The 144,179-nt window shown below is 43.7% G+C and overlaps 4 protein-coding genes across 5 annotated transcripts; 3 read left to right on the top strand and 1 right to left on the bottom strand.

The window, feature by feature from the left end:
* Positions 1–25,939: 25,939 nt before the first annotated feature.
* ESX1 (ESX homeobox 1) lies at positions 25,940–35,514 on the top strand. Its single transcript, XM_075260925.1, has 5 exons — positions 25,940–26,162; positions 27,239–27,545; positions 31,941–31,986; positions 33,138–33,424; positions 35,234–35,514. Exons 1-5 carry the CDS (start codon positions 25,940–25,942, stop codon positions 35,460–35,462), a joined length of 1,092 nt encoding a protein of 363 aa, XP_075117026.1. The 3' UTR covers positions 35,463–35,514.
* A 22,616-nt stretch (positions 35,515–58,130) lies between these two features.
* On the bottom strand, positions 58,131–71,682 carry FAM199X (family with sequence similarity 199, X-linked). Of its 2 annotated transcripts, XR_012711857.1 has the most exons (7): positions 71,357–71,682; positions 66,819–67,038; positions 64,917–65,066; positions 63,826–63,987; positions 63,262–63,522; positions 58,929–62,758; positions 58,871–58,886 (listed from the first exon to the last, which is right to left on the bottom strand). XR_012711857.1 is itself a non-coding variant. In XM_075260403.1 (6 exons), the coding sequence occupies exons 1-6, from the start codon at positions 71,521–71,523 to the stop codon at positions 62,588–62,590; spliced, it is 1,131 nt and encodes a 376-aa protein (XP_075116504.1). In that variant the 5' UTR covers positions 71,524–71,682; the 3' UTR covers positions 58,131–62,587. The 2 variants fall into 2 exon arrangements, 1 of the variants encoding a protein (XP_075116504.1); XM_075260403.1 differs by having other exon boundaries at positions 58,131–62,758.
* Positions 71,683–76,415: 4,733 nt separating this feature from the next.
* On the top strand, positions 76,416–84,712 carry COMMD5 (COMM domain containing 5). Its single transcript, XM_075260437.1, has 7 exons — positions 76,416–76,601; positions 78,543–78,703; positions 78,790–78,818; positions 79,990–80,040; positions 80,793–80,888; positions 82,393–82,468; positions 84,277–84,712. The coding sequence occupies exons 1-7, from the start codon at positions 76,445–76,447 to the stop codon at positions 84,376–84,378; spliced, it is 672 nt and encodes a 223-aa protein (XP_075116538.1). The 5' UTR covers positions 76,416–76,444; the 3' UTR covers positions 84,379–84,712.
* Positions 84,713–102,005: 17,293 nt separating this feature from the next.
* Positions 102,006–126,229, top strand: LONRF3 (LON peptidase N-terminal domain and ring finger 3). Its single transcript, XM_075259288.1, has 12 exons — positions 102,006–102,702; positions 110,909–111,027; positions 111,804–111,926; positions 112,785–112,934; positions 113,641–113,881; positions 114,966–115,056; positions 116,676–116,790; positions 117,453–117,574; positions 118,216–118,374; positions 123,934–124,096; positions 124,510–124,659; positions 125,653–126,229. The coding sequence occupies exons 1-12, from the start codon at positions 102,081–102,083 to the stop codon at positions 125,809–125,811; spliced, it is 2,214 nt and encodes a 737-aa protein (XP_075115389.1). The 5' UTR covers positions 102,006–102,080; the 3' UTR covers positions 125,812–126,229.
* The last annotated feature ends 17,950 nt before the right edge of the window (positions 126,230–144,179 follow it).

The raw sequence follows: 144,179 nt of genomic DNA, 5'->3' as shown, positions 1-144,179 counted from the left end.
GCCTCTAAAACGGTGGTTCCAGAACCATCACTCTCATTGTGTGGGATTGATGCAGTGGATTGGACTGAGGACCCAGACCTTGATTGTGATTGTGAAATTGATAACATTTTGGCATCAAGTCCTGGGGGTAACTTTTATTTAGAAGACCGCAAAGGTGGAGAATTGGCTGCAACTACTACTACCGGTAATGGTCCTCTAATATCAGACTCTACATTACCTCTACAGGGTACTGATCAGGTGTTAATAGTCCAAACAACATGCTCCAGTACTTTAGCTGTAGATCAGAAACTACTTTCCCTTCCGACACCAGATTTAACCAAGCTTCACCATCATCATCCTGCTGAGATGGAGTCACTAAAGGAAACCTTGCCTTCAAAGGCATGTCCTGGAGCTGCGACTGAGCCAAATCTAAACAGAGTCCTTTGGAACAGAACAAAATTCACCAGCAGTGTTTTTGGCCATTAGGGCCTGATGTTACGGGACACATGCTGGTGCAAGGCTCAACTCACCCTAAGTTCTGCGCTTTGCACAAAGTTCCACTTGACCACCGATGCATAGACAAGTGCATGCGGCCAGGGACGCTACATCTCAATCATGGCACACTGGTTGAATGTAGTTGAGGCTGAGACCGGGTCGCAAACTGTGGCGGCCTGCCTTGTCTCCCCGCCCAATATTCCTGGTAGGAGTGCCGAAACACCACCCTCCTCCTCCGCCGTTAAATTGACCCCAGCTACGAGCTGGAAGCGCTGCAACACTGGTGTGGGGAGACGTCAGCAGGCCGCGCTGAAGCTCATCAGCTTGGGGGACAGACAGCACACTGCCTCCGAGGTCAGGGATGCCATCCTGGATGAGATGGCAATGTTTTTTGCCCCACTGCACCTGGGCCTAGGCAGGTTGGTGTATGTGGTAATGGCCGGAACTTGGTAGCAGATCTGGAGCTTGCCAGACTCAAACACGGTCCACACATGGCCCACGTTTTCAAATTATTAGTGCAACAGTTTCTAACAACTTACCCCAATTTACACAAGCTACTGGTTAAAGTGCGGCACTTGTGCTCCCACTTTGGCAAGTCTACAGTACCTGGTGCTAGCCTCAATACACTCCAGCAACGCCTACATCTGCCTGAAGCACCGGCTGTTGTGCGAGGTCGCCACACGCTGAAACCCTAGATACGATATGCTGAGTAGGGTGTGTGAGCAGCAGAGACCTTTGATGGAGTTCCATCTACAAAATCCAGGGGTTCATCAAAGTCAGCTCCCTCAGTTTCTGCACCATGAGTTTCCATGGGTGGCAGACTTATGTGAATTCCTATCCCATCCTTTCCACTAGACAAGAAACATTAGCATGTGCTCATCACAATTCCTGATATGACAGCTGCGTTAAGCAGGGTGCAGGGCACAACGCAGATGAAGCTCAAGCACCAGGAACAGGTGTTACAATGGCTAGCGGTTAATACTTCCAGCTGCTTTTCCACCAGCCAGTCAGCCACTACCTGCAGTTGTTTTCATACCCAGGAGTCTTCCCCTCTTTCCTCCCAACATGCCCAATCTTCCCAACAGAGTCATCCCACCCTTGCCCCCTCCCAGGATCTCTTTTCGGGTCCTTTTAGTGTCTCTCCCTCTGTTGAACCACTTCCCAAATCCCAGGAGCTACCAGACGACTTTGTGTGTACTGATGCCCAAACACTGGGAGCATCAGCCATCACCTGGTGATTTTGTGGTTGTGGACCCACAACCAGCATTTTCCATCCTCAGTGATGATGATGAGACACAGTTGCCATCAGGACATGCTGTTGTCATGTGCGGTTTGCAGTAAGAGGAGAGTGAGCAATTGGAAGAGGAGTTGGTGGACGACGAGGCCACCGCCCCTAAATGGACAGGGGTGATGTATAGCGGGGAAAGCAGTGTAGATGTGGAGGCAAGCTAAGCAGGAAAAAAGGTGGCTACAGGCAGAGGCATGTCCAGAGGCAGCAAGGCCAAAGATTTTCTGTGTACTACCCACTCATGCAAAACTCGCCCATGTTGCCAGACTAATTCCTCCAACAGGCTAACAACTGCCATCCGATCCACACCCACACATCCACACTCTTCAAGGTTTGGGACACGTTAATGGCACCCCCTGGCCAAACTACCGCCACTGAGGGGCCTAGTGTCACCAGGAGGGACAAGTATAAGCGCATGTTGCGGGAGTACCTGGCCGACCCCAGCCCTGTCCTCTCTGATCCCTCTGTGCCCTACATTTAGTGGGTCTCCAAGTTGGACTTGTGGCTGGAACTTGCGCTCTACGCATTGGAGGTGCTTTCCTGCCTTGACGCCAGCGTGCTATCGTAAAATTTCTTCAGCGCAGCCGGTGGCATCATCACAAATAAGCACAGTCAGCTGTAGGCTGACAGTGCTGACCGGCTGACGCTGATCAAAAGGAACTGCCACTGGATAGACCCATCATTTTCATGTCCAGCAGTGTCAAGCACCCTGACATGAAGTTTGATGTGTGTGCTCACCCTCTACAATTCTTCCTCCTCCTCATACTCCTCCACCATCAGCGTTGCACAATTCTGCTCCTACTAGGTTCAATTCACACTAATGCCCCAAAACTCTTCTGGTTATATGCTCAATCCATCCTGATTCCCCCAACTGTACTGGTTAGAAGCTCATTATAAGTCATGCCAAGTAACACAATGGCACACATGGCTGACTTCATGTTAGGTTGCTTTTCAGGAGACAAAAGGCATAGTTCACATCATGGAGAACAAACAATAATGGATTTTTGCAATCCTCGACCCCCAGTATAAGTTAAAAATCTCATCCTTTATTCTAGTACAGGAGAGGAGTCACAAATGAGGCTAATTCATCACAAAAGTGTGGAAAGAAAATAGAACTCAATAACCCAAAAACATCCCACACACACAGAAAGTAAAATATAATAAAGTTTATTAATACTTATTAAAAACCAAATAACATATGACAAACAGTACAAGGGGGAATGTAAATACATAAAAGTACTAGTGTACCATTACAGCGGGTAATATCCAAAAAATGGGCAGATAGTGAATAATATCATATAAATAACCCACAACCATGTACAAAGTGTTAAATAGATATTAGAAAGTGTAAAGGTATATACCATATCCTACAAATATCTGCTATCACTCCAAGAAGTAATACATGGTATACATAGTCATACTATGAAGTATGACTATACCAAGAAGTCATGCTATGTATACCATGTATGACTTCTTGGAGTGATAGCAGATATTTGTAGGATATGGTATATACCTTTACACTTTCTAATATCTATTTAACACTTTGTACATGGTTGTGGGTTATTTATATGATATTATTCACTATCTGCCCATTTTTTGGATATTACCCGCTGTAATGGTACACTAGTACTTTTATGTATTTACATTCCCCCTTGTACTGTTTGTCATATGTTATTTGGTTTTTAATAAGTATTAATAAACTTTATTATATTTTACTTTCTGTGTGTGGGATGTTTTTGGGTTATTGGTACAGGAGAGGGGGAAAAAAAATCGTACAAATGAAATGTAAATATGGAGCAAGGCTAAGTGGCAAAAAAGGTGGCTACAGGCAGAGGCATGGACAGGGGTGATGTATAGCAGGGAAAGCAGTTTAGATGTGGAGGCAATCTAAGCAGGAAAAAAGGTGGCCAGAGGCATGTCCAGAGACAGCAAGGCCAAAGATTTTCCATGTACTAGCCACTCATGCAAAACTCGCCCATGTTGCCAGACTTAGGGGAAATTCGCACGTAGTAAAGTGGAGTGCAATCTGGCACGTATACGTGTGTCAGCAGTTTGCGTGCACAAAAGGATCCCATTGATTTCAATGGGAGTTACGAATGTATAAGCCGCATAATTTTGCAGCTGTAATTTTGAGGCCACAAAATTACAGGCGCAAAATTACGCGGCTTATACACTTGTAACTCCCATTGAAATCAATGGAATCTTTTTGAGCGTGCATACTGCTGACACACGTATACATGCCAGATTGCGCTCCACTTTACTACGTGTGAATTCCTCCTAATGCGAGATCTCTCCGTGTCTTTGAGGAGTCCATCAAGAGGGTCAGCTGTGACGACGCATTAGTGATTTTAACAATCCCTCTCCTGTGTGTGATGCAAGAATCCCTCATCACCATCATGGATAACGCATTGTACGCTGAGGAGTCGGGCATAGGAGCAGAACCATTCCCGCAGGATAGTCAGTGCACACTCCTGTCTGCTTCACAGCGTATATTGATGGAGGAAGAGGAGGATGACGAAGTGGCAGATGATTTCATTGTCACACAGGAGGCTAGCGGCACCCCCTGGCCAAACTACCGCCACTGAGGTGCCTAGTGTAACCAGTTACATGACAAATTTAGTGCGGTTTGCACACTTTGCAAGTCTAAACTGAGTAGGGGCTCTGAAAAGAGCAACCTTACCACCTATTGCGTGCGCTGTCATTTGGAAGGTAAGCCCTGGGCTCAGTGGGAGAGAGAAAACGCAGGACAATCGTCGCCCGGCATTGCCGACACTACCTCTTCCACTGTTCACAGTGCTGGTGCTGCAGTCCAGACCACCAGCCTGGACACCTCCATATCTGTCTGACACTTTGGGGAAAGCCTCTCTGAAAGCCTACTCCTGCGCTGCAACCTCCACCTCAGCTATGAGCTGGAAACGCTGTACCACTGGCATGGGGAGATGTCAGCAGGCCGTGCTGAAGCTCATCAGCTTGGGGGACAGACAGCACACTGCCTCCGAGGTGAGGGATGCCATCCTGGATGATATGGCAATATGGATTTCACCACTGCACCTGGGCCCAGGCATGTTTGCGTATGTGATAATGGCTGGAACCTGCTAGCAGATCTGGATTGTCCAAAAATTTGATTGAGCTTATATAGAGTGACTGAATTGCTGTGTCTCCCACTTAGCTTCGATGGGTACAGCATTAAAAACAGGTTTGACTATACATGGACTGATACTGGTTTTTCCCGGTATGCTAATGAGTGTACGGCAGCAATGAGGGCGGGCCCCAGCGCTCACGCCAATGGAGGCGTCCCCACTGTTGCCGGAACTGGGCAATCCAGCAACGCCTTCTTCCTGATCTGCCTCCTCCCCTTCTGTGTCCTCTTCTTTTGTAGTCATGGGTGACACATGCGCAGTTGGCTCTGGCAGCGACACCCTGTTAGAGCCGACTGCGCATTCCGGCCGGCGGCCATATTTGCGAGGCCGCAATTGCGCGCATGCGCGGTACGCTCCGCGAAGTATTTGCCGAACAGTGTACTGCGCATGCTCAGTAAGGTCCATACAGCCCTCCGACGCCTGGATGAGTTCACTCACGTGTAGGAGGGCTGTACGGACCTTACTGAGCATGCGCAGTACACTCTGTTCGGCAAATACTTTGCGGAGCTTACTGCGTATGCGTGCAATTGCAGCCTCGCAAATATGGCCGCCGGCCGGCATTCGCAGTCGGCTCTAACAGGGTCTCGCTGCCAGAGCCGACTGCGCATGTGTCACCCATGACTACGAAAGAAGAGGACACAGAAGGGGAGGAGGCAGATCAGGAAGAAGGTGTCGCTGGATTGCCCAGTTCCGGCAACAGTGCGGACGCCTCCATCGGCGTGAGTGCTGGGGCCCACCCTCATTGCTGCCGGACACTCATTAGCATGCCGGGAAAAAACAGTATTTTGGATGACCGGCACGGCGGAGACCACATCAAAAGGTAGGAGACGAATAGCCTTTCTTAAGACTATTCCGACGTGGTAATTAGAAAAAAAACATGTTTTAATGGTAGAATCCCTTTAAGTTCTCTGAACCTCTTTCTGTAGGTTCCTTAGAATAGTCTCTTTAACCAAGTCATAGTTATTTGCATCATTCATGTGGCTATATGCCAGTTGGGCTTGTCCAGTAAGATATGGCGCCAGTCTTACCACCCACTGTTCCTTAGGCCACTGACAGGTATGTGCAATTCTTTCAAATGTGGTAAAATAGGCCTCAATATCATCTTCTGGAGAAAGTTTTGTCATGCGAGGGTCTTTCCAAGGAGAAATAGCAACAGGCGGTCTCAGGGTTTTAAACAGCTCCCTCCAGCATTCATCCTGACCTCACAATTTCTCCTGGCCTCCTTTTTTCTGCATTGATCTGCTGCACAGTTAACCATTTCATAAGGTCAGCAATGCTCTCTGGTAAAGTCTTCTCAGAAGGCTCAGCAACACGTGGAGTTAATGGAGCAGCTGCGGCTCCTTGCACTTCTGCATCCTCCTCTATCAGTGCTCTCTGTCTGACACCTTGACTTTTCCACATGTGGGATGTGTTTTGAAGCTTTTGCGTGTACGGGTCTAAATGAGCGGCGCGCTTATGCTTTGTGAAGGGGCCCTAACTGTATTTCAGAGCTGTCAATTTGGTATTTATCATTCACATACAGCTACATATAGATTTCTTATATAATAGCCAAGCCATATCCAGCTTGACACTATACATACTGTACTAATAAATCTAGAAGTATGTCCGAGCTCTATACTGCAGATTTTTTTTAAAGTGACAGTGACATCTAGTGGACAATATGTAATATTGCACTTCATGTTCATAGCTTTGAAAAGGGTAATATTTCCTTCAGGCATTGTTAGTATGGGCCACTGAGAGTACATCCTGTAAGCATCAATGCCTCCTCTTGTACTGTTACAGTGTATAGATCTGTGTGCTGTTCATATATCATAGTCACCTTCAGAAATCCTTCCACTTGGCTTCTCAGCTTCTCAAACTTGCCAGTTACGCTTCTGGCTGATCACAGGCCCAAAAAATCCACTCTGAGCAGATATAATAATGCATATAAGAGTCTCTCTATATTGACGCTCTCCATTTTTTAAGAACTAGGATAGGCCATGAATATTAAATCCTTAGGGGTCAGACACCTGTCAATGGCAACCCAGCCAAACAGTGGTCTGGAGGGTCCGTAGTGCTCAGAGGAGCCCTTTTAGTAGCAGCTGAGCCTGATATTACAGCTTACATCTCCATTTGGGCAATGTAAATAAAGGGCAAAAAATATGGAGCCAGTAAAAAATAGAGAGGAAGCAAAGCATATAAGGGCAGTGTGAACCGAGTGTAAATTAAGGTTTGTGCTACCCCTAGGTGACCTGCATCTGTCAGCATGCCTGGAACTCATAACCAACCTGATAGGCAGGGCCAGCGTTAGGCGTTGGCAAACTGGGAAATTGCCCAGGGCCCCCACACCCATAGGGGCCCCGTACTTTGCCCACTATTAGGACTAATACTCCAGAGTAAGTAAAAGCATTGGCAGATGCAAGGTGTGCCGATCACTACTTCTACAGTTTGACAGCATTTAGCAGCAACCCTGACACCCCCCCTCCTCCTAACAAGCAGTGACTCATCCAGCACATCGTAGGGAGAAGGAGGAAGTCTGCCCAATGTAAGAGCTTCACTACTGCCAGACAGAGCTGCACATGAGCTTCCTCCCTGTCCACTGCACCCAGTAATTCAGCCTAATATGAGTGATTATTTGGGGGGTAAAATATGTATGTGTAATATGTATAGATGTGTATATTTGTTTACAGTGTCTTATATACTGTGCGAGTCCATTATGTTTGTAGACAGGTGTGTGTGTGTGTGTGTGTGTGTGTGTGTGTGTTGTATATGAATGTTTGTATGTGAATATACAGTGCCTACAAGTAGTATTCAACCCCCTGCCGATTTAGCAGGTTTGATAAGATGCAAATAAGTTAGAGCCTTCAAACTTCAAACAAGAGCAGGATTTAGTAACAGATGCATAAATCTTACAAACCAAAAAGTTATGTTGCTCAGTTAAATTTTAATACATTTTAAACATAAAAGTGTGGGTCAATTATTATTCAACCCCTAGGTTTAATATTTTGTGGAATAACCCTTGTTTGCAATTACAGCTAATAATCGTCTTTTATAAGACCTGATCAGGCCGGCACAGGTCTCTGGAGTTATCTTGGCCCACTCCTCCATGCAGATCTTCTCCAAGTTATCTAGGTTCTTTGGGTGTCTCATGTGGACTTTAATCTTGAGCTCCTTCCACAAGTTTTCAATTGGGTTAAGGTCAGGAGACTGACTAGGCCACTGCAACACCTCGATTTTTTCCCTCTTGAACCAGGCCTTAGTTTTCTTGGCTGTGTGCTTTGGGTCGTTGTCTTGTTGGAAGATGAAATGACGACCCATCTTAAGATCCTTGATGGAGGAGCGGAGGTTCTTGGCCAAAATCTCCAGGTAGGCCGTGCTATCCATCTTCCCATGGATGCGGACCAGATGGCCAGGCCCCTTGGCTGAGAAGCAGCCCCACAGCATGATGCTGCCACCACCATGCTTGACTGTAGGGATGGTATTCTTGGGGTCGTATGCAGTGCCATCCAGTCTCCAAACGTCACGTGTGTGGTTGGCACCAAAGATCTCGATCTTGGTCTCATCAGTCCAGAGAACCTTGAACCAGTCTGTCTCAGAGTCCTCCAAGTGATCATGAGCAAACTGTAGACGAGCCTTGACATGACGCTTTGAAAGTAAAGGTACCTTACGGGCTCGTCTGGAACGGAGACCATTGCGGTGGAGTACGTTACTTATGGTATTGACTGAAACCAATGTCCCCACTGCCATGAGATCTTCCCGGAGCTCCTTCCTTGTTGTCCTTGGATTAGCCTTGACTCTTCGGACAAGCCTGGCCTCGGCACGGGAGGAAACTTTCAAAGGCTGTCCAGGCCGTGGAAGGCTAACAGTAGTTCCATAAGCCTTCCACTTCCGGATGATGCTCCCAACAGTGGAGACAGGTAGGCCCAACTCCTTGGAAAGGGTTTTGTACCCCTTGCCAGCCTTGTGACCCTCCACGATCTTGTCTCTGATGGCCTTGGAATGCTCCTTTGTCTTTCCCATGTTGACCATGTATGAGTGCTGTTCACAAGTTTGGGGAGGGTCTTAAATAGTCAGAAAAGGCTGGAAAAAGAGATAATTAATCCAAACATGTGAAGCTCATTGTTCTTTGTGCCTGAACTACTTCTTAATACTTTAGGGGAACCAAACAGAATTCTGGTGGTTTGAGGGGTTGAATAATAAATGACCCTCTGAATAAACTTTTCACAATTAAAAAAAAAAATTAAACAAAGAAATAACATTCTTTTTTGCTGCAGTGCATTTCACACTTCCAGGCTGATCTACAGTCCAAATGTCACAATGTCAAGTTACTTCCGAATGTGTAAACCTGCTAAATCTGCAGGGGGTTGAATACTACTTGTAGGCACTGTATGATATATGTGTAAGTATAAGCATCTATCTATCTATCTATCTATCTATCTATCTATCTATCTATCTATCTATCTCCTATCTATCTATCTTCTATCTATCTATCTCTATCTATCTATCTATCTATCTATCTATCTATCTATCTATCTATCTATCTATCTATCTATCTATCTATCTTTCTATGTATTTGCTTCTGTACATGTGTACCATTATACATACTAGAATTGTATTTTATAGTGTGATGTTCAGTATATTGAGATGTTAAAGGGGTTATCCACAATTTACATCTTTCTCCAAGGAGGCTGGGGAAGGCAAAAAATAAGAAAAAAAAAAAAACATACTCACCTGTCCCTGTTATTCCGGTGTCTCCCACAGCTGTCCAGTGCAGTGCACTTGGGGGCTTGTACTGACGGATGTCGCCACCACATGTGACTGCTGAGGCCAATCAGCGGCCTAAGGAAAGGACACGGGACATCACAGGTGACATATGTGAGTGACATCCCAGTTCCTTTCCTTAGGCTGCTGATTGGCCTCAGCGGTTACGTTTGGTAAGGACTGTTACTAGAATAAGCCCCGGGGCCCTGCTGGACCAACCAGGGGTGAGAATGCCAGGGACCAGAGGCGTAACTACCGGGGTAGCAGTGGTAGCGGTTGTCACAGGGCCCGGGACATTAGGGGGCCCAGTGGCAGCCGCTACCAATGCAAATTTTTATTTATTTTTTTAAATAGGCCGTTACCTGATGTAATGTAGGGTAATGGGCCCTATTTACTTACCGATCCTGCCCTTGCGCAAGGCCGCCAGCGCTTCCCCTCCTGCAGAGGCTGTGATCAGAAGTGGGGATCAGTAAGTAAGGTCACGGGCCCGCAACCCCCACAAACACTATCATTATACTTGTGGGGTCTTTTCAGATGTTGGTCATAGACAGTCTGCTCCCTCTGTACATGGACAACGATGTGGCGGTTCATACACCACCTGCTCCATCTGTAAATGGAAGAAATACACAAATGCTAACAGGCTACAAACGTATACATATGGTGTATTCACTATGAACAAGAAAGCAGGTTGTAAAAAGACAGAACCACCAATTATAAAATGGTATAAACTTATTAATGATATCAATAAAATGACATGACAGAAATAGTAAAAGGAACCAACAAAGAATGGGGGAGGCCAATGTTGCCTTAATGCATCACATATGGAGAAATAGAAACATTAATATGATACAAGGACACAGGTGGGGATATAAATGTATCTATATGCTAACAAGTATAGCTAAAAGAACCCCAGTGACATCATGTGTACCAAAAAGAGAATAAACTCATAATAATACAATCAAGTGGATACATAAAACCATACAAAGTTGCAATATCATAATAAAACACCACCATTCTGTCCTTAGAAATATAACCTCACCATATGAAAGCGCACCCCGACGTGTATTTCACCATACTGGCTTCGTCAGGGGGTCAACAAAGCTGGAATATCCATAAATATATTTCATATTAGTGCCAAAATATCCCCCCAGACAGTCCAACAGCAGCGCCGACTACTTATGTGCAAATTCTAACCAATGACTGTCAGAGTCTCACCCTACTGCCATATTGGAGGTTCGCCACTCATAAATTATTATTATTCTCTAGGTCTCTTCAGACCCCTATAGTATAATAAGTTGGGGTCTAGGAATTGTGTGGATAGGGCTGGTATTAGGGGGTGGCAAACTGGGTAATTGCCCCGGGCCCCCACATCCGTAGGAGCCCCATACTTTGCCTACTATTAGGACTAATACTCCGGAGTGATAGGCACTGCAGCGCATCAAATTAACAGTGTGTGACTATGTAGTAGGTACAATATTTCAATATTAGGGGCCCCACTTTGTCTAAAACCATCCCTGCATATAAGGCTGATATAAAGTTCCCTGGATTTATTTTTTATTTCTCCAAATCAAATCTGATCGTAACAACAGACACAAGATCACCGCTCCCTGGAACTAGTTCTAGGAATGGCAATCCATTCCAATGACAGCTAGGAGCCTATTAAAGGGGCTCTATCATTGGGAAGAGTCATTTTTAAATAATCACAGGCTATTCCACATCTACCTTTTTTTCTTTTTTTTTTTTTTTTATGTAGATTGTGAGCCCCACATAGAGCTCACAATGTACTTTTTTTCCCCTATCAGTATGTCTTTTCGTAATATGGGATGGAAATCCATGCAAACACGGGGAGAACATGCAAACTCCTTGCAGATGGTTTTCTGCCCTTGGCGGGATTTGAACACCAGGACTCCAGCGCTGCAAGGCTGCAGTGCTAACCACTGAGCCACCGTGTGGCCCCTCATATCTACCTTTTGTATGTAAATTGCCTCAGTAGTTTTTGAGCAAGTCCGTTTTTATTCATATGCTAATTAGCCTTCTCTGTGCACCCCAAAAGTGTCTGTGTCTGCTATTCTCTGTCTATGCTAGCAGGGGGATAAGTCTGCAGTGCATACACATAGAGAATAGCACAGAGAAGTGCATGGTGAGACTTCCGGAGTACACGGACAGGCTAATTAGCATATGAGTAAAAACGGACTTATTCAAAAACTACTGAGGCAATTTACATACAAAAGGTAGCTGTGGAATAGCCTTTCTAAAACCTATGCAAGTATGTGCTTAGCTAAAAATGACTTTTCCCAATGATAGAGCCCCTTTAAGGGCTCCCAAGATTGTCTGGCATAGACTATGTATCCTGTAATAGAAGTGCCTTCATTTTACAATGCATTACATTAGTGATCAGACACCTTGGGGTTTAAGACCATAAAAAAATGCAGCAAAATCTGCAACATGAAAGGCTGCATTTTGAGAATGTGGGGCCTCAGCCAAATAAAGTGGAACACATTAGGTATCCCCGTGCTTATAGGTTCTGGTGTACAAATATTTTTCTCATACACCGTAGTAGGGGGGAAAAAAAAATCAGAGAAACCAAACCACCATTTTTTTCACTGTTTTACCATAAAAATTTGGGTAACAAGTGATAGACAAATTGGTATAAATAAAAAGTACATCTGGCGCCACTAAGAAAGATGCCTTACGCATGTCATGTTGGCTACACAATGCCTGTAAGAAAGTTGCACAAACGCAGTTTTTAACCAATTCCACCCCATTCTGAATTTTCCAGTACATCATACAAAATATTATATTGTACCACTACAAGGTACAAAAAAACAAAACCTATAGCTATTAGTAGGTGATAAAAGTGGAAAAAACCCTTATAAGCAATGGGGAAAGGGTTCACACCGGTATCTGCATCCCTATATTACAATGGGTTTCTTGTTTGTGACCTGCGGCAGCTTATTGTTCCATGGAGGGAAACGATATAGGGCCATAAATAAAGATTACATGGAACCAGAAATAAAGCAAAACTAATGAAGACTATTGACAAAAGCTGCAAGTAATGACATCGGAGCCTCGTCATTAAGATGGCCTGGAGGTGAACCCGCCCCATAAGAATCACTAATCTGAAATATTTCTCGTAATCTCTAATTATCTCAAGCTGTGCGACCGCGGAGGAAAAGGGGAAAGCGATAGATTGGGAATAGTATGGAAATGTGCGCTGCTGCAGATGGGTAGAAGACGTCTGCATTATTTAATAATATAGTGGAGAAATATTATCTGTACGCTGTGAAGTACATGATAGCGGCGCGGACCCCTCACTGGATACAAGCCCAGTTATACAAAGCATAAATTATTTATGCCACAAGGACTACTTGGTTGCCCAGGATACAGAGACAAGACAGTGGCGCGACTTCAGATGCGTGGTGTCAAGTAAATTTACCTGCTGCTTGATAAAATGATTAATATGTGACTTATCCCCCACCCCTTTTCTGTTTACTCGCTTTACTGCAGCGTTGCCAAATTTATTTTTAGGATATTGAGTCTACATAATATGACACTGTTATATGGGAGGACTAGAAGTGTTTGGAATATGTCCTTTCTGACCCTAACCAAGGAGAAGAACCATAGACTAGTGCGAGTATTTAGGGGTTCGTGCAGGGGCATATCCAACGGAGAGTTATCAAGTTATAACCTACCCCTAGTGCAGCTCATCTCTGTAGCTCTCCTTCTCTGATGGTTGGAAGATAGACCAGACGTCTAAAGTGAAGCCCCAGGGCCCAATGCAAAATCTGCCCCTACCTACCTTGTGGTACCTAGAATAGTGAAGTAGAGGGACTCCTTAGCTTCCAGGGCTCGATGGTGACCGCTATCACGGCACCCCTATGTCCTTGAGTTAGACTATTTGCATTGTCAGGCATCTATTGGTGAACGGTAAATCTGACACAAGAGAGTTCCCTTTTACCATTATAATTTATAAGAAGATCTCAACCTTGCCAAAAGGAAAGTGCAAGGCGCAAGTGTCCTGGGGATACTGAGGTGGCATCCCAGCATATATTATAAGTAAAAAGAGGACACACCCGACTCCACATTCACTGATAAAGTAAATAAGTTCTCCAGTTATCTGTGAAAGAGACTTTTCTAAAGCAAATGTCATAGTGATAGTGTTTAGTATATATAATATTCCATCATTAACCACTTCCGGACTGCCCATAGACTATAAACGTCCGGGAGGTAGTTGCCTAGTTCTGACAGGACGTACCGGTACGTTCAATCAGAACACAGCAGCTGTATGGAGATTGCGCAGCTGCTGAAGTTGGGAGCCGGCTGTAACTTCAGCCGGAGCTCCCAGAGAGATGGCAGGGAAGGTTTATTCCCTTCCCTGCCTACTCAATCGCTGTGTATACAGCTCTCAATGAGCGCTGTATACACGGCTATGGGCGCCACCATGATGCGGCCGCCCTCTGACCCGGCGATCACGTGATCCGCCGGGCTCAGTGCCTTACAAGAGCTGCTGGGCCCTACAGGACCTAGATCAGCTCTGTAAGTGTAAAGGACAGTGTGCAGGAGGCTGTATTCCTCCTGCAACTGAGGCTAAATGTACCATCCCCAGTTATAGGAGAAATCAGCCTCCAATACAATAAAAAAAAAAAAAAGTGATGAGATGTCCCCAAAGGTCTCTTATGACCTTCTGGGGACACAATCTGGAAAAAAAAAATCTAATTTAAAAAAATTAAAATAAAATAATTTTAAAAAATAAATAAAATAATATGCCAATAAAATGCCGTTATTAAAGGTTATAGCCCCACCCGCGACAACACCATACAAAATAAAAATTACCGTAACGGAGAGGAAAAAGTATTTTTTATAAAGTTTTTCAGTAGTAATTTGTGTTATTAAATTAAAATAATAAATAATAAAGTGAAAACCAGACACAATTTCCCTCCTATTTTCTTTATATTTTCCCGGATATTAAAAAAAATTAAAATACATTTGAAAATTAAAACATAAAAATAAAGCCCTATGTGTCCCTGAAAAAAGACGCAAAAATTAGTTGAATGAGACGTATGAGAAAAATGTTACAGCCCTCAAAACCGGACATACAAAATAAACCTAAAATGTGTCTGGTCCTGGACCACAAATTGGCCCGGTACTGAAGTGGTTAATATATTTAATGAAATAATATTTACATAATACATAACTATTAATTAGTCTCCATAATTGATTCTAGGTTTAATACATTCAAACACTGAGATAATAGGAAACCATGAGACTCAGCATCTATCCTATCCCTCTGTGCATGCGCCTTTACCATCAGATGAAAGGGCATTGCATACAGACAGCAGGATGAGTCACTAAAAGAGGGAGGGAGAATCTTCTTCAAGCTGGAGGCTCTGCACATCGCCAATGGCTGGGAAGGCATGTCCTGTTTTACCTAGTGCCCTAACTCATGAGATTTCCTATGTGGCTCCTCACTAAGATTCGTGTTGCTGAAAAGTGAAGTAGTTCTATTTTTCTGTCCATATGACTCGTGCGGAGACTCTGCGTAAAACACACAGACCCCATTATAGTCTAAGGGGCCCAAAATTTTTGGAAAGTTCAGGCCAACCTGGTTGTTCTGAATTGGTTCCCTTATCTCTAATACATACACCTGCAATATTCTGTAAGGCAGTCTATGACAGTCATTGTGTTTAGTAGTTTCTTCTGCACTTCTGTACATGGTCCCTTGGGTGTTAGTTGGTATCGGTGCCACCAATACTCCATGATAGTGAATATATTAGGGCCCCTTCACACGGTGTAAGTGCGCCGTTCATTTAGACACGTATACACGTCGTGTCTGAGCGCAGTGCTTCAAAACAGAGCCCATTGATTTCAATGGGAAGTGCGCGTATATGCTGATATATGCACACTTCCCATTGAAATCAATGGGCTCTGTTTTGAAGCGCTGCGCTCGGATACGTGTATACATGTCTAAATGAAGCGGCGCGCTTACGCCGTGTGAAAGGGCCCTTACACCATTCTTTATATTATATATGGGTTCGGTACAGTGAACCTAGTTGTGTGATTTGCTCAGCATGTAATGGCTAGTGTACGTTACATATTATACCAATGCCGAGTTAGAAAATATAGATTTTAAATCAGTAGAAATGACTTTGGAGAAAATATGATGTTCTGTTGCTGAGTTTTAACATGGCAAATTGCAGTGTTAAAAATAAGTTGATTTTAGTCTGAAGCTATAATTATTGGCCAAGCAATTGGCAGTTTGACAAAGCTTAATGTTACTGACATGCTATATAATTTGGATTGGCGCTCATTTGCATGTGAAATTCTACGTGTTCTTTGCCATCTGGATCCAAATTTCTATACTTCACAAACCAGAAACTTAACACAACAATTTTAACTCCTTTGTTGACAGACGTTGGAATGATTTACAGTGCTACATTGATAGACTGAGGGTTGTTTCACATCTGCGTATGTATTCCTTTCGGTTAGAGTCCGCATGGAAACCCCTCCCGAATGGAATACAAACAATATTGCAAGCGCTGTACTGTAAAAGTTCACAGACACCATAGACTATAATGGGGTCCGTGTGCTTGCTGCGCACTGCCCGCAATAATGATTTGTGTGGTGAGACCTCCCTAGTGGCCCTTGCACACAGTATTATGCCCCATAGAGGCCCCTGCACACAGTATTATACCCCATAGTGGCCCCTGCACACAGTATTATCCCCCATAGTGGCCCCTGCATACAGTATTATACCCCATAGTGGCCCCTGCACACAGTATTATGCCCCATAGTGGCCCCTGCACACAGTATTATGCCCCATTGTGGCCCCTGCACACAGTGTTATGCCCCATAGAGGCCCCTGCACACAGTATTATGCCCCATAGTGGCCCCTGCACACAGTATTATGCCCCATAGTGGCCCCTGCACACAGTATTATACCTCATAGTGGCCCCTGCACACAGTATTATGCCCCATTGTGGCCCCGGCACACAGTGTTATGCCCCATAGTGGCCCCTACACACAGTATTATGCCCCACTGTGGAGACCCATGAACAATTATTATACTCTGGGGTCTTTTCAGACCCCAGAGTATAGTCAGAGGCCAAGGGGGGATACAAACATAAAAAAAACACTGTCACTTACCTATCCCCGGCTCCACTGCAGTCCTCGGCGATGTCGGCCATCTTCAATGACGCTGGGACGTCACATGACCCGGAACACAGGTCCCAGTTATGTGACGTCAGATACGTCACACAACTAGGCCAAAGCCTGTCTGGATCGCAGAGAGGTAATTAAAACTATTTTTTATGTTCCCTTACCTCTCCCGGACCTCCGATCATTATACTCAGGGGTCTGAAAAGACCCCCAAGTATAATAATATTGTTTGTGAGGCCCGTGCCGTCGCTTGCCGATCACGACCCCTGCCAGGATCGGTAAGTAAATAGGGCCCGTTATCAGCTGGAGTAACTCCAGCCAATAACGGCCTATTAAAAAAAAAAAAAAAAAAAAAAAAAAAAAAAGCAGCAGTAGTGGCGGTCGCCGGGTCCCTAATGTCCCAGGCCCTGTGGCAGCTGCTACCCCCTGCATATTAACTATCTGATTTGAGAGAACTATAGTAAAGTGCGTGTATGTGAGTGAAGGTTGGGACCCTGTTCAAAATTATTGGATCGCATGACCATAGGCCGCACACAGGTGTGAGTGGAGTGATGAGACTTCAACCATTCTAAACCAGGAATGAAAAGAAATGATCTCAATACTGAAATGGGAAAATGGAAGGGGATATTTAAGAACTGCCATGACCTAGCCGAATTGAGAAATGTTAGTAATTTTGGGAGGAATTCCTGAGCTCTACCAGTGAGCATCTGTGTTAGGATTTTGTAACTAATATTTAGGAGAAATATTGGCCAAAAGGCACCAACATCTGACAAATCTTTATATGGTTTTGGTAGAAGTATAGTACGAGATTTGTGAAACCCCTCTATGTAGGATCCCTACTGGTAGACTGAGTATATTGAGGAGGTGGGTGGGTGACCTGCGGCTGAATCAATGGCATTACAAGTAAGCTGAGTGCCATGTTTGTCATGGGCTAGTGTGAAAGTGTCCATCAAACATTTCTCTTCAAGGTAGCGGAGCTTTGATGCATCAGCTGGGTGGCGCCGATGGGCTGGTGAGAAGTCATAAGATCTGTGTGTACAGGCCTATACTTTGTTTTGGTTCAGTTCTCCATTGCGTGACATAAGGAATAATATGGCCACTTTACCTAGACACTCATAGTGTGGTTTTCCCATGAGTATAACCATATTTAAGTTTGCAGGCAATCGAAAGTTAGCAAACTTTTAAACTATTTATATTTGCAAAAATGTTGTAGTTTCAAAGATTTTTTCTAACCATGTTATCACTGCTGTCTGTAGTCTTGAGCACTTGTCAATAGATATGACCATGACTAAAGAAATTTTCCATGGTCTGGGCTGAAACCTTCTTTTAGACCTGTTATTGGGCAGGGGCACTACATGTACGAGCAGGAACAGATTGGAAAATGAGTTTTATAAGTAGGGTTAGAGTTCGTGGAAGGGGTAAGTGCAAGTAGGTTGGGTCAGGCATTGCTCTTGGTCATGTAAATGTTAATTTTTGTCTAGCTATTTATGAGTTAATTGCCGTTCGTCATTTTTAATTCCAAAACTTTGAGAAATTTGGGTCAAATCTTGTTCAGCCCAACATAATTTCTCTCCTTCATTGCAAAGCAGACACAGTCCTATGCGACGTATAATACTTTACAGAGGACTGACTGCTATATATGGAGGAAGAGTAAGAAGTCCTATGTAAGATAAAGTATCAGCCTGACACTGTAACTTTACTTACATAGACCTGTTGACTCTTCCTCTGTTACACAGGACTGCTTTACATACAGAGAGAGGCAGCAGTCCTATGTAATTCACAGGGCCAGCCTGACACTGTGACTTACATAGGGCTGCTGCCTCTCTCTCCTTGTTTACGTGGAGACAGTGTAATGTCCCGGTACTGCTAGTCCAATTCCCTTTTATAGTCCTTGCAGACCGAGATGATATGGACATTTGCATATAAGGTAAATATTTTCCTCCCCCTTCATTCCTTCTATATATTTCTATTCTTCCAGAGCCAGCACACAGGGGGTCTATTAATGCGCCATCTTGTGGATGTTTTTGTGAACTACACCTGCCTATACTTTGCCATTGTAATTTGAGTTGTTACTGTAAAGGGAGTGTCCATTATGGTTAGCTGACCTCCAGGACCAATCAGGCTCCCTTGACTGGCCTGGAGGGAGAGTTGAGTGACCACCCTCTCTAGAGGGGGTTGGGGACGTTTTTGGCTGACTTCTTTTGTGTGGGGCTACAAGTCTAAGACATGAGACAGCTAGCAGACAGAGCACATGGAGCACGGATAATGGCTTCCCACTATCAGGGTACACCAAGCAGAGATGCCTTCTCTTCTGTCCTCAAGGCCCTTCTCAGAGAGTGTTTTCCTCTGAAGCTCTAATCTTACAAGCGCTGAAGTTGATGGACTTGTTTTATTTGTACATCTGGGATCTCACACGTATACCTCTATCCAAGTAAGTCTTTGGGACAAATCTATATTTAAGAAGCCCATAGCTAGTCTGGCAGAAATTGAGGGTCTCCCGCTGCCGAATTGTATCTCCTCTTCTATATACGTGTACCCAGTTTTGTTGAGGACTAACCCCCTGGATACAGGCCATCTTTACAAGTATATACAAGTTAACTGCCAAGCAACTACTATCCAAAGCATTCTGCCCCATCCTCTGCTAATTGGACACTACCTACAAAGATCGCTGTATTAAAAAGAAAAGCAACGATTACCCCCGAAGCCTGGTTGTCTGTTGTCATTGTCAGATATCACGTGGGGGCGGGTAATCGGGGACATCAAAAAGGAGATTTTGTGCACTTTCGGGACCCAGGGACCTCCCTTGAAAGCCGGCCACCTCGGATATTACTTGTGATACCAGCCCTGGCCCTCCTGAGTGTTGCAACAGCAGTCCTAAGTAAGTTCAGTATCAGATTGCCACAGTGACTTATGTAGGGCTGCTACCTCTCCCACCATGTAAAAGCAGACAGTTCTACTGTCCACAGCATTGTTTGCTTTACATGGAGATAAAGGCAGCAGTCCTATGTAAGTTACAGGCAGACAAGTGGGGTCAGGGTGGTAAAATGATGGTGCAGCAGCAGTCTATAAAATTCACATTAGAGACATTGTCTCTGGGGTCTTCTTACTCCCTCATTCTGGCTGCCGCAGGTACAGAAAGAAGACAGAGGTGAAATAAACATTCGGCTAAGAATGTCCAGACATATTCATTCGACGTGGGGTGCAGGGTGTGTATAAGCAAGAGGGGAAATGGGGGTGCAAGCTGTGTGCGAGCAAGAGGGTGATCTGGAGGGGGGAACCCCTCATTCCACCACACTCTTGCTCACCCACGGCCTGCACCCCCATTCCCCCTTCTTTCTCACACACAGCCTGCGCTCCCAGGTCACCCTCTTTGCTCACACACAGCCTTCACGCCCATGCACCCCTTTTGCTCACACACAGCCTGCATGCCCATGTACCCTTCTTGCTCACATAGGGCAGAATGGGGGGTGCAGAATGTGAGTAGGAGGGGTACATAGGTGTGCAGGCTGTATGTGAGAAAGGAAGGAATGGGGGTGCAGACTTTCTCACACACAGCCCGCACACCCATGTACGCCTCTTCCTCACAGCCTATAACCCATTCCCCCCATTGTAAACACTGACCTGTACAATCCGGGTAGCTCCACCCACAAAAGACACTGAGTCTATGTTAGTAGACGTTGATGACGTCATGATGACGTCATGTCTCAGGTCCTTCAATCTACTAGTATAGATCCTGGCACAGGGCCTAGGGACAGTGGGCAGGAGATAGAAGTTTCTCCTGCCCACTGTCACTATGCAAGTGCTGGGAGGCAGAAGGGCCCGGACAGCAGGCGGCCCCTGCTTGGGTGCAGTAGTAATGGCAGCAATTGCTAGCTTTACTACTGTTAAAAGATGGACTGTGGAGGAGGCAGCTCCTCTCCATCTTCAGGCAGCCCCTGGCACTGCAGTAAATAGGGCCCGTTATGTACTGGAGTTACTCCAGCAGGTAACAGCCTATTTAAAAAAAATAAAAAATCCGCAGCGGTAGCAGCTGTCACCGGACCCCCTAATATCCCGGGCCCTGTGGCAGCTGCCTCCGCTGCTACCACGGTAGTTACGCCCCTGGTTTCAGTGAATACCAGCCAGTTTACATAAAGCAATCACATATGGAGTGGCTAGGGGCGTAACTACCGGAGTAGCAGCTACCACGGGGCCCGGGACATTAGGGGCCCCGGTGACAGCAGCTACCGCTGCGTTTTTTTTTGTTTGTTTGTTTTTTTTTTTTAATAGGCCATTACCAGCTGGAGTTACTGTATGTCATCTAAGGGAAATAACACTATATAACAATATATACTTTAAAATAAAAAAAAAATCCGGTCTGCCAACAACTTGTATGAATGAAAATGTCCTTTTATTGTAAAAAGCAGTGTAATATATATGAAGAGCTCAACGGAAAAATGGCCTAAGTCCAAAAATCAATATTGTGAGAAAAACGAAATTTAAAGTTTTAGCCTAAAGCAAACGGGCATTATTGTGGAATATATCTATCCAATGTAATCAGCTAATGAACACCGTTAATCCTAATCATAAATTGTATTATTTATTTAAAAAATTGCAGCTTCATGTATAAATATTATTTATTTAATATTATTAATTAATTACTACTATTATTAAACGATGAAGAATAATAATTACCTGCCTCCCTTTTCGGCGCTAAATATGTGCAAAAGTCGATTTAGAGCCTTTTAAACAATAAGACAAAGTTTTTACACTAATATTAACAACAGACCGGAAGTCACGATTTCAATGAAAAAATGACCAACGAGAGTGAAGTAAGTAAGTTTGTATTGGACTTAGGCCATTATTCCATTGACTGTAAATTCTTCTGCATTGAAATATATGGACTTAGGTCATTAATCCTAGGTACCTTGTAAACCCAATGCATAGAACGAGGTACAAAGAAGCTTTCTAGGTAATAATTTGAAATATGACAAAATGTGGACTTAGGCCATTTTTCCGTTGAGCTCTTCATATATTATCGCCATTGTTTTAAAATATATCTATTCTTATCCTTTACCACCTTTGCTGACCACAACAAAATAAATATACTGTGTGTTAAAAAAACAATAAATAGCTACCCTTACAGACAGTAATGATACACCCATCTAATAGGTAACTGTTACAATGTGACATACTGTATAACTTGTGCTGTAGAAAAGATGAGGATTTGCAAAAGCCTTTTAGATATATAGTGTAATAGAGTTAGCGTTCCACAAGAGGGAGACAATCACATAAGAAAATGGGAAAAGTGCAAAAAATTTATATTTTGAAAGGAGCCAACTAATATTCAGCTGTGATTATTATTATTATTATTATTATTATTATTATTATCATTATACTTTTCATAAATACCAAATATACTTTACTATATATTGACATCCCATTGACGTCCATATGACACTTTTTGCACATAACGCTGATTATTTTTAAATTTTTCATTGGTGTTTCTTTCTGATTCAACATATAGAAATATTACAGTGGTTGTCCAGGCAAATTTTGTTTTGTTTTTTTGTCTTTTTTTATTAGATCTGGATAGGTGGGGGGAAAAAAACATACACACCTGTCCTTGGTGCATGGTCTGATCCTGCAGTTCTGTTATTTTGTTCCGGCAGAAGTCCCCACAACACTTGACCTCTGAGACAAATTGGCGGCCTCAGTAAAGGACATGGGACATCACAGCCAGCGAGGACTTCCACAAAAGACCACCATGGCCCCCACACAGTATAATATGCTCCACAGTGGCCCCCACATAGTTTAATATGCTAGACAGTTGTCCCACACTGTAAAACAAGCTACACAGTATAATATGTAATATTGTATGTATATATTAATATAATAATCTTCAGTCCTCTTCTGCCAAAGAAGGTTACACACCCCAGAAGCCACTGCTGGGGCCTGTGACTGGACCTCAATGGTTACGTGGGGTGTGCTGAAGTCATTATGCTGGTGTGACTTTAATCACAGGCCGGAAGAGCCCCAAAGAGAATGGTGGGGATAGTCAGAAGCCCAGGAGAGGTAAGTATAAGTATTTACTATTTATACTCACCTCCCCTGATAAGCTATTATTGGAAAGGGGCCCAGCAGCATGTACAGACATCATATAATGCTGGGCCCCTTTTCAGTAAGGAGATGTATAGTGGTCAGGGAGCCAGGCTTACCCCAACCTCTATCACAGCGCTGCTGGGCGAGGCCATCTCCAATTGGCCATGGAACCTGTACTACTCTGAGCCTTGTCCCTATCTAACGCCCCTGCAACCGTGAACATTACACCCCTAGCTGCAGCTTTTGCTTGCAATAGTAGAAAGTCCTAATCTACTGGATTGGTAATGAAAGCAGCTCTACATGACAATCCATGTAGTCCTAACCTAGGAGGTTTCGTGTTCATCATCAATTGCAGCTGCTCTGACACCATTTTGACATATTTCAGTGGCATCTTTAAAGAGGGGAGGACCTTTCACCACCTCCATTAATAGACTCTGCTCCACTGATTCCGGCACAGTTGGAATTTTTCTTCCAGATTTCATTGTTCTAGAGCAATCAGCGCTGGGGTGTGATGATCACAGTCGCAGGAGGTATGACCAGGTCCAGAGGAGCAGGTGGCCAGGGACACGCAGCATCATGGCAGTCTGAATCCCCGAACGCCCATGTAAAGCTAATACTCCTTTACCAGCAGATATCGGCACTCATCTCTGATCCCATTGGACATCAATGTACTGAAGTCTACAGGCAGCAAAGATGGGTGCCAATCTGATCCCTTTCCTGCTCCTGCCTGACATATCCCACCTGACAGTAGAGAACCTAACACATCAGGCACCAAAGACTTTTCTCTCCACATTTTTCTTCCCTTTTCAGGCAGAAACCTGGTGGACCCCATTATAGTCTATGGGGTCTGCGGGTTTCCGAAGCAGATTAGGTTTCCATTTGGGGTTCCTCAAGAGAACCCCCGAACAGAAACCCAAATGTAGGTGTGAACCTAGCGTCAACCAAACTTCTAACGATTTTACCATCACTGGTGTAACTATAGGGGTCACAGTTGCTAAAGGGCCAAGAGGGCCCACAGGTCACCGTCAGCACACTAGGACTGGATAAACATGATCTCTTTTCTGATTTCATTTGACGGTTGTCAGTCTGTAGAGTTGTGACCCCCTGATCTCTGGTGAGCTGGAGTGAGAAGATTTATGATGCACAGACTCCCACTGTCAGAAAGGAACAAATTAACACTTCTTTGACAAAAATGGTCAGAAGCATACAGTCAATGAGGGGCACAAAAGGGTCATACATAATATGTGGGGGGCACATAAAGTGGATGGGAAGCTCATGTACATAGACATGGTATGAACAAGTCTTCATAGCATTCTGAGCCCAGATAGAGAAGCAAAGAGAAATGTAAATGCTGCAGACACGGCTGATGGGTGACGCTGAGGTTTGCACCAGGTCTTGTGAGACTTTAGTTTCGTTGTGTTCGTCATATACTTATTTTGGAATTATCCACTTTACTTTTGAGGGAAAGTTTAATTACTATATTCAGAAATTGTAAAAGACATTTACTTTACAGGAAATTTTAATGCACTGGGACTTAACATATAATCCCTCTCTAAGAACCATTAGATTTGCAGTCCTCAAACTTTACTGTTTTTATGTAACGTCATATCATATGTTCATTCAGCTGGAAATAATATACATTTTCTCTAACGTGATCAACATGACTGTGTTCATTTCACACTCCAGTGGTTTGTAGCCTCACTTTACTAGCGGACAGCTGCAGTCTAACAGCAAGTATGTCACCAACTAGTTAGCAGGCTACTAATTGGTTCATAGCCAATTTTCCATAGTCTTCCGAGATGTTACGGTGTCCTCAGGAGTTTATGGGGATTCTGACATGGCACACATGCATTCACGGGGATGGTTTAAAAACTTTCCATCCACTGAGCATCCAAGATCTGCTAAACCTGAATATGAAAAGATCATGTAATATCATATCTATATAAAGGCTCTCATAGGCCACTTTTGGGTAGCATACCTCTTGGTAAGAGATCATTGACTTCTTAGACTTACCTCTACAATACACTTTGGGTCCATTCACATGGAGGAAAATGGTGAGGAATTTGGTGTGGAATTTCCACGCTAAAAAAAAAAGCCTCCCATTAACTTCAATGGGTGCCACTAGCTTTTTTTTTTTCCACTAGCGGAATTCCAACGTTTGCCACTAAGCCTAAAACACTTGGTGAATTCCTGGTTCCTATAGAACAGGGGTAAGGAACTTCGGCTGTCCAGCTGCTGTGAAACTACAACTCCCAGCATGCTCCATTCACTTCCATGGGAGTTCCAAGAACAGCAGAGCAAGTATGCATGCTGGGAGTTGTAGTTTTGCAACAGCTGGAGGGCCGAAGGTTCCCTACCCCTGCTATAGAAGAACCATGAACCATAGACTTGTACAGGAGAGTTTTCCATTTTTGTTTTTGGTGCCCATTTTGCGGTAATTTCTAAGCCAAAGAGTGAATTCACCAGGAAGGAAAAGTATATACATCATTCTTTTATGTCTCCCATTCTTCACTTTTGTATCTGGCTCAAAAAAAATTGCAGCAAAATCTGCACCAACAAAACTTGATAGTAGGAATTAGGGTTGGGGCGCCATGCATTTTGTGGCCGTCAGTCCCATGTTCTTGTTTTACAAGGCAGGTAAAATGGATACATGTATCACTTCTCCAGCTTCCACTACTTATTACTTATTCACCAACTTTCCCTTGTGCAATGAATAAATACATTTATTTCTATTTTTATAAAAGAATCTGCAGATTTGCACAAAAAGTAAACCATATTCTCTTAGTATTTTCCAGCAATGCCTGTGTGTCGCTCAGACCTACAGCAAAGCCTTATGCAGAGTATTAGTATTGAAATCAACCTTACAGCTGCAGGAGTCAGGGAGAAGTCTTTATACAGAAAGGGACAATAGTTCCTGTATTATAATCTCTGCCTCCCTGTGTTGTGTAAATGCATGCACCAGTTCAAGCCTGGAACTGCCCACCCCATAGCTGATGACATGGACTATGTGACACAGAGGTGGTGAGGACATCAACAGGACCAATGAGAGGAGCAGGGGAGCATGTCCTCCTATGTCCAGGACCTGCTGCATCTTGCAAACATCACAGAGAAGAGTCTCTTACTAGTCATGCAGACTCCAGCACCCTCATCCCTGGACAGCTCCAAAGATCCCCAGCCCCCTGCTCAGGTCCTCACCTCCTACTTCATAGACAGTATCCTGGGGAGAGCACCAAGTCCTGTGTGCAAGAATAGTGCCAGAGAGGAACTCAGCCTGGGAAGTGCTGGTGAGTACTAACTAGTATATACCATATACAGTGCTATGTACTATGTCTGACATAAGTAGACTTTGTAACTCCAGCTTTAATGGAGTTTGATGTTTGAGAACTCAAAAACAATATAATACTATGTCACCCCTGATGAGTGTAAGAGAGTAATACTATCTAGATTATATCATGTTTTATTGTATGCATATAGTATACAGGTTTACTTATACCGACTGGTCAGCAGTAAAAAAAGTGTCAAATATTGACTGTGAATTTCTACCATGTTGTACAGATCATGTGCTGGACTTTGAAGATCTGTACATCATCTCCATACATATAACTAGGAATGGTCTTACTTTTTTTGATATATACCCATGTGAAGGTTATTTGAAACCGTATATATTCTCTGTATACAGGTACCAGTATATATTTTTTGGAAAATTAATTTAGAAAGAAAAAATAAAAACAAAAAAATTGATAGTCTATGTGTATATATATATATATATATATATATATATATATATATATATATATATATATATATGTGTGTGTGTGTGTTTTATTTGTAAATTAATTAAAACAAAATATATATATATATATATATATATATATATATATATATACACATGATGAGCAATATGTAGTTAAAGGTGGTTCCAGGAAAATGCAGTGCCGACCCTATTAATTGAATAGGAGCAGCCTACACGTACAACCCATATACTGGACCAATTTACAGCACCTAGAACAGGGATTAGCAACCTTCCACACTCCAGCTGCTGTGAAACTACAACTACAACTCCCAGCATGCTCCACTCACTTCCATGGGAGGTCCAAGAACAGCAGAGCAAGTATGCATGCTTGGAGTTGTAGTTTTACAACAGCTGGAGAGCTGAAGGTTGCCGACCCCTGACCTAGAAGATACCAGAGCAGTTAATCTGTGCAGGGTCCTTGTTCAGACCCCCACGGATCACATACCTATGATAGGTCATCAGTATGAAAACTCCATTTAGGGTAGGAAAACCCCTTTAAGCTTTCTCCGCTACAATAGAATAAAAGTCTAAAACCAAAAGAGCTTACACTCTGTCTTTTTTTTTCAGCTCAAGAAGATAATTGTTCCTCTCCGGTGAAGATTACCTATAACCCAGGATCTCATATCCAAGAAAACCTTGTCGACAATCCATCATCAAGTGGAATCAATACTACAGAAACTGAATCACAGAACATCTGCGAGGATGACAAGAAAGAGGAAGCTGATGGAGAACTGAATACGGGTCCTGAGCTGTCCACAACCACAGGAATCGGGAAAAGGAAACAGCGCCGGTACCGCACCACCTTCAGTAACCTCCAGCTAGAAGAACTGGAGAGGGCCTTCATGAAGTCGCACTATCCAGATGTGTTCACCAGGTTATTCTTTTATTCTAGTTTCTTCATAGTTCTGCAGGCTTTCTTCAACCTATGGTTCTTCATTCCACTTTCACAATGCACATGTTGATGTTTAATGAACGTAAGGTTCTTAGTACACATTTTGATGAAATCGTATAAGCCACTTGTCAGTTTGCGGCATCTTTTAAGTCAGTCTATGTTCCATTAGGTGCAGCACCATATGGCAACCACATTCACTATGAAGCATGGATGTGGTGTATTCATAGTCTACTCTCTCTTTTATTCTTTTACTTTGGTACCAGTACTCAACACATTTGGCTGATGGGGGGTTTTAGCATGAGACTCTATTAGGATTTTCTACCTATTTGCGCCCAGTCCATTGACTGAGGTCGGATAGGAAGGTGACATGGTATTTTCTTATCAGATCTCTTGGCGTTGTACTGTCTGATGGCCTCTGCTACTGTTGTGTTCACCTAAGAAGGCTTAGCCCGATTTCATGGGCGCTATTGGACCTCATTCCCTCTACTAGTGTTGTGTAATGGTAGCTTAGCCCAATTTCATGGGCGCTGTTGAACCTCCTTCCCTCTTCTAGTGTTGAGTAATGGTAGCTTGGCCTGATTTCAGGGGTGCTGTTGGACTTTTTAGGTCATTCCCTCTGCAAATTTTCCCACATTCCTCAGTTACGCTAGGTTCACACCTGCGTTCTGGTCTCCGTTCTATGGTTTCTGTCTTCTGCATGCCAGAAGACGGAAACCATAGACCGGGTAAGGCCGTGCGCGGCGGTGAGCGTTTTAGACTCTCCGCCGCGAAACCGGATTTTTTTATCCGGACACAGAGTACTGCATGTCCGACTCTGTGTCCAGATTATAAAACCCGGTTTCGCGGCGGAGAGCACAAAACGCTCACTGCCGCGCACAGCTGGACAGCTTTCTCACCCATTCAAATGAACGGGTGAGAAAGTCTCCTGCAGGTTTCCGTCTCCTGCCTCTGTTTTAGGCAGGAAACGGAAACCTAAAGTACGGAGACCGGGCACAGATGTGAACGAGCCCTTATTCTAAACATTTGCAGAACTAGAGGAAGAGATTGCAGTTACAATGTATTAGTGATGTACTAGCTATGTAATCCCCTTATACATCTAAAAGATGGTGCTTCTTTTTTTTTTTAATGTAGATTATGAGCCCCACATAGAGCTCACAATGTACATTTTTCCCTATCAGTATGTCTTTTTTTGGAATATGGGATGGAAATCCATGCAACCTCGGGGAGAACATACAAACTCCTTGCAGATGGTTTTATGCCCTTGGCGGGATTTGAACACCAGGACTCCAACGCTGCAAGGCTGCAGTGCTAACCACTGAGCCACCGTGTGGCCCCAGATGGTGCTTCTTTTAAGAAGACTCAAAAGCCATTCACATGACAAAATATCTACAGCAACTAGAGGCAATCTCCAAAAACCAGCCCTGTAGAACCGGTGGCGCAAAGCCAAGCCTTGACTTTCTGTGGTTGGTTTGCACGCGTGATTAGACTTAGATACAAAGGTGCTAATAAAGTGTAAGGCCTTGCCATGGTTTCCACAGATTCATCTGTGAAAACCACAGCAGTAAAAAAAAAAAAAAAAAAAAAAAGGAAGTCCCCGTGACTGCCTAACATTGAAAATAATAAGAAATTCCACTTTTTGGCGAGAGGATTGTGATGCGGAAGATTGCCTTTCCAAACTATGCCGTGAGCACATGTCTTCATGTATGAGATGCCAAAGGAGTGTTATAGTAGGATATATTGTGTAGGTCTCCATAAGGGTCATAGTAGGGTCATAGCCATTAAATCAGTAAAAAATGAATAGGTCAGAAGTCCAAAAATAGGACCTTGTTTAAACCCTTAAAAAAGGGCTCAAAGGAGACTTGAAAAGGTCCTTAGCCCTCAAATATCGCACCTTCGGCTACTACTACTACTACACGGGCTATACTATTATTATGCACCTATTGTTGGAGTACCGGTGCTGAGTATATAGCTATGACAACAGAAGCGAACTGTCCAGTATACAGGAAAAATACAATAAATGTAAAGTCTATACACTATACTATAGCGGTATAAAGATTGCAGTTGAACCAAGCAGTGGCGTAACTAAGATTTTGGGTTCCTCGGTGCAATATTTTGTCCTGGGCCCCCTATTTCACCCCTCTAGTATTGGTTATGGGTGCTAAGGAGTTTAATCCACTTCAGTGTGGTTAGAGTAATCTTTGGGTCTCCTTGGTTTATGGGCCAGATGGGAGCTGCAATCTCAATACTGATGTCCCTAAAGCTCCGGGGCCCTGGTGCGACTTCACCCTCTAAGTTACACCCCTGAATCAAGGCCCAAAGGTTCCTCTGCCATAGAGGACAGTAATAAATCATATGTAATGGTTGGCTCTGCCTGTGACCCTATGTATGGAATATTTCGGAGCTTTACAGTTTGTCCCTATCCTATGAAGTAGACATACGACCTACGATTCTGTATGTACTACCATTATTGATCACACCAAACAGCATTCTGCTCACAGTCCAATAACACTTCCATGGCCGTCGGCTTCAAACTGACAAGCATTACAGTAGATTTATGAAGAAAACAATAGTATTCCAAGCGCTGACATTTAGCTCTGTGTTCCTGGCTGCATGTGAAGCTGCAATGCACATTAGCTTTAATTTACATTCACAGTACTTACCCCAGTATTAGAACTGAGCTCGGGCCTCCGGCAATCTCTAATGTTTCCAAAATGCAAATTGAGAAGTTGATAATGCAAACAAAACCTGGCGTAATTACTGTATATGCATCCTATAGAGGGAGCGCTCCCAATACCTCAAGGAGTTTACATAAGAGCTTCATATCACAATTAGGTTTCATTATCAGATGCTGCGCGGGGAATTAAACTGCAGTAAAGCTGCTACGCTAGGGATTGTGCCAAGATAATAGCCCTTCTATTAAAGGGTTTATACTACAATGAATCAACAGGTTTACTGCAAATAAATAGTATTAGAATATAGCTGTCAGATGCGGAATAGTATTGTAGCAAGCGGCAAATAACAATGCTCAGCCCAATTCCTCTGCCTGACAGTAATAGCACTAAATATATGATCTGCTGGGACTATATATTAGCAAATAGGATATAAGGACAGAGTAAGAGAACATCTACGGTGGGCTAATGTTATATGGTTGAGTACAGTATCGGGATATACTCATCCTGAACCTATAGGCTTATAGCAATGATCTGTATTTTATATATATATATATATATATATATATATATATATATATATATATATATATGGAATTTGGAATACCAAACGCATTATAAAGCGTTGAGCAATGAAACAATATGGACCCTATAGACTATAATGGGGTCCGTGTGTTTTCCGCATGAACCAAGCAGAAAGTAAAATACTTCAAGCAGCACTTTAGTCTCTGCATGATTCAGGCGGACACTGCGTGGAAAACACACAGATTCCATTATAGTCTATGGGTTCCGTGTGCTTTCTTTGTTCACTGCTTTTTAATGCGTATAGGTTTCCGTTTACAGAATACTGAACGCAGATTTAAACCAGGCCTAAATGTTTTCCCATGAGCAGAAATATATTTATATTTGTAGACAATTAAAAGTTAAAATTTTCATAAATATAAATAATTTCAAAGATTTTCTGTTACCATTTCAGTGGTGAGAGTTTTTTGTCTTTATCAGCAGCCAATGGATAAGAGCATGGATGCCAGGACTTTCTATGGTCTGAGACTTGTCAGAAACGCATCTGATTTCCTTATTGTGGACATAATTTGAAAATATTTATATTTGCAAGTGTGTTTAATTTTTAATTGTCCAGAAATATAGATATGGTTAAAGGAGTTTTTCCAGCTTTATGATCTTGATATTTCATCAGCATGTCTTTGGAATATGGGAGGAAATCCACGCAAACACAGGGAGAACATACAAACTCCTTGCAGATGTTGTTCCTGGCAGGGTTTGAACCCAGGACTCCAGCGCTGAGCCACCGTGCTGCCCCTATGATCTTGATATTGACCCAGTCTTAGGATAGGCCATCAATATCAGATCGCTGAGGATGCAATATCAGGGAGGTCATTCCAGATTGCTTTGGAAGAGGAGAAAATTGTAGGTTACACTATACAAGCCTAGATGTTTTCTATGGAGTATAGTTGCTTTATCATGATGAAGAAATACCAAAATCCCAGTGCCCTCATGACCCAGAAACCGTAGACCATTTTGTCTGTTTCTTTACTATGTTCGGCTCAAAATATTCTAAGAAAAATCTTCAATCTCTGATTTTCCAGACTGACCTAGGGCTGGATTTATAATACTGACATACTACATACATGATAGCAAAGATGTAACATGTCAAGTGCCAAATAGACATAATGTGTGTTCTCTTTAACAGAGAGGACCTGGCTATGCGACTGAACCTAACGGAAGCGAGAGTGCAGGTAAGTGCGGACAATACTATCTGACACTGGTTTATACATGTGATAGACATGTGCAGGGGACTGACAACAGGAAGAAAAGCCTTTATTATTATAGATATTGCGGTTACAGATGAATAAATGTTACCAATGGGTGAATTTTCATTAAGAAGGATGAATTAGGAATCTTTATTAAGATATTTCAGTCTTTGTTGTCTTATACAAGGGAAATATATTACTGTTGGCCCTATGCTAACTCTGGCTTGTCCAAGCCTAGCTAGTCATTGCTTATCCTTAGGATAGGTCCTCAATATCAGATGTGACGGGGTCCAACACTCAGCAAGTGAATAGGAGCTGAGCTGCAACAGTGAGACATGGCTACTAAACAGTATACAGAGTTGTCTGCCTCTGTCTCCATATACTGTTCTCTGATCAGCTGATCATGGGGTGCCAGGAGTCGAACCCCCACGGATCTGATATTGATTATATATCCTTATGATAGACGATCACTATCTATAGTCTTGGACAACCCCTTTAAATCCACCATTGTGTACCCTACTTAGCATTACATATTAAGTTAATTCATTCTATATTGCTTCCATTGATTTAGTCAAAGATCAGTTTAATTCTAATAATTTGTGAATATGTAAAGTATTTCATAGCTGAGTAATGTAAAGATTGAGAGTCCTCAGTAGTTGATAGTAGCATGGTACCATGCCTGATGAAGAGACCTGAGTAGTCTCGAAAGTTTGCAATATGTCATCATTTTTGTTACCCATTAAAAAAGGTATCAACTACTGAGGACTCTCAATCTTTACATTTCATATCCACTGGCTAATACGGTACAAAGATATATTTTTTCTTATACATAGTGGAGTAAAACCTATATTTATAAGAGGGAGTGTGTCAGGATTTCATGTTACCCATGGTTTGGATAACCTGACTCTTCTCACATAGAGATGAGCGAACACTGTTCGGATCAGCCGATCCGAACAGCACGCACCCATAGAAATGAATGGAAGCACCTGTGACGCTGACTTTGCCGGCAGCCGGCCGGCGTCACAGGTGCTTCCATTCATTTCTATGGGAGCGTGCTGTTCGGATCGGCTGATCCGAACAGTGTTTGCTCATCTCTATTCTCACAGATTCTGCTTAAAGTTTTTGTTCTGTTTCAGGTCTGGTTCCAAAACCGAAGAGCAAAATGGAGGAAACGTGAGAAGTCCGATCTCATGGGGGGTGTCCCCGCTTTTCCCATCAGACATCCTCTGGGACTATATCTTGATATCCCTTTAAATTCTAGTCACCTCATTGACCCAACTTGGAGAACGGTCCCTCTTTCAACAGTGACATCCCCATCAGTTAACCCGCCTTTTACCACATCACATCAAGGCTCACTCAATCTGAATCACATGTCATGGACATCGCTTCTCCGCAATCCTGTCCTAACACCTTACTTTGGAAGGTAAGCAGAATTTCCTGTTTAGCATATTGCAGATATCACTGAGAACTGCAACAGATTTGTTGCAAAAAAAAAAAAATTTGGGACTGTCTCATCCACACATTGCAGAAAAATACCTGCAGCAGAAATGCTGTGACTTCCGAAACTGCCACGTTTTTGGAAATTGCAGCATGTCAATTACACCTATGGAAATTCTGGTGGTTTCCATATAGGTATAATTGAAGCAGAAAAGCACTGTGGAAAAAACATGATGCGTTTCTACTCAGTTAGGGTGCATTCACATGGAGGAAAATGGTGCGGATTTTGGTGCGGAATTAACACGGAATCCATGTCAGATTCCACATGGAAAAAAAGCTTCCCTCTATTGAAGTCTATGGTAAAAAAAAAAAAAAAAAAAATGTATGTGACTTGTGGCATGCAACCAAAATCTAGCAGGTTTGGATTTTCTGTGGCTGCCATGTTGCATGTGCATGATGTCAAATGTCGCAAAGCAACAACGCAGAGAAATCTTGAGATTTTTGTTGCATGAGTCGACATTTGTTGTTGAGTAGCCCTAACGTTAACAATTTTTTTTTTATTTCATAAATACATTAAAAACAAGAAATTTTGGAATATAATTTACTAAAGAAATATTCTTGAGTCTCCAGTCATTGAGCCAGCCTATACTTGGAAGTCCATATGCAGAGAGATGACTGCACATAAAACCTCCACTAGATGCTGTAACACATCATTGTCTCTCTTTGCCCTCTATCTGCCTCAGCACCTTGTCCTCTCCTTCTAGGAGTTGGAGCTATAAGCTGAGCTATCTGTATATGGACTTCTAACTTTGGAACTGATCAATGAATTCAGAGACAGTGATCAGTGCAGGGGAAGTGGGCGAGAAATAACTATAATAAAATAATTACAAAGTTTCCTATTTTCACCTGTACTATTGATTTATGAAATAAAAGGTAAGGTATTCCTTAAAGGCAAATTACTCATGGATTTTGAGGTCATATTTGAAATGATCAGAATACCCCTTACCCCTTTTGCACATTGTTCTGAGCATGTAACCATCTCAATATAACTATAGCAGTAATCTAGTGATATAGCTGGTGATGACCTGGATGTTCCGTTCAGAACAATGCATGTACAGACTAAAAAATTATTACCCCGCGCACAGGGGTGAACCTGCCTTTTTCGCCGCCCGAGTCGGACGACAGAAATCCCCCCCCCACACCGGAGGAGGGGGCGGAGCGGAGGGGGCAGGGTGTAGCGAGGGGGGCGGGGCGGAGCGGCGTTAGCAGGCAGAGAGCAGGCACGGAGAGGACCTGCTCTCTGCCTGAGCGTGAGGAGAGGCTGCTGGAGCAGAGCTGCTCCAGTGGCCTCCCCAAACCACCGCTCGGTGACGCTAAGCCAGTCCAGGACAGCTTGTCCTGGACTGGCTTAGGTAAGCAAAAATGCCGCCCTCCCCGGGGCCCTGGCATAGTGCCGCCTGAAGCTGCCGCTTCAGGTCGCCTCATGGAAGGTGCGGCGCTGCCTGCGCAGAACATGGCACATGTAGAAGTTCTATGGTTTAATGGGATTGAGCAACCTATGGATGATGTACTCTGTCTCATCCAAGTCAATGAAGTGAAAGGACTGTCTTAGTGCTGATTTACCAGGACACTTGAGGAATCCATATACCCCCATCAGATACTTATGATCTTCTTTGCCTGAGGTACACTGGAAACCAAGAAGTATCACTTGTTGACAAAACAAGGTGGACACTGTTGAAGTATTAGGATCCCACATATAAGTGACTCCTTAGTGCTATTTTTGGTGTTGTTACAGGTTCCTCAGTGTTCTTAACCCATTAGTCTCCACACCTCCTCTACTTTTGAAGAGTCCAACTTCTACTTCAGAAACTGAACTTCCCGTCCTGACTGATTCATCCGGTGGAGAATGGAAATCTTTGCCCAACATGGGAGCTTTAAGACTGGTCACCAAGGAACATACTGAGCAAGGGGCTCCTGTGAACTTGCTTTCGAGTTTCTCCAGCATCAATAAAGACCTCTGCTGACAGATGTGACATGACGGTGGATCATCGCAGAGCAGACTAGCCTCTCGTCCAGAAGTCAACTTGCCTAAAAATACGTTTTTTTAGATGGTCCATTCTATATGTTTATATGTATATATCTTTGACACTGAAATTAGTATCAGTATCATCTCAAGACTTCCACGTTACACGTCTGACCAGCAAGTAAGCTTCAAGTTCAATGCAAATCTCCAGCTTGGAACCACTACGGGGACCTACCAATGTGTCTGCCTGTAGTCTTGGGGGAGCGGAGGGAGTGACTCCAGCAATAGGGTGTATTATATGATGACAGCAATAAAATGCCGTACTGTGTCCCAATGAATAAATATCTACGTGCCTTACATACTGTGTGTATTGTCATTCTGTTATATTGCAGTTTACATAAAGCGTCATATGGCGGGGCAAATTTACCAACCCATTCTAATTTTAGAAATTGTGCCATATTTGGGCTATAATTTACAACTTTTTTAACTTATTGGCACGGTTTAAGGCTGGGGCCCCATGTTGTGGAAACGCAGCTTTTTTTGTTGCAGATTTTTTGTTGCGATATTTGAGCCAAAGTCAACAATGGCCACAAAAGGAATGGGAAAGATATAGGAAGTTCTTATACTTCTACCTTCTACTAAATCCACTCCTGGCTTTGGCTCAAAAAACTGCAAAAAAAATCTACAACAAAATCTGCGTTCTCACGTAGTGGAGCTTTAGCTAAGGAACAAGGGTTAGACAAATTTATTAGGTTTTAACCCCTTTAGCATTGCAGGAAGTTTTTAGTATTTCCTACCTACTTTTTTTTATTTTTCCATTCCTATATTAGTATGAGGGCTTGATTTTTGTTGGACAGGTTGTATTTTTAATAGGCCATCAAAACATGATGGAATCCAGCAAATCAAGAGGGGATCCGGGAAAATATCTTTAGTATAGAAATTAACTTTTATTCATCCACAAAACAGGAATGGTTGTATCACAGCGTAAATTCAGTTAGTTCAGGTGTTAGCTGGCGCGTTTTGGAATGCTAGGTTCCTTACTCATAGCATAGTGTTCTGAAACGCGTCAGTAACATCTAAACTAACTTCATTTATGCTGTGACCATTCCTGTTTTATACTAAAGATATTTTCCTGGATCCCCTCTTGATTAGCCAGATTCCAACATGTTTTGATTGCCTATGGACTCGTTTTCTCAGACCAAGGAGACAGGAGATACCGTGCACAGAGGAAGATTTCCAAATTAATGCGGTGGGAGATACGAGTTGGGCTGGATTCACACATGTGCTTCCCTACTAGTATTGCTAATAATTAGAGATGAGCGAACAGTAAAATGTTCGAGGTTCGATATTCATTTCGAGTAGCCCCTCAATATTTGACTACTCAAATCGAATATCAAACCCTATTATAGTCTATGGGGGGAAAATGCTCGTTTCAGGGGTAGGCAACGTTCGATCAAATTATACTTACCAAGTCCACGAGTGAGGGTCGGGCTGGATCCTCCGAGAAGTCTTCTCCGTGCAGCGTCCCCGCGGCATCTTCCGACTCTGAATTCACTCTGCCAGGTATCGGGCCTGGGCAGAGCCGACGACAGTGATTGGCTGTATTGGTCACCGGCCAATGGGTCACTGATCCCGAAATCCAGACAAAGACTAGTGGGATACCAGAACTGGAAATTTGGGATTTAAGAGGGGAGTACAATGTTTTGTGGGTTTTTTTGTACTCTTGATCATCTCTTGGTTTTCATCGAAAAGTGCCCCGTTCATGAGTTGTTTGTTATGCTCCATTAAAGTCAATGGGATTGAGCGTCAATGATCTACATGGACAAAAATAGTGTTCTAATAAAAATCATACCCTTATCCTGGACAGCCCCTTTAAAGGACTACCTGTGGATTAAATCTATTCCGACTTTCTTTAAATGCCTTCCCCACTATTGTGTCAGCAAGAAATCTAACCCTGGAGTTAGTGAAGACTTTTGGAAAACTTAGTTGAACCCATGTCAGATGGAACATTATTAGTTTGCTTTTGTCTTTTAATTTAATTTTCAGCGCACTGTTCATCGGGGAGATTTTCTCGGCGTGAGTTGTATTCCAGCTGTGGAAGCTAATAATATAATAAAAGTCCACAGGTAATGTCATAACATTTAAAATCTGCTTATGTTTAAAGCCGATCGGCTCAACTCTCGCTAAGGAGCCTGCGAAGCTTTTGTTGATATTTCTGTATGTGCAATCAGAATGTACCAAGCCGAAATCCATAAAAATGTAGCTATTTCCATTGTGGAACATGGATGGATATTGTGTTAACCCTTATTGTTCATTGTTAACTATTTATGTAGATATACTGGTAGATGTCCAGAGTCCAAAAGAACATCTGTACAGTGGTGATATGTCCATCCCATAATTTTGTTTCCGTCTTGTACTACAGCCCTCTGTCACAATTCAACAAGATATACAGTTCAGGCTAGGTTCACATGTGCACTCGGTGACCATTGGGGGATTCTCTCCCCATTACCCTTGAAAAATGTAGAAAGAAAAGTCCTGCAAGTAGGACTTTTCTCTCCGCATATTTTGGGCAGACACCCAGTAGATCCCATTATACTCTATGGCAGGGATAGGGAACCTTCGGCTCTCCAGCTGCTGTGAAACTACAACTCCCATCATGCTCAATTCACTTCCATGGAAGTTCCAAGAACAGCAGAGCAAGTATGCATGCTGGGAGTTGTAGTTTTGCAACAGCTGGAGAGCCGTACGTTCCCTACCCCTGATCTATGGGGTCAATGGGTTTCTGTGGGTAACCGCTTTTTAAGCAGATTGGGTTTCTGTTTTGGGTCCCCAAGTGGACGTGAAGAGTGGAAACTCCAAGACACGTGTGAACCTAACATCATCTTATATGGCTTCTTACGTAATCTTTCCTAGTATATGTGTTTGAGATAGAATTAGGGCATGGACTGGGAGATATCGATGGTCTAAATGCCTCTAAAACCAATAATGCCATATAGGGAAATTTAATAGGAACATAAACTTATCTTTGTGGCCGCAAACAGATGAAGCAATGCAAAGATCATCTTTTTATAGATATACAAATCAGTGAGCAAGTTTCATAGGGCTGGGGCGCTTGCCAGGAGATTCACCTATAGACCGCTACGGGAAGGAAAATTCCCCTGAAATGGGGCAATTGGCTTGAGCATCATGGGGTATTTTGTCTTCCCCTGGATCAACACTGTAGGGTTATAGGTTGGACTTGATGGACTAATGTCTTCATCCAAGCTCATCTGCTATGTAACTACATGTAACTATGATGCAGACAGAGATTGATATGTTATTCACTGGTACAGGGGTGTCTTTGGGTTGCAATTCTAAAGGGAAGTTGAAGCATCTGTAGGTAAATCTAGCAGGTCAAGTGTTGCTTCTGTTAGTGTCCCCAACTTGCAATTATTAATTTAAGGGGAATTCTGACTCTCTTTAAACAACCACCAAAAAAATCTGCCTCTCTAGTACCACCAATTGTGGTGGCTACCCTTTATATCATAGGATGGAGCAAAGGACTAAATATTGTGTTCCTCCGCTGTCTCAGCCACTTACTCAGCGTGGTCACATTCAGTTTACATTAAAAAGCATTATATGAATGCCACTTACATGTCCAGAACCTACTATATATGAGGATATGCTAGGCCATGCCATCATGATATGGTTGGTGAAGGTGTGATCTGAAGTCTGACCAGTCTAGTTTAGGGCTGTACCTCCTTCTACATTTTCCCTGTTCCCTCCAACCTTCCGGCTGTCCAGTTGACCCCCCTAACAGAAGGGGTGTAATGCTAAACCAGTGCTGTGCCCATGTCATTCATAGTATCACTGGGCGTGGGTTGAACCTTCACAAGTAATGGAACATCTTTCCAATAGTCAATAACTTTATAAGATGGGAAAACTTTGCATATAATCAATTGGTAAGTGTATTTGGTTTACAAAAAGAAAGCACATAGAGTAACAGACAAAGAATATCAGCCATGAGCATATTAATATCACAGTGAAAAATAGACTGATATGAATAAGTGGGATATATGGATATGTCAGGCGATGTATCACTTTCTATAGTATTCTTAGTACACGGATTGTGTTCACGAACAAAAAAAATGAGCATGAAGACCGAGGGAGTAAAAAAGAGGGAGAGTAAGTTACAAGAACTGCAAGACAGGTGTTTCCAGAAATTACAAAGAAGTTCCCAGCAGGACGCTAGGACTCATGAGGCTAAGTTGTATTCATGAAGAAAATTAATTTACAAAGTATGTAAGCTTCGGGTCTGAGTCTGTAAGCCTTTTCAAGAACAGATTAGCGATTACAAAGTTTTCCTTTTTTTTTTTTCACCTTTTTCAACAGCCTGTTAAACAATTAGTGCCGTAATTGGAATGGGAGCGACTACTAAAATGTACGCAGCATACGAGCGTTTCCTATTGAGACTCTCTGCACCTGCTATATAGTTATAGGAACCACGAAGGATCAGGAAAACTCAGAGGAATTTAAAGGGACAAAAAGAGGCAGTAGACTAATGGCTAAAAACATCCTAAACGTGTGATATATATATATATATATATATATATATATATATATATATATATATATATATATATATATATATATATATATATATCATGGCCACTTTATTAGAGACACCCATCTAGCAGCATGCCGGACCCCCTTTGACCTTCACTCCAACAGCAATTTGTTGAGACATAGATTCCACTAGGTACTGATATTGTTCTTGCATTGTTATAGCCGATAACTATGAGTAGTAGAGACAAATATCCACAAGTAGCACATTTCTGCGAGCCAACATCCCCCTCCCAAATGTCTTCACCAGAGCTCACCCCAAGGAGAGATGGACTTGCGCTGGATCTAGGAATCTGAATCGTCACCAAACAGATAAATGTTGTAATAATAAATGCACATGCTGCGGAAACCAACACAAAGTACATCAAAACTTACAAAGTTGGGTGTAGACAAGTGAGGTCATACCGGCAGGGTCAAAAAACAAGAAAGGACTTCATAAGCGGAAACAGGAGACAACAGCAATATCAACAAGCCGAGGGTCATAAATCCAACCAGGAACGTCAAAGCAGAATCAGGAGGCAAAAAATGAATCCAAGGAGCAAGTCAAAGGTCAGTAATAGAGATGAGCGAGTACTGTTCGGATCAGCCGATCCGAACAGCACGCACGCATTGAAATGAATGGATGTAGCCGGCACGTGGGGGGTTAAGCGGCCGGCCGGCGTCAAAGCGGAAGTACCAGGTGCTTCCATTCATTTCAATGCATGCGTGCTGTTCGGATCGGCTGATCCGAACAGTACTCGCTCATCTCTAGTCAGTAATAAAAGAGGTATTCACAGACAAGTTGAAGAGCCAAACTAGTAAGCAAATTAAATTAGTTGGCTCCGGTATCAAAAAGGAGAGATCTCATATAGGCCTCTTCAGCTGCTAAATGGGTCAAGGCATGGCAGTATACAATACAAAAACTTCCCCAAGTATCACAGCAATCTTAAAGAGGCAGCAGCAGAAAAGACACTCCATCTAAATAAGGTACCTTCTGAAGTTGCCTGAAATTCGATAGGGTACTATCATGCTATGAAAGGCCCATTTTATCTCATTGAACAAAATGCTCTAAGATTAAGATCTGGGGATTGTGAGCATCAGAGAAGGAAGATGAACTCACTGCAATGTTCTCGGAATTAAGCAATGACTATACAACCCTTGTGGCATGTTACAATATCCTGACCAAAGTGTTGGTCTGCATTAGGATATCCTGCTGCCATGAAGGGATGAACTTGTTTGATCACATCACAGGTGATGAGTTACAGAAGGATACTGTCCGTGGTGAGTTCCATGTTGGAGAACAACTCCCATCCCATATATGAGACCGTGGGCAGTACTGTCAGTGACCGACTGCTTCACCCCAAATGTGATAAGGAATCAGAGATCCTTCCTCCCAACCATGAACAGGCTGTATAATCAACATCAGGCTAAGCAGAGATCACTCCACACAGAGAACTAAATGATCCTGAAGTCTTTCTTCACTTTTTAGTTGCTATGAATCCTAGTATCTTTTCTATCTGCTATTCTGTGCTTGTATGTGTCCTGTGTTCTTTCTTGTAATATATTACTGTATTATCTACACTGAATTTCCCCATGGTGAGACTTTTAAGGGTTTATCTTATCTTATCGTTCAGATGGCACAGGGCATAGAAAGAAAACCTCACAGGTTGGCAGTTTGTGAAAGACTGGTCCTGCTCAGCTAGCACGGGTGACCATGTCTTGCTTAGATCACTCAATTTTTCTAATATTGGTTTACACTGAAACTTATCCATGGCAAATTTGTTTACCTAACTTTATGGTGTACTTTAGGGTCATATGTCTTAGGCAGGTGTCTCTAATAAAGTGGCTAATCTGTGTACTGAAAACTAACTTGTAAAGACATCTGAATAAAAATATAGAATAACAATACGAAGAGTATGGCGTGGAATTTAAAGCATGGATATTCACATATTCTTAAATGTACTGAACCAGAAAAATTAATGAAAAGGTAGAATTTAAAGGGGCATTCAACACGGCGTTGATTCTGACATAACTCGCGTAAGAATCAACGCTGCAAAACAGAATCTCACTGACTTCAATGGGTAACACATTGAAATCAATGGGAGGCTTTTTAACCCATTGATTGAGGGCCGTCTACTACCAAAGACTCTCTGCCCACATCCCAGACTTCATATCTGCAGACGAGAAGAGGAAACTCTACATCCTACTGGGAGCAGAAGAGGCCACTGTGGAGATCGCTGCCCAATACGTGTCCAGCTGTCACCAAACAAGAAGAAGATGAGACCCCACAGACTGTTATACCCCAATACACCCACCCCACCCCACCTCCCCATATAGCCGTCACCAACTAAGAGGAAGATGAGACTCTACGGACTGTTATACCCCAATACACCCACCCCACCCCACCTCCCCATATAGCGGTCACCAACTAAGAGGAAGATGAGACTCCACGGACTGTTATACCCCAAACCATCCTCCCCACCCCACCTCCCCATATAGCAGTCACCAACTAAGAGGAAGACGAGACTCCACGGACTGTTATACCCCAAACCACCCACCCCACCCCCCCATACCCACCACTCACCCACCCGAATCCAACTCCCACACACACACACACTTTACTAGCTTTGGCAATGCCAAATATCTATTCGGACGTGCCAATAAAGCTTGTTTGATTTGATTTCAATATGTTACGTGTGTTGAACGGATGCATTGAAGTCAATGGGATTCTGTTTTTGCAGCGCTGATCCTTACGCGAGTTATAGTGTCAGAATCAATGCCGCGTTACTCCATGTGAATGCCCCCTTAGGTAGAATGGGTCTTTCCAAAAAGATTAAAAAAAAGTTTATCAGATGGACAGTCCCTTTAAGATGTCAGTAATTATGACAACTTTACTACTGTCTCCGCTTATGCATCTCTATTTGGGTCTAAATAAAATATCCTAGATGGGAAAATATTAAAATAAAATGATGACATGCAAAGATTCTGTATATTGGGTTTTCGCATTAAATGTTTTTAGATGAGAACTAATCCCATAAAGAATAGAATTAATGGAAGAATAATGTTTCCTGATGGTGTGAGAATAATGGCGAGTTAGCGGCAGATTATCATCAGTAAATCCATTCTGTCCCATCTAGAAGTAGCCAGCAGCCTTCCCTAACCAACAATGGAATATTATTTAACATAATTTTACAAATGGCATCGCCTTTCAGCCAGATTAAAAACCGATCAAGAGCTCGGAGTTTAAGGGCCATTTAGTGCGGCGACTTAAATCAGGCCAATAAAAAAAAAACATGAAAAAAAACCCCGAGCAATATATGTTTTAGTGACTCGAGAGTCGATATCAGCCGCATCTTGACACTTAAAGAGTAAACGGCAGATTATTTACGGCATGTGTAATGTATCTATCAGCGAGTCCACGGCTTCTGCCCAGAGAGTTCCTTCTACTTATGGGATACGGCTAAGACATAAATGACATCGCTATCTGCCTATCAGTTCAGAAAGAAGAGGAGGATGCGCTTTAGCGTTCAGTAAGTGTAAGAACAATTTACCCAGAAAATCACCTGCCTCATGCTGAGCGATAAAGACAATCCGACAGGAAATGGGCCATGATAATACCGCATTATACATAGAACAGACGTGCAAACCCAATGGCCAGATGCTAAAGCAAAGTTAGAAGTCAAATTAATTTTTATAGAACAATTATTTTATCTTCTTCCATTCCTGAGGAGACAGAATATAGATCTTGGGTATGGTGTGCACGGTCGGTTCCTGATGTAGTGGTGGATGTGCGTGCAAAATAATCTTATTTATAAAGGATATAGTGAGGGTTGGTTGGGAATACTTTGGTTGGCAGAAAAAAAATTAAAAGGTAACTTTAAAGTACAAAGCTTAGTAGAAACTACCATTCAAGATGAAGATAATGTCTCTTGTAGTGCATGGATGATGGCCGGCCATAATGTATATTTCATGGTGTGGCAGACAATTTCAATTGGTAAAATTAAAGCAAATCTATCATATAACCTATATATATATAAGAGAGCTCAGCTTCTCTCCCTCTATCATATAACCCTATATATCACAGAGCTCAGCTTCTCTTCTCTATCATATAACCCTATATATCACAGAGCTCAGCTTCTCTCCCTCTATCATATAACCCTATATATCACAGAGCTCAGCTTCTCTCCTCTATCATATAACCCTATATATCACAGAGCTCGGCTTCTCTCCCTCTATCATATAACCCTATATATCACAGAGCTCAGCTTCTCTCCCTCTATCATATAACCCTATATATCACAGAGCTCAGCTTCTCTTCTCTATCATATAACCCTATATATCACAGAGCTCAGCTTCTCTCCCTCTATCATATAACCCTATATATCACAGAGCTCAGCTTCTCTCCTCTATCATATAACCCTATATATCACAGAGCTCAGCTTCTCTCCCTCTATCATATAACCCTATATATCACAGAGCTCAGCTTCTCTCCCTCTATCATATAACCCTATATATCACAGAGCTCAGCTTCTCTCCTCTATCATATAACCCTATATATCACAGAGCTCAGCTTCTCTCCTCTATCATATAACCCTATATATCACAGGGCTCAGCTTCTCTCCCTCTATCATATAACCCTATATATCACAGAGCTCAGCTTCTCTCCTCTATCATATAACCCTATATATCACAGAGCTCAGCTTCTCTCCTCTATCATATAACCCTATATATCACAGAGCACAGCTTCTCTCCTCTATCATATAACCCTATATATCACAGAGCTCAGCTTCTCTCCCTCTATCATATAACCCTATATATCACAGAGCTCAGCTTCTCTCCTCTATCATATAACCCTATATATCACAGAGCACAGCTTCTCTCCTCTATCATATAACCCTATATATCACAGAGCTCAGCTTCTCTCCTCTATCATATAACCCTATATATCACAGAGCTCAGCTTCTCCTCCTCTATGATATAACCCTATATATCACAGAGCTCAGCTTCTCTCCTCTATCATATATCCCTATATATCACAGAGCTCAGCTTCTCTCCCTCTATCATATAGCCCTATATATCACAGAGCTCAGCTTCTCTCCTCTATCATATAACCCTATATATCACAGAGCTCAGCTTCTCTCCCTCTATCATATAACCCTATATATCACAGAGCTCAGCTTCTCTCCTCTATCATATAACCCTATATATCACAGAGCACAGCTTCTCTCCTCTATCATATAACCCTATATATCACAGGGCTCAGCTTCTCTCCCTCTATCATATAACCCTATATATCACAGAGCTCAGCTTCTCTCCTCTATCATATAACCCTATATATCACAGAGCACAGCTTCTCTCCTCTATCATATAACCCAATATATCACAGAGCTCAGCTTCTCTCCTCTATCATATAACCCTATATATCACAGAGCTCAGCTTCTCTCCCTCTATCATATAACCCTATATATCACAGAGCTCAGCTTCTCTCCTCTATCATATAACCCTATATATCACAGAGCTCAGCTTCTCTCCTCTATCATATAACCCTATATATCACAGGGCTCAGCTTCTCTCCCTCTATCATATAACCCTATATATCACAGAGCTCAGCTTCTCTCCTCTATCATATAACCCTATATATCACAGAGCTCAGCTTCTCTCCTCTATCATATAACCCTATATATCACAGAGCACAGCTTCTCTCCTCTATCATATAACCCTATATATCACAGAGCTCAGCTTCTCTCCTCTATCATATAACCCAATATATCACAGAGCTCAGCTTCTCTCCTCTATCATATAATCGCCTTTGAAGGAATGTATTCAAAATTATTGCAATGTTCATTATGAATAGACACCATGATGCTAGTGTGAACAGAGCCTTAAGCCAATGAGATATTGTCGAAAAACATGAATGGAGCTCATAACACTAGCTTTATTTGAAAGCAATAAAATAAATTTGAAGGCCAATCTCTGTTTATTCCAGCTGCTAGGATTGACATATTTATCAGAGATCTTTAGTGGGCTGATGAAGCACATACACCTCCATTAGTAGGATGGCGACCGAATGGTCATTTCAGCGATAACTCCTATGAATAAGCGGTGTTGATTAAAGTCATTAATAGTCGCATCAGATGCCTTGTGATGTATGAACAAAAATCTATCCCAAAGATAATCCGTCTTCTCATGCCAGAATTGTTTAGACATGTCCCAGCCTTCACATTGACAACAAGGCAATTTTGAGAACGCACTGGAGATAAATGGTGTTAATGCCGCTGAGCAAACATGGCATTTTTGTTGTACTCTGGTCATAGATGAGTCACTAAGTACCGTGATTAATCAGGAATCAATGTTACCAAGCTCATTTAGAAACTATCTTCCTCTTCAAAAACAGTTACGGGCTTGAAATTTCGAAGCTAATGCGTTTATTCAACGAGCATCATCTCTATTATTAGTGCTAACCCTTGGAGAATACAGGAAATGTGCGAGCAATTAAAAGAGAATGATGTCCTCCTTGTAAACACTTTGGCACTTTTTTATCTTGCAGGAGCGCTGTGCAAATATATAAATGAAATAATGCATCACAGATAAATTATGGCTAATGCAGCGGAGTTGGAAAAAATAGATTTGTTTCAATAGAACGATGGGTCACAGAGCAGGCGCTTTATCTTCCTGGAAATGGATTGATATTTGCCTTGATTTTTCTTGATTAAGGAACATTATTAAGCTCGATATACTTTTTATCGACACTTTCGAGGCTGGAGGCCACATCTCCGTGACTTATAAACAGTGATAGGGTTTATAACTGGATTAGACAGTAAGTCAATGTTTAGATATTTAGGTTATGGAAAATGTTACATGGAGACGAAGGTTCTGCACCGGGATTTACGTTATTTGTGTATTATAGTTTATTCTAATTGTATTAGGAATAGTTCTAGACCAGTGACGGCGAACCTTTTAGAGACAGAGTGCTCAAACTGCAACCCAAAACCCAATAGTTTATCACAAAGTGACAACACAACAATTTCAACTTAAAGGGATTCTACCATTAACCCCTTCCCGCCGATGGCATTTTTTGATTTTCGTTTTTAAACTTTTTTTTTTGCATTTATTAGACCTCCTAGGGGTATTGACATGGGTGGGCAGTGTCACGGATTGTCAGAGCGGTGGGGGTCGGCAAACATGGCTGCTCCGGAGCGTTAAAGAGAGCCTCCTGGAGTATCGTTAAGGGGAGGGGCAAAGTGGTAAAGTATATGTATATGAGATTGTGTGGGGTTAGGGGCGAGGCTGTAGAGGGCAATATGAATTTTGTGGCTTGCTATGGTCCAAAGTGTGTGAGATTGCAGAGATGGTGATGTGAGTTTGGGTTTTGTGGGGGTCCTGGCACAAACGTATGTGCGCTATTGTGACGAAAAGTAGCCTATTGTTTAATCGGGTGTATTAACTATGTTTGTGGAAAATTTCAGCCAAATCGGTGGAGCGGTTTTTCCGTGATTGAGGAACAAACATCCGAACATGCAAACCCACAAACTCACAAACTTTCACATTTATAATATTAATAGGATAATGTACTGGGAAGCAGGAAAAAAATTCAGAATGGGGTGGATTTGAAGAAAAAATGCATTTCTGCGACTTTCTTACGGGCTTTGGTTTTACGGCGTTCACTGTGCAGCCAAAATGACCTGTCCCCTGTATTCTGTGTTTCAGTACGGTTCCAGGGATACCAAATTTATATGGTTTTATTTACATTTTGACCCCTAAAAAAAATTCCAAAACGGTGTTAAAAAATTTTTTTTCTAAAAGTCGCCATATTCCGACGGCCGTAACTTTTTTATACGTCAGTGTACGGGGATGCATAGGGCGTCTTTTTTTGCGGGGCCGGGTGTACTTTTTAGTTCTACCATTTTCGGGAAATGTTATTGCTTTGATCACTTTTTATTCAAATTTTTATCAGAATCAAAACAGTGAAAAAACGGCGGTTTGGCACTTTTGACTATTTTTCCTGCTACGGCGTTTACCGAACAGGAAAAATATTTGTATAGATTTGTAGAGCGAGCGATTTCGGACGCGGGGATAGCTAACATGTATATGTTTCACAGTTTTTAACTACTTTTATATGTGTTCTAGGGAAAGGGGGGTGATTTGAACTTTTAATATTTTTTTATATTTTTTTTTATTTTTTATTTTTTGCATTTATTAGACCCCCTAGGGGTGTTGAACCCCAGGGGGTCTGATCACTAATGCAATGCATTACAATGCTAATGCATTGCAATGCATTGCAAAAAATCATCATCAAAAGAGAGAATTTGCAGACCGGCTGGGAGCCTTTAACAAGGCTCCCGGCTGTCATGGCAACATGACGTCGGCCCTAGAGCATGCTCCAGGAGCCGGTGATCCCTGCCAAAATGGCGGCGCCCATGCGCCGCCGGGAAAATGGCGCCTCCGGCGCCTTTGACAGCAGCGCAAAGCAGTAGACACCCGGCGGCTATGACGGCCGCCCGGCTACCGGGCGGTCGCCATAGTTACAGACCCGACACACGCCGTACTATTACGGCGCATGTCGGGAAGGGGGTTAAAACCCTTTTTTTTGTGGATAAGACGTCGGAATAGCCTTTAGAAAGGCTATTCGTCTCTTACCTTTAGATGTGATCTCCGCCACGCCGTTCCTTACAAATACCGGTTTTTACCAGTATGCAAATTAGTTCTCTCGCAGCGTCCCCACTGCTGCTCGAGAATAGGCTCCAGCGCCGCCTCTATCTTCTGCTGGATCCTCCCCTTCTTTCTTCGGCGTCACGTCCGACGCCTGCACAGTTGGCTCTGCCAGTGAGACACTAGTAGAGTCGACTGCGCATGCGCGCAATTGCGGCATCGGAACTATGGCCGTGGGCATGCGCAGTCGGCTCTACTAGTGTCTCACTGGCAGAGCCAACTGCGCAGGCGTCAGAGGTGACACTGAAGAAAGACGAAGAAAGAAGGGGAGGATCCAGCAGAAGATAGAGGCGTCGCTGGAGCCTGTTTTCGAGCAGCAGTGGGGACGCCCCCATCGCTGCGAGAGAACTAATTTGCATACCGTTTAAAACTGTATTTCTAAGGAACGGCGCGGCGGAGATCACATCTAAAGGTAATAGACGAATAGCCTTTCTAAAGGCTATTCCGACGTCTTATCTACAAAAAAAAAAAAAAAAAAAAAAGGGGTTTAATGGTAGAATCCCTTTAACAATGTGCGGATCCATAATTGCAAGCAATTACAGATCTGCAAAATACGGTCATCTGAATGGGGCTTTATAGAGCTTTCTGCTCTACTGTGACCCCCACACACAGTACAATCTGCTTCACAGTGACCCTCACAAAGTAAAATCAGCTTGACAGTGACCCCCACACAGTACAATTTGCTGCACAGTGGCCCCCATACACAGGGGTGAACCTACACCTTTCGCCGCCCGAGGCGAACTACAGAAAGCCGCCCCCCCAGGGAGGAGGGGGCGGAGCGGAAGGGGCATGGCCCCGTGAAGGGGGCATGGCTTAGCGCCGTTCGCAGGCAGAGAGCAGGCATGGAGAGGACCTGCTCTCTGCCTGAGCGTGAGGGGAGGCTGCTGGAGCACCGCTGCTCCAGTGGCCTCCCCAAACCACCGCTCGGTGCTAAGCCAGTCCAGAACAGCTTGTCCTGGACTGGCTTAGGTAAGCAAAAATGCCGCCTTCCCTGGGGCCCTGGCATAGCGCCGCCTGAAGCGGTCGCTTCACGTCGCCTCATGGGAGGTGCGGCGCTGCCCATACAGTACAATCTGCTCCACAATGGACCCAACACAGTACAATATGCTCCACAGAGGCCTCCACATAGTATAATTTGTTCCACAGATGGGTGCCCATAGAGAGGACTCTGAGTGCCACCTCTGGCAACCGTGCAATAGGTTCGCCATCATGGTTCTAGACTATACAGTATATGCAAATATAACCCTGAGTTATAGCTCCATTACCTTGCCGTATGTAAATCTGTTTGACATGTAGATTTGTATCATGGATCTTTATTTTACAATTTGTTCAGGTTTTCATTTCCATGTTTTATTATTCTTTCCTCTGTATTTTTTCAGTGTTGGTCAATTTTACCCTTGTTTGTTCCATTTTTGGATAAGGAATTGACTGTATTTGATAGTTTTGTAATACTGCAGAAATATGGGTGATAACGATTATGTTGTAACGTCTCTGCCTGTTCGGGTCTCTTTGCCACTCTCTGAACACGTCTCCTGCATTGCAGCGTGAGCAGTTTTATTCCTTGCTTAGAGTTTTTTGTTGCTCTGTCTGAATATTGCTCTATTACCTCTCCTCTGTAATTGAATTTCCACCTCACCCATCTCCTGCACCTTGTTTCCCTCTGTCCATCAAATAGTTAATCTTAGTCTTGCCTGTGTGATTGACAGCCCGTCTACCAATCAAGTCTAAGCAGGTCCTGGGCTTCCTATATATACAGGTCATCAGCCCACACAGGTTTGCTGGCTAGTTTGACTCTGTCCTGTGACTTTGTCCTCGCTAGCTTCCTACTTCTCTTACTATTGTATTACTGACCTTTGGTTTCCCTTGTGACTACTCTTTTTGGATTATGATTTTGTACTGCTTTGTCTCTCTGTCTTTGACCTTTGACTTGCTGACTTTGCTCCTGTGTTGTTTTGTCCTGTCTTATTCTGTGTGACACTTATTTCAGAGAAGTGTGTTTTGTGTTTGTGTGTTTTTAAGAAAAACGGAATAAAGTACGTGTGTTGGTTATCTCAAGAGAGTAGCGCAGTTTCTTCGCATCCATCGGTCATTCTTCTGCATTTATTTCAGAGAAGGGATCGCCACCCAGTTTCTCCTGTCATTAGGACATTTGTCTCAATTAAGTAGGTACAGGGGTGGGGTCAAGTTTAGGACTCACAATCTCTATCTTCTCCTTCTTCCATTGTTCTATCAGCAGCATTTGGGAATTGCACAACTAGCTTTCCCTTACATATGTACATGTGAATTATGTAAATATAGAACATGGTCAACCCATTGAATTTTAGGGGCAAAAAACAGTACCCATACTGGTCCATGTGACTTCAAAAACCTCAGTGGCTACATGACATAGCCTTGACCTCCTGCCTGTTTGCCCACTGTTGTACCTGTGCTGCTAGTTCTGACCTTGGCTAGTATTCACACTCTGCTTTTGTCCAGACATACCTGGTCAACGCTCACCAACGCTGGGAATACTGCAAATAAAGTACAGATCCCTGTATTTGGGTTAAATGGTGCAGATCAGAGAGGCTACTTAGACAATGCCCTTAGGAGTGGCCTTAAAGGGGTGGTCCAGTTTGAGACCAATATTGAGAGACAAATGTTATTGTTTGTATATTAAAAAGTTATACAATTTCTCAATATACTTTTTGTATTAATTCCTCACAGTTTTCTAGATCTCTGCTTGCTCCCAGACGTGTCAGGTGTTGCAGTGGCGCACAGAGTATGTTACATCTTTCATTACCGGTGTATTGAGCTACAGTATATGTTAGTCTGTACACTTAAGTTGTGATAGTGTGGTATTTTGCCCTGGTCCTGGTGCATATTTTGTAGATTTAACACATTGTGGGTTTGATAATGATTATATGAGTAATAATAGTAATATGCAATTTGTCAGCACACCTTTTGATTTGACTTCTTTTTCTTTGACTTATCGTAGCACCAGTATGTTATATTTTAAACCTGGTTGTACTAACGTTTAGGTGGTTTTCTGGTACTATTTTGGACATACTTGTCCTTCTTGTACTTTGTTATGTATGTTACTATTTATCCTATCCTATCCTTCCTACTAATATTATAAAGTGAAAGTTTGTGGATTTGGATGTTTGTGGGTTTGGATGTTTGTTCCTCAATCACGCAAAACCGGCTGAATGGACTTGCATGAAATTTGCCACATACATAGATAGGAACCCCGATTAAAACATAGGCTACTTTTTATCCCGGTAAATGATGTCACTACATGACTGCAGTGAAGGAATTTAGGTTCACACAACACTAAAGGACCTGTGATGACATCATCACAGGTCCTTGAGCCATTCTAGGATAGGATCATACTAGGCAGTGGGCAGAGCTACATGCTATTTTGTGGGCGGAGCTATATAGGATGAAGCTGGTCAGTGTGAAAGCTGATGAAAATGGAGTCTCATGGAAGATCAGGAGACTACAGAACATGCAGGCTGTGTGTGGGCAAGAGGAGTATATCGGGTGTAGAATTTCAGTGAGTACAACAAGGAATGTGTTGTTCTGCCTCTGATGGGGGAGGGGGGAGAACTGTGGCACATTTCAGCAACATCCGTTCAGCCCTTTGTAACACAGAAGCTGCTCAGTCACATAACAAAACCCCTGTAATCACAATTGCCAGATGTAGCAGAGCTTACGCATCGCTGTAGCACACCTCTGTAGGTTCTCCACATGCAAACATGTACATACAGCTGGGTATCCTAAGCATATGCAGCGATGTTGCAGAGCTGAGACGTGGGAGCAGGCTGATAGAAATGCCTGCCACATCCGTTCAGCTGTTTCCAACACAGAAGATGCTCAGACACTGACATAAGAACACCCCTCTAATCCAAATGGCCAGATGTAGCAGAGCTTAGGCAGCGCTGTAGCACAGCTCAGTACGCTCTCCATATGCAGAGATGTACATACAACTGAGTATGCTGCGCATATGCTGCGATGTAGCAGAGCAGAGGCGCGGGAGCAGGCAGATCATCCACAACAGCAATTGGCTAAATATAAGTGGCTCAGCGCCAAAACTAACCCGCAAACGAGGTCGCGGGCAGATGCTAGTATATTTAAAAAAAAAAAAAAAAATCAAACGGATTTTTGTTTGGATGTACAGAATAGTAAACAGAAATACAGAGTGATCAGTAACAACCAGGGCTTACAGACATTATTGTGCACCATTATCCAGCCTCAGTACCAGTGTAGTGGAGGTTGCTAAGAATAGCACCTCAATACCTGTAACATGTTTTGCTGTTTGTTACCTGTTTTTCTCCAAGTAAAACCCTGGGCTATTGGTAATCTCGCCACTGCTTCCTTAGTCTTCATCTTGTACTTGAATTATAGGCTATATCAAGGCAATCCAGAAAAGTCAGAGGTCACCCTACTCAAATACAACATTCACTATATGTATTTTATGGGTCACATATCTAAATAAATCACAAAGTCTTCAACATTGAGAGCCTGGATTATATGTCAGTGCTTCATCCAGCAGTTTACATCAATGACACTGCAACCCCCATCAGGCTCAGTGAGGTTTACCACAAGAACATACCCCAGGGAATATTTTATCCACCATATTCCACATTGCAGACCCCTTTTCACTGAAGAGGGTCCGGAAGAAAACACAGCCCTGTAACAACTACTGCTCCCAACGTCATGGCCTTCCTCTACTGGGTTGTTGACGGAGCTATGATGAATGACAGCAAGCGGAGATCTAGAAAACCGTGCCGAATGATGGAAAATTCTATAACGTTTCATTATAAAAATGATATTTATTTGCTGGAACTGGACAACCCCTTTAATATGTGAGCACGAACTCGCACCTGCCCCTTACTCACCAACATTTCTTTCAGACCCCTAACCCTATTAGTCTACCATTACATGACACGCATGTTTAGTACTCACAATGTTACACTAGACTGCCCTCTTGTGGCCAAAGAGTTTTTACTAGTTTAATAAAATCTATACTGTATAGCAAGTACCAAGTTTTTAATATCCCAAAGACAAAATTTCTTCCTCCTTATGCAGGCACATGATCTAATGTACAACCCGAGTGTGTTCCGTTCTTTTCCATTATTTATAAAGTAGGTCCTATAAAATATTGAAACGGAACCGAGCATCGATAGACGGCGGTGTGCATGAAGCCTAACTGTGGGGAGAAAATAATGTAGAAATGGCTTCAGATTTATCTGTAGATTCTTATTTGTATGGAAATTGCTTCAAAACATCACCTTGTCAATGTTGCGTGCCTTAAAGGGATTCTACCATTAAAGCAATTATTTTTCTAATTACCAAGAAAGGCTATTCGTCTCCTACCTTTAGATGTGGTCTCCGTCGGGCCGTTCCTTAGAAATACCGGTACTTACCGGTATGCTAATGAGGTCTCGGCAGCAATGGGGGCGTCCTTCTTCTTCATCTGCCTCCTCCCCTTGTCTGTCGTCTTCTTTCTTCGTCATGTCTGACGCCTGCGCAGTCGGCGGCCATATTTCCAAGGCTGCAATTGTGCGCATGCGCAGTACGCTCCTCACGTCTTTACTGAACAGAGTGTACTGCGCATGCTCAGTAAGGTCCGTACAGCCCTCCGACGCGCAAGTGAACTCATCCAAGCGTCGGAGGGCTGTACGGACCTTACTGAGCATGCGCAGTACACTCTGTTCGGCAAAGATGTGAGGAGCATACTGCGCATGTGCACAATTGCAGCCTTGGAAATATGGCCGCCAACTGCGCAGGCGTCAGACATGACGAAGAAAGAAGACGACAGACAAGGGGAGGAGGCAGATGAAGATGGACGCCCCCATTGCTGCCGAGACCTCATTAGCATACCGGTAAGTACAGGTATTTCTAAGGAACGGCGCGAAGGAGACCACATCTAAAGGTAGGAGACAAATAGCCTTTCTTAAGGCTATTCCGACGTGGTAATTAGAAAAAAAGTTGCTTTAATAGTAGAATCCCTTTAAAGGGATTCTATCATTAAAAAATAAAGTTTTCAAACTACAACCACATACCAGGGCCTTCCATCTCTTACCTTTATTTTGCAGGTCCCAGCCGCCATTTTTGAATTCTTCTTCTTTTCTTCATTATGGTAGATGTGGTCAGAAAGCACAGAGGGGCATTCACCTTGTGTTCAGAGCACAGCGTTGTCATCCATTCCGGCGCCATCTCTGTCTTCTGCATCTCCTCTTCTTCTTACACGAGACCACTGCAAAATGTCCAACGAAACAGTCGACTGTGCACATTCAGTCGCCATTTTGCTGTGGTCTCTTACACGTGAAACACGGTCCGTATGTCATCCTGGGACTCCTTGCTGTATAGTTCTCTATCACACTAGGAGTCCCGGCCTTCCAGGAATATGGTGTCCCTTACAGTAATTGACAATTTGTTAGCTAAATCAGTACACATGTCAATATGCAGCAGGAAATGGGCCAGAGCCCTGCCCACCCTATAGACTCTAGTGGGTGTAAAGAGGACTGTAAGCCACTAGTAACATGCACCCCACAGCTGAACATTGAAGGTACCTTTATGGCTTTTGTCAGAAACTCGCAACACACCTTTTGGAGACACCCAGAGACACATACAATCCTAGTAGGTACCATGTCTCAGCCGGAGTCTTGCAGTGTTCCTAAGAACCGTGCCCTCATCTTATGTCATTGCCATCTGTGGGTTACTTGTCTTTCATCAAGTACACTGTAAGTTCTCATACCGCTACCATAAAGGGTACTCCAACCACCATCAGGCTGTAGTGACGTGCCCTGGACGCAGACTATTACCATCATCATCATCATCTTCCACATCACAGGTCCTCTCTGCACCACACCAGCCCCAGTGAATCTAGTCGAGATCCTTGCCATCGTAAGTACAGCTACTGCTACTCCCAAGTGCAGGAATTTCCATTGCAGTGTGAGCCTGAAAGGCCATTTTAATAATTGTAAGCCATGCTACAGAGACATTACAAGGGCTTTATTTAGTGTGAACAGGCAGCACAAGTGCACAATACAAGCCGAGGGAACGGCTTCCCATTTCTGCCAACTACATATACGTAGTGCTCAATGAGCTGCGGCTGCTGTTGTCTCTGTTGTTCTTGCCGATCACCAGGATGACTTACACTTGTTTTATGGGGTCTGATGTCTGGTGGCAGAAGAAAAATGATGCATCTATATTACTTACAAATATGGTGCACTTCTCAGCCTTTGCAATGCATCCAATTTCACAAGGTATACTGGGCTTTTCATATGTATTATGCTACAATTTGTTGCACAATTTTGATGTAGGGTTGGATTTATTTTATTGTTGCTATAAAACCAGGAATTTGTTAAAAAGTTCTCAAACTACAGTTTTCCTTACCAATATGATTATCGTCACCAGTTCCCTCTGGTGTAAGGGTGCATTCACACGGAGTAAAATGGAGTGTAATTTGGAGCGTTTACGGAGCGTTTACGTAAACGCTCCAAATTACACTCCATTTTATTCCGTGTGAATGCACCCTTATACAGCGGGATGCCGATGACAGAACTGCTCTCATACACTAGTTTCCTAATAAACTGAGCCAAAAATCCAATTGCATGGAAGTATTTTCCAACACACTGACAAACGATTGGCGGTTTGAGAATCGGATGAACATTTCCATCTGAACTAAAACCATTTCCTCCCTGCATACGATGAGCAGCGTTATATTTTTGGCTTGTAACCATTCTCGCAACAATAAAGTATAATTTTATTAATCTTTTCCAACCATTGCCACCTCTTGCAAATAAGTGAAGCAGAACAATAAGACACAATCCCATCCACTTTGCAGGTTCTGTAAAATGCAACATTTTTCTGCCAAAACACTGCATTTTTGCAACATGGGGCCCCAGTCTCAGGGTTTGTAACAGAGGTAAGTAACCTTTGGCACTCCAGCTGTTGTAAAACTACAACTCCCAGCATGCATACTTGTTCTGCTGTTCTTGGAACTCCTATAGAAGTGAATGGAGCATGTTGGGAGTTGTAGTTTCGCCAGAGCTGGCGTGCCGAAGTTTGCTGACCCCTGGTTTATAACATAGCCACAGGATAGGGCTTATAAATTCAGGTGCAGGATTTGTCGCAAAACAAGGGGCTGGGAATACCCTGCCTGCAGCTGCTGTGAGTGGAGTTGGCTCTTTCCATCCATTTCTATGGGCGCCCTGGGCTGTTTTTGGAGCGAAACACACGTGTGGCCACCTCTCCATACACAGCAGCTATGAGATGGGGTTGCTATATGAGGGTCCCAGAGGTGAGACTTGCATTATGACGTATCCAGAGAATATGGCACTACTTACCCCTTCAACAATGAGAAGTAATGAATGAATGTAAAAAACAGTATTGACCATGATTGCCAAACGGTATTTATTAAGTCTCCATTTTTCGTCTACCAAAAAGTCGTCTGTAAACTGAATGGACAGAAACAATAAGTTCTTGAAACAATATCAAAAGGATAGAAGTTCATTCAGACTATGCAAACATAAAAAAAAACACATTACAAAAAAAAAAAATACAGATTTGCAGCTACAACATAGATTGTATTTTACGTTGCAATGCAGATATCCTGTCACGGCCACACACGAGAAGTATGCACAATCGTTTCCAGGCAAAAAATAAAATCTAGATTTTTCTGCGTAATAACCACAGTCTGAACATAATATCTGACGTCTGTACATATAAACATATCCTTAATCTATGACTTTACATGACTTTATTATTACTGCATTAGAATTGCAAGGGTTTCATATATATCTATCAGAAGGTGTGACGTAATATCAATGACAGCAGCCATTTACAGCACAAGCTCCGCAATACGCACAGGTAGCCATCTTGTCTTCCCCACAAGAACTGGAGTCCTATATAGCTGACCAGTTATCAGCACTGCCAGAAAGTAAAGCAGTATAGACCTGTATACTGTCCACGAGGGCCGAAGGGCTACACACGCATGTTACCTGCCAGAGATGGAAAAGTCTAGGGACATTATTATACCTATCAGGACTACGTCAACAGAAAACCATCAATGGCGCCTTTAAAAAGCCATTGCACAGCTTGATAGCAGCTGGCGCACTACCACCCCATATGGTATCATGGTCTCTCACCCAGATGAACAAAGCGTATCAGCCTCCACCAACAAGCAAGTCCTCTACTACTTATGGACTATGCCTGACGAAGGGTTGGTTTAACCCGAAAGGGTGCATGCACACTGAGTAACGCCGGGCGTGTATGAGAGCCGTACACGCCGGCATTACAGCAGACTGCCGAACACTTCCCATTCACTTCAATGGGAGCGCTCGTAACAGCGGCGTTTACGAGCGCTCCCATTGAAGTGAATGGGAAGTGTTCGGCAGCCCTGCTGTAACGACGGCGTGTACGGCTCTCATACACGCCCGGCGTTACTCAGTGTGCATGCACCCAAACATTGTATGGTCTGTGACTCTAATAAAAACTTTAAAGGAATCCTATCATTGGATACCCTTTTTTCCCCTCGATAACATGTAGGAATAGCCTTAAGAAAGGCTATTCTTCTCCTACCTTTAGATGTCTTTTCCACGCCACCATTCACTTGAAAATCCATTTTTCGTCAGTATGCAAATGAGTTCTCTTGCAGCACTGGGGGCGGTCCTCAGCGCTCAAACAGCACTGGAGGCGTCCCCAATGCTGCAAGAGAACTCTCCAGCGACGCCTCAATCTTCTTCTGAAACGACTTCTCCCTGTGTCTTCTTCTAGGTCTCGGGCTGAGCCACTGTGTAAGCGGACATTTTCTTGTGGCTGCTGGCATGCCTAGTCGGCTCTGTCCGTGGCCTAGAAGATTGAAACCCAGGACGGAAGCAGACACAGGGAGAGGCTGTTCCACAAAATAGAGGCGTCGCTGGAGAGTTCTCTTGCAGCATTGGGGATGCCCCCAGTGCTGTTTGAGCGCTGAGGACCGCCCCAGTGCTGTTTGAGCGCTTTGGACCGCCCCCAGTGCTGTTTGAGCGCTGAGGACCGCCCCCAGTGCTGAAAGAGAACTTATTTGCATACCGATGAAAACCAGGATTTCTACCAAACGACAGCGCAGAGAAGACATCTAAAGGTAGGAGAAGAATAGCCTTTCTTAAGGCTATTCCTACGTGTTGGGGAGAAAAAATTTCATTTTAATGACAGAATCCCTTTAACGTCTGTCATCATGATCTCTGTCCCAGCAAAAGTCATGACAGCGTGCACAACCCCTTAGAATTGAAGAATATCCTCTGTCAGGCCTGGAGTAAAATCTACGCCAGCTTGTATCAGATTTGTGGCATAAATGATAATGAAGTGGGCGGGGTACACAGCCCCACCCCTTGCACACCCTCACCATGCTGTTTTTTTTTTTGAAAAGCAAAAACGTCACACCTGCGCCCAGTCTCCGTTCCCCATTTCGCTTTAAAAACCCCATTATAGTCTATGGGGTTCACGGGTTTCATAAAATATCCGCTTACTTAAGCGGATTAGGTTTCCGTTTGGGGGTAAAGAAACCTGAACACAGGTGTGAACCTAGTGCTATGACTTTTAGGCCAAAACACATTGGGATACAAGGCATAATAAATGTGGCAAAATGAGCGAGATAAAACAGTCACAGCAAATTTTAACTTGACTTTTCTCAACTTTGCTTTTGCTGCACAATCTCACACGTCATATGAGATATGCATGCACCAGATCCAACGTAAAGAAACCGTATACAAAATGTGAGGCCCTATAGGTGCTGGACAGTGCTGATAACGCCATTAATATACAGTTGTGAAAATATACTTTTTTTTTTTTTTTATAATCCACTTCCATTTGTTTCCACATAAAGGCACAGTAGTTAATGCTGCGATACCTGTAGTTTTCACTGTAAAATAAAAGTGGAAAAAATAAAACACTTACACACTTTATGTCACCGGTCGTATGTTCTATATATGTGCGAGATGGATGAATAACGGCTCCTACCAAGGGACAGTCCACAATTACCGAGTCTCACTATTGCACGCGAGAAAAATGGCTTATTTTAGGAACACAGTCTAGTAGAAAGTAAACCCACCGACACGCTAGGCCATTAGAAGCAAAGCCAAGATCTGACAGCCGACCGCTGCGGCGTGAAAAAGTGCTGAATGCTCGTGATAATAGCAAATCCCAAATATTCTCCGGTACCAGAATATACACAGTAATGATACAGTAACAGCGCCACGGGCCTATCGGTCACCAGCGGGTTATACAAAGATGGAGTGTAGAGATATTGGTATATACAGATATACAGGTACAAGCAGATTGGTTAACAGCTTCCATCTCAACACTGCGTGAGGAGACAATTACAGTGTTCTTCGTAAGTCTGAAATACACGCGTGGCATTAGCAGAGTGTACTAATATCGGACAGGTTAGGAAAAACTGGGCGCGATGGCGATCCTAATGGAGATGCTGAAGTCATGAAGAGAGAACGAGGGAGTATAATTTCAACATGCACGTTCATTCAGTTAGGTTATACTTTATTGGGGTTAGTCGACCCCATTCGTTACCTTACCGTCTACTAATAATGAGAACTAACAGGAGTTCCCCAAATGTAGCAGGGCCTCGCAGATTTACATAACTTTTATTCAGTATACTGACGCTAGGTTCACACTAGCATGCAGGTTTCTGTTCTTTGGGGACCCCCCAAAAAATGGAAACCCTATCCGCTTAGAAAGTGGTTACCTGTAGAAACCCACAGACCCCATAGACTATAATGGGGTCCACCGGGTTTCCACCTGAAATTGTCATATTGTAAGTGGAACGGGGGGACGGAATCCATGAGCAAACCAATGATGCCAGAAGAAAAAGTAAGTGAACCTCTATGTTAATTACATTTACGAGAGCTAATTAGGCTATGCCCACGAAAGTTGCAATAAAAAAATCTAAATTTGGATTTATCGAGACCAGAGCTGCAGAAGAAGGAACTTCCAGGTCATGATGCAACCAGGGTTACTTTTAATACATCCATATTACACTGCAAAATGTATCTGCGATGTGTGTACTGACCAAAAAGGAGGAGATTGGACGTTCGGGTTCCGTTAAATAAAAGCACGCAAAGCCTGGTTACTGACTGATCTCTTCTTCTCAAGATTGGTTAGTGCGAGCTATGACTTGATGGTAAACAACTTCCAGTAGATGAAGACATACTTATATACCTGAAAAAAGCTAAAAAAGCATTGGTAAGGGAACTTGGTGTTATCAATACAAATTGCCTAGAATTGGAGAAAATTCAGGACTGCTGCTACTTTCTCTAGGACCGGGAATCCTACTGAGATTACTTTAAGGGTAAGTTCACACTGGGTTTTTTGGACCGGAACCTGAGACAGAGGCCGCCTCTGATTCCGGTCCAAAATACGGTAGCTGTGACTGGATGCCAGTGCACTGCCCCCGCATCCAGCCGCGCACTCTGCTCCAGATTAGGCCCAAATAAATGTGCCTAGTCAGGAGGGAGTGTCTTCAGGCCGAATTGCGAGGCGAACCTACCTGAAAGAATGAGCATGTCACTTCTCTTTCCGGGAGCCAGAACAGACTCCTGGAAAAAAGAACTGACCGACTCCCATTGATTTCAATGGGAGCCGTCTTTTCGGTGAGGATTTTGAGGCGGATACGTGTGAACTTGCCCTTATAGTTGCCTCCTCCACACTGCAGAGATTTTTCATCTACTGGAAACATATGGTGGAGGTGACTGCTAAAGAGGGACCTGCAAGTTATTACTTTATTCTCCTTACACTGTGGATGTCCATCTAGTTTGGATTTGGTATTCAAATTACCATTATAATCGTCTTCATCCTCATCTGTCTTAAGCCCCCTCAATACGTGTCCGAGCCCACTGACCCTAATGCAAACAACACGACAGACGCTTTCTTCCGTCAGGTTTGTTTAACTTTTGTAACCAAAGAAAGACTCATGCACGCACGACTTTCTCTTCTGTTATAAAAGCAAAAAAAACCATGATGGAAGATGGCTTCTGTGACCGACACCCGATACAGAGGGCTCTGCTTGCCTCAGCCATTTAATGTCTATTGCTCTCATCCTATAACAGATGAGAACACCAGACATAAATAACACTAGTGTGAACTTGGCCTATAATTGTGGCCTATGTAATAATTTGGGCCACACTTATTAGTAAGCATGCATAAATTCAAGTAATTCCACAGAATTTGAAACGCTTTTAAAAATAGGGCTGGTCTTTCAACGGATTGCAAAATTTTCCTGTTGCACAAGCTCATGCTCTTAAGATACAAGTTGTTTTCCATTGTATATGATGTTTTTTAGTACTTACGCTACTTCCTAGGAGCAAATGCAGGAACTAACAGGAAACTATTGCCGCGCCGAAGAGATACGCAGTAATGACACGTGACTAGCGCGCTGTACTCAAGTATTCAGGATAAAAGGGTCTCCCTGTGCCCAAAACTATAGTCAGACATATAATGCACACGATTAGACGTGCTAGGGTTAATCTGGTTAATTCATGATCTATCAACTACCACAGAACCTCAGTATGTGTTAGAGAAACCATGATGGTATCTCCATGTAGACCAGTTCGAAGCCATTACTGTATTCCTTCGTGGTAGTTGATGAATTTACATTAACTCTGATATTAAAAAAAATGACCAGACAATATAATAAATTATTGTCCACCAAAGCCACACTGTTGTCTCCTGTGATTTAGATAAGGAAAACCTCATAGTGGTTACAGGAGCTACAACAGAGGGCGGGAGGTCTATGTTCTGAGATGGGCTCAGATAACATAGCAGGTTTGAGACTTATGAAGAACACTGCAAGTTTCACCCTCGTCACATCAATACGTCGACGTCGGTTTCGTGCTCCTCCTCGTTCACTTTTAAAGACAATACTTCTTCGTTAAGAAATAAGCCGCTAAGTCTTTCTTTCCGCGCCTGCCTCTGTTCCTTCAGCTGCCTCTTCCGCAGGGCTTTCTGCTGCAGTTTCCTCTGTTTTGACCGTTTCTACATAAAAAAAGATCTGTTATGTTCATGCAAAAGAAAGCCGTATCACACGAGTGTAAGTTACATCATCTATCAAACATTCAGTAAAGAGAGTCTACCCAACGTGATCAGTATCCGCACATTGACAGTTAGAAAGCGCATTTCATGCCTAGAGGTTACATTTAGAGATGAGCGAACACTATTCGAAACAACCGTTTTGAATAGCACGCTCCCATAGAAATGAATGGAAGCGGCCGGCACGCTGACTTTGCCGGCGGCTGGACGCTTAACCCCCGCGTGCTGGCTACGTCCATTCATTTCTATGGGAGCGTGCTATTCGAAACGGCCACAATATTTACGATCCAGTCTCCTTTTCTTCATACTGGAAGCACTTCTTAATTCTTTTACATACTAAATTATTGGGGATTCATCTCCTAAACATTAACAGTGATATCTAGAACTTTTACTGCAGACCTTTTACGACAAATTGCTTACTTTATGTGTATAAACGCAGACATATTTACCTTTGAATCTCTAATCCTTTCTGCCGCGCTTGCAGATAGATTGCTGTCGCTGTGGGTTCGGCTCATGTTTGCACTGGAGTTGGAGGCAGAGTTCCCCCCACTGGAGCCGGTGCTGCTCGCTGTGCTGACCATACTGGCGCTGCTACTGCTTACGCTGGCTCCGCTCACACCACTTGTACTAGCCGTGCTATAACTGGTCCTTTTCCAGCTTTCTCGTGTGGGTCGCTGCCGTGGACTATGCTCCTTGATATAGCTTCTGACCTAAGGGTTACGTAAAGAATAAGGGACACATAAGTTATGGCAAAACAGGAAGAAAAAAAAACCTTGATGTAAATTTTAAATTCGATTCCGCCTTCTATCTAGCCATCAAATGTTCTGAGCGGTGATGAAAATATATGTACATGTAGTCAGAATAGGAATATGTACCTTCCTTGCTACCATCACAATTTGAGCAATTGAGGTCTGGCGTTTGTCAGTAATGGGACCCAGCTATAAAAAGCTCCTCACCCCTCTCCCTGTAGATTAGCAGTACCAATACGTGTCGTGTCCAATTCCAGGACTAACCTGTTTGAGTTTTTCATCGGTTAGACAATTCAGTTCAATGATAAACTCGCTGTCCGTAGGAGAAATCTGCGCTGTAGGATCGATGATTTTTATGATGTCAAGCTGTTCCCGAAGTCCCATCTCTGTGCTGACCTTTCGACTGAGGTACTCTATGTACTCCACCTAGAGAACAAAAACACAGAAAATGATTTTTTTTTAAAAGATATGCCATGTTTTACAGCCATTCGAGCTGCAATGCTTCCGAGGTTTTTCCCTGCACATCTACCTATGCAAGGAAAACCCGTGAACATTATACAGCGCCATACTTCATTCTTAGGATAAGTAGTGTTTCCAGAGGTCAGACACAAACATGAAATTATAGCATATCCTACCAATACATCTAGCAGGGGATTTTACTGCTAGGATCACCAATGGTCAATTATTGCAATGCAAGCCTCAGAGCATCTTGTTACTTCCCCCATAGCAAAGATGAAACATTGCACCAAAATTGCATCCCCGTAATACAAGCACTCCAGCGGTCGTCCAGAGCAAAAGCTTCTATTTATAAGCCCTTAAAGTCATGACAATCCACTTATATGGCACATGGAGAGCGAGAGGTGCAAAGTGGTCAACGGCACAATACAAATGTCATTACAGTTAAAGGGACTTTCAGGAAAATGTGTGTCCTTAGGGTAAGTTCATGCAAATCCGTTCAGCCGTTTTTGTGTGACTGAGGAACAAACAAACAAACATCCAAACACACAAACTTTCACATTTATAATATTAGTAGGATAGTAGGATTACAAATTTATTAACCCGTAAACCACAATTCTGACACCAAAAAAAGCTAAAAAATAAACAGATTTTAAATATTTAAAGGGGTTTTCCATAAATGACATTTATCCCCAGTCCTGTAGGGAATAAATGTCTGATCAATGGGTGTCCGACTACTAAGTCCTGCAGTGATCCCAAAAATGGGAAGCTTAAAATTGCCCTGTGTGAATGAGACAGTGGTGTGTGTGGGTGTGACAGCTGGAGATCAGTCCAACACATGGCCGGCTATAGAACCTGTCCATTCAATGATAAACAGTCCGTACGTTTCATGACATTACCTGCTCATCATTTGTCATCGCACTCCAAGGGAGCTCGTCCAGATTCCTGTGTTTATTCTTCTTCTTGGAGGGAAGGCAAGGAGAGCTGGGGATGCTGGGAATGATATCCGACAACACATCGCTGCCACTTGCAATATCACTTCCAGGTAACTAGAGAGGGAATAAAACACAGGCGTTAAAGGGTCTGTCAAGGAATTTTAGCAATTCTGAAAGAGGCCAGGGATGGTCAAACATTAAAAAAAAAAAAATAAATAAACCAGCACACTCCCGTATTCCCAGCCCTCCAGTGTCCACTGCCATGTGCCATGAAGCTGCCGCATCTAACCATTGAGGCCAATCGGTGGTCTCATCTACCACAGAAAGAGAACTGGTGACATCACTTACATACGTCCTTTCATGAGACCGCTGAGGATAGATTGATTTCAGTGACCACATGTGGAGCAGGACTTCTGGCAGAGGCATGATGGCACGTGCCAGACTAAACAGAGACAGCAGGCACAGGAGGACCAGTGACATGTGAGTATTATTTTTCTATTGTTATCTTTCACCTTCCCCAGCGGGATTGGTGAAACTCCCAGACCCCAATAAGTGCACAGTAAATTTCATATATAAATGTAAAAGCCTGAGAAATGCACAAAATATTTTTAAAGGAGTTTTCCCATGAAAGACATTTATGGCATAAATATCTGATAGATGCAGATCCCATCACTGAACGACCCCAACATCAGTGTCACTCCATTATCGTACAGCGTAACCTTAGCCAAAAGTCTTCCCAACAAGGTCACGGATGGATAACTGGCAGGGAATAGAGGGTGGGAGGGCTCATTTTAAAGATGGGTGAAGATTTCAGTGGTAGGACCAACATGTATCAGACATATACAGAATATCTATACCATAAATGTGTTTAAAGGGATCCTATCATTAAAAAGCTATTTTTTGTGACTAACATGTAGGAATGGCCTTAAGAAAGGCTATTCTTCTCCTACCTTCAGATGTCTTCTCTGCGCCGGGGTGTCCCCAATGCTTCGAGAGAACTCTCCAGCACCGACTCCATATTCTTTAGGAAGGTGCTCTTCACGTGTCTTCTTCCAGCCCTGGGGGTCAAACTTCTAGGCCTCGGGCAGAGCCGACTGTGCATGCCCGTGGCCACAAGAAAAATAGCCGCTTACACAGTAAGCGGTGCGGAGAAGACATCTAAAGGTAGGAGAAGAATAGCCTTTCTTAAGGCTATTCCTACGTGTTAGTCACAAAAAATTGCATTTTAATGAAAGGATCCCTTTAAGGAGGCATCCCCAATGCTGCAAGAGAACTCTCCAGCGACGCCTCTATCTTCTGGAACGGCCTCTCCCTGTGTCTTCTTCCATCCTGGGTTTCAATCTTCTAGGCCGCGGACAGAGCCGACTAGGCATGCCAGCGGCCACAAGAAAATGGCCATTTACACAGTGGCTCGGCCCGAGGCCTAGAAGACTGAAGCCCAGGATGGAAGAAGACACAGGGAGAAGTTGTTTCAGAAGAAGAACGAGGCGTCGCTGGAGAGTTCTCTTGCAGCATTGGGGACGCCCCATTGCTGTTTGAGTGCTGAGGACCGCCCCCAGTGCTGCAAGAGAACTCATTTGCATACTGATGAAAAATGGGATTTCAAGCGAATGGCGGCGCAGAAAAGACATCTAAAGGTAGGAGAAGAATAGCCTTTCTTAAGGCTATTCCTACGTGATAGTCACAAAAAATGGCTTTTTAATGATAGGATCCCATTAAGGGGAGTACCCCTTTAAGGAAAGTCACCAAATTTAGACCAAAGGGGAGTCCAAATGAGCTGACATCATGGCACTTTGGTTCCCAGTATTGTGTACATGAAGAGAGCTACCGTACCCACTTGCCATTGTAACCGCATTAGCACATTACCTGCCACTCAAACTCGCTGTCAGACCAATCCCAGTAGGTGCTGATGGATGAGGAGACATCGCTGCACACACTTCCCTCTGGAAACAGGTCAAAGGAGGTGAAGTCCTGGTCATCTAGGAGGGAATAGCAGTCATCCTGGTCTCCGACAGAGACAGACGAGAACAATTCCTCACTGCACTCCGAGCTCGCCACGCTTGTCCCGCAGGATGTCAGATTCCACCTAAGAATAGATCAAGACAAAGTTACTGAGTTACACAGATTTATTATTATGTATTTACCTTTGGTGGACTTTTTAACATTATATTCTATTGGGGCTTTTATAGGACAAATACAACCTCCTAGCGGTTATTACAGAGCTGATCTGGGTCCTCCAGGGCACCTCAGGCCGTTCCTTGGCCCCTGGCGGATGACATGAATGCCCGGCCAGAGGGAAAAAAGAAGTCCATCATGCCACTCTAAGGAGAAAAAACTTTTTTTCCCCATATATTAAAGCAGTGACATAAGCATCAAGGCTATTTTGCTGCAATATATCCCGCAGATTCGCAGTCCTCATGGTGAAGTAACCTTGTTTTCTATGGAGATCAAACCTATTTTCTCTCCAGGCAGAGGGAGCGTCTCCTGGTGCGGTTGCTGTCCTGACATGCCAGGTGATTCATCTGGATGAGGCTTCCCTTTGAGGTCTATGTCTTGTGACCTGAGGTCTGGATAATAATAAAGCAAAAGCAGCCACTAACAAGACCCTTGTGCGGAAGGAACAACATAAACATAAGACTGATCACACACAAAGTATAAGAAAGTAAGCTATTTGTATTGGTATCCGCTTATGGATACACATAAGTAAACACATAAGGATACAATGACAGACAATAACAAATAAGGGGGTTAGAAATAAATAGAGGCAATATACCAGTACTACCAGGGCAGCGATGGAGGAAAGATGGCGGCTAATGATGGTATAGCAATGGCATAATGAAGTCCACTGTGTGGGCGATACGTGCGTGGGGCGGTTCCTTGTGGCGGTGTGGGTATGTCATGGCTTGATTTATGTATTACATAGTTTATGGCTAGCCTTTCTTGTATACTCCTGATCGGTTTCTTCACATGTCTCCTTAGTTTTGACTTATTATGGTTTTGTATTTGCAGACTTTTACCACTGGTGCCTTCCATTATAAATATATAAATATGGGATATGTAGGTTTCCTTCTTTATACTTGTATTATGGTTATGCCGTTGTTATACCATCATTAGCCACCATCCCCCATCGCTGCTATGGTAGTGCTGGTACATTGACTAGTTATGGCTTCCCCCTTATTTCTTATTTATTGTCTGTCCTTGTATCCTTATGTGTTTTTAAGAGGATACTAATAGAAATTGTTCACTTTATTATACTGTTTGTGTGATCAGTCTATTCTTATGCTGGGGTCTGGATAGTAGCAGCTGATGCAGGCTATCACAGCGCTGCGCTAACTTGAGGATTTTGGTGACAACTTAGTTGTGAAGTTCTTAAAGGGGTTCTCCAGGAACTGGACAAATCACAGAGGAAGACAAAGACAGTGTACCAAAAAAAAAAAAAAAAAATTCATCCCTTCACCAGTGCTCCAATGTTCCCCACCACTGTCTGTTCGGGTGCACACCACGTCCTCCCCACTGGAAGTCCTGCACCACATGAGACCACTGGACCTAGTCAGTGGGTGGCCTCGGGGGGGGCTATCAAGGCGTCAATCACACGTGTCACTAAGACCACGGATAGACCTCAGCAGCCATGAGTGGCACAGGACTTCTTCAGCAGGGCACGACATGCACTAAATCGGACAGCAGCGGTGGATACCAAAGTGATGGGGGAAGGGGAGACTGTGATTTGTCTCATTCCTGGAGAACCCCTTAAACATGAACTAAAGAACTTAACTTCTTGTGGACCGCTTATTGACTAGGTCCTTGCAGAACTAGCATCAGCCAGACTCCCCAAAATGAAGGCAGGGACAGTTTATTACCATCCTTGTATACACAGCAGTCATGAGTGGATAAGATGGGAATAACCTTTTAAATGACCCCTCGGTGGCCTTAGTGGTCCCTGAAGAGGCACCAATGATATCACTTACTTACCAGCGAGCGATGAGGCTAGGTTCTCATCTACATACAATCAGCATTTGGGGATTCCGTCCCCATTCCGAATTTTCCAGTTGGAAACCCAGTGGACCCCATTATAGTCTACGGGGTCCACTTTGTAAGTGGATTGGGTTTCCGTTTTTTTGGGTCCCCATGTGGACACAAAGAACGGAAACCGCAACACAGGTGTTATCCTAGGGTAAGGCCACTGTTTGGTCTCAGTGGTCGCGTGAGTGGTATGAACCACAGCGTACAAAGAAAAGTGGTTCAGGGGTGGACAATGGAGTGCCAAGTGCAGGTGAGCAAGCCTTTTCTATTTTACACCTACCCTAACAGACACACGTGCTGCTCCAAATCCTGCACAACCCCTTTAAGACTAAGCCACATTACAGAAAAGATGCAGTTTTTGTTGCAGATTTAGCTGCATTTTTGGAGCCAAAACCAGGAGCGGATTTAGCAGAAAAGACAAGTAGAAGAACTTCTTATATATTTCACTCATGGCTTTGATTCAAAAGCTCCAAGACATTTGTTTAAATCATCATCAGCTCGCTATGTCTCTAAGTCCTGGCGTCCTCCCCAACCAGCTGTCTGAAGGGGCCGTGGTTCTTGGAGAAGCAATATGGCGTCTTCAGGACTATGGAGTCACATGGTCTCAAGGGAAAGGGACTGAGCTGCTATGCAATGTATAGAATCGGGCCTAGTATGCAAAGATGACCTGAGAGTCACAGTCACTGAACGGCAGGGGTACCAGAAATTGGGCCCCCACTAATAAGATACTAAGAACCTGTCTGGCAGATGGACGTCCTGTAATAAACAGCAGTGTCAATGACATAATGTACTTGAGAACACTCTATCACATGTAACATGTATGACCCCCATTACATAGTCACATACTAAAGATACCTAATGATGGGAAATAGATTTACCCTAAGACTGGGCTTACATCTGTGCCAGCGTCTGGAGACTCAGTGACCCTTAAAAATCTCCAGGCGATAAAGTTCAGGAAATGCAACTTTTTTGTCTGCAGGTTTCAGTTTAAAAGAACAGACATCTGATGGATTCCGATACAGTCAATGCGGTCTGGTGGCCTCTGTGCAAATGCTATTGTACACTAGGCTCACACTAATGATAGGCTCTCCATTGCTCAGGTCTGTGGGGGGCCTCAATAACATACAGCTGATACAATGGTTACTCACAGATACTATTGATTGACTGAAACCAGAAGAAAGAGTCGTCCTCTGTGCAGCAGTATCTGCCCATTAGTGGAAGTTTCGGTGGCAAAGTCTCCAACACTGATGTGAACTCAACCTTAGCAGTCCATGGGTCCGTTGTTCTAATCCTCCAATGGACCTGAACAACAGGCACGGATATGAACGTAGCGTAAATTCACATTAGTGTCGGCCATCTGTTGTTCTGCTCCATCGAAGGACCAGAACATTAGAGAAGCAGAATAACAGCGAGACACGGAGACTGATGGACCCCACTGACTAGATTCAGTTCTGATGGACCCCACTGACTAGATTCAGCTCTGATGGACCCCACTGACTAGATTCGGTTCTGAGGGACCCCACTGACTAGATTCGGTTTCGATGGACCCCACTGACTAGATTCGGTTCCGATGGACCCCACTGACTAGATTCGGTTCCGATGGACCCCACTGACTAGATTCGGCTCTGATGGACCCCACTGACTAGATTCGGCTCTGATGGACCCCACTGACTAGATTCGGCTCTGATGGACCCCACTGACTAGATTCGGCTCCGATGGACCCCACTGACTAGATTCGGCTCCGATGGACCCCACTGACTAGATTCGGCTCCGATGGACCCCACTGACTAGATTCGGCTCCGATGGACCCCACTGACTAGATTCGGTTCCGATGGACCCCACTGACTAGATTCGGCTCTGATGGACCCCACTGACTAGATCCGGGACTGATGGACCCCACTGACTAGATTCGGGATTGATGGACCCCACTGACTAGATTCAGTTCCGATGGACCCCACTGACTAGATTCAGCTCTGATGGACCCCACTGACTAGATTCAGTTCTGATGGACCCCACTGACTAGATTCGGGATTGATGGACCCCACTGACTAGATTCGGTTCTGATGGACCCCACTGACTAGATTCGGTTCTGATGGACCCCACTGACTAGATTCGGCTCTGATGGGTCCCACTGACTAGATTCGGGATTGATGGACCCCACTGACTAGATTCGGTTCTGATGGACCCCACTGACTAGATTCGGTTCTGTCAGTCTGTAGTTCTAATAAAGCCGAGTGCAGGACATTCAGGTGAACATTGTAATGACACAAATGTGCCCACAGTCTTGGAGGAGCAGTGAAGGCCTACAGGACGGATCCCCCCTCTGCAATCACTTCTATATCCTGGAGAAATCGTCAGTCCCTCCATACAATCCCCGCACTCACCTGTTGGAGTGGAATCGGTGCAGGGGGTCGGTGCGATGGCAGGAGGACAACTGGCAGCCGAAATCACTGACGTCCAGGCAGCCCTCCTCACTGATGCTGCCCCGCTGGGAGAGCAGGGGGAAGGGCTCGTCCGGGGCCAGGAACTTCTCGTACAGGCCTTCAGACATGATGCAGGCGGAGGAGCCCCGGCGGTCACCGCTCTCCCATAACACGGCGGCCGCTCCTGCTGCACTGCAGATACCGAGAGCACCGACCGGAGCGGAGCAGAGAGCACGGGCTGGCGCAGCTTTTCCCGGGATTAGGCCCTTCTTCCTCTCCAGCAGGATGTGTTCTCCGAAGTCTAGCGCCTCCTACAGGGAAGGAGAGTCACCACAGGACAATCCCTGTATGACGAGAGCAGCTTCAGGGCAATCACCGGGGAGCGTCATCCGAGCACAGCGCCCTCTACAGTAGCGGAGGATTATGGCAGGGAGTGATTGACACTGTACAGCAGGGAACAGCAACCTTCCTCCAGCTGGTGTGAAGAAACTACAACTCCCAGCATGCAATACTTACTCTGCTGTGCTTGGAACTCCCATGGAAATGAATGGAGCATTTTGGGAGTTGTAGTTTCTAAGCAGCTGGCGTGCCGAGGGTGGCTGACCCCTGATCTAGAGGAAAAAGGAGTCATTTCAACCTCCAGGGGGTGTTTTATTAATGTGTTTTTTTTTTTACATTTTATTATTATTATTATTTTTACTGTTGTTTTTAGACCCCAATGCTTTGCAGGGAAATCCATACAGTTCTATAGGGCTGTATCACATACAGATTTGGGGGCATTCAATAGCTGTGGGGTCTCTGCTGTTATATACAGCAGAAACACGATGCTAATGCCCACGATCAGTGCCCACAAAAGCTGACCAAGGTGCTATTTTGCTGGCAAAAACTAGGAACCACCATTTTGCCAGGGATCCGGGGCCACCGTCCCATTGCTATGACAGCCAAGAGCCTATTGAAGGCTCCCAGGCTTGTCTACTATGCTGATATTTTGCAATGCATTGGCATAGTAGTGCATTGCATTAGTGATAAGATCCCCTGGGGTTAAAGACTCAGGTATCTAATAAATGAAATATAAAAAACAAAAAGAACTAAAACTTTAATTCGCTCTTAGAATACATATAACAGTTACAAATTACTGTAAAACGCATACACACTAGGTATCCCTGCGCCCAAAAATGCCCGGTCTGCAAACTTAGAAAAATATTTTTCACATACAATGAACACCATGGAGGGGGGAGGATTCCAAAATGCAGAATGGAGAGGCTAGGTGCACCCTTGTAAAGGACTGTGCTGATCTGGTGCTGCAACAATGTAAATAGTTAATGTATATTGCTTTTTTTTATAAGAGTCACTGCTGTTTGTATAAGTGTGTTACATGTATTTGGGGTGTGTATGTGTATTGTGCATTTATCAGCTTCTTAGTCAGGCTATTGTCAAAATCAATTGACAATCTTAGCATAGAAAACGCTTTTCTGCCACCAGCTTATTATACATTTAGTCATTGGGGCGGGTCATACAGTCGTGTCAGAGGTTTAATCACACCTATTGTTCATAAGGGGGATTAAAGGTGAATGATGGATCTTTTTTATTTTTACCTTACCTCAGTTTATTATAATTTGGGGTGTAAAGAGCCCCCTGAGTATTATTAACAATTTCAATGTAGTCTCAAAAATTTTTGGTTCCATTTGAGCAAAACCCCGGCCTCAGGGCAATTTTACCGAACAGTGAACGTTGTAAAACTGAAACCCGTAAGAGATGGTGTCAATGCAGTTTATCTCTCAATGCTGTACTTATTGTCCCACTTCCCAGTAGTTTGTACAGGATATTAAATGGTATCATTATGACAATTTATGCTGCAAAAATTAATACCAATGTGAACAGAAAAATATAAAAGTTGTGGCTTTTGAAGTAAAAAAAAACTAAAATAAATTATTGAAATATGGAATGGCTGTGAGTGTAAGATTCATGGTGGTCAGAAGTCTTGGATGCCAGGTGGCTGAGGGTTTAAGGGTATGTTCACACGGTCGTGGTAACCTTTTCCGCCTTGTGAATATTATGCATGACTAGTTGCAATGGGATGCCAATGCAGCATCGACATTCCGTCGTGGCATACCGTGAATGAATGGGCCTAAACATGAGCGTGTCTCGAGCAGCTGATTCAGCCGCAGAATCTGTGGTAAGATAGAGCATCTTGCTTCTTTCTTCCACTACCTGAAGTCAATGGGAGCCATTTTTGCAGGCGGATTTCGCGTCAGAATCCGCCTGCAAAAAACTTAGTGTGAACTAGCCATAAGATTCAGGGTGGTGCACAGGTCTTGGGTACCAGGTGTTTGTAGGTTTAAGATTCAGGGTGGTCACAGGTCTTGGGTGTCAGGTGGTTGTAGGTTTAAGATTCAGGGTGGTGACAGGTCTTGTGTGTCAGGTGGTTGTGGGATTAAGATTCAAGGTGGACACAAGTCTTGGGTACCAGGTGGTTGTAGGTTTAAGATTCAAGGTGATCACAGGTCTTGGGTGCCAGGTGGTTGTGGGTTTAAGATTCAGGGTGGTCACAGGTCTTGGGTACCAGGTGGTTGTGGGATTAAGATTCAGGGTGGTCACAGGTCTTGGGTACCAGGTGGTTGTGGGATTAAGATTCAGGGTGGTCACAAGTCTTGGGTGCCAGGTGGTTGTGGGTTTAAGATTCAGGGTGGTCACAAGTCTTGGGTGCCAGTTGGTTGTGGGTTTAAGATTCAGGGTGGTCACAAGTCTTGGGTGCCAGGTGGTTGTGGGATTAAGATTCAGGGTGGTCACAGGTCTTGGGTGCCAGGTGGTTGTGGGATTAAGATTCAGGGTGGTCACAGGTCTTGGGTGCCAGGTGGTTGTGGGATTAAGATTCAGGGTGGTCACAAGTCTTGGGTGCCAGGTGGTTGTAGGTTTAAGATTCAGGGTGGTCACAGGTCTTGGGTGCCCATACCTCCCAACCGTCCCGATTTCCACGGGACAGTCACGATTTGGGTGACATGTCCCGCGGTCCCGGTTGGAGGGAGGTATGCTCCTCGCTTCAGCCGCATATGTGTCAGCGAGACCGACGGCAGCGGGGAAGCGAGGAGCTGACACAGGTCAGCTCCTCGCTTCAGCCGCATATGTGTCAGCGAGACCGGCGGCAGCGGGGAAGCGAGGAGCTGACACAGGTCAGCTCCTCGCTTCAGCCGCATATGTGTCAGCGAGACCGGCGGCAGCGGGGAAGCGAGGAGCTGACACAGGTCAGCTCCTCACTTCAGCCGCATATGTGTCAGCGAGAGAGACACGCAGAGAGCGGCGAGGGAGCGGAGGAGAAGGTAAGTTTAATGTGGAGGTGGAACGTTAATCTGGGGGCAGATGAAGGAGATGACGGCATGACACTGGGGGCAGATGAAGGAGGGGACGGCATAACACTGGGGGCAGAGATGGAGAGGAAGCCTTGACACTGGGGGCAGAGATGTGGGGACATGAATCTGGGGGCAAAGATGGAGGGGACATAAATCTGGGGGCAGAGATGGAGGGAGGACATGAATCGGGGGGACATGAATCTGGGGGCAGAGATGGGGACATGAATCTGGGGGCAGAGATGGAGGGGGGACATGAATCTGGGGGCAGAGATGGAGGGACATGAATCTGGGGGCAGAGATGGAGGGGACATGAAACTGGGGGCAGAGATGGGGGACATGAATCTGGGGGCAGCGATGGGGGACATGAATCTGGGGGCAGAGATGGAGGGACATGAATCTGGGCGCAAAGATGGAGGGGACATGAATCTGGGGGCAGAGATGGGGGACATGAATCTGGGGGCAGAGATAGGGGACATGAATCTGGGGGCAGAGATGGAGGGGGGACATGAATCTGGGGGCAGAGATAGGGGGACATGAATCTGGGGAAGAGATGGGACATGAATCTGGGGGCAGAGATGGGGGACATGAATCTGGGGGCAGAGATGGAGGGGGGACATTAATCTGGGGGGACATGAATCTGGGGGCAGAGATAGAGGGACATGAATCTGGGGGCAGAGATGGAGGGGACATGAAACTGGGGGCAGAGATGGGGGACATGAATCTGGGGGCAGAGATGGAGGGGGGACATGAATCTGGGGGCAGAGATGGGGGGACATGAATCTGGGGGCAGAGATGGGGGGACATGAATCTGGGGGCAGAGATGGGGGACATGAATCTGGGGGCAGAGATGGAGGGGGGACATTAATCTGGGGGGACATGAATCTGGGGGCAGAGATGGAGGGACATGAATCTGGGGGCAGAGATGGAGGGAACATGAAACTGGGGGAAGAGATGGAGGGGACATGAAACTGGGGGCAGAGATGGAAGGGGGACATGAAACTGGGGGCAGATGAAGGGTGTATATGAAACTGGGGGAGAGATAGAGGGGGGGACATATAATTTACAGGTGACTGTAGGAGGATTATACTGTGTGCGGGCACATGAAAAATTAACGAGTGGGTGGAGTCAACACAAAAGTGGGCGGGGCTAAATTTTCCGCGGCGTGCGTAGCATTTTGTCCCTCTTTCCGTTCTTCAAAAGTTGGGAGGTATGTGGTTGTGCGTTTAAGATTCAGAGTGGTCACAAGTCTTGGGTGCCAGGTGGTTGTGCGTTTAAGATTCAGGGTGGTCACAAGTCTTGGGTACCACTTACCAGGCTGTTGCATACCCTTCAGCTGTGGAGGCTGATATACTTATATGTCACCATAAATCTAGCCTTTTCCTATAGATATCATTAGTACTGGGATAGTATGACTAATTATTTGGAATACATTTTTCAAGAATTGGGAACCATTTTCCTGAGAGCTGTGTATTTTATACATAATTCCTCAGTTTCCAGGCACAGGTCTCAACATAAGCTCCCGGCATTGTGACAGTGCGGTCTTCATACTGCATTAAACCATTTGGCCTCCAGGTGGCGCTGACGAGGGCTGCAGCGTATATCGCCTCTAGGTCTGTTTCCGTGAGCTGTCACATGACACACCCTTACCCTTGTCACATGACAGAGAAGGGAGCGCCTGCGCAGTGGGGTGTGCGGATGGAAGATGACATCGGTCAGGACCGTCCATCCGTATCCGTCCTCCTCTGTCGGTAGTAATGACCGGACCAGCTACCTGGGGGCCCGGATTCCCCCGGAGGTGGAGGGCATGGCCAGACATCTGAAGGACCTGGACAAGGACGTCTTCAGGAAGATTCTGAAGGGTGAGTGATGCTGCACATTAGTAATGAATGCCTGCTCTTAAAGGGGAACTCCACCATAAAGTTATCGGATTGTAATCATTCATTATGGGAAGTCTGCACTCATACAAAGAGAGGGAATTCTTAGAGCCTGTTCACACAGAGCAATTCCGGATGGTTTTGCACACTCATTAACCCAGTGGCGTAACTAGGAATGGCGGGGCCCCGTGGCGAACTTTTGACATGGGGCCCCCCCGACACCGAAGATCTCAACCGAGTCCCTCCTACGCATTCCTGCGCGCTCTATTATGTTCCATAGTGGCCCCTGCACACAGTATTATACCCAATAGTGGCCCCTGCACACAGTATTATACCCAATAGTGGCCCCTGCACACAGTATTATACCCAATAGTGGCCCCTGCACACAGTATTATACCCAATAGTGGCCCCTGCACACAGTATTATGTCCCTTAGTGGCCCCTACAGGACTAAATACTGTCACGTCACCCGCTGACCGCTATACCAGGACAAATTGTGGATATAAAATCTGGCCCTGTGCATTACAATTTAGTAACTCCATGTGCCTCATATTAATAGCAGTTAACCCCATCATCTCCCTCACATTAACCCCTGTCTGCCTCACCATAAGAGTTACTGATATGTGAGACATGGAGGTAATAATAAAGTATCTTCATTATTATTACCCCCATATGTCTCACATATCAGTAACTCTTATAGTGAGGCAAACAGGGGTTAATGTGAGGGAGATGATGGGGTTAACTGCTATTAATATGAGGCACATGGAGTTACTAAAACACAAGTAATCCCCCCATATGCCTGATAGTAATAAGTAACCCCAGTACGTACCTGTGTAGCTTTAGTTTCACTTTCCTTCTTCCTCCAGTGCAGACGGCAGGAGCTCGGCAGGGATAAGCCCCGCCTCCTCCTCTCATTGGTGGGCAGAGGACAGCAGAGAAAGGGAGGGGGGAGAGAGGGGGGGAGAGAGGGGGAGCGTCCTGAAGCGCTGACAGGAGCAAGAGCTGCAGCTCCTGTGTGTCAGCCGTTGCTGCAGCTTCGGGGCCCCCTGTTGGTGGAAAGTATTCCACCACAGGGGGCCCCGATCATTATACTCGGGGGTCCGAAAAGACCTCCGAGAATAATGATAGCAGCGGTAGCAGCTGTCACCGGGCCCCTAATGTCCCGGGCCCTGTGGCAGCTGCTACCGCTGCTATGGTGGTAGTTACGCCACTGCATTAACCTCATATATTATGGGACTAATCAAGCCCGAGCCGTTTGCCGCAGTTTACACGAAAATCATGGCGAGATTTTTATTATTTTTTTTCTATTCACAGCACACTAGAAAAATAAACATTTGTCATAACCATAGAAAGCAATGGTGGACAGATTTCTGGTCAGACCTCACTTATACTCATGCAGAACAGATAATATGCAGATGCTTGTACTGAATAGACTCAGTGTTATCTGTGTGCTTACATAGAGAGATAACAGACTCTGCTTTATCAGCAAACTGCCATTATCTGAACTGATTGTCCTGCACGACAGCCATAGTGCAATACTCTTTTTTTTTTTTAATGTAGATTGTGAACCCCACATAGAGCTCACAATGTACATTTTTCCCTATCAGTATGTCTTTGGAATATGGGATGGAAATCCATGCAAACACGGGGAGAACATACAAACTCCTTGCAGATGGTTTTATGCCCTTGGTGGGATTTGAACACCAGGACTCCAGCGCTGCAAGGCTGCAGTGCTAACCACTGAGCCACTGTGGGGCCCCCTCCATACTGCAATACTCTTATAAAGGATGACGGCGCTTACTACAGCTCCTCAATTCTGATATCATATCTGAAGCGACCGTCACACGGGAAGAGGTCTCCATGACAGATCCTACTTGGCTAATACAGTGATGGGAAATCCAATAAACGTTCTGTTTTTCTCATCTAGCTGTGGTGGGCGCCCTTGAGGGTAAAGACAGTTCTGAATCGGTGAAGACGATACAGGAAACCACCTCAGTATCTGAAGAACAGCTCAGTTTTGTCATCTCTGGTGCGTACACTCTCCTACGTGTGGCCTTCAGACTGTCAGCCTCAACGCTTAAACAGGAGGTGAGGAGATGGCGTCTGTAATACGGCAGCAGGGCGGCGCCACTGACGGCAATGCCACTAATCTACCTGTCATTTCTTATTTCTAGGTTTTTAGAGAAGATTTGAAAGAGCTCAGGTGAGACCCCACTGTATATATAGGATCTGTTATGGGAGCTGCAGCATCTGCTGAACAGCCAGCCAAGTCCACATTTATGGGTGAAGTCATTTGTTATGGACTCCTGATATTTAAAGGGCCTTTTTCAGCGGTTAAAGGGGTTTTCTCACCATGGCTATTTAGCACCTATGCACAGGATAAGCAATAAATGCAGTGAAATGGGTTTTTATGGACTAATAATGGCGCATGCACCTGACGCACCATTCAGTGTCTAAGAGACTGATGGAAAGAACTTAGTACTGCACTCAGTTGTTTCCTTCAGCCCTATAGGCATTAAATAGAGCATGGCAACTGTGTGAGCTACACGTGCTCGGGGTAAGTTTTCAGGATACTGCAAGCAGAAGTATTGACAATGGTAAGGAATCAATACATAATGTGCGTTGGAAAGCTATCTATTTTATTACCCGGCTACTTAAAGGGGGTTTCAGAGATAGAAGGCTGATGGCATGAAATACGAAAAAAAATATCCATTACCTGTTAAATTTTCCAACTTTCCATGGTATCACCACTTCCATGCAACCCAACAGTCTTTGTTTACTTGGCTGTCTTTCTACCCATGTGACTACTGCAGCCAATCACTGACCTCAGCAGTGTATGTCACAAGACCATGTGGGTAGATCAGCATGTAAGGTCCGGTTCACATCTGCGTTCGGTATTCCGTTCAGGGAGTCCGCAAGGAGACCCCCTGAACGGAATCCCCAACGTATTGGCGAGCGGTGAGCTATGAAAGCACAGGGACCCCATAGACTATAATGGGGTCCTTGTGCTTTCCATGCGGTGTCCGTATGGAACATGTGGACAGAAAAGTACTTCATGATCTACTTTTCTGTCCACATGACTCGTGCGGACACCACGCAAACCCATTTTAGTCTATGGGGTCCGTGTGCTTTCACTGCACACCACTTGCCAATGTGTTCGGTAGTCCCATGCGGACTCCCCCGAATGGATTACCAACGCAGATGTGAACCAGGTCTCAGACATTGAAATCTAAGAAATGGATCTTTTGTCATTTTATGTCCTGTCTTTTTTTAGGTAATTTTTTTTTCTTGAAAACCCCTTTAATAAAATCTTACTATTACTGTACTTGTAGGACTATTGGTGTCATGAACTGTCTTGTTATTTTGTATTGCAGAATCCCAGATGATTTTATAGAGGACTTTGCAAATATTGTTTATGGAAGCAGGTCAGTATCCCCGAATGAGCTAGCGATGTTTAATGTATAACATATTACAGATGTATCCACCTCGACACTGGTATACTCAATCTGTCACCCATATTACCACCCATGGTCACCAGTGTTATAACCAGAATTATTGCCTTTAAATTGGCTTTGACCACTTGTGGCTGCCACAGCATTTTTATACTTCAGCGGGGCCTGACCACAGTCTCATGTGTATAAGGACCGACCGAGTCTCCCCCAATAGAAGATGTTTGATCAGGCCTGTCAATTTGCACAGACGATCCTTTAGGTGGGGTATAAGGTCTCTGGCAGCAGCTTACTCTCCCCATTGGAAACACATATACATTCGGGTGAACCAAGCATGTATGTGTATACAGAGGTCAGGAGAAATGACTGCCGTGTATCAAAGATGTCTGGCACATTTACAGCAGATCCCATATACATTATTGTGATTGTGATAAGTGCATCCTTTTGCAAAAATGCGTGATCTAGTAGATGCTCAAAAGACTACTATACATTAGAGAAGAGTGAGTTGTATTCGATTGAATACCTCCCCTGCATAGCCACTGGGAAGGTGGCAGGGGACTCGAATTTTTACTGCGTTTAACCCCTTGGTTATCGACCGATTACACCAACATCTGTGCAGGGGAGGTATTCGATCGAATACTACTCGCTCATCTCTACTATACATTATGACTGTTAGCGGAATACAGGCTGCCTTTGTTTTTTATAACTATTGTTCACACTTCCCTCAGGCGACCTGTTCTTGAAGATGCTGCTTTGAAACAAAGTATAAGATTGCCAACGGTGGAGGATATGAGATGGAGAGTGGATGTTGCAATTTCTACTAGGTAATAATATGTTTGTAGTATATAATCGTACATTACAATATTATTTAGAAGGATAAAAAGGGAATGACGTGCATTTGTGGTGCAAAAAAGGGCCATGTGCCACAGTGAAACCCACTTGACGCAGAAAACTGGCATAGGTGGGTTTATAGATTCTACCTATTATGCTGACTGAAATGTAGGTTGACTGGTAACACTGGAAAATCCCACTAAAATTGAGAAACTAGAATCAGATTCTGTCTGTTTTATCCTTAAAGGGATCCTATCATTGGTTATCCTTTTTTTTCTGACTAACACGTAGGAATACCCTTAAGAAAGGTTATTCTTCTCCTACCTTTAGATGTCTTCTCCGCGCCACCGTTCCGTAGAAATTCAGGTTTTCTTCGGTATGCAAATGAGTTATCTCGCAGCACTGGGGGCGGTCCTCAGCGCTCAAATAGCACTGGGGGCGTCCCCAATGCTGGGAGAGAACTCTCCAGTGACGCCTCCATCTTCTTCTGGAACGCCCTCTCCCTGAGTCTTCTTCCGTCCTGGGTCTCAATCTTCTAGGCCTCGGGCCTTGGGCAGAGCCGACAGCACATGCCAGTGGCCACAAAAAAATAGGCGCTTACTCAGTAAGCCGTGTAAGCGGCCATTTTCTTGTGGCCGCTTACACAGCTTACTGAGTAAGCGCCCATTTTCTTGTGGCCACTGGTATGCACAGTTGGCTGTGCCCAAGGCCTAGAAGATTGAGACCCGGATGGAGAAAACTCAGAGAGAGGGCGTTCCAGAAGAAGATGGAGGCGTCACTGGAAAGTTCTCTTGTAGCATTGGGTACGCCCCCAGTGCTGTTTGAGCGCTGGGGACCGCCCCCAGTGCTGCGAGAGAACTCATTTGCATACCTAAGAAAACCTGAATTTGTACCGTACAGCAGCACGGAGAAGACATCTAAAGGTAGAAGAAGAATAACCTTTCTTAAGGGTATTCCTAAGTGTTAGTCAGAAAAAAAGGGTAACCAATGATAGGATCCCTTTAAGATACAGAGGATAACTTTCTGATCTCTGGGAATGCCAATACCTGTAGTATTGAAAACAAGAGTACAATGCCCCATCTGGTCAAACATGCGCACTGCCACTTAATTCTTCATTTATGGGAGTGCCAAAAACAGCCAAGTGCCTGTTTGTACCTGGTTATCTCCAGCAGTTCCATAAAGGTAAATGGAGCAGACAAGCTGCGCCGTTCATTTGGGTATTCAAAGGATCCCAGTTGTCATGATCGGTGGAGGCCTCCGAGATCAGACCCCACCAATCAGTGGTTTATTCTGTGTTCTGTAGCTAAGAGGTAATAACCATGATACCCCTTTAACTCCATCATACTCGGAACTGGTCTGCCTTTATAGTGTGCAGTTTCAGTTCTTCTCTACTTCTTGTAGTCTGGTAGAATATGAGAATATGGTTGTTTATTTTTTTGTCTGAATTAATATTTGAAGAATTCTTATAATTATGTTGAAACTGTTTGCTCTTGTCAGCTCTCTTTCCCGTGCGCTGCAGCCATCCATTCTAATGCAGATGAAGCTTTCCAACGGAGAGTCCCATCGGTTTGAAGTGAGTTTCCTATACTTACTAGATGTCCTGTTGCGTTCTCTATTTGATTCTTTGTTGTTTTATGTTTTTACTTAAAGGGGTTGTCCATTTTTGCCTGGACAACCCCTTTAAGTTTTAAATCAGCCGTGGGCATTGAAAAAAATAAAACAAAGTTCATATTCGCCTGTCCCCCATGTTCTGAATGGGATTTCCATTGATTGGTTTCTGTGGTCGCGTGATCGCTGAGGCCAATCAGCGGCCTCAGCAGGCCTGTGATGTCACAGGTAGTGACATCACATGCCATTCGCTGATTGACCCCAGTGGTCACATGACCACTGAGTCCAATCAGCGGCTTCGGTGGAACTTTGGAAGAGACCGTTCAGCTGAAGGATCGGACTGTGTCAGAAGGACATCGGGGACAGGCGAGTATGAATTTTGTTTTATTTTTACATTTTTTCACTGCCCCCGGTTGATTTAAAAGTTAAAGGGTGTCTCCATTTTTGCCTGGACAACCCCTTTAATGTGCATATTGATATGAATATAGGCCACACTCTGTTTGTCTAAGGATCTTCTACATGACCCAATAATCAGGGCAGTTATTGTGAACAAGCTTTTCTAGGAAACCTTGGCCTTTATCATTGCCTTTTCTAAATCTGGCCATACACATTAGATTTTAGATTGCCATCGCTCATCTGGAATGAATGGTGTGATTGGTTGTTCGGACAACTGTCCCAAACACATGAACAACCGCCAACCTTTCAACTAGCTTTCGACTACCCCATACACGTGGAAAATTAAGATGAATGTCATTCAGTGCTAATGAAGTTCTGGAAACAGCAAATGATGGACACTTTGTGGAAGACAATACAAAAATCTTCCACAGGTCTGTCAATCTAGTCCATCCTCAGCAGAAAAAATCCAACACACAGATTTTGGTTTTGACTAGTTGATGCTTTATTATATGAGGCAGAGTGTCGTAGGGTTATGTACGACAAACCGACAAATTCAGCAGTCTAAAATTTTAATCTGTATGGTTAGCTTAAGGTCTAAGGACCCATTCACATGGGGCAGGAGGGGGCGGATTCTGACACCGAATCCACCTCAGAATCCGCCCTCTCACAATAGAGGTCTATGTAGACCGCTAGCTTCCTTTTTTCCGTGAGCCGGAACATACCGAGCGGATTCTGAGGTGGATTCGGTGTCAGAAACGAGCTGCCCTTTCTTCAGGCTGATTCTGCGGTTGAGTCAGCCCCGGTGTCCGCCTCGCGACAGCACCCTCCGGACTAGGCCCATTCATTTGAGCCTACTCTAGAGGGGGAAGCCGTGACAGTCGCGGCAGGCGCATTTTGGACCTATTCTGACACTGCTTCCCGCATCAGAATCAGGACCAAAATACCCATGCCCCGTGTGAACGAGGTCTTATACAGACATCAGTGTTGCATCCATAATTGTAAGACAAGACCAGGAGTGGAGCCTACACAGAGAGAATTGGACCTGTCCTTTGTTTTTACTCTAGTTTTGGCTTATAATCCATAATGCAAAACGCTGACATGTGAATAAGACCGTATTGTCCTGCAGTCACCAGCTGACACATAAACACTTGTCGGTCGTCTGATTTACGCGATGTAAAAGATGTGGCGCGCCGGTGGACACGTGTCCTATCAATGTGCTCATTCTGTGCCGGCATCTGCAGGACCAAATGCACCTTCAGTTACTAAAATTACTTTTCTCGCCAGAAAAGTATTTTTTTAAGGATGTTATATAGTCCTATCCCCATGACAACCTTATCCTTTTAATGTTATTACGTCTATACTTTTGTCATTTTCCAGGTTCCAGTTGCTAAGTTCCAAGAGCTGCGGTATAACGTTGCTTTGCTCTTGAAAGAAATGAATGACCTCGAGAAGAAGAACATTCTAAAAATCCAAGACTAACCACAGGATCGCGCCTGCGCCTACCCATGTGGCTGGCTGATTTTTTTGAGACGTAAATTTTGTATGAAGGTATATACAGGTTTTTTTTTATAGTAGATCCCCTACAGATGCGACAAAAATTGTAGTATGCGCCATATAATACTGTATCCCTGACAAACGGCATCAACTGGAGCATCATACGGCTGTAGTATGGAACCACATGGACCACCATTTGCCCCATACGGCCTCCTGCCTGGGGTAATAACCCTCTGAACTGATCACTCACTTTGCACCTCCTTGCATGCAGCTGGACTATATCAGTACATGTAAATATACATATTTTTTGTTTTTGGTATCTTTGTATTAAATTTTTTAGGTGCATTTTCCATTCATTTCTATTATAACAAAACTGAGATTGTCTGGATCGGGACAAAAAGATGTCGCGATATTTCAGGATCTTCTTTCAAACAGATGACGACAGGACATATCTTGACTTGTGATGCCAAACAGTCATATACTGTCAAGCTGGTATCTGTAGTATTGGATGGCCGCCGGTCAGATGAATGGGTCTCCTTGCAATGCCGGGACAACTTGAGTCTGTAGAAATAATTCTGGGTCTGTATAAATGTTGCTAGGGGGTAGTACAGCTCCATAATGCAGACTGACCTGCCTACTGGGTCCATGGGATTGTGTAGGTGCGGAGATAATCTGCTTGTTCAAGCGGAAAATCATCACACGTATGGATTCCAAAGAAGCATGTTATGTAAAATACTTGTCCATGTCTCTATGAAATCACAGAAGTCTTAGGCAGCCAACCACAAAACAAAGCTGTTATATCACAGTGTGTATGTATTATTAAAGCGCTGTATGAAGTCTGGCAATGACAGGTCATGTAGTAGTGCCTATCCTGAACTGGCAGGAACATTTAATACTACATATATGCCTTATGCTTAGAGCTGTAATATGTGTATGAGCGGCTGGGCCAGATTCACAGCCATTAGTGAGACGGATCCCATAGACCTCAGTCTGAAGGAGAACCGTAGCCATCACTGCCTACCATATTTCTAACAATAAAACAACGGACAGCAACTTCTAACACTGAAGTGTATATAAAACAGATGCCCTCACATCCGTTTGTGTATGATTTTAGGGAATCCAAAACTGATCTGCTAAGCGAGTCATAGGAACCTCATGTAGACATAGGAACCTTATATGTCATTGTGGAAAACTTACGGTAAGTTCACACGGGGTTTTTTGGAGGTCGCCTCAGGTTCCGATGCAAAAACCGGGTAGCCGCGGCTAAAAGCTGGTGCACTGCACCAACATCCAGCTGCGCACTCTGCTCCGGATTAGGCCCAATGACTGGCCTAGTCCGGAGGAGGGAGTGTCTTCAGGCCGGATCGCGAGGCGACTCGACCTGAAGAGCGAGCACCTCGCATCTTTTTTCCGGGAGCTGGAAGAAACGGCTCCTGGAAAAAAAGACCTGAGCGGCTCCCATTGATTTCAATGGTAGCCGCCTTTTTGGTCAGGGTTTTGAGGCCTCAAAATCCTGACCAAAAAACTCCTTGTGAACTTGCCCTAAGTGAGAACCTTTGTAGAGAAATGTCTGGTCACCTAGCGCCTTGCCTATACTGCACTTCTCTGTATATTTCAGAGTTTATACAGAGGTACAGAGTATATTTAATGTGACAGGTTCTATTGGATTCTGTATATATATGGAGGTGTAAGGGAGCAGTCTAGTTTGGGAATGAAAAAAGACCGGACTTCTTGCAATAGTTTACATAAAGTCACAGATTAATAGATGTAGCTTAGGTGACTCCTCTTGATGTCCATACAATCTAGTTCATGAGCTACAGACTGCCCCTACACACCTGCTACCGGTTGACAGCTTTCTCCCTGTACAGTGTGGGGAGTAGGCTGTCAATTAGCTGCAGGATGAGCCCTCCACTAATAACTGTAAGGCCCTGAGTGTGCAGGCCAAGGCTCTCCAGAGGAGGCATCCAATGCTCCATTCCCATGACTATAGAGCAGAAACAGAATGGATTGGACACCCCCATACAGGTGAGTGCATCACAGAAGACACTCGGTGTCACTCCAAGTGACCGTGTGCATTCCACTTTAAAATCGTCCCCACCTTGGACAGCGCACTCAGTCACGTGCCTGGGGCCTAATATAATGTTATTTTATGGAAACTACTGCAATATAAGTGACACACTGCTATAATCGGTATCTCACACTACTTTATACCGCCCTCATATGGCGGCATTTTAATCCAGATGCACTTTTATTATTCTGAACCACTTGGCCTTAGTGCATAGATCTGGATGAGGTTAAAAACTACTGTCACAATCTGTCTGTATCATTCCATCTAAGAATTCTAATACTGAATATTATTATATACATTCTTACATGGCTTAGCATTCTCCATACATCATTAGAAAAGACATTTCGTCCTCCTCTTTGGTAAAATGGGATTGTATAATGAAATTTAACTGTGTCCTGCCATAAAGTGGCTTTACACACGGCTATATAATGCAGGTTGGTCACGTAATAAGTCAGGGCTGCTATGTAACTGGTCACATAATGCCTTATGACACAGAACCTGGCGACAGGGCGCATCCAGCTCAATCATTACTATAGTATATAACAAGCTGCTCTGCCTCTCCCCGCCTCAAGAGAAACCAGAAACTCCGGCTCTGAAGGTTAAATGTCTTCTGAAAATGAGAAGATTAACTCTTAGGACACGCGGTAATAATCGTCCGCAGCAGTGTTAACCATTTCAGCCAATTATCTGCCACTAATTGCTCATGTTCTTTTGCAAAAATGGAGGAAAATCTGTTGAAACTTTGATTTTCCATTGATTTGTCAGACCGAGACAATTGACACACGGTATTACGGTATCTACAGTCGTATGGAAAGTATGCATTCTTCCATTTGTTCTTGGTCCTTAAAGCATAGGGAATAGCTATCTGATAGGTGGGGGTCTGACTGCAGAGACCCCCGCAAATAACAAGGACAGGGGATCAGAGTCCTACTGATTTAATGAACCAGTGGAGTCGCATGCTCACTTCCACTCCACAAGCCATAGGAGACGTCATCAGTATCAGATAGTTGGGGGTCTTAACCCTAAAGTGATCGGGTGATGCAGCCCTCTGAAGGAATGAATGGGAGCAGGGCTGCAGGGAGGGAGCGCTGTACAATGTGGCAATGGCACCTGGATTCACGTAAATAGGAACAGGGTAATTGCTGCCATATATACTTAGTATATGACTTCCATCAGCTGATCAGTTTGGGTGTTGGACCTCTTGCAGATAGGTCATCAGTATCAAAAATGTTTAGATGCTGGACAGGCCCTTTAAAGTCTATGGACCCCCATTCTCCTGGTCAGTGGGTATCAGAGCAGTCGTATCCCACTGATCTGCAAGTTATCCCCTATCCTATGGATAAATAGGGGATGACTCGCTTTAGTGGGAAAGCCCCTTTAAGTCCATTATGACTGCCCACTATTGTATAGATCTTAGGGTAAGTTCACACAGAGTTTTTTGGTCAGGGTTTTGAGGCTGTAATCGCCTCAAAATCCTGACCAAAAAGACGACTCCCATTGAAACAATAGGAGCCGCTCAGGTCTTTTTTCCAGGAGCCGTTTTTTTCCAGCTCCCAGAAAAAAGAAGCGAGGTGCTCATTCTTCAGGCCGCGTCGCCTCGCGATTCAGCCTGAAGAAACTCCCTCCTCCGGACTAAGCCCATTCATTGGGCCTAATCCGGAGCAGAGTGCGCGGCTGGATGGCGGTGCAGTGCACCGGCTTTCCGTCGCAGCTACCGTTTTTTGGATCCAGGTTCCAAAAAACCCTGTGTGAACTTACATTTAGGTTCTCAGCTAGTGGTACATGCACCCCATAGGAAACAAGGAGGTACCCCGTCTGTATTCATGGCGTGAACAATATACAGTCACAGCCTTTTAGTATATCTTGAGTATAAAACATGGCTTCCAGCAACTGTACTGTCTTTGGTATTACCCCTCATCCCCATTCCCTTCACTACAGCTGCAATACCAGACACAACCTGTGGACAGATGTGGCACTGTTTGTGGAAGAAATCCGCCATGTACTTTAAGAAACATTAGTATAAATCAACCCTGCCCAAAGGATGGAATTTATCAAGCGTATTATCCACTACACGGGCAACATAAAACCCTTACATATCAGTAGAATAATTTTTCATCTTGAGCTGAATATGCAATAGATTTATTACATGTTGTGAAATAGAAATGTTCCTTAGAGAAGATGCGTGCAGCTAGGAAAGTGCAAAAAGGATGTAAAGAATAGATTCCACCCACTGACATTTTACCCACTGATGAAAGCAGATCTTGTACAAGATGGCCTACAATAAAAGCTGATTTGCATAAGTATGAGAACACGCACCCTGGCATGTAAGCAGGCATCTTACTAGGTCACTGAGAGCAGAAGACTAGACAGGCGGAAGTTATCAGGTCAATGACCGTGAACTCTGGACTTGTTTTTTACAGAACTATCAGTAGGTCACACTTATTTATGGGGGGAGAAGGATACTCTAGATTTTGGGTTTACACAGAGATGGTAACATCATATCGTGCAGTAAATCTTCTATGTAAAAACGCCCCATTGTTTCCCCTCATCTGCAAACTATACCCTGTTTTATGGCACCCAGAAGTCAATTTGCTTCATTCACACAGGGTGATAGTACGAGTTACCGTTTCTTAAAGGGGTTGTCTGGCCCTAAGGCTAAGGCCCCATGGGACATCCGCAGCAATAATGTGCTGCGGGAAAAACTGCGGCGGCAACGCATTGCGGTTCTTCCCACAGCATTTTAAACAGAAAGTTCGCAGAGTTTTCCATAGATATAATTGACATGCTGCGATTTCCAAAACCATGCCGGATTTGGAAATTGTGGCAGTGGTTTTTACCCTAAAGTGGGGATGGGATTTTCTGTACTGTAAAACTCCACGATTATCGACAGCATAGGTTATCAGTATGTGTTACATTTGTTTTGAGCCAAAGCCTAGAATGGCCACAAAAGGAATGGGAAATATATAGGAAGTTCTTATGTCTCTACTAGAGATGAGCGAACACTGTTCGGATCAGCCGATCCAAACAGCATGCACCCATAGAAATGAATGGAAGCACCTGTGATGCCGGCCGGCCGCCGGCAAAGTCGCCGTGCCAGGTGCTTCCATTCATTTCTATGGGTGCGTGCTGTCCGGATCGGCTGATCCGAACAGTGTTCGCTCATCTCTAGTCTCTACCTTTTGCTCAATCCACTCCTGGCTTTGTCTAAAAAAAAACACTACAAAATCTGCTGCAAAAAAAGTTGTGTTTCTGCAAAGTGGGGCCTTAGCTTACGGTTGAGGCCCCATGTTGCAGAAACGCAGCTTTTTCTTCTGATTTATCACATAATCAGGTTAATGAACTGAAATTTCTTCCTAACCCAGTCAGCGATTAGCTGCAATGGTCACATGGGGGTGTGACACGTCAGTATTGGGGAGCTGCTTTGGCTGAAGTGGTGACTTGGGGCAGTGGAGTATGGCAACTTATGTTATTTTAACCCTTTCCCTCCCCTTCCGTTACTTTCACTTCGGGACCAGAACAACCCTTTATTATCTGGATATAATTTATGTTGGACTGGGTCCAATATCCAGCAGTTCCCGCCTCAAACCCGTCTGTGTGAAACAACCCTTAGGGGGCGCTCACACTACCGCTGCTGTCCGCATTCAATACCCCGGGGAAACTAGACAGGGGACGGCTTGCTGGTGGTCAGCTTTAAAACTGGGTTTTTAAAGGTGACCGTCTGTGTCCGTATGCCGCCTCTCCGCCTGCACGGACACAGGTCCTGCATGTACATCTCTTACAATCTCTTATAATGGAGTCTATTATGAAGATCTTTCCTGATGTTCCTACTTGGTTTCACATGAATTTAGTAAAAATAACTTTCTCCAGACCCAGCGTATTGATTTTTTGCCAAAGTCCTGTGGTGCGTGAAATTACAACATGTGCGATGCTGAATGCTGGCACCATAGATACCGCAAACCAAGATGTACACTGTGCACTGTGATGCAACATAATACAGTTGTTGTGATACTTATTGTATTGTAGTCTAGAGCCACATTCACAGTTCTGATGGTTATTATTGGAAACAGTCAGCAAGCTTGTATTCTCCACTATTTTAGACAAGCTCTTATAAAACAGTGGGGTGGTTAGTATCTGTTCGTCTAGTTACCCCGCATTCACACAACCGAGCTTCACCTTTGAAATGCTGCGATTTCTAAAACCGTAACCTTCAGCAGGCGAAATTTACATGCTGCTGTTTTTAAAATCACAGCTTTTCTGCTGCAGATTTTTTTTTCTGTAATATTTAGATGGGGTTAGCTAGAATCCCATCCACTTTGCAGGTACTGTAAAACGCAACGATTTTTCCACCATGGCAAAAAAACACTACGTTTTTGCAACATGGGGCATCAGCTTAAAGGGATTCAATCATTAAAATGACATTTTTTGTCCCTAACACATAGGAATAGCCTTAAGAAAGACTATTCTTCTCCTAACTTTAGATGTCTTCTCCGCGCCGCCGTTCGGTAGAAATCTGAGTTTTCTTCAGTATGCAAATGAGTTCTCTCGCAGCACTGGGGGCGGTCCTCAGCGCTCAAACAGCACTGCGGGCATGCCGAATGCGCATGCCTGCGCCAATTTTCCTGTGGCCGCTTACACAGTAAACTGGTGTAAGCGGCCATTGTCTTGTGGCTGCTTACACAGTAAGCATGCGCAGTCGGCTCTGCCAGAGGCCCAATAGTCAGCGCCGCACCTCCCATGAGGCGACCTGAAGCGGCCACTTCAGGCGGCGCTATGCCGGGCCCCCGGGGGGGGGGGGCATTTTTGCTGACCTGGACTGGGTCACCGTCTCGGCAGCCCAGCACGGGAAGGGAGCGGTGGATTGGGGAGGCCCTGTGGACGCAGCGCTGCTCCACTGGCCTTCCCTCACGCTCAGGCAGAGAGCAGGTCCTCTCCCTGCTTGCTCTCTGCCTGCTAACGCCACCCCGTCCGCTTTCTGTCGTCCGCCTCAGGCGGCATAAAAGCTAGGTTCACCCCTGCCGATAGCAGAGCCGATTGCGCATGCCTAGAAGTTTTAAGTTACTGCAATGTGTAGCCTCAGCCTTAAGGTGCCCATGCGCCTAGACAGATGTTCCTCCATGCACATGTGTGCGTTCCCATTAGGGTCAGTTCACATGGAGTTTTTTAGCAGCGGATTTTGACATGGAATACGCCTCAAAATCCACAGCCAAAACCGGCTCCCATTGACTTCAATGGGAGGCGCTCGCTTCTTTTTTCTGCTAGCTAGTAGCAGAAATAAGAAGCAAGATGACTCTTCTCGCCGTGGATTCTGCGGCGCGAGGCTCCCTTCCCGATTAAGCCCATTCATTTAGGCGTAATCCGGAGTGGAATACCGCGGTGGTATGCTGGTGCACTGCGCCGCCATCCCGTCACGGCTAGCCATGCGGAATATTGACACGCAGAATGCATATTCCACCATGTGAACATACCCTTAAGGAGAGGGAAGTAACCACTAACAGCTTATCTCCTACGAGAATAAAGGATCATGTTTGATCCCCACATGACCAATCCTTTTCACCAACATCTGCTGTCCGGGAACCACATATATATTAGGTGGTTGTGTGTTCCTGCCAAAATCAGGAGGTTCAGCCATCATTCCCCTAGGGCACATCTGCAAACTCAAGATCCATTGGCCAAATCACGTCCTTCACCTTATATTATGCGGCTCACAAGGTCCAGACACAGAAGAACCAGCTCTCCACTATCCCTGCTCCTGGCAGAGGAGACGGCACTAGCACAGGTAGCAGGTGCCATCTTGGATTCTGATCTCTCCACTTTCCACACAGACAGTGGGGTTACACAGGCAGAGGGGGTGTCATCTTGAATTCGGAGATCTAGTTCACACCTCCGCACCATTCTGTTCAGCAACACACAGGTCTGAGAGCCGTTCCCTGACACTCTCTCCACTCTCCAAGGAATGAAGCTTGGTGCTAAAGTTGTGCTCTTATCTATCCTAAAGTGCATCTTAGCTTTTTTACTGACCACGTGGTTCACTATGACGTCTCTGGTGGAACTACTTTGTCAGCAGCCTAGAAATAAGGTACATACTATACGTCATAGAAAGCCTGCTGGGCTACTGATATATACTGTACGTCATAGAAAGCCTGCTGGGGCACTTCAATTTGGTGAGTAATACATCTTGTGTAACTCCTGACAGTTTACACCCTTGGTGTCTCGGTTTTTATATACAATCATAGTGCACGTAGCCAAGCTCTGTAGCCACCCTGTGACTGCATCTCACCACTAGAAGGCACTAGTCTAGATTTATAGATAATGCTGATGTGGCTCTGGATGGAAATGACTTTGACACCATTGTACGTGGCCTCTTTTCAACTGGCAGACTAACATTTGCACACGTAAGCAAAGGAGTTGTTATTTATCCTGGATGAGATATGATGTTTGTATTCCCTCCAGGGGGTGCAAGCAATAGTGAGTATAAATATTACAACATGAGGATAAAATCAGCTGATTCTATCCTCAACCCAATACTGTAAATCCCCTTGAGATACAGCGCCACTTCAAAACAATTGGAGACACCCATAGGGTTATGTTCCAGTTCTTGCAGATATCATCATCTCAACCAAATGGGTGATTGAAACCTGCAATGGAAAGTGACCTGTGCCTTGTGTTTTAATTTTTAGCATGCCAGTTACTGCCATGGTTTTTATCGGAGACTTTGCAAAGCATTGGTTGAACGCATCAGGAGACCCCCAGCAATTCCAGCAAGTGAGATGCTGTGAAGACCACCAGAATTCAGATGGATTTTGCAAAGAAGGCTTTCAGGAAAATGTTCTGTTGATTTTACTGATTTTACTCGAAATTCAGCAGTGCATGTGCCCTGGGTGAACCTAGGCTTAGGCCAGGGCTCCACATGGCATATACATCGTGGATTGCCCGTGGCGTAAACACCACAGAAAAAATTGCTGTGTTTTACAGTCACAACAAAATGGATGAAGGGGGCCACACGGTGGCTCAGTGGTTAGCACTGCAGCCTTGCAACACTGGAGTCCTGGTGTTCAAATCCCACCAAGGGCATAAAACCATCTGCAAGGAGTTTGTATGTTCTCCCCGTGTTTGCATGGATTTCCATCCCATATTCCAAAGACATGCTGATAGGGAAAAATGTACATTGTGAGCTCTATGTGGGGCTCACAATCTACATAAAAAAAAAAAAAAAAAATGGATGGGATTCTAGCGATTCCCATGCCCACTTTGCAGTATTAACCGTCATGGTTTTGGAAATCGCAGCATGTCAATTATACCTACAGAAACTCCGGCGGTTTCCCTATAGGTATATTTGAAGCAGAAAGTCTGCAGAGAAAACTTCAGCAAACTTCCTGCTCAAAAAGCTGTGTGAAGAACCGCTAGGCATTGCCACCACGATTTTCCCGAAGCACTTTTTGCTGCGGGACTCTATGTGTCGCCTTAGTCAGGATGTGATATGAGGGGGCACCTTCATTTTACCTATGTCTAGGAATTTTGGGTATCCCATATGTCAAAAAGCTATCCAATGTGGGGCAGGTAGGCTCAGCTGTACCAGTAGCAGACCCAGACAATCAGAGACAGACACCAAAATCAGGTTAAACAGGTTTTTAAGCCCGTGCGTTTATTTTGCAACAAAAAAGAACTGGCAGAAAAAATAAACAAGCCTTAGCTTTGGGCAAAAATAGTAACACAAAACCTGCTCGTCTGAGCACTAACTAAACAAAGGTACTCTAACTATATGTGTGGCTTGCTTCAGCCACACGGGAAAACAAAACGAAAACAGAAGCTGTGGTGCACCCTGGCCTCTCACCAGGTATCAGGCTTTAGGGACAGAACCCAGGTCCTCCACTCTCCCTCAGGAACTGCCCAGGACTGAAGTCTTGACAGGCTTTATAGGCCTGTAATGAGGCCCAGCTTCCACCTGTGTATGAGAGCACCTTCCTCTGGTAGGATAAGAAGTAGACAGGTGAGGTTTTGCTACAATGTGTCCAGGACAGAGCATCTACATTCCCTTGTAATCTACCAGATCTCTGTTATACATTAAATTTAAAATTTTGTAATGTAAGGAACCACCTTGTAACCCGAGCATTCCTCTCTTTAACCTAAGACATCCATGTGAGAGGGGAGTGGTTGGTAACCAACCAAAACTGTCGTCCCAGCAAATAATAGCATAGGGACTCCAGAGCCCATTTGGTGACCAAACACCCCCTTTCCACAATACTGTAATTTTTCTTTGCAGGAGTGAGCTTTCGACTTAAGTATGTGACTGAATGTTCCTCACCTTCAACGACTTGTGAAAGAACTGTACCAAACCCCACATCCGAGGCATCAGTCTGTACCACAAATAATAATTGGGAATGATCAAGACCAGTTGTCTACAGAGGACCGACTTCGACCTTTGGAATACCCCCTCCGGCCTCTTCAGTCCATTTGATGAGAGTAGATTTTCCTCCCTTGGCAAGGTCGGTCAGGGGAGCAGCAATAAAAGCAAAATTGGGTATGAACGTCCTATAGTACCCCATGATTCCCAGGAACGCCCTCACTTGTTTTTTACTTATGGTGCAGGCCAATTCTGAATAGAGTCTACTTTCTTCACCTGGGGTTTGATTATCCCCCTTTCTATGGTGTACCCAAAATACCGGGCTTCTTCAAGGACCAAAGTGCACTTTTTGGGGTTAGCAGTTAAATCGAAGTTGCTCAAAGGGAATCGAGTACCGCTTGGACCTTTGGTAAGTGACTTTGAATGAAAATGGCTATATTGTCAAGGTAGGCTGAGGCAAACCTGCGATCTAGCCTGAGAATTTTGTCCATCAACCCCTGAAAGGTGGCAGGAGCTCCATGTAACCTGAAAGGCATAGTCACGTACTGGCAGAGACCATCTGGGGTAGCAAACGCTGTTTTCTCTCTAGCACTCATTGTGAGTGGCACCTGCCAATACCCTTTTGTTAAATCGAGAGTAGAGAAATATCTGGCAGAGCCCAACCTCTCGATCACCTCATCTACTCTGGGCATCGGATTGGCATCAAACTTCGAACTTTCAATTTGTTTAAGAAATTCATTATAAAATCTGATTGTATTGTTGGGTTAGGGAATCAAGACAATAGGATTTGACCACGCACTATTAGACTATTCAATTACCCCAAGGGCTAACATATCGTTGACCTCTTTGTTTATGGCCTGTCTACGAGCTTCAGGTACTCGGTATGGCTTCAGATTGACACATACCTGAGGCTCAGTGACAACGTCATGCTCTATCAGATTGGTATGCCCCGGTGTCTCTGAAAATACATCAGTATTTCTCTGTGTGAGTTATTTTGTTTCCTGGAGCTGTACCTTAGACAGTCTCAGCTATTCGCACCTCAGGACATGGCTTACCCTTTGCTTTAGCAGCAATCTCTCTAGGCAGACAAGGATTCCCTGTCTTTCTGGGGTTTCCCCAAATTCACATGGTCGATCTGTTCAGGTTTCCTCCTGCCCGACTGGAAGACTTTGTAGTTTACATCTCCCACTTTTCAGTTATTTCATATGGACCTTGCCAGTGGCGTAACTAGGAATGGCGGGGCCCCGTGGCGAACTTCTGACAGGCCCCCCCAACCGACACCGACATCGAAGATCTCGAGCGGCCCCCTCCTCCACACTCTATTATGTCCCTTAGTGGCCCCTGCATACAGTATTATGTCCCTTAGTGGCCCCTGAAACAGTATTATGTCCCTCAGTGGCCCCTGCACACAGTATTATCCCCTATAGTGGCCCCTGCATACAGTATTATCCCCCATAGTGACCCCTGCACACAGTATTATGTCCTTCAGTGGCCCCTGCACACAGTATTATCCCCCATAGTGGCCCCTGCATACAGTATTATCCCCCATAGTGACCCCTGCACACAGTATTATACCCCATAGTGGACACCCATAAACAATTATTATACTCTGGGGAATAAAAACATAAAAAATTACTGTTTCTTACCTGTCCTCCGGCTCCTACGCTGTCTTCTCCGCTGCCGTCCTTCTGAAATGACGTCAGACGTCACATGACCCGGGACGCAGGCCGGGTTCATGTGACGTCAAAGAAGTCAGAAAGGACGTCAGGAAGGAGGCCTGGCATCGTGGGGAGGTAAGTAACAGTGTTTGTTACGTTCCCTTACCTCTCCCAGGCCTCCGATCATTATACTCGGGGGTCTGCAAAGACCCCCGAGTATAATGATAGTATTTGTGGGGCCGGCAGTGTCACTTACCACATTCTGTGCATTGTCTTGGCTGGTAGATATATTACATTATATTGCACTGTGTATACTATACATAGGGTGTGAATTGTCTGGACTGAGCTATATTGTATTATATGTGGTATTGTGTATTCTGTATACATGGTGTATATTGTCTGGGCTGGCACATATATCATATATGTTACATTGTGTATTCTGTATGCATGGAGTGTATTGTCTGGGCTGGCTCATATATTATATTATATGTTGCATTGTGTATTATGTATACATGGTGTTAATTGTCTGGTCTGGCTCATATAATATATGTTGCATTGTGTATTATGTTTACATGGTGTTAATTGTCTGGTCTGGCTCATATAATATATGTTGCATTGTGTATTATGTATACATGGCGTTCATTGTCTGGTCTGGCACATATACAGTGCCTACAAGTAGTATTCAACCCCCTGCAGATTTAGCAGGTTTGATAAGATGCAAATAAGTTAGAGCCTTCAAACTTCAAACAAGAGCAGGATTTATTAGCAGATGCATAAATCTTACAAACCAAAAAGTTATGTTGCTCAGTTAAATTTTAATAAATTTTAAACATAAAAGTGTGGGTCAATTATTATTCAACCCCTAGGTTTAATATTTTGTGGAATAACCTTTGTTTGCAATTACAGCTAATAATCGTCTTTTATAAGACCTGATCAGGCCGGCACAGGTCTCTGGAGTTATCTTGGCCCACTCCTCCATGCAGATCTTCTCCAAGTTATCTAGGTTCTTTGGGTGTCTCATGTGGACTTTAATCTTGAGCTCCTTCCACAAGTTTTCAATTGGGTTAAGGTCAGGAGACTGACTAGGCCACTGCAACACCTTGATTTTTTTCCCTCTTGAACCAGGCCTTGGTTTTCTTGGCTGTGTGCTTTGGGTTGTTGTCTTGTTGGAAGATGAAATGATGACCCATCTTAAGATCCTTGATGGAGGAGCGGAGGTTCTTGGCCAAAATCTCCAGGTAGGCTGTGCTAGCCATCTTCCCATGGATGCGGACCAGATGGCCAGGCCCCTTGACTGAGAAGCAGCCCCACAGCATGATGCTGCCACCACCATGCTTGACTGTAGGGATGGTATTCTTGGGATCGTATGCAGTGCCATCCAGTCTCCAAACATCACGTGTGTGGTTGGCACCAAAGATCTCGATCTTGGTCTCATCAGACCAGAGAACCTTGAACCAGTCTGTCTCAGAGTCCTCCAAGTGATCATGAGCAAACTGTAGACGAGCCTTGACATGACGCTTTGAAAGTAAAGGTACCTTACGGGCTCATCTGGAACGGAGACCATTGCGGTGGAGTACGTTACTTATGGTATTGACTGAAACCAATGTCCCCACTGCCATGAGATCTTCCCGGAGCTCCTTCCTTGTTGTCCTTGGGTTAGCCTTGACTCTTCGGACAAGCCTGGCCTCGGCACGGGAGGAAACTTTCAAAGGCTGTCCAGGCCGTGGAAGGCTAACAGTAGTTCCATAAGCCTTCCACTTCCGGATGATGCTCCCAACAGTGGAGACAGGTAGGCCCAACTCCTTGGAAAGGGTTTTGTACCCCTTGCCAGCCTTGTGACCCTCCACGATCTTGTCTCTGATGGCCTTGGAATGCTCCTTTGTCTTTCCCATGTTGACCATGTATGAGTGCTGTTCACAAGTTTGGGGAGGGTCTTAAATAGTCAGAAAAGGCTGGAAAAAGAGATAATTAATCCAAACAAGTGAAGCTCATTGTTCTTTGTGCCTGAACTACTTCTTAATACTTTAGGGGAACCAAACAGAATTCTGGTGGTTTGAGGGGTTGAATAATAAATGACCCTCTGAATAAACTTTTCACAATTTAAAAAAAAATTAAACAAAGAAATAACATTCTTTTTTGCTGCAGTGCATTTCACACTTCCAGGCTGATCTACAGTCCAAATGTCACAATGCCAAGTTAATTCCGAATGTGTAAACCTGCTAAATCTGCAGGGGGTTGAATACTACTTGTAGGCACTGTATTATACATTGCATTATATATTCTGTATACATGGTGTGTATTGTCTGGGCTGGCATATATATTATATGTTGTGTTGTGTATTCTGTATACATAGAGTCAGTGGCGTAACTAGGAATGGTGGGGCCCCGTGGCGAACTTTTGACATGGGCCCCCCCCTCCCCAAATCGATGCCGAAGACCTCGACTGACCCCCTCCTCCGCACTCTATTATGTCCCTTAGTAAGCCCTGCACACAGTATTTTGTCCATTAGTGGCCTCTGCACACAGTATTATCCCCAATAGTGTCCCCTGCACACACAGTATTAACCCCTATAGTGTCCAATGCACACACAGTATTATCCCCTATAGTGTCCAATGCACACACAGTATTAACCCCTATAGTGTCCAATGCACACACAGTATTATCCCCTATAGTGTCCCCTGCACACACAGTATTATCCCCAATAGTGTCCCCTGCACACACAGTATTAACCCCTATAGTGTCCAATGCACACACAGTATTAACCCCTATAGTGTCCCCTGCACACACAGTATTAACCCCTATAGTGTCCCCTGCACACACAGTATTAACCCCTATAGTGTCCCCTGCACACACAGTATTATCCCCTATAGTGTCCCCTGCACACACAGTATTAACCCCTATAGTGTCCAATGCACACACAGTATTAACCCCTATAGTGTCCAATGCACACACAGAATTAACCCCTATAGTGTCCCCTGCACACACAGTATTAACCCCTATAGTGTCCAATGCACACAGTATTATTAACCCCTATAGTGTCCAATGCACACACAGTATTAACCCCTATAGTGTCCCCTACACACAGTATTAACCCCTATAGTGTCCCCTGCACACAGTATTAACCCCTATAGTGTCCCCTGCACACAGTATTAACCCCTATAGTGTCCCCATATGTCCCACTGTGGACACCTATAAACATTTATTATACTCTGGGGTCTGAAAAGACCCCAGAGTATAATAATCGGAGACCCGGGGGATTAAAACCATTAAAAGAACAGAGATAGTTGCTTACCTGTTCCTGCCGGCTGCTGCTCTTGTCCAGCTTTAATGACGTCAGACGTCACATGACCCGGGAAGCTGGCCTGGGTCATGTGACATCAGACACGAATGACGGAGGCCTGGCAGGATCGTGGAGAGGTAAGTAACACTGTTTTTTATGTTACCTTACCCCTCCCGGTGCGCCGATCATTATACTCGGGGGTCTGCAAAGACCCCCGAGTATAATGATAGCCTCTGTGGGCCCCGCAGTGTCACTTGCCGATCCCGGCCCAGCCAGGATCGGCAAGTGAATAGGGCCCGTAACGGACTTAAAAAAAAAAAAAAAACGCAGCGGTAGCGGCTGTCACCGGGCCCCCTAATGGCCCGGGCCCTGTGGCAGCTGCTACTGCTGCTACCACGGTAGCACTTTTTTATTTCTCCGCTCCCAGAGACATGTGAGGTCTTAATTTTTCCTGGGACAAATTTTTCTTCATGATGCCACCATTATTTATTCTATATAATGTACTGGGAAGCAGGGAAAAAATTCATAATGGGGTGGATTTGAAGAAAAAATGCATTTCTGCGACTTTCTTACGGGCTTTGGTTTTACGGCGTTCACTGTGCAACCAAAATGACATGTCCCCTGTATTCTGTGTTTCGTTACGATTCCGGGGATACCAAATTTATATGGTTTTATTTACATTTTGACCCCTTAAAAAAATCCAAAACTGTGTTAAAAAATTATTTTTTGAAAAGTCGCCATATTCTGACAGCCGTAACTTTTTTATACGTGCGTGTACGGGGATGTATAGGGCGTCTTTTTTTGCAGGACCGGGTGTACTTTGTAGTTCTACCATTTTCGGGAAATGTTATTGCTTTGATCACTTTTTATTCAAATTTTTATCAGAATCAAAACAGTGAAAAAATGGCGGTTTGGCACTTTTGACCATTTTTCCCGCTACGGCGTTTACCGAACAGGAAAAATATTTGTGTAGCTTTATAGAGCGGGCGATTTCGGACGTGGGGATACCTAACATGTATGTGTTTCACAGTTTTTAACTACTTTTATATGTGTTCTAGGGAAAGGGGGGTGATTTGAATTTTTAATCCTTTTTATTTATTTTTTTATATTTTTTTTTACTTTTTTTAAACTTTTTTTTTGCATTTATTAGACCGCCTAGGGGTATTGACATGGGTGGGCGGTGTCGCGGATTGTCAGAGCGGTGGGGGTCGGCAAACATGGCTGCTCTGGAGCGTTAAAGAGAGCCTCCTGGAGTATCGTTAAGGTGAGGGGCAAAGTGGTAAAGTATATGTATATGTGATTGTGTGGGGTTAGGGGCTCAGCTGTAGAGGGCAATAGGAATTTTGTGGCTTGCTATGGTCCAAAGTGTGTGAGATTGCAGAGATAGTGATGTGAGTTTGGGTTTTGTGGGGGTCGTGGCACAAATGTATGTGTGCTATTGTGACGAAAAGTAGCCTATTGTTTAATCGGGTATATTAACTATGTTTGTGGAAAATTTCAGCCAAATCGGTGGAGCGGTTTTTCCGTGATTGAGGAACAAACATCCGAAGATGCAAACATTCAAACACACAAACCCACAAACTCACAAACTTTCACATTTATAATATTAATAGGATTGTGTATTATGTATACATGGTGTGCATTGTCTGGCCTGAGACATATATTATATATTGCATTGTGTATTGTGTATAAGTGCTGTGCATTGTCTGGGCTTGCACATATATTATATATTGCATTGTGTATTATGTATACATGCTATGCATTGTCTGGGCTGGCACATGTATTATATATTGCATTGTGTATTATGTACACATGGTGTGCATTGTCTGGGCTGGCACATATATTATATGTTGCATTGTGTATTCTGTATACATGGTGTTCATTGTCTGGGCTGGCACATATATCATATTATATGTAGCATTGTGTATTATGTATACATGGTGTGCATTGTCTGGCCTGAGACATATATTATATATTGCATTGTGTATTGTGTATAAGTGCTGTGCATTGTCCTGGCTGGCCATTATATTCCATTATAATACATGATATATAGCATCTTGTACCTAAGGTGTGTATTCCCGGGGCCGGGGCTGGGGGTATCACCATTAGTTTACTTTGACATTCGATCACAGTCAGACAATGACAACTGCAACCTTGTTACAAAACCTCGCTGGGTTTTGTAACAATTTGAAGACGAACGACCAATGGGAGGCGCTGCTGGGCGTCACGTGACGGGCTTTTTATGTAACACTTGGCTGGAAGAATTCTTATTAGCCGTATTGCAGGAATGAAGCGACTCAAGAACCCGGGGGTGAAGTGAGAGTCGGAGCAGGGGGCAGCATGGGCACCCAGGAGGGAGGCAGTGGCAGCATAATGCTGGAGTTTGCTGCACAAGCCTTTCAAGCCAAAAACTTCCAGCTGGCATGTGAGATCTATGAGAGGCAGCTGCAGGAGCAGCAGTCAGGGGGGGTGGACTGGGGGCTGCTGCTCAGGAGGGCAGACTGCCTGGCATGCTCTGGGAGACTGCAGGACGCTTTCTCTTTGTATCATGAAGCTGCTGCCCAGAAGAAACTGTGTGTGGAACAGCTGGAGACCTTGGTATCCTGCCTAACAGATCAGCTGAGAGGGAGAGAATCGCTCCCCATGAGCCCAAAGTGGGGGATCCTGACCTGCAAGGAGTGCCAGGGCTTCCTATACGAGCCTGTGACTCTGCCATGTGGGCACACCTTCTGTAAGAAGTGCCTGGAGGACCAGAGGAGTAGCAGTCAGTGTAAAATGTGCAGGGTGGCACAGGAGGGCACAGAGCATCACTACAGAGTCAATGTGCTCCTCTGCAACATCATAGCAAAGTGGTTCCCTTGTGAGGTCCAGGCTGCCAGGCTCAGGCATGAAGGCAATGCCCTGCTCAGTGACAACAACTTACAGGAAGCACTGGACAAGTACAATGAAGCAATCTCCATAGGTAAGAACAGGGAATTGTCTCAGAGGGATCTGATCACATTGTAACCAGAGCAGGCACTGTGACGGTGATGGCATTTCCCTCTGTCAGCTTTACACTGGGCTCTCAGTTATAGCCTGGCATGAGCCCAGGTAAGAGATGCCAGCCTCTGTACTGTATCTATCTGACATTACTTTTCTTTTGCTGTGCACCATAGTGATGGCTATTTAGCAATCTATCATGTATAAAATATGTATAATCCGTCCTTATTTAATATAACATGGTATATATCACTTTAATACTGACATCACGTACCATGTGACTGACTAATAATAACCAAAAAGATTAATGAATGTCCATGTTCCAAAATAACTAGAAGCCATTCACAAATAGGGTGCACATTGCTGCTGACAAAAGGATGTGTCTGAATATGTTACTTATAGACGGTCCAACAGGATAAGCAAAAAAAAGTGAGCGCAAAAAATTCTGAGAAGCCTTTCACCTTGGTACAAAGTGTATAGAAGTGAGTAATGCGGAGTAGAGAGTGGTTATATAATTTAAGCAAAATGCAATGGTCTGCGGTAACCTTACTGCCACTTACAGGGCACACTAACATGTTGTCTTATCTGGACTCTACTATTAGGTATCCTGTAGTGTACAGCTACAATATGGAAGTGTGATATAGCTAGGTAGCAGGTATAGTCTTATATCCAACTTGGAACTACAATGCCTTTGTTAATATTCTATATCCAAATGACTCCATAGCACATTCAGTATAGACTTTAGATTTAGCCTGTGGATTTCCCAGAAATGTTCTATATTTTTGTCTAAAGATATAACTTTCATGTAACCTATTGAACATGAATGGCCAGATTAGATTCAGTAGATATTTATGGCCTCAAATTACCTATGAGAGTAAAAGTATCTGCTGGGTATTACCATGCGGGGTATTAAGTGGTTACTTAGTGCTAGTTTATTGTATTGCAAAATAGTTGGAGATAGTAGATAGATAGAAAAATAGATACATAAATAGATAGATAGATAGATAGATAGATAGATAGACAGACAGATAGATACATAGATAGGAGATAGATGATAGATAGATAGATAGATAGATAGATAGATATTGACAGTAGTTAGATAGATATAATGTAGGTAGATTATTGGCATTTAGGTAGATTTTCCAATTGCAGGTACGTACCGTGTGATCACTATATAATAGAAAGTTATACACCCTTATACTTTACCTTAGCCCCATAGTAACCAGATAGATCATTTCCTTTAGCCTTAGCCCTGCCTGGAATAGAGGAAAGGTCATATTTTACTTTGAACATATGTAATGCTTTTTCACAATCCATATTTGCTGTAAGAGAATGGAACTCCCTTTTGTTTGCATTCGGTGTCTTTTTTTGTCTGATTCAATGAAAAAAAATTCTATCTATCTATCTATCTATCTATCTATCTATCTATCTATCTATCTATCTATCTTTATATATCTGCTGCCATCACAGATTGTCTTTATTTCCTAATATGCTAATATTCTACACTAAATTGTCAGTACATACGTGTGCCACATATGCTTCCTGTACGTCTAAGTTTTTGAGCAGCCAAGATGTTACATAAGGTAGACACAGGACATTCTTAAAGGGGTTCTCTGCTGTGGGATCCCCAATTCCGATTGCAGTCTCTGAAGGGATCCAGTTGCTGAGGTTCCTTAGAATCAGGTGTTACTGGAAAGTGAGCTGCCTGCTTTCTGGATACAAAGAGTCCATTGTTTTCCGGAAACATTGCAGCCCTGTAGGGACAAAGGGAAGCCCCAATTTTAGCTCAAGAAGACACCTCCTCTATATAAAATACTATATGAGGAATAGCATATTAGCATATAACATATGTGCATGAGAACCCATTTTGGTCAGTTATATAAATATGTTAAAAGTTCAAGTGTCTTTACTTTCACGTGTTATCAGATGCCTTGGAAGGATCTGAGTTTTTGACTTTGAGGATTTCATGTGTTAGGAGGCGAGTATCATGTTCTTGAGCTGGCACTCATTTCCCAGACTTGGTGGTACACCGCATGCTTTGTATAAGGAGCCTGACCGGTTTGTTCCTTGGAAGTGTAGCTATGTTGAGAAAGTGGGTCAGGAGAGCAGAGTTGCATAACCATGAAGAATATACTGTCTGCCAGTTCTCCGAGCCCCTCCTCCCTCTCCTATGCTTGCATAACCAGTGAGGTAACAAAGAACTGGGTCAAACATTTGCAACCTTTTTCAACAATAACTGTAATTTAACTAGATCGCTGAATTATTGTCTGCGTTTTGTATGGTGGAACTATTAGAATGTACTTAGTTTTTGTAAAACAGAGCACGCAACATTATTGAGCTTATCTGGAGCTGGAGCAGACAATGCGGCTCGCTGTCAGCTCTTGTAGGAAGCCACATAAATAGGAATTGTGTACGGCTGAACAATGCACTTTATAATCATCCCTTAATAGATGGATTAGGACATCCAGAACATTTGTCTTCATATTATACAATAATATAATTGTCTTCATCTTCCTGGCAAGTCAGTTCTTTCTCTAATGTGTGTCACTGCAGTGTTTCTATTAAAAGAGTATTCCCTTTAGTGAGAGTGGTGGGCTATATCGCTATATTATTTTCTGATTTGGTGGGGTCCTGAGTGCTGGGACCCTCGCCTAGACGGTGCAGTGCTTGTTTAGTATTGTGTCCTACAATATGACTTTTTTTCCAGCTTAAAGGGGTTGTCCAGGCTAAAATTTTATTTTTTAATTAGGGTGGGGGGAGATGAAAAAAAAACAAAAAACAACATGTCCCCATGACTTCAATGCCTCTTACTACAGTCTGGTCCTGTAGCTCTGTTGTTTTCTTCCAGTGGAAGTCCCTGACACGCATGACCATTGAGGCTAATTGGTGGCCTCAGCAAAGAACAAGGTACGTCACTACCGAGTGCCTTCTTTAGGTCCCTGATAGAGGATTAATACTTTATATTGGATGGCCCTTTTAAGAGCAGGACTGGAATGAACTATAGGTACAGTAGACCTATGTGACCTGCCTAATGGGTGGATTCCAAGAACAATGGTGGATTCCATAAACATGGGGCCTAAGAGTTACCGTGGTCTTGAGTATATTGCAAAAGTATTCCTTGCAGCTTCTTATGATCTACGTCATGTCTATAATTCTGTCTATTCATGGACTCATTTAAGTAATAGTTAACTGGGGAATGATTTAAAATGTTAAAATTCAAGGCCGGATTCAACAAAAGGAGCCTTCACAACAAATACATTGTGTTTCTTTTGCTGTGAATGAATATAGTAATGGCATGATGTGAGGATCTACTATTACCTTTCATCCATTTAGTTCCAGATGCCATGGAAACACACTTTGTTGATATCTGGTGTAAAATGGCACTTTACAAACAGCTATTTTAGAGTCTTAGCTACTTCTGCATTGAAGTGACATAGTGAGTATAAATAGCATCGCCTCTGCTTGTATAACCCTGCTACGTAAGCTGCTTCCATCTATAGGGAATATAGGTCAATATTACAATGATATGTATTTAGGTTATCAGCTGCAGGCCAGTTGATGGTAATATGGGTCAAGGGTGTGACTACAGGGAAGGTAGAGGTAGCAATGTCATCAGGTCCTTCATGTCTGAGGGAGCCCCAAGGCTACTCTGCTACGTATGAAGTAGAAGTATTACTAGTAGAGATGAGCGAACAGTAAAATGTTTGAGGTTCGATATTCGTTTCGAGTAGCCCCTCAATGTTCGACTACTCGAATCGAATATCGAACTCTATTATAGTCTATGGGGGGAAATGCTCGTTTCAGGGGTAGGCAACATTCGATCAAATTATACTTACCAAGTCCACGAGTGAGGGTCGGGCTGGATCCTCCGAGAAGTCTTCTCCTTGCAGCGTCCCCGCAGCATCTTCTGGCTTTGAATTCACTCTGCCAGGCATCGGGCCTGGGCAGAGCCGACTGCGCATGCCCGCACTACAAGCAGGCATGCGCAGTCGGCTCTGCCCAGGCCCGATGCCTGGCAGAGTGAATTCAGAGCCGGAAGACGCCGCGGGGAAGCTGCACGGAGAAGACTTCTAAAGGTAGGAGAAGAACCAGCGTTGATTGGCCGACTGTATAGTATTCGGCCAATCAATGCTGGTTCTGCATCGAACTTTTCCATTCAAATAGCGAGTGGTACTCGATCGAGTATTCAATCGAATACCTACTCGATTGAATACTACTCGCTCATCTCTAATTACTAGTAGTACTAGTATTATAAATGGCACATAGTAGTAGGGGACACTGTTAAGGATATTGCACAGAGGCCTAAGAGCTACAAGTTACACCTCTGATGTGGACCCAAGCTGAAAAATGTCTTTAAAGCCTATCTGCAGTGATAAACAACTATCTTCAGGGACCTTCTACATACTAGCTTATGAAGAAGGAAAGGGGAAAGAAAAGACACTCAAATAGTTGCTGCTCCTACACTCTTCTACTCTTTTAACCTTACTAGGTTTGTAGATAAGAGGCTATCAGTGCACAGAATAAGGCAATAAATCAATTAACCAGCCGTAAGAACATCTGATGTGGACCCAAGCCTAAAAATGTCTTTAAAGCCTATCTGAAGTTATAAACAACTATCTTCAGGAACCTTCTGATGTGGACCCAAGCCTAAAAATGTCTTTAAAGCGTATCTGCAGTTATAAACAACTATCTTCAGGAATCTTCTGATGTGGACCCAAGCCTAAAAATGTCTTTAAAGCCTATCTGCAGTTATAAACAACTATCTTCAGGAACCTTCTACATACTAGTTTATGAAGAAGGAAAGGGGAAAGAAAAGACACTCAAATAGTTGCTGCTCCTACACTCTTCTACTCTTTTAGCCTTACTAGGTTTGTAGATAAGAGGCTACCAGTGCACAGAATAAGGCAATAAATCAATTAACCAGCCAGAAGAACCTCCTACTCCACCATAGAGTGTGTGAGGCTGAATACTGAGACAAGTCTAATGTAAACTAATTGTATAGTCCTTGCTGGTTTAGAACTTCAGCCTTACCACTACAGAGATACATTTATTGCAGAATCCTATAACTAAGCTATATTTTTTTAGGCAGATTCTGTATATATTAAAAAGAACACAATGATGAAATTGTTTATTGTCTTTTGAGAAATTTTTGAGATGTTTTGTTCCATCCTGCAGGCTCTGGTAGCTATGGCAGCAAAACTTGTTTATATTTGTTATTGGGAAACTACTAATAAACAGCTATATTGGAGTCCAGGTTACAAAATGTAGCTCTGAATTTAGGAAATTTAGTCTTATGTAAAAAATAAAATAAAAAAATAGAAAATGTAGGAAACTACTTAAGAAAGCTTGAAGTGGAACTTCTTACAAGTGTGTGCAGGTTCAGTATCAGACAGCATAAGAATTTACCCACCAAAAATATGTTTTTTACTCCTTGACCAAAAAGAGATCAGAAAGGACTTCTTAGTTCTTACCAAAAACACAGCTTAGGAGATATCAAGCAGGGACAGATGTGGCGGTTGAGGGTAAAATCCATGGGGAACTGATTTTCTTTCATTTTTGCAGTTAGACATATGGTATATTATAAAACGGAACCTAGAAATTGATCAATTTAACCAGGAATAGTAGTTTACTTCTGTTCCTTAATTGTATCAAACCATAAAGTCCAACAAAGCAATAATTTATAGGACCCCCGGACTATCTCATCTATAATGCCAACAGATGATCCTGACAGGAGCGAACTTGGGGTGATCAAAGTGTATGAGCATAAAGAGGAAGACCTCTCGCTATAAAGAACAGGACCAAACCTACCACATAACAGACCCGATGGAGAATTGTCTTTGGTCCTTTCTGCATATCTGATCTGAGTATTTTAGGTTCCTGAATCTGATGAAAAAAGAGGTATTCCCGTGACCTTTGTTCACTAACCTGCAGGCTGTTGTGCTCTCTTCACTTCCCGCTTTTCTCGTCACATTGGTGGGCGGGGTTTCACTTGCACGGAATGAATTACCACAGTGTGAAGCTGATGTAGCAGAGCTGGATTTGAGTCAGATTGCATTACATACAGAGGTAATGGACTCCCTATCTCAGCCCTTATCAGCCAAATTCAATTAAACCGACTGATAAGAGCTCAGAAATCCCAGAGCTCTCACCTCCCCTATCTGAGAAGCTCCGCTACTTATCAGACACAAACAGCTCAGAGCTGCTCCCAGCCCCTCCCTCCCCCCTGAGAGCAGGCAGCTACATCACTTGACAAATGAGCAGATAATCCCAAGGGCCATAGAAACGGAGTGTAAACAATGAAGTGAATAAATTAAGATAGCGGCCAAACAAAGCAGTTTTGATAAAGCAATGCATTTAGGAAAAGTCTTAAATCCACATAAACTAGCAGTATAGATAGGATCCTTGTGATGGGACAACCCCTTTAATGTTATTTAATGGATGCATACAAATCTTTTGTATTTTCAGTGTTTCCCGTTTTTCGGCATGGGAGGGGTAGCAGATTGCTTATCAATGGGATCATGTCTACTGCTGTGGGCAAAATAGGAATAAGAATTTGTAGAAGTAAGGATTTGTGTGATCACTGGGGCCATTCCAGTATGATTGCATAACTACATGACATTATATTCTATGGTTACCCGGCAGGACATCTCCTTTTGAGTCTCCTCTTATAAGTATGGAAGACCTACACTCAGTTTCCTATTGGAATACCATTGGGAAGAAAGCCAGAAGTCTCTAAGCACTATGCTATACATTATATAAAGAGTACAGATTTAACTCACTCCCATCCTGAAACAAACTGTGCTTCTGTTTCACAAAAAAAGTTTTTAAAGAGAGATCTTAGGGTCCATTCACACATAGGAAGTTGGCACTGATTCTGGCACGGAACCCGCATCAGAATCAGTGCTGAAAAAAAAAGACTCCCATTGACTTCAATGGGTTCCGTTATCCGTGTGGAACCTATTGAAATCAATGGGAGGCTTTTTTCCCATTGATTTCAATGGGTTCCACGTGGAAAAGGAATCTATTGAAGTCAATGGGAGTCTTTTTTTCAGCGCTGATTCTGACGCGGGTTCCGCACCAGAATCAGTGCCAACTTCCTCCGTGTGAATGGACGATTATGCAGCAACTAACTAACTTCCATCCAAGTCTAAGAAAGTCTATAGGTTTCAGGAACTAGAATCCTTGTCCTCTGACTAGAGTCTACTTGGATACTTTGCTAGTTCTAAGACATTTCTCATGGAATAGATACTATGAAGACCTACTTAATTTTATAAATTGTTATGGACTTTCCTTCCCAAATGACTCCTCTGCTGAAACATATACTGTAATGGAAAAATGATAATTAGAACTTAATGAGCTTCCTTCCCATTAACATCATTACTGACCTAACAACAGCGATGTACTCGGGTATGTATATGAAATCTTCTGACCACCCGAGGGCACTTATTCTGGTTAACAAATTATTAAAATGAGCTGGAGAATTCTCAGCAATTAAACCATGATGGCCTTCCATTTATATCTTGGCCGAGGAGTAAATCTTCCATTGTGTATTCGGAAACAGCTACAAGTTTGCTGAACAGGTTTGCGGAGACATTTATATAAATGACTGATATCAGCAAGTCTCATTTTAATCTTTCTACTTCGGGTTCTGTTGATCTCTACAAAAAAAATCACCTAGTCAGAGTTGATGTGATTTATATAAAGTGCGAAATGTCTCGTAAGAAGGAATTACCCAGCACTTCTCAGTGCAGCCAAGTACATGGGAGCAATCTTGGTAGAGAGCGGGCAATGCAAAAATTGTTGGTCAGCAGGTGATGACAGGTTAAAGTAGAGGTCTATTTTGGATATTGCTTTATTTACAGGGGAATATAACAGCAATTAGATTTTTGTACAGTGCCACCGCTGGACAAATGAAGAACTACATTGTGTTCATTAACATCAATAGGCTGTGTGTTGTGCATGGACATGTTGGGTCCTCCAAAGCATGAGACACTCTTGGCAGCTGCTTTCCATTCTAGTTTATAGATAAGGGTCTTGGAATGAGGATTCCACTTAATGATAAGGGTATCCCCACTTTAGGGATATGGCATAATATAATTATATCTTTTTGTGTCTGACAATGCAGAATGTCTTATAATAGATGCATTTCCATTAATTCAACAGCATGTTTTGTGTTTTTTATGTTACAGTTTCACTTGACCATTTACTGTATAGCAACCGTTCTATGATTCACCTCAGTCTGAAGTCCTATGAACTGGCCCTCAAAGATGCTGAAATAGCTTGCAAGCTGCAGCCATATTGGTTAAAAGTAAGTATTCAAGAAACATTATAGAAATCTTATCATTGCAGTAGATGTATAATGTTATAACGTATGCAGAAAAAAGTCCAAGAAGTCCATCTATAGAAGCAGAGGCATCCTGGGCCCCAGTGCAAAATCTAGAATGGGGCACTCACTCATTATAGGCTGTCTATAATACTGATGTCTTTCAATGATGAGACTCCTGGGCCTGGGCTTCCTCTGCACCCCCCTATAGCTATATCCCTGCACAGAAGTCCATCTACAGATACAAATCTCCAAATTCCTTGTTTCCCTTTACATAGTCATAATAATATTTTGGCTGTCTCAAGCTGCCACTAGAGGGAGCTCAACGAGTATGGATTGATAGAGCGCAATATAAACTGTATACAACCATCATAGAGGGAGGTCCATTGTTGGGGACCCTCTCTATGAACCAGAATGGAGATCTTGCCTGTCTGAGTGGCTTATGATCTGATATACTTCAGCCATCTTTCTTTTACATAAATTTCAATTAATCTAAATCATCACCTTGCAATACTACATTCCTCATGCAATGGCTTCTACAGAATAAATGCCTGTCTGGCTATGGATTCCCTTAGGAAATCCAGCTTTCCAAGAGCGTGACATGAACCATTTAGCTTATAGCTCAAGGTACAAGTATATGATGTAAGACTCCCCTTTAACTCTGTATTTAGAGTACTGGGAAATGCCTCCCTAAATTTCCCCATAACATATACTTATGGCCTACAGATGCTGAAATATAACCAATTACTTTTTCCTTATAGGGGCATTTTAGGAAAGCACAAACACTGATCAATCTAGGAAAAACGGAAGATGCTTTAAAAGAATTCCTATACTGTCTTGTACTTGACTCTGGGAATAAAACAGCGAGATCAGAAGCTCAAAAGGTAACGTAATACTGATGTATGAGAGCTGGTCATATACAGTGACTTACTGTTGGTATAGCCTGGAAACAGATGTCTGGCCAACAGATATGTGTATGGCCCGCATAAAGGGAACCTCTCATGGTGACTCTGAAGTCTAGTTTGCAGGCACCGGTTATAGAGGAGGAGATTGATGTATAGATATATGGGAAAGGATTCTGTATAACGTGTCATTTATTGCTGTGACTTCCTGGTCATTGTAGGATTAGGAGTCAAGTGGGCGGTCCTACACAGTGACTGACAGCTATTTCTGTATGAACACTTTTTCCAAAAATGGGGCATGATGAGGGCATTATCTAGGTGAGACTAGTGACCCTGTCAAGTTTAACATCATTGATGCCAGTCTTTGGGCATAAATGATGCCTAAAATTTACGCCAGCTAGTGCAAATTTCAGAACTTGCATTTAATGTCTAATCCCTCGTCCTCTCAAAAGATAGGCATTGCCAGGGTGTACAAACTACTAATCTCCCCCCATGTATCAATAAAAATGCATGGTCAGCATATAACAGGGACCTAGCAAATTCTCAAGTCTGTATTCAGTTTTAGCAGACTGGAATTATAGAAATCTTTATTCGTGATAAAACACTTCTGACAATCTGACAACTATGGCTTCATACACAGAGATTATTGCTGAGGTTCAGCTTTCCCAGTCAGATTGCAGAAATAATCTCTACATGTAAATCCAGCAGATTAAGTGTAGTCCAAGTACCAATGGTTGTTGTAGCCGCATAGCCAGATCATCTCCTAACAGGTCCTGGCGCGCAGGCATTTATGTAAATTTTCATTTTAATAAATACATGAATATCTTATTATACCTCCAGCTGCTGCTTAACGTGTTAAGTCCTGGACACAGTCAGGGAGACTTGCCTGATATCTTGCAAATGATGCCATATCCTTCAAGGATAAAGGGAAGTCTTATGAATTCACTATGCAGCTCAGACTACTGTGGGAACACTCACAGGTCGTACAGGGTGAGTAACAAGATTTGCTGGATTTTTTGGTGTTTGTCTCTTATGAAATAACATATTTACAGGACTAGATATTCATTCCATTGTTACCTTCTGTAGCATTAAACAGGTTCTGCAACCATTACAAGGTTCTCTCTTCATCATGTGCCGTCGGAGCACTTTGCACCCAGTCTTCTTATTTAGCTTGCACGTTACCTATTAATAGCTAGTGAGATCATTGGTATATCCCAGGGGGTTGATGTCATTGGAATATTTACAGTCAGATCATCAGAAAGTCCTCAGCAACTAAGAGATGAGCTCACTGAACAGGGAAAGCAATGATCTGCCTCATTATGTCACCATCTTACTATGCAGAGATCCTGCACTTACAGCCTGTGTATTGCAAGCAGAATGATCGAAAAACAGGATCTCCTAAAAGCGCCGGGAAATGTTCTGACGCTCATTGACAGACAGGGGTGTCCACTGCATTTTGTGGGGTCTTTTGATTTGCCATTAGAAAACAGTGCAAGTAATAGACTCCGGCAAGGAAGGGCGTGTATGCTATTGCACCCTCACATCTTCTTACGTGCACAAATTCATAATCTACATCACCTCGCAAATGCAGTAAAGCTGTTATAGAGCAGGATAGCCATATGGGCTGTTATACGTTTTATGAGTATATGAGTGTATACTGAAGCCATGTAAACCTAACCTGCCTTTTTATGACCAGGTTAATATGGAATATAAAAAGTCACTAATGTTTCCAGAAGACGTCACCCCAGCTGGATGTAAAACCTCATGGAAGTTCATACAAACTCCAGATAAAACTGATATAGAGAACAAAAAGACTCCATTAGCGGAGAAATCCCTCAAAATATCTCAGACGTGTACCACGCTAAAGAGGAAGCTGTCTTCAGATGATACTAGTGAGGGTCGCGTGATGGAGGGGCCTTGCAAGCTCCTGAAGAGAGGTGAGCCCTTCATATTATATCAGCTCACAGGTAGGTTCATGAAGCTGCCGTGAGCCATATGCTTTGGAGGTACAGAAAATAGAGCATATACCGCCCATCACTAAAAGGGTGTGTATACCGTGCATGTGGGGTCTGTATTATATTCACACTTTCAGAGCATAATCTAATATGTTTCAACTGATTTGAGTGTGAACAGACCCTTAAAGCATCCCTCAAGTTATCAATAACTTTTCATAAATAAAAAGAAACTTTGTAATATATCTTATTAAGGAGATCTGATTCCTTCTCCACTTATTAAGCTGATTACATTATATCTATCTTCCTATTCAACTTCACATATAGAGCTCTATGTAAAAGGTAGGGGTCGAGTAGGAGGCTTCTGCCAGCTGGTTAATTGATTTATTGTCTCCTTCTGTTCACTCACAGCCTCATATCTACAACCTAGCAGTGTTACTCTAGGTTCACACTAGCGCTTGTGAGTCTGCTTGGGGACCTGAAAAACAGAAACCCAATCCTCATAAAAAAGCGGTTACCCATGGACCCCATAGACTTTAATGGGGACCATGGGGTTTCCGTCTGAAAAATAAGAGACAAAATTCCTGCTTGCTTGATTTTTTAAACAGATTCAGGGCCAAAATCCTGAACGTAGAGCGATTGCTGGTGTAAATCCAGACTTACAATAGTTTAGAATAACAGAGTGCAAAAGCAGCAATTATTTGAGTGTTTTTTTCTATCCCCTCTCCTCTATTCATAGACTAACATGGAAAAAGAAACTGCCTGAAAGATGAAGAAGAAAATATATTTCTTTAATAAGATATATTACATAGTTTCTTATATGAACCTGTACTATTCATATAGGAAAATTGTTTATAGCCGGAAGAACGCTTTAAGCGTCGTGTATGTAGAAGCACGCACAGTCCGTGTAGTTTTCTTTTATGTGTATAGAGTAGACTCCTGTGATATTTCATCTGATGGAGCGTGCCACAATTTCTTTTTCTGTTAGATGCATAGGAATACTTGTACTTATTAAAAAAAAATGACTTTAAACTAAGACTCAATAGAATATATATATGTATCTTTGTAGATGTAGCAGTATCTGCAAATGGTGGAAGCCAAGACTCATCTGTCTCTCTATACATTGACCCATCGGATCTGGATTGTTCTCTCTGTATGAGGTAACGTTTCTTTCTGATGGGATTGTTCTCGACATGTCATCCTAAAGTTAATATTTTGTATCCGAACTGTGACTGGTGAACCACATGTCATTATTAGCCAAATGGCCACATGGACTTCTGGGGCCAACAATCTCATGGACACGTTGTAGCCTTTCTAATTTTCTGTCTGTCTCATCGGATATCTAGAATATACCTGTAAAGCAATCTCACATTAAGGCTCCATTCACACAACTGGATGTGCTTTCAATGTGGGGCCGAGTTTGCAGCAGAATGCACTTGGATGACATTTGTAATGATACAAAGTGACACTTGTGATGCATTTGCGTCCATGTGGACGTCCAATCCATTCTGTTCTGATGACACGGATGATTATAGTGCAGGTCCTACCATGCTCCATGCCATTGGAGCAGAATGCATCGGAATCCCACATTGATGTGAATGGATAATGGAATGTACTCCGAGCCTCATTCAAGTGCAAATTCGGCCTTACATCAGATGCAGCCTTAAAATCCTGCACCGATAAGTTTTTGAATACATCTTTATAGCAATCACGACTTTGTTTTATTGCTAAAGAGCTCCATTCACTTTAAGAATGATTGCACCTCTTTGCGTGCTTGTACCTTTAAGGCTGGATACTAATATCTAGGAGCCAAACTAAGACTTTTGACCACTTGGAGGAGAACAGTGTTTCTTATGCTTATTAATGTGTATTTGGTTGTACAGAATGAAAAAAACATAACTACTTTCTTCTAAAATACTGCCATATCTATCTACTGGTCATGTGTGGTATTGCATCTCCCTTCCATGTAATACAATAGAGTTGCAGACTTACTTGTTCATGAACATAGAAGTCAGTATCGTCTTCATATAAAAGAGTGGATCTGTCCAAATATGTAACACCGCCATATGACCTTTACTTATATACAGTCATATAGCAGACCCAAATATCTGCATGGAAAGGGTTAAGACAAGAGTTACAAGAAAGGGACGCTGGTAGTATGAATTCCTATGACTAGTCATCATTGTAATAACTATACATGTGTTTCTATGTACACCCTGCCTATATGGGGTCTCCATTGTCTTTATTACACGTATTTGGAACAAGTCACCAATGCTTCATATAAGCTCTAGTTCTTTAAGACAGCCGTAGAGCAAAGTCTGGGAGTCTGCCTCATTCGCAGACAGGTTATATAATCTTACTTATCATAGGCTGTCTCTGATATTAAAAAGGACAGACTGTGCTCCGTTCCCTGGATTAACCAATGAGCCAGCGCCCAGTCTACAACCCAAGCTGGAATTAACCCAGTTCTACTTTTCAGGCAACAAAAAACTTTCACATTCACACCAAGAAAAGCGTTTTAAGGTAAAATGGTGATGTCTGTGCTGTAGTTATGACTATGACCCTTGTAATACAACCCAGCGTTGCTATAGGCGTACTTGATATTCAGCTGTGAGTATATAGCGTATATGTTCTTGGCTTCCCTGCCACAGTGAGGTTATAGCTAGCCATATAAGTGATCCATAGAACTCCATTAATGTATTGTACTGCAGAGATGACACACACGTATCCTATTGTTGCAAGATATTGTTGGTTTCTCTTTTTATTCTTTGCACTCCAGGTTGCTGTATGAACCAGTCACTACTCCCTGTGGACACACATATTGCCTCAAGTGTCTTGAGCGATGCCTTGACCACAACCCCAAGTGTCCATTGTGTAAAGAAGACCTGTGTGAGGTTCGTTGCTGTTCGGTTTTATAGCATTGTGATTACTAAACAATGGTCATTTGCTACATTACTATATATATATATATATATATATATATATATATATATATATATATATGCGGTGAGATGCCTACTGTATATATAGTGACTGCATGAGGAAGTGCATCGGTCTGGCACAAGCAGAGGCGTAGCTAAGCCTAAGGCCTCATGGGACGTCCCGCAGCAAAAAAGCGGTTCTTCCTGCAGCACTTTACATAGTTCGCAGTGTTTTCCTCCGTGGACTTTCTGTTACAGTTATACCTATGGGGAAACCGCCGGCGTTTCCGTAGCTATAATGGACATGCTGCGATTTCCAGAACCACACCACGGTTCATACTGCAAAGTGGGCATGGAATTCACTAGAATCCCATCCACTTTGCCCGTACTGTAAAACGCCACGGTTTCCGTCCCCTGGAGCCCCAGCCTAAAGCTTTATGGGCCCCAGTGCACAAAGGCAGCTTTTTTTGTTGCAGATTTTGCTGCGTTTTTTGGCCTCAACAGTATGGTGGGGACATAGCCTAAATTTTTTTTTAAAAAACACAATTATTCTAGATAACCCCTTTAAGGAACTGGACCGTTCTTCAGCTGCGCTGCTTTAACAGCATACAGATCATTGCCATATTTGTTTTTAGTACCTGGCCATGAGGAAGTTTTGTAAAACAGACCTGATGGAAGATCTCATCGCCAAATACTTTCCTGAGGAACTCAAAGAGAGGAAGATGGTTTACAAAGAGGAAATAGCAGAACTATCCAAGTAAGTCCAAAACGAAAAGTAATCTATGATGGCTGAATCCATGCCCTGCTGCTCTAAAGTGATATCAAGTATATGTCTTTCAACAACATTTTACTGATTTTTACTGTCTCTACCCCCTTCCCCCATAGATTGTAAGCCCTCGCGGGCAGGGCCCTCTACCCCACTGTGCCAGTCGGTCATTGTTAGTATTATATCTACCTGTATATTCTGTGTACTGTATGTAACCCCCAAATGTAAAGCACCATGGAATTAATGGTGCTATATAAATAAACAATAATAATAATAATAATAATAATAATAATAATATATTGCATTTTGCATTACAACTCCTGCAAAAGTTATAATCAGTTGCAAAAAAAGTTGCATTTACAATTTTGCAAGCAGTAAGATAAAATTGTCCTGTTCTTGTTGTCAGATATACCAAAATTCTAATGGTAACCCGAATTTCTAATGTAGACAGAACTTTTGCAATGTGTGTGCAATGCTGCTCAACTTCTATGTGGACTGAATCTATATAATGTCCACAAAAAGTGAAGGAATAATATAGAATAAGCTTAGCACATTGTGCAGTTTATGGTTTTATTGCTGTTATTTGGTGAGTTCTTCTGATGTTCTTCGTCTCCTTTTTTTTTGTCTTTTAGCTTGAACACAAATGTGCCCATATTTGTGTGTACGATGGCCTACCCTACAGTACCGTGTCCGCTACATATATTTGAGCCTTGTTATCGTCTGATGATTCGTAGATGCATGGAGACTGGTACCAAGCAGTTTGGCATGTGTATCGGAGACCCTATTAAAGGGTAAGTAAATGTATCAATTGCATGAATTAAGGTTACATTTATCCACTGACTTTTTTTGATAGCTACTGCATACATGCCACCATTATACCATCTAGACGGCTTCATGGTAAGTGCCATATTATCCATTAAAGGGGTTTTTTTAAGGTAAGGAAATTGCTAGAACAGCAATTCCCCAGTAGCTTCTGGTGAACCTCGGGGGGGAGGGGCACAATAGACAGTGAGCCCTAAACTGAATTCTCCCCACTGTCCTTTCCTGTTTGCCGGTCTTATCCTAAGCAATAGGCAACAACTGGTGGGCAAAGCCCTTCCTATATAAGTGACAATACAGAACAAAGACAAGATAAACAACAACAAAGGGAGGTCAGCTAGCAAAGGGTCTGGTAACAGTCGAGCAATGCAGTACAGAATCAAAATCCAAGAGAATAGTCACAAGGGAAACCAAGGGTCAGAGATCAGTAATACAATAGTAGCATAAAGAGGAGCTTAGCCGGGAAAAGTCTAAGGACAGAGTCACGATAGCCAGCAAACCTGTGTGGGTGGATGACCTGTATATAGGAAGCCAAAGACCCACCCTAGGCTTGATTGGAAGACAGTCTGTCAATCGCACAGGCAAGACTAGAATTAATCTAGTCAGAGAAAAACAAGGCGCAGGAGATGGGTGTGGTGATAATTAATTTACAGAGGAGAGGTAATAGAGCAGTATTCACACAGTGCAATGAAAAACTCTAAGCAAAGAATCAAAATGAGCCCACCTCTTGCCCTGCAGTATGCGCATGGAGGCTGGCGCATAGATCCGAACAGGCACAGACGTTACATCGAACATCAAAATAATTATTTATTAATATCAAAATTTGGGGGTCCAACTTCAGCAACCCCCATTCATTGGCTGTCTGAAGGAACTTAGGGGCGCGCTGTGGCCTCTTCATTGTTTATACTGCTCTGTATACCTGCATGCTATGTAATATTGACTATGCACCATATTGCCGCTTTGTCCCATTCATTTGATCCTAAAGTTTAGTAATGATAAGATAACCACTTAAGTACTGGGCTATACACCCTTGATCAGGGACACATGGACACATTTTTGGGTTTTTTCAAACATGCCATTTTGAGGGATAAAGAAAAGGAAATTTGATGGAAATTTGGAAAAAATTATAATTTTCAAAATGTGAAATGCTCTGCTTTTCAAACAGATAGTCATATCACCCAAATTAAATGAATTAAATTGTTTAATTAATTAATAAATTGTCAGTACTTCAGGAATAACATTTCTATAGATGAGGTTCTTATATCTTATAAGGTTCTTATACCCAAACAGTAAAATGCTAAAATTTTATTTCAGCCCCTTTGAGGACTACAATCCAACAATGTGGCCCTCGGACTAAAAAAAAAAAAGGTTTACCACTATATTCATTATAATACGTCAATGCTATACAGTAAATTATTTTAAAGGGTCAGAATGGCAATAAAAAAACAAAAGATCACCCATCCCCCACATAGAAAGTAACAACAGAGCCAACCACTAGCTATAACAGTGACCCTGCCTCAAAAGTCATTTCCGGTATGTCAGGAGAGACCTGGAAGTAGAGACCAGCAGGGTAAATATCACTACTTTTTGTTTTTTTTTTTATGCCATTCTGCCCATCTAATAAATGTATCTGCTGGAGAAGCCCTCTATGTATATTGCTGAACATCTGTTGTTTTTAGTTTGCATTGTGTTAATGTAGCGCTAGTTGTGAACACAGTATATTCCTAGTCTAGCCAAATAAATGTCTGATTTCCCCTCCGCATCTTCTCTAGCTGAGCTCACAACACAGACACACAAAATGTTTTAATGTGCATAGTAATTTAAAAAATTAGGAAACCCAGAAGCAAAAGACACTGCGAGATCTCTTGGACACCCCTCCAATGTTGTGATTGTTATACTGACAAAAACAGCATAGGCGGTAACATCTCTGCCTGCTCAGGCCAAAGCGCCCTCTCGCACGCTGTGGCGCAGGAGGTGTGTTCAGTTATTATTCCTTGCTTTAATTTTTTCTTATATTGTCTGAACACTATCCTATCCTCTCACCTCTGTAAGTGATTTTCCACCACACCCATCTCCTTCACCTTGGTTTCCCTCTGCTCCTCTAATAGTTAATCTTAGCCTTACTTGTGTGATTGACAACCTGCCTGCCAATTAAGCCTGAGGCGGGTTCTGGACTTCCTATATACAAGTCATCAGACCACACAGGTTTGCTGGCTATTGTGACTTTGTCCTTGCTAAGCGTTCTACTTGCACTTATTGTATTGTACTTACTGACTTCTGAACTTTGGCTTTTCTTTTGACTACTCTTTTGGATTGCCTTTTGGTACTGCTTTGACCCTTGGCTTGCTGACTCCTCTTCTGTGTTGTTTTGTCCATGTTTAGTGTTTACACTTATTTAGAGAAGCGACTCTCGCCCGGTTGTCCCTGTCATTAGGACAGTTGTGGCAAGTAGGTAGGGACAGGGGCTGGGTAGAGTTTAAAACTCACTGTTTCTGTGTTTCCCTTCCTCCCTGGTTTCAGCAGCAGCACTGGGGAATTGCTCAATTAGCAATTCCCTTACTTATGCTCTATACTACGGCAACATATTACCTGCACATTGTGACATACATGCAGCATTGCTGGCTACAATGCCCCTACAATACAACCCTCTTCTGTGCTGTTGCACTACAGTCTACTCATCCTACGTGTACCTCCAGTTATAAACAACAATAGATAGATAGATAGATAGATGAATAGTACAGGTGAATATAAGAAACTTTGCAATATATCTTATTAAGAGATTTCTTTCCTTATCCACTTATTAAGTTGTCCTCCTGCCCATTATATTCAATCTGACTGCTAGTTTACATTAGATTTGTCTCAGTATTCAGCCTCATGCACAAAAATCTACACAGGAGGGAAGGATGGGGTTGGAGATGGAGCAGCAGAATGTAGGAGCAGCAATTATTTGAATGTGTTTTCTAGCAGCCTCCTCCTCCCCCACCCCTCTTCATAGTCTAATATATGGAGGATAACTTTGCCTAAAAAGAGGATAAGAAAACATATTTCTTTAACAAGATATATTACAAAGTTACTTATATTCATTTGTATAACAGTTGATAAGTGGATGTATGCTTTAATAACGTTTAGCCTTGGCAGCACTCACACATTTGGATCCAGCTAAGTTTCTGTTATCTGCTAGAGACAGGGAACATACTGGAGGACATTTATTAAGACATCAGAAATTGAGCTTATGTGCGTCTAGACTAATATTTCAGTTATGTCAGACAACTGCTATCAATTATGAATAATTTGGGGCCACACGGTAGCTCAGTGGTTAGCACTGCAGCCTTGCAGCACTGGAGTCCTGGTGTTCAAATCCTGCCAAGACTTCAGACTGTCCATTCTCATCTTTTGAACCTGTCACAGAAGAGGAAGTCTCCCAGCTACTTTCTTCATCTCGCCCCACAACCTGCAGTAGTGACCCCTTCCCCTCACCCCTTCTCCAATCTCTGTCCCCTGCTGTCACTACTTACCTTACTAAAATATTTAACCTCTCTCTCTCTTCTGGAATCTTCCCATCCTCCTTCAAGCATGCTGTTATAACCCCGCTACTGAAAAAACCCTCCCTGGACCCATCCTGTGCTGCTAACTATCGACCTGTCTCTAACCTCCCCTTCATCTCTAAACTTTTGGAATGCCTGGTTTATTCTCGGTTAATCCGTTATCTCTCTGCTAACTCTCTGCTTGACCCCTTACAATCTGGTTTCCGCGCTCTGCACTGAAACAGCTCTCACAAAAGTCTCTAATGATCTACTAAAGGCTAAATCCAATGGTGACTTCTCTCTTCTTATTCTTCTGGACCTCTCTGCAGCTTTTGACACTGTTGACCATCAACTTCTCCTCACTATGCTCCGCTCAGTCGGCCTCAATGACACTGTGCTCTCCTGGTTCTCCTCTTATCTCTCAGACCGTACTTTCAGTGTATCATTCGCGGGCTCTGTTTCCTCCCCTCTTTCCCTTGCTGTTGGGGTTCCTCAGGGCTCGGTCCTAGGCCCCCTGCTCTTTTCTCTCTACACAGCCCCCATTGGACAAACCATCGCCAGATTTGGCTTCAGGTACCATCTTTATGCTGATGACACCCAATTATACACATCTTCCCGTGACATCACCCCTGCACTCATACAGAACACCAGTGACTGTCTCTCTGCTGTCTCTAATATCATGTCCTCACTCTATCTGAAACTAAATCTCTCTAAGACTGAACTACTACTGTTTCCACCATCTAACAGATCTGTCCCTGATATATCCATTGCAGTCTCAGGCCTTACTATAACTCCTAGGCAGCAGGCCCGCTGCCTCGGGGTCATATTTGACGCAGACCTTTCCTTCACCCCTAATATTGAATCACTCGCACGTTCATGTCACCTCCACCTCAAAAACATCTCCAGAATACGCCCTTTCCTTACCAGAGATACACTAAAGACACTTATTGTCTCTCTGATTCATTCTCGCCTTGACTACTGTAACTCCTTACTAATCGGTCTTCCCCTCACTAAACTCTCTCCTCTACAATCTATTCTGAATGCAGCGGCCAGGCTCATCTATCAGGCTAGACGCTACAGCGATGCCTCTGGTCTGTGCCAGTCACTACATTGGCTGCCTATTCATTATAGAATAAAATATAAAGTTATTACTCTCATCCACAAGGCTCTCCATAATGCCGCACCTCCCTACATTTCTTCCCTCATCTCTGTCTACCGCCCAACCCGTGCTCTCCGCTCACTCAATGACCTAACACTTACATCCTCTATTATCAGAACCTCCCATGCTCGTATACAAGACTTCTCCCGAGCTGCACCACTTCTCTGGAATGCTCTACCCCGGACAATAAGATTAACTCCCAACTTCTACAGTTTCAAATGCAAACTAAAGACGCATCTTTTCAGACAAGCCTATCACAATTCCTAATGCACAAAATTGTCTGAACATTGTATAAGTAATGCCGCCCCTGCTACCTCTTGTGTCACCCCCTCTACCTCATAGATTGTAAGCTCTTTTGAGCAGGGCCCTCAGTCCCATTGTGTGAAATGACGTTCTTTGTTATGTATGTCTGTATCTGAACCCTATAAATTGTACAGTGCTGCGGAATATGTTGGCGCTATATAAATAAAATGTATTATGAGGGCAAAAAAAAAAAAAAACATCTGCAAGGAGTTTGTATGTTCTCCCCGTGTTTGCATGGATTTCCATCCCATATTCCAAAGACATACTGATAGGAAAAAATATACATTGTGAGCTCTATGTGGGGTTGACAATCTACATTAAAAAAAAAAATTATGAACAATTTGTCAGTCACCGGTCTCACCCACATCACCCACTTTTTACACCCACTTCTTGGAAAGTGCTGTGAGTGATTATCTTCTGCATTTATAATATTAGTAGGATTCTATTGAGCGGGGCTAACTTTAAACCTTGAAACTCCTTAAGATATTATTCACACATGTATGAGCAGCTTTACTTTACTTGACAATTATTCTTCCCTTTTATAGGTTTGCAGATTATGGCTGCATGTTGGAGATCAGGAACGTGGAGTTTTTTGCCGACGGTCGTTCTGTAGTGGATAGTATTGGAAAAAGGAGATTTAAGGTCATTCGACACAGTCAACGAGATGGATATAACACCGCTGATATAGAATATATTGAGGATGAAAAAGTAAGTTCTGTATACCTTTAGACATAGAGTGATATGGGTATTTAGACCCTAGAACAGTCCTTGTGGTCTACTACATTGAAAGGGTTCTACTGGTTGTTTGGACTTCCTGAGATGCCATACCTAAGATCCCCAGGTCACATGGGCCCAAAGATATATATATATATATATCATATATGTATATATATATATATATATATATATATATATATATCCATCCTACTATACAGCTAAAATTTGCAACAGTGTAACAACCAAAACACGCACCAACATTCACTCCCTGTAAATCTTTCAAGCATTTTCTTTGGGAACAGATCAGAATCACCAATTCTCTCAGTATCTAACATGAAGCTATATTCATATTGTATTTTGTGAAATGATATGGCTAATACATCGCTGTCCTCTCCGTCTTACAGGTGCAGGGACAACATTATGCAGAATTGCTTACATTGCATGATGCTGTGTACGATCAAGCATATACTTGGTTTACTACATTAAAACCAGCACTAAAAACTCGCATTTTGAGTCATTTTGGGCCTATGCCTGCTAAAGAAGCTGATTTACAGGTAAGTGGGTACTAAAGATGCCCATTCAGAGGAAAGACATCTAAAACATGCAACTTATTTACAGCAGCATTAAAGGGGACCTTCCATAAATATAGATACACCCAGATAAAATGGAAGTGGTTGCATCATCACGTAGCAATTGCAGATGGCCACCATGGGCGTCACCCAGCCTTAAATGTTTCCCCCTCCCATGTACTAATATGTCACACACGGTAAGGTGATATCAGCAACCACTTCCCTTTTATCTGGGTGTATCCGTACTTATGGCCCACCCTGTATAGTACAACATTCTATATCACTTGGTCACTGATTCAGATTTGTCTGTATATGGCTGTTTTAGCTTCAGCTTGCAGCATCCCTTTACCAGCACAGGCATTGTTTTCAGTCCCTGCTTGCTGTCTTATGTTCCACCCTCTGAAAACTTTAACAATTTTGGCTTTGGAACAATTGACTACTACTGTGGATCCTCTTCTTTGTCCTGCACCAGTGCTTCATCTTCAGTCCTCCAATGGTCTACGTTATGACATCTGGTGTCTCATCCCGTTATGTCTCATGCTTAATAGTCTTGCAGTTGCTGAACTTTTATAGGTTCACTATCTTTTTTACATGTCCCTACAATCTTTGCATAGACTAACTCTACGTCAGCTGTCCATCCAGTGCAACTACATTAGAAACTGCTGGCCGAAAAGTATTGCAAGCCTGACTTTTTGATCTGGTGATCTCAGTTCAAAATTGACCATTCAATGGACCCCATGATAGTCAGTGGGATGCCTCAGGCTCCATTCGTGTCCATCATATTCAGGAATTGGTGTTGTCCTTATGTCCACTCTTGTGGTTCTCAGATGAACCAAAGGAACGTAAATCATAGCACAGATGTGAACTTAATATAATCTTATTTCAGATTTTATCATCTTGGAAAGTATTATTTTAAAAACATATTTCAGAAGGGTCCATGTTGAGCAGATGTCCATGTTATGTCCTTGTCTTTTCCAGGTGAACCCCAATGGTCCTGCATGGTGCTGGTGGATCCTAGCTGTTCTTCCTCTTGAGAGCCGGGCACAGCTCCCGTTTCTTGCTATGACATCACTGAAGGATCGCTTAACCAGCATCCGGCGTGTCCTACTTTTTATGTGTCGTACTCGAACACGATAATGCCATTGTACTTAATTACGTTCCATCGAGTGCATACATATTGTACGTGTCAGACATGTATGTCACATTACAAATGCAAAGCCTTCAGTCTTTGAGATTAACTTATTTGCAAATTTATTTTTTTTTCAACTGATGAATGAAAATGGTGCAAAGCCCGGACGCCTTTTATATCAAATGCAGTATACAGATATTTTCTTTGGAACTCCAAATTTTGATAAAGTTTTGTTATACAAAATCTGAGTTTTTACAGAGCTGTACAGATTTGTGATCATCATGACACTTAATAATTTATTTTTTCATTACCATTTTTCCTGCTTGATGTGCTTAATTCACGGTGAAACAGAAAATGGGAAAATGTTGTTATTGCAATATTTATTTCCTGTTATCGGAGATTTGTTATAACTTAAAAAAATTGAGAAGCACATTCTTCAGTCGTATTCATTTTGTGTGTGTAAATATGTTCATTTTGTAAGGAAAGACATTCTATGATGCTGTCATAACATTAGCACTAGATTACTTTCACACCTTAAAGGGAACCTATCACATTTCAGTCTGTTGGCGGCATGTTATAGAGCAGGAGGAGCTGGGCAGATTCATGTATAGGTTTTGGGGAAAATATTCAGTATAACCTGTCATTTATCCATTGAAATTTCATTTTTTTTCTATATTGAGGAGTCGAGTAGGCGGAGCTATCAGTGACCTACAGTCTCCCCTCTACAACTGTGCATACACAGATAGCTGTGAATTACTGATAGGACCGCCTCAACATAGAAAGAGATGAACTTTACTTATGAAATAAATGCAGATTTATGAAAACTGGCAATATTAACTCCATCACTGCTGGAGAGTGAGCCTCATTTATGACGAGACACATGCCTCCCCATATATGACTCGCACCCTCTTCCTGGAACGGATATATACAGAAGTTGCAAAGAGGGTGCAAAAAGTAAAAAATAGTCACCGTTGTTTTGAACAAAAATAGATTGGGATTTTGTATACCTTGTATACTAAAATACTGACATACAAGGTGCAATAAATAAGCCCCACTGTTCCTACCAATAATATCAGTACATGGAAATAATGCTATAGGCCAGTGATGGTGAACCTTTTAGAGACTGAGTGTCCAAACTGTAACCCAAAACCCACTAATTTATCACAGAGTGCCGGCATGGCAATTTAACCTTAATAATGTGCGGATACGCAATTGCACACAATTACAGACCTGCAAAATATGGTCATATGAATGGGGCTTTATAGAACTTTCTGCTCCACTGTGACCCTCACACAGTCCAATCTGTTTCACAGTGACCCCCACACAGTACAATCTGCTCCACAGTGGCCCCCACACAGTATAATCTGCTGTACAGTGACACCCACACAGTACAATTTGCTCCACGGTGACCCCCAAACAGTATAATCTGCTGCACAGTGGTCCCCACACAGTACAATTTGTACCAAAGTGGCCCCCACACAGTATAATCTGTTCCATGGATGGGTGCCCAAAGAGAGGGATCTGAGTGCCACCTCTGGCACCCGTGCCATAGGTTCGCCATCACGGCTATAGGCCGTAGTAAGCGATGGATATCTCATGACAGATTCAAAACTTAGAAATTATTTTATTTAGGATTTTTACTTAAGTATTTTTATAGTCTTTTCAAACCACATCTCAGGAACATCTTGGATAGAGAAGGAAGACCATGTATCATCGGGGCACCACGTTGCGAACATGCATCGTTTTGGCCGTGGTGGAAACACTGCATTATACATTATCTGCAAATTGAATTGGATTCTGGCTAATCCCATCCGCACATTGCAGAAAAAAATGGAAAAGTGGAAAAGCCACGACTTGTAAAACGTTTGTGTTTTTGGAAATCGCAACATGTCAATCATATCTACCAAAATGCTGGCGTTTTTCATATAGGTATAATAGAAACAAAAAATCTGCAGAAGAAAAATCTGCAGACTTTCTGTGAACAACGCTGCTGAAAAAACCATGATGTGTTGCCATCGCGGTCTTTTCCCTAGCATTTTTTGTAGCGATTCACTGCGAGGGGTCTTGGCACTTCTTGGAGGCTCAGTATGCTCTGTACGCCGTAGAATATGCTCAGTACGCTCATGTAGCAGTCACAGACAAGACATGCGCAGTCGGCTCTGCCCCATAGCTAAGATGAGTGTGCATGTACTGTCGGCCATTTTTCTGTGGCCGCTTCACGAGTGAACGCAGTCTCACCGAGGATGGGCATGGCTGTAGAAGAAGGGCGGCACTGGAGAGTCTTCAAGCAGCACAGGGGACGCCCCCTGTGCTGTCTGGAGACTCATTTGCATTTGGAAAAAACTGGGAATATGACTGGAACGGCGGCGCGGAGAACAATTCTAAAGGTAGGGGAAGAATCGCCTTTCTTGAGGCTATTCCGACGTGTTAGTGCTGAAAAAAAGGCCCCGTCACACTATTCATAATTCCTAATTCTTACATAACTAGTAGGTAATGAGAAGTTTCTGCTACTGATATTACACAAATATTAACAAGTTCTCTGTGAACATACCAACTAACCCCCAGGCTAAATGAAAGGAACTTGCCGAACACTCTCGCTGGCAATTGGCCTAAAATACATCTCATAGAAACTTATACAAGTCTGCCATAGGAAGTCATAGTCATCTCCATAGCTTCCTCTTTACCATTGCAATGCTTGCCTTCTTATGAAGATAATGAACCAGATGTAAAATTTCTGTATATTTGTAAAGGTGGCCAAATACATAAGGCGAATGTCACTGAACCCACTAATTTTGACAGGTCATAATGTGTATTAGTTGCTCATCCAGCAATACATTCAGCAGTGATTGGGGGAAGAATGATTGGGCATGTTGAATTTCCACATGTTCAATCTTCTGGTTCTCATAGGAAATATACTGCTGACAGTAGGGTTTGTTCTATAGCTATTGATGTTGTATGGTCACTTTAAGACTCAAAATACAAGTTATACACAAAAGTTGCAAAGTGCAAACATGCCGTAAAAGAAAACATCCTATTAATATTATTAAGGTGAAAGTTTGTGAGTTTGGATGTTTGTGGGTTTGGATGTTTGTTCCTCAATGGATTGAATGAATGAATGAATTGAATGAATGAATGGATTTTGGTGAAATTTCACACACACACACACACATATTTTCCAGGAAGAGGTAATAGGCTACTTTAAATGTGGGTCACTCACCCCAAATCGCCACCATGACCCTCCAAAGACCCCTCCGGGCTCGGCTGTAGAAGCTGGCATTCTGCCAGCACTGGTCTGTCCACGCACCTCTTATTGGTGCATGGCAGGCTGTGGGCGGGCTATAGAGCCAGGGCTGCGGCACCATAGGTTGGGGGCTGAAGGTGGGCGTGCCGATTCAGCAGGGACACAGTGAGCAAGATGGCGGCAGCCCACATGGTCCCGGAGCCGCAGCTATACTACATCGCGGACGGAGGAGGCTGCTGCACCCGACACTCCACATACAGGTCAGTGCAGCGGGGGGGAGGGGGTGTCCCCAGGGATCAACCACATTCCCCAGCTTCATGACCCCCCCTACATCAGCCCCAGTGTAGTAGCACTCACCTTGGCCACGCTTCCTCCGCCGCTGTCTCCGCTCGCTCAGTGCACATAGTTCTCGGGCTGCTGCCTGTGTGTGGCGTATATGAAGCAGAGCGCGGCCCAGCGTCATAGCAACCTGATGTTGGAGCCTCGCTCTGCCTCATATAGGACACACACAGGCAGCAGCCCGAGAACTATGTGCACTGAGTGAGCAGAGAGAGCAGCGGCGAGGGAGCATGGCCAAGGTGAGTGCTACTACACGGCGGCCAATGTAGGAGGGAGACATGAAGCTGGGGGCAGAGATGGGGGGGACAAGAAACTGGGGCAGAGATGGGGGGACATGAAGCTGGGGGCACAGATGGGGGGACAAGAAACTGGAGGCAGAGATGGGGGGACAAGAAACTGGGGGCAGAGATGGGGGGACAAGAAACTGGGGGCAGAGATGGGGGGACAAGAAACTGGGGGCAGAGATGGGGGACAACACATATAAGCGGTTCAACGCCACCGCCAACCCGCAGACGAAGTCGCGGGTAACTGCTAGTGCTATATAAAGGTATTGAAGATTTGTCAGAACCATCAAGGCCTGCTCAGAATGGTAAAAAGAGAGAATAATAGATGATGAGATGATCACAGCCGCTTGGGAGCCCACCAAGAACTACATCACATTGAGGTACATTTTTTTCATGAATGATATGACTATTTCTGGTATAAATATAGTACTAAGTTGTCAGCCATCAGAGAAGATGGCCAGAGCCTACATTATGAGAAACCCCCAAATTTTAATGGAAAATTCCAAACTCCTGTGCTCTGTTCATAGTATGAAGCTAAGAAGATGTCTAGTAAGGTTTTTTTGGGGGAGTTACGTTCATCAATTTCCCAGGTGTACCCGTTATAGCACATAATGCCACATACTAATATACAGTGACTGGAAGTTGACACCACCCAATATAATTCTGTATAATGATTCCATATTGTTTCCTCCACTCTGCTCCACTGACTGTATGGAGATCTAGTTCAAACATGGCCGCCAAGAGAGGGCCATGTGACCCAGCACATCCATCATTGGCCTTCATTGACATACACTTTGCATGAGCTTGCTCCCTCACTGTGTGCCTTGTATTTCAAGGAAGGCCACTGATGGACGTGCTGGGTCAAACGACCCTCCATCGGCGGCCATGTTTGAACAGGCTTACAGTTTCAGTCTCAGAGTTTGTTCTCTTCTCTTATAGCAAAACTTGGCACCATTTCTTCAAAACCAAGTCCTTTAGATTGTGTATGTTATACACTTTGTCACTTGAGTTGAAGGGAAATTTCCATCTGAAACATTTGGGACTTGCACCCCATCATAAACTTGCATACCTCTAAACCCCTTTTTTTGTGGCCACTGAGAATAGACATTTGGCTAGGCATCCTTAGCTTTCTTCATTCATGTCTATGGGGGTTCTAAAAAGCCATGCAGGCAACTTCCCATAGACATGACTGAAGAGAGCCACATGTAGAGCAAAGTCCATTATCAACATTGGCAAAACAGGGTCAGTGGACCCCCATTCTTGATCCAGATGTAGGTCTTAAAGATAGGAATTGCATCTGTGGCACACTTATGGGATATTCAGTTCATATTCCATGAATGTGAAGAAACTACCCCTTTGACTTGTCACATTCCTGTCCTCATCCCTTTGCTGTTTGGCTTCCTCACTTTCACTGTGGCACTAAATCACTGTTCATACCTGACACAGTCTCTTAAATAAACAACCATGATATACTGCCCCCACCTCAAATCTTCTGCCTGCCAATACTCCTATCCTATATATTGAGGTTATGGGAACCACTAAAAAAACTTCACAGTCCAGTCACATTAATGCGTCCATCTGTCAAAATCCAGAATAACCCCCTTTGGCAGAGCGGACCGCTGCGAGACGTGCAGGGAGAGAGGGGATGTTGTGATGATGGTCACTGGGATGTTGAGCCATGCCGACTCCAGTGCCGTGGCCGGATGTGCTAGGTTACGTGGTTGAGCATCCATGGTGCAAACAACCCGATCAAGGTGGTCCCACAGATTCTCGATTGGGTTCAAGTCCGGGGAAATTTTCTGGCCAAGGGAATATGGTAAACTCATCCTGGTGCTCCTCAAACCACGCACGTACACTGTGACCTTTATGACACGTCGCATTGTCCTGCTGGTAGATGCCATCATCCTGAGGAAAAACAATTCGCATGTAGGGGTGAAAATGGTCTGCAAGTATAGATGCATACTTGTGTTGATCCATCGTGCCTTCCACAAAGATGAGTGCACCCAGATGGCTGATGACACGTGCCTTCTGTGATGGTTATTCAACGTTGACGTCAAAAGTAGGCGGTGGTCACATTAATATGACTGGACTGTGTATTAGCTAGAGAACATTATTATTATATATCCACATTGGAGCCACTGACGCTTCCACCAAAATCCCCTCTGCCCAGTGGGAGGCAGCAGTTTGGTCAGAAGGGGAGTTAAAAGTGAAAAAAAGTGAACAAACCCCCAAAACTTCTTGCTCTTGGGGCATTGCCATGTAACTGGATTCCCTCCAGCCCTGAACCTCCAGTATCTAGTAGCAGATACAGCCCTGCTTGACGCTTACATTACATCACATCTTATAAACAGGTCTTTAGATTTTCTCAAGAAACTAGAAGGACACAGAACAAAGTGTAAAACAATCCTTTATATAACAAACTAAGCTTTGGAGGCCACGTCAGCAACTGTAGTATAATTCATCCCGAAAGTCAACAATAGTGACAATTGCCTTATGAAAACCTCGGCCTCTGCCAACTGTGTTTCACAACGGGCTGTGCCTGATAACACAATGTACCTTATACACAGACTTCTATTGAATAAGAAGAAAATGATACAAGATATGTCAGGCATATAAGACAAATAGAAAGCTTTTAAGAACACGAATAAGACATTGGAGACCACAGGCGTCTGTTAATGAACAGTGTGCTGCTCAGACGCAACGCACAGAAGAGACATTATGTGCAGCAATGTGTAACGTAGCAGTGAGTACAGGGCATAGAGGATAGTTATATAAGTCAATGAAAGGGGCATGCCAGTTCATCTCTGTGAACTAAGTGCCACGTGCTATCAGTGATACAGAGGCTGTGCGCGCGTCCTTGGGTTTTCTTATTGAAGACCAGAAATGCCGCCTATAGAGGATTAAGGAAAGACAAATCCTAACACTATGACGGATACAGCAACAATAGGCAGACCCGGTTGTTTTTATCTCTCTTAAACAGTTCAGTTAGTTTCAGCACCCATTATGTTACATCAGGCTCTATACCAGGAGTAGGTGACCTTTTTTGTATGGTGTGGCGATTTAAATAAAAAAATAGGTACTTTGGAGTGCCGTGTAAAAATTGTAAGACTGACGACCCCTACACTAAAGACATAGTGGGAGCACAATGAGGGAACAACTGTAGGATAGCGACACACTATGTACCTGGACATGCATCCACTCCCCAGCACTTTCCCTTTTCTGTAAGTAAAACGATGGTTAATTTAATTCCTGGATGGGCGGTAGAGATGAGCGAACAGTGTTCTATCGAACACATGTTCGATCGGATATCAGGGTGTTCGCCATGTTCGAATCGAATCGAACACCGCGTGGTAAAGTGCGCCAAAATTCGATTCCCCTCCCACCTTCCCTGGCGCCTTTTTTGCACCAATAACAGCGCAGGGGAGGTGGGACAGGAACTACGACACCGGGGGGCATTGAAAAAAATTGGAAAAAGTCATTGGCTGCCGAAATCAGGTGACCTCCATTTTAGACGAATAGTGGATTTCAAATCCGGGTCATATGAGACTGTGAACTTTGTGACTATGAGACAGGGATAGCTGTACAGGCAGGGATAGCTAGGGATAACCTTTATTTAGGGGGGAATGTTATTAAAAATAACTTTTTGGGGCTCTATCGGGTGTGTAATTGTGATTTCTGTGAGATAAACTTTTTCCCATAGGGATGCATTGGCCAGCGCTGATTGGCCGAATTCCGTACTCTGGCCAATCAGTGCTGGCCAATGCATTCTATTAGCTTGATGAAGCAGAGTGTGCACAAGGGTTCAAGCGCACCCTCGGCTCTGATGTAGCAGAGCCGAGGCTGCACAAGGGTTCAAGCGCACCCTCGGCTCTGATGTAGGAGAGCCGAGGGTGCACTTGAACCCTTGTGCACCCTCAGCTCTGCTACATCAGAGCCGAGGGTGCGCTTGAACCCTTGTGCACACTCTGCTTCATCAAGCTAATAGAATGCATTGGCCAGCGCTGATTGGCCAATGTATTCTATTAGCCTGATGAAGTAGAGCTGAATGTGTGTGCTAAGCACACACATTCAGCTCTACTTCATCGGGCTAATAGAATGCATTGGCCAGCGCTGATTGGCCAGAGTACGGAACTCGACCAATCAGCGCTGGCTCTGCTGGAGGAGGCGGAGTCTAAGATCGCTCCACACCAGTCTCCATTCAGGTCCGACCTTAGACTCCGCCTCCTCCGGCAGAGCCAGCGCTGATTGGCCGAAGGCTGGCCAATGCATTCCTATGCGAATGCAGAGACTTAGCAGTGCTGAGTCAGTTTTGCTCAACTACACATCTGATGCACACTCGGCACTGCTACATCAGATGTAGCAATCTGATGTAGCAGAGCCGAGGGTGCACTAGAACCCCTGTGCAAACTCAGTTCACGCTAATAGAATGCATTGGCCAGCGCTGATTGGCCAATGCATTCTATTAGCCCGATGAAGTAGAGCTGAATGTGTGTGCTAAGCACACACATTCAGCACTGCTTCATCACGCCAATACAATGCATTAGCCAGTGCTGATTGGCCAGAGTACGGAATTCGGCCAATCAGCGCTGGCCAATGCATTCTATTAGCCCGATGAAGTAGAGCTGAATGTGTGTGCTAAGCACACACATTCAGCACTGCTTCATCACGCCAATACAATGCATTAGCCAGTGTTGATTGGCCAGAGTACGGAATTCGGCCAATCAGCGCTGGCCAATGCATTCTATTAGCCCGATGAAGTAGAGCTGAATGTGTGTGCTAAGCACACACATTCAGCACTGCTTCATCATGCCAATACAATGCATTAGCCAGTGCTGATTGGCCGAATTCCGTACTCTGGCCAATCAGCGCTGGCTCTGCTGGAGGAGGCGGAGTCTAAGGTTGGACCTGAATGGAGACTGGTGTGGAGCGATCTTAGACTCCGCCTCCTCCAGCAGAGCCAGCGCTGATTGGCCGAATTCCGTACTCTGGCCAATCAGCACTGGCTAATGCATTGTATTGGCGTGATGAAGCAGTGCTGAATGTGTGTGCTTAGCACACACATTCAGCTCTGCTTCATCGGGCTAATAGAATGCATTGGCCAGCGCTGATTGGCCGAATTCCGTACTCTGGCCAATCAGCACTGGCTAATGCATTGTATTGGCGTGATGAAGCAGTGCTGAATGTGTGTGCTTAGCACACACATTCAGCTCTGCTTCATCGGGCTAATAGAATGCATTGGCCAGCGCTGATTGGCCGAATTCCGTACTCTGGCCAATCAGCACTGGCTAATGCATTGTATTGGCGTGATGAAGCAGTGCTGAATGTGTGTGCTTAGCACACACATTCAGCTCTGCTTCATCGGGCTAATAGAATGCATTGGCCAGCGCTGATTGGCCGAATTCCGTACTCTGGCCAATCAGCACTGGCTAATGCATTGTATTGGCGTGATGAAGCAGTGCTGAATGTGTGTGCTTAGCACACACATTCATCTCTACTTCATCGGGCTAATAGAATGCATTGGCCAGCGCTGATTGGCCAGAGTACGGAATTCGGCCAATCAGCGCTGGCTCTGCTGGAGGAGGCGGAGTCTAAGATCGCTCCACACCAGTCTCCATTCAGGTCCGACCTTAGACTCCGCCTCCTCCAGCAGAGCCAGCGCTGATTGGCCGAATTCCGTACTCTGGCCAATCAGCACTGGCTAATGCATTGTATTGGCGTGATGAAGCAGTGCTGAATGTGTGTGCTTAGCACACACATTCAGCTCTACTTCATCGGGCTAATAGAATGCATTGGCCAGCGCTGATTGGCCGAATTCCGTACTCTGGCCAATCAGCACTGGCTAATGCATTGTATTGGCGTGATGAAGCAGTGCTGAATGTGTGTGCTTAGCACACACATTCAGCTCTACTTCATCGGGCTAATAGAATGCATTGGCCAGCGCTGATTGGCCAGAGTACGGAATTCGGCCAATCAGCGCTGGCTCTGCTGGAGGAGGCGGAGTCTAAGGTCGGACCTGAATGGAGACTGGTGTGGAGCGATCTTAGACTCCGCCTCCTCCAGCAGAGCCAGCGCTGATTGGTCGAGTTCCGTACTCTGGCCAATCAGCACTGGCCAATGCATTTCTATGGGGAAAAGTTAGCTTGCGAAAATCGCAAACTGACAGGGATTTCCATGAAATAAAGTGACTTTTATGCCCCCAGACATGCTTCCCCTGCTGTCCCAGTGTCATTCCAGGGTGTTGGTATCATTTCCTGGGGTGTCATAGTGGACTTGGTGACCCTCCAGACACGAATTTGGGTTTCCCCCTTAACGAGTTTATGTTCCCCATAGACTATAATGGGGTTCGAAACCCATTCAAACACTCGAACAGTGAGCGGCTGTTCGAATCGAATTTCGAACCTCGAACATTTTAGTGTTCGCTCATCTCTAATGGGCGGTAACAGCAACACCACAGCCAGTAACTAATGGGTGTCACTCTTATCCCAAAGTGATAGCACTGGGGACTGGTTTGGCTACAGCCGCATTTGGTAAGGGATAACTATTAGATGGGTGAAGTTCTGGAGGAATGAAACCCCTGTTCTTATGATCAGTGGAGGTCCTAGTGGTCAGATCCCCATGACTAGTTATTTACATTACTGGAAAACGCCTATAAAGGGATTATCTGGTTTCTAATATTGATGTCCTATGCTTAGGATAGGCTATCAATATTATTTCTGTTGGGGTCCAATACTTGGGACCCCAACAGATCACTGGTACCGAGATAGCACAACTTTTGGTTTTGTTCAATACCCAGGATGGCTCGCGGTATGTAGACAAGACTAAAAGTCATGGTCTAGGTATCATTGATCTGTGGGGTCCTGGGTATTGAACTCCACAGATCTGATATTGATAACCTATCCTAAGAATAGGCCATTAATGTTAGAAACCGGATAACCCCTTAGAGGTATCCTGAGTCAATAGATGATAGTCCCTTATTTGAGATTTCCTCTAATGAGTGATAAAGAGTCTCTGTCACTGGGGGAACCAGCACTTACCAATGCATGCACTACCTGGACTACATTGATTTCTATTAAAGACCCTGGAAGACATCTATTGGAAAGGGGCCCGGCAGCATGAACATATATCACATAACACTGGGCCCCTTTCCATTAACAGTGATGTTCACAGGCAGCAGAGATATATGGGAGAGATAGGGAACCAGACTTTCCCTGACCGCTATCATTGTGCCGCAGGGCCACAGCCAACTCCTGCTTCCCTCTGGGTGTACAACAAACACCAGCAGCAACTGGGAGACCCCATTGAGTTATATGCAAACATTACTTTGCATCTTACATAACTTTGCATGGTCAAATTCTTCCTGCAGAGATGTTGTACAGTACATGGTACAATTATGGCGGACAGGGCTTGCTCTTCTGTTTTCTTACCTAGCTATGATGAACAGCTATATCAAGACACTTGGCATTTCCCTGTACTAAACACTGCTAAAATAGGAAGTAGGTCACAGATGTTCCAGAATATAGCTATAGAAAATGATTCATAATTATGTGGGTTATAAGATCTGTGAATCACAATTCTTAGTTACTTCTGCTGCAGGCAAGAGCTGTACTTTTTATGGCCATGCACAGGATTAGATTACCACTAGGATTTGTCACGTCTTTGGGTTAACCAGGTGTAACCAGTAGAGATGAGCGAGTAGTATTCGATTGAGTAGGTATTCAATAGAATATCCAATCAATGCAAAAAATTTATAAGAAGTAGCTCACCCATATGGAACTGAATGTATTAGAAATACTCATACTCGTTCGAATACTACTCGCTATTTGCAGTAAAGATTCGATTCAGAACCAGCATTGACTGGCCAAATACTATACACTGTATAGTATTCGGCAAATCAACGCTGGTTCAGCAGCAGGCTCTTCTTTGCTAGTCGGGAGAGCTGGCAGCTTGCGATATGCGGGAGCTGACTTTTTCTCATAGGAATGCATTGACCAGCGTTGATTGGCCGAATGCTATACAGTGTACAACATTCGGCCCATCAACGCTGGTTCTGCCGGAGGCTCATCTGTGACGAGGTGGAGTCTAAGATCGGACCACAATGGAGACTGCTGTGGTCTGATCTTAGACTCCGCCTCCTCACAGACGAGCCTCCGGCAGAACCAGCGTTGATTGGCCGAATGCTGTACTCTGTATAGCATTCGGCCAATCAACGCTGGTCAATGCATTCCTATGAGAAAATGTCAGCTCCCGCATAACCGCAAGCTGCCAGCTCTCCTGACTAGCAAGGACAAGCCTGCTACAGAACCAGTTTTGATTGGCCGAATGCTATACAGTGTATATCATTCGGCCAATCAATGCTGGTTCTGCACAACGAGTAAGTTCACATTAGTGCTTGCCTCCTGTCCAGAAGGAGTCCACAGGAGGACCCCCCCTGAACAAAATATCAGCGCAACTGCAAGCGCTGTGCAGTTTAAGCACACGGACCCGTTATAGTCTATGGGGTCCGTGTGCTTTAACTGCACAGCACTCCTCCTAAACACTCTCCTCCTGCTACTCGTGGACTTGGTGACTCTCCTTTAGTCAAATAGTTGTTTCCCCTGAAATGAGCATTTTTTCCCATAGACTATAATGGGATTCAATATTCGATTGAGTAGTCGAATATTCAGGCTCTACTCGAAACGAATATCGAATATTTCACTACTCGCTCAACTCTAGTAACCAGGTGTGACCTGCAATGATGAGAGTACTTACATTACACCTATTAAAGGGGATATGTTCTATAAGGCAGACCTAAGCAACCCAGTCTGACACTAACCTAGCACGGAGCACGGATCCAGCATTTTATTCAATTATTTTTAGAATCGTAATAAAAATACTGAATAAGTGACTCTGTCCACAGAACATTGTGCTGAAATGTGCAAATCTCAACAAATACTCGGAACAAATTTAAAGAGGACCTTTCACTATATCCGGGCACAGGCAGTGTTATATACTGCCAGAAAGCTGACAGTGCGCTGAATTCAGTGCACTGTCGGCTTTCCTGATCTGTGCCCGGTGTGAAGCGCTTACGGCCCGGTACCGTAGCTCTTCTATGGTCAGAAGGGCGTTTCTGACCATTAGCCAGAGACGTCCTTCTGCCTCGCGGCGCCTATCGCGCTGTGCTGTGGAGCCGGGAGGAACGCCCCCCCTCCCTCTGCTCACACAACTCGTCCGTAGACGAGCATTATCAGGAGCGGGAGGGGGCGTTCCTCCCCGCTCCACAGCACAGCGCGATTGGCGCCGCGAGGCAGAAGGACGTCTCTGGCTAATGGTCAGAAACGTCCTTCTGACTGTAAAGCGCTACGGTACCGGGACCGATAGCGCTTTACACCGGGCACGGATCGGGAAAGCCGACAGTGTGCTGAATTCAGCGCACTGTCAGCTTTCTGGCAGTATATAACACTGCCTGTGCCCAGATATGGTGAAAGGTCCTCTTTAAAATCCATTCCAAAAAAAGACATACTGATAGGGAAAAATGTACATTGTGAGCTCTATGTGGGGCTCACAAGCTACATTACAAAAAAAAAATAAAAAAATTTAAAATCCAAATAGAAAATGTTAACAATGCTGGATGGTAGTGATACTGTTCTGATACAAAGTCCAGTTCTACTTGTTACTTTAGTACCAAGTACTTGTAATATAAGATTGTTCCAGAAGTCAAGACGCAATGCTGGTAGTTATGTAACCACTGAAGTGCATAGCTGGACAAATCCCGGTCATTGTATAAGCCCTGGACAGAGAGTACAAAGTGTCAGTCATATAATGACAGATCTACCTGACCTTTCAGGCTGTTTTCACACTGTGTTTGCAGTGTCTTATTTGCCATATGCACAAGAAAATCTTCTGGTACTTATTTACTCAACAGAAGCCTTAAGAGTGATCTTTGGGATTCCTTCAGGCAGTTATACAGTATGTTGGTATATCTCTGTTTTGGTGCATAGAAAAGCATAAAGCATAGTCTGCAACACTATTACATACAGAGGACCAATAAAAAAAAATATAATAATACTAATTATATATATACAGTGGGGCAAAAAAGTATTTAGTCAGTCACCAATAGTGCAAGTTCCACCACTTAAAAAGATGAGAGGCGTCTGTAATTTACATCATAGGTAGACCTCAACTATGAGAGACAAAATGAGAAAACAAATCCAGAAAATCACATTGTCTGATTTTGTAAGAATTTATTTGCAAATTATAGTGGAAAATAAGTATTTGGTCAGTAACAAAATTTAATCTCAATACTTTGTTATATATCCTTTGTTGGCAATGACAGAGGTCAAACGTTTTCTGTAAGTCTTCCCAAGGTTGGCACACACTGTTGTTGGTATGTTGGCCCATTCCTCCATGCAGATCTCCTCTAGAGCAGTGATATTTTGGGGCTGTCGCTTGGCAACACGGACTTTCAGCTCCCTCCAAAGGTTTTCTATAGGGTTGAGATCTGGAGACTGGCTAGGCCACTCCAGGACCTTGAAATGCTTCTTACAAAGCCACTCCTTCGTTGCCCTGGCGGTGTGCTTTGGATCATTGTCATGTTGAAAGACCCAGCCACGTTTCATCTTCTGTCACTTAAAAGGAATTTCTTCCAAGGAAAACCAGCAATCTTCAGTTATGTAAAAATCGGCATTGCTTTATTCTTTACAGATTGTTTTTTTTTAAAAAAAACATGTACAAAAATTTTTTTTTAGTGCTTCAAAAAACGCATGACACACATAGCATAGTATGACTCACATAAAGCGTAGAGGAGCGCTGGAACTGACGCGTTTCGGTACCGTGTGTACCTTAGTCGTAGGCTACGACTAAGGTACACACGGTACCGAAACGCGTCAGTTCCAGCGCTCCTCTACGCTTTATGTGAGTCATACTATGCTATGTGTGTCATGCGTTTTTTGAAGCACTAGAAAAAAAAACATTTTGTACATGTTTTTTTTTTAAAAAAAACAATCTGTAAAGAATAAAGCAATGCCGATTTTTACATAACTGAAGATTGCTGGTTTTCCTTGGAAGAAATTCCTTTTAAGTGACATTTGAATTGCTCCTAACCGTGGAGTTTAAACCGTGCAATTTACTCTTAAATGTGGGCTTTTATGCATATATGGACATTACATCCTGATTTTGGTTCATGCTTGCATTTGCACTACCTCCAGAAATAGTGGGCTGTGTTTCCTTCTCCCCTTCCCTCATGTGTTTATTTACGTTTCATCTTCAATGCCCTTGCTGATGGAAGGAGGTTTGCACTCAAAATCTCACGATACATGGCCCCATTCATTCTTTCATGTACCCGGATCAGTCGTCCTGGCCCCTTTGCAGAGAAACAGCCCCAAAGCATGATGTTTCCACCCCCATGCTTTACAGTAGATATGGTGTTTGATGGATGCAACTCAGTATTCTTTTTCCTCCAAACACAAAAAGTTGTGTTTCTACCAAACAGTTCCAGTTTGGTTTCATCAGACCATAGGACATTCTCCCAATACTCTTCTGGATCATCCAAATGCTCTCTAGCAAACTTCAGACGGGCCCGGACATGTACTGGCTTAAGCAGTGGGACACGTCTGGCACTGCAGGATCTGAGTCCCTGGCGGCATAGTGTGTTACTGATGGTAGGCTTTGTTACATTGGTCCCAGCTCTCTGCAGTTCATTCACTAGGTCCCCCCGCGTGGTTCTGGGATTTTTGCTCACCGTTCTTGTGATCATTTTGACCCCACGGGGTGAGATTTTGTGTGGAGCCCCAGATCGAGGGAGATTATCAGTGGTCTTGTATGTCTTCCATTTTCTAATTATTGCTCCCACAGTTGATTTCTTCAATCCAAGCTGGATGCCTATTGCAGATTCAGTCTTCCCAGCCTGGTGCAGGGCTACAATTTTGTTTCTGGTGTCCTTTGACAGCTCTTTGGTCTTCACCATAGTGGAGTTTGGAGTCTGACTGTTTGAGGGTGTGCACAGGTGTCTTTTTATACTGATAACAAGTTTAAACAGGTGCCATTACTACAGGTAATGAGTGGAGGAAAGAGGAGACTCTTAAAGAAGAAGTTACAGGTCTGTGAGAGCCAGAAATCTTGATTGTTTGTAGGTGACCAAATACTTATTTTCCACCATAATTTGCAAATAAATTCTTACAAAATCAGACAATGTGATTTTCTGGATTTGTTTTCTCATTTTGTCTCTCATAGTTGAGGTCTACCTATGATGTAAATTACAGACGCCTCTCATCTTTTTAAGTGGTGGAACTTGCACTATTGGTGACTGACTAAATACTTTTTTGCCCCACTGTATATACACACGGGGACAAAATTGTTGTTCCACCTCGTTTAATGAAAGAAAAACCCACAATGGACACAGAAATAACTTAAACCTAACAAAAGTAATAATAACCAAACTACATGTTGACAAGCTACAAAGCTCCTGGGAGAATGTCCTATGGACAGATGAAACAAAAATCGAACTTTTTGGCAAGGCACATCAGCCCTATGTTCACAGACGGTAGAATGAAACCTATCTTGAAAAGAACACTGTCCCTACTGTGAAACATGGAGGAGGCTCTGTTATGTTCTGGGGCTGGTTTGCTGCATCTGGCACAGGGTGTCTTGAATCTGTGCAGGGTCCAATGAAATCTCAAGACTATCAAGGGATTCTAGAGAGAAATGTGCTGCCCAGTGTCAGAAAGCTTGGTGTCAGTCATAGATCATGGATCTTGCAACAGGACAATGACCAAAAACACACAGCTAAAAAAACCCAAGAATGGCTAAGAGGAAAACATTGGACTATTCTGAAGTGGCCTTATATGAGCCCTGACCTAAACCCTATTGAGCATCTTTGGAAGAAGCTGAAACATGCCGTCTGGAACAGGCACCCTGGAGCAGTTAGCTCATGAGGATGGCCCAAAATACCTGCTGAGAGGTGCAGAAGTCTCAGTGACAGTTACAGGAATTGTTGGATTGCAGAGATTGCCTCAAAAGGTGGTGCAACAAAATATTAAGTTATTGGGAGGGGCTACTTCTCCTACTTTAGATGATGTTCACAACACAGTGAATAGGCCTGTACATCGCTGGTTGCAGTAGTGCATTTCATTACTCTGTGCAGCACTAGATTCCTAAAATACCTGCAGCTGTAATAGCTAAGTGTAGGATCACATGAAGTTTCTTGCAGGTGAATTTTGAGATGGAATCCTCCTCAAAAACCATCTCCCAACTCTCCCATCCATTTCAATGGGAGTTAAGCGTTTTGTTTTTTCTCTAGCCAATTTTTTTATCTAGAAGGAAAAAAATACGGTAAGCGTCAGGACCTATCTTCAGCTGGATTAAGCCTGGCAAAGTTCATTGAAATGGAAGGGAGGAAGAAAGAATACTGTTAGGCTAAGGCTTCACATAGCAGCAAAAAAGCGCTGCAGGAAAAACCATGGCGGCAATGCGTCACGATTTTTCACGCAGCACTTTTCACAGAAAGTCTGCTGTGATTTCCATAACCGTCGTGGTTTTGCAAATCACAGCAAGTCATTTATACTGATAGAAACGCCAGCAATTTCCCGATACGTATAATGGAAGCAGAAAGTCCGCTGAAATTGCAGTGTGTTTGCTGTGCGTATTTTTCCACAATGTGTGGACTTACCTTAACTCTTAAGTATTATCATGATGTCTATCATAATGATATGTGTATGATAGTGGTGTATGAAAGAAAATGGCCGCTTACACCAGCTTACTTTGTAAGCGGCCATTTTTCTTGTGGCTACGGGCATGCTCAGTCGGCTCTGCCCTAGGCCTAGAAATTTGAACCCAGCTCCGGTTGAATATGCGCAGAGAGGCCATTCCTGAAGAAGATGGAGGCAGCGCTGGAGATTTCTCTCACAGCATTGGTGACACCCCCAGTGCTGTTTGAGCGCTGAGGACCGCCCCCAGTGCTGCAAGAGTACTCATTTGCATATAGAAAAAAAACAAGGATTTATACCAAACGGTGGCCCAAAGAACACATCCAAAGGTAGGAGAAGAATAGCCTTTCTTAAAGGGGTTGTCCCATGAAAAGCATCTTAGCTATACTGCTAGTTTATGTGGATTTAAGACTTTTCCTAAATACATTGCCTTATCAAAACTGCTTTGTGTGGCCGCTATCTTAATTTATTCACTTCATTGTTGACACTGCATTTCTATGGCCACTGGGGGGGGGGGGGAGGTGAGAGCTCTGGGATTACTGTGCTGTCTATCTTCAGCTTTTCCACTTATCAGCGGGTTTAATTGAATTTGGCTGATAAGGGCTGAGATAGGGAGTCCATTACCTCTGTATGTAATGCAAACTGACTCAAATCCAACTCTGCTACATCAGTTTCCACATCAGCTTTACACTGTAATGCATTTACAACCAATCCCTCATTACTCACTGCAAACATATCAGATAGCAGAGCAAGAGTAACCCCGCCCACCAATATGCCAAGAAATCCAGGAAGTGAAGAGAGCACAGAGCCTACAGGCTGCAGAACAAGTTATA

The sequence above is a fragment of the Leptodactylus fuscus genome, chromosome 11, assembly GCF_031893055.1.
Source record: "Leptodactylus fuscus isolate aLepFus1 chromosome 11, aLepFus1.hap2, whole genome shotgun sequence".
Taxonomy (NCBI): domain Eukaryota; kingdom Metazoa; phylum Chordata; class Amphibia; order Anura; family Leptodactylidae; genus Leptodactylus; species Leptodactylus fuscus.
Note: the sequence above shows the minus strand (reverse complement) of the source record. Positions and strands in the feature narration are given on the sequence as shown.

Coding starts and splice junctions, on each gene's coding strand:
- ESX1 (XM_075260925.1), top strand. CDS start 25,940: ATGTCCTCCTATGTCCAGGACCTGCTGCATCTTGCAAACATCACAGAG. Junction 27,546..31,940: donor TATCCAGATGTGTTCACCAG/GTTATTCTTTTA, acceptor TCTCTTTAACAG/AGAGGACCTGGCTATGCGAC. Junction 31,987..33,137: donor TAACGGAAGCGAGAGTGCAG/GTAAGTGCGGAC, acceptor GTTCTGTTTCAG/GTCTGGTTCCAAAACCGAAG.
- FAM199X (XM_075260403.1), bottom strand. CDS start 71,523: ATGTCTGAAGGCCTGTACGAGAAGTTCCTGGCCCCGGACGAGCCCTTC. Junction 67,039..71,356: donor CACCGATTCCACTCCAACAG/GTGAGTGCGGGG, acceptor ATCTATTCTTAG/GTGGAATCTGACATCCTGCG. Junction 62,759..63,261: donor AAAGGATTAGAGATTCAAAG/GTAAATATGTCT, acceptor TTTTTTATGTAG/AAACGGTCAAAACAGAGGAA.
- COMMD5 (XM_075260437.1), top strand. CDS start 76,445: ATGACATCGGTCAGGACCGTCCATCCGTATCCGTCCTCCTCTGTCGGT. Junction 76,602..78,542: donor CTTCAGGAAGATTCTGAAGG/GTGAGTGATGCT, acceptor TTTCTCATCTAG/CTGTGGTGGGCGCCCTTGAG. Junction 78,819..79,989: donor GAAGATTTGAAAGAGCTCAG/GTGAGACCCCAC, acceptor TTTGTATTGCAG/AATCCCAGATGATTTTATAG.
- LONRF3 (XM_075259288.1), top strand. CDS start 102,081: ATGGGCACCCAGGAGGGAGGCAGTGGCAGCATAATGCTGGAGTTTGCT. Junction 112,935..113,640: donor ACACTCACAGGTCGTACAGG/GTGAGTAACAAG, acceptor TTTTATGACCAG/GTTAATATGGAATATAAAAA. Junction 118,375..123,933: donor ATCGGAGACCCTATTAAAGG/GTAAGTAAATGT, acceptor TCCCTTTTATAG/GTTTGCAGATTATGGCTGCA.